The 134,046-nt window shown below is 52.5% G+C and overlaps 10 protein-coding genes across 30 annotated transcripts in view; 6 read left to right on the forward strand and 4 right to left on the reverse strand.

The window, feature by feature from the left end:
* Positions 1-306: 306 nt before the first annotated feature.
* Positions 307-4,263, reverse strand: RRAS (RAS related). The gene is made up of 6 exons (XM_033127369.1): positions 4,066-4,263; positions 1,978-2,065; positions 1,788-1,890; positions 1,599-1,707; positions 727-845; positions 307-653 (listed from the first exon to the last, which is right to left on the reverse strand). Exons 1-6 carry the CDS (start codon positions 4,216-4,218, stop codon positions 569-571), a joined length of 657 nt encoding a protein of 218 aa, XP_032983260.1. The 5' UTR covers positions 4,219-4,263; the 3' UTR covers positions 307-568.
* A 649-nt stretch (positions 4,264-4,912) lies between these two features.
* Positions 4,913-19,709, forward strand: SCAF1 (SR-related CTD associated factor 1). 7 transcript variants are annotated; one of them, XM_033127366.1, is made up of 13 exons: positions 5,929-6,358; positions 6,607-6,729; positions 7,294-7,472; positions 8,567-8,680; positions 8,928-8,985; positions 9,698-9,792; positions 10,068-10,168; positions 10,257-10,372; positions 13,000-15,819; positions 16,509-16,591; positions 16,806-17,024; positions 18,875-19,003; positions 19,279-19,709. In XM_033127366.1, exons 4-13 carry the CDS (start codon positions 8,573-8,575, stop codon positions 19,468-19,470), a joined length of 3,921 nt encoding a protein of 1,306 aa, XP_032983257.1. In that variant the 5' UTR covers positions 5,929-6,358; positions 6,607-6,729; positions 7,294-7,472; positions 8,567-8,572; the 3' UTR covers positions 19,471-19,709. The 7 variants fall into 7 exon arrangements, with proteins under 7 accessions (XP_032983259.1, XP_032983254.1, XP_032983257.1 ...); XM_033127364.1 differs by lacking the exon at positions 7,294-7,472; XM_033127368.1 differs by lacking the exons at positions 5,929-6,358; positions 6,607-6,729; positions 7,294-7,472 and adding an exon at positions 4,913-5,766.
* A 1,075-nt stretch (positions 19,710-20,784) lies between these two features.
* On the reverse strand, positions 20,785-30,068 carry IRF3 (interferon regulatory factor 3). Of its 3 annotated transcripts, none has more exons than XM_033128641.1 (9): positions 29,916-30,068; positions 25,670-25,810; positions 24,742-24,914; positions 23,900-24,071; positions 23,744-23,814; positions 22,908-23,100; positions 22,425-22,805; positions 21,531-21,646; positions 20,785-21,042 (listed from the first exon to the last, which is right to left on the reverse strand). In XM_033128641.1, exons 3-9 carry the CDS (start codon positions 24,904-24,906, stop codon positions 20,875-20,877), a joined length of 1,266 nt encoding a protein of 421 aa, XP_032984532.1. In that variant the 5' UTR covers positions 24,907-24,914; positions 25,670-25,810; positions 29,916-30,068; the 3' UTR covers positions 20,785-20,874. The 3 variants fall into 3 exon arrangements, with proteins under 3 accessions (XP_032984532.1, XP_032984533.1, XP_032984534.1); XM_033128642.1 differs by lacking the exon at positions 29,916-30,068 and adding an exon at positions 28,007-28,145; XM_033128643.1 differs by lacking the exons at positions 22,425-22,805; positions 29,916-30,068 and having other exon boundaries at positions 25,670-25,920.
* Positions 25,894-31,478, forward strand: BCL2L12 (BCL2 like 12). The gene is made up of 8 exons (XM_033129276.1): positions 25,894-26,006; positions 26,065-26,090; positions 26,818-26,932; positions 27,148-27,290; positions 28,085-28,171; positions 28,259-28,350; positions 29,156-29,443; positions 31,259-31,478. Exons 1-8 carry the CDS (start codon positions 25,894-25,896, stop codon positions 31,307-31,309), a joined length of 915 nt encoding a protein of 304 aa, XP_032985167.1. The 3' UTR covers positions 31,310-31,478.
* A 5,236-nt stretch (positions 31,479-36,714) lies between these two features.
* Positions 36,715-46,528, forward strand: PRMT1 (protein arginine methyltransferase 1). Of its 4 annotated transcripts, XM_033128148.1 has the most exons (11): positions 36,715-36,870; positions 39,051-39,104; positions 39,640-39,741; positions 40,551-40,706; positions 40,849-40,912; positions 42,018-42,160; positions 42,955-43,042; positions 43,132-43,247; positions 44,168-44,318; positions 44,633-44,754; positions 46,138-46,528. In XM_033128148.1, exons 1-11 carry the CDS (start codon positions 36,835-36,837, stop codon positions 46,219-46,221), a joined length of 1,116 nt encoding a protein of 371 aa, XP_032984039.1. In that variant the 5' UTR covers positions 36,715-36,834; the 3' UTR covers positions 46,222-46,528. The 4 variants fall into 4 exon arrangements, with proteins under 4 accessions (XP_032984039.1, XP_032984040.1, XP_032984041.1 ...); XM_033128149.1 differs by lacking the exon at positions 39,051-39,104; XM_033128150.1 differs by lacking the exons at positions 36,715-36,870; positions 39,051-39,104 and adding an exon at positions 39,309-39,424.
* A 142-nt stretch (positions 46,529-46,670) lies between these two features.
* On the forward strand, positions 46,671-66,796 carry CPT1C (carnitine palmitoyltransferase 1C). 3 transcript variants are annotated; one of them, XM_033128145.1, is made up of 20 exons: positions 46,671-49,206; positions 49,680-49,754; positions 49,873-50,027; positions 53,817-53,956; positions 55,172-55,343; positions 55,707-55,808; positions 55,898-56,035; positions 60,208-60,285; positions 60,502-60,609; positions 60,718-60,802; positions 61,110-61,305; positions 61,449-61,631; positions 62,333-62,438; positions 63,539-63,655; positions 64,007-64,171; positions 64,407-64,541; positions 65,144-65,296; positions 65,732-65,845; positions 65,984-66,076; positions 66,328-66,796. In XM_033128145.1, the coding sequence occupies exons 3-20, from the start codon at positions 49,887-49,889 to the stop codon at positions 66,508-66,510; spliced, it is 2,409 nt and encodes an 802-aa protein (XP_032984036.1). In that variant the 5' UTR covers positions 46,671-49,206; positions 49,680-49,754; positions 49,873-49,886; the 3' UTR covers positions 66,511-66,796. The 3 variants fall into 3 exon arrangements, with proteins under 3 accessions (XP_032984036.1, XP_032984037.1, XP_032984038.1); XM_033128146.1 differs by having other exon boundaries at positions 49,680-49,741; positions 66,328-66,510; XM_033128147.1 differs by lacking the exon at positions 49,680-49,754 and having other exon boundaries at positions 66,328-66,510.
* A 6,616-nt stretch (positions 66,797-73,412) lies between these two features.
* On the reverse strand, positions 73,413-86,430 carry TSKS (testis specific serine kinase substrate). Its single transcript, XM_033128153.1, has 11 exons — positions 86,261-86,430; positions 85,639-85,864; positions 78,749-78,844; positions 78,458-78,541; positions 78,040-78,123; positions 77,195-77,487; positions 76,517-76,711; positions 75,926-76,099; positions 74,951-75,086; positions 73,729-73,853; positions 73,413-73,588 (listed from the first exon to the last, which is right to left on the reverse strand). Exons 1-11 carry the CDS (start codon positions 86,428-86,430, stop codon positions 73,432-73,434), a joined length of 1,740 nt encoding a protein of 579 aa, XP_032984044.1. The 3' UTR covers positions 73,413-73,431.
* Positions 86,431-93,743: 7,313 nt separating this feature from the next.
* AP2A1 (adaptor related protein complex 2 subunit alpha 1) lies at positions 93,744-122,988 on the forward strand. 4 transcript variants are annotated; one of them, XM_033128154.1, is made up of 24 exons: positions 93,744-93,959; positions 104,611-104,679; positions 104,801-104,943; positions 105,125-105,318; positions 110,666-110,795; positions 111,420-111,521; positions 112,997-113,105; positions 115,726-115,876; positions 116,282-116,450; positions 116,608-116,745; positions 116,963-117,145; positions 117,605-117,702; positions 117,974-118,205; positions 118,309-118,476; positions 118,558-118,721; positions 119,029-119,094; positions 119,442-119,501; positions 119,608-119,690; positions 119,794-119,883; positions 121,355-121,478; positions 121,564-121,680; positions 121,781-121,850; positions 122,078-122,212; positions 122,552-122,988. In XM_033128154.1, the coding sequence occupies exons 1-24, from the start codon at positions 93,893-93,895 to the stop codon at positions 122,627-122,629; spliced, it is 2,940 nt and encodes a 979-aa protein (XP_032984045.1). In that variant the 5' UTR covers positions 93,744-93,892; the 3' UTR covers positions 122,630-122,988. The 4 variants fall into 4 exon arrangements, with proteins under 4 accessions (XP_032984045.1, XP_032984046.1, XP_032984047.1 ...); XM_033128155.1 differs by having other exon boundaries at positions 119,445-119,501; XM_033128156.1 differs by lacking the exon at positions 119,029-119,094 and having other exon boundaries at positions 93,745-93,959.
* On the reverse strand, positions 122,771-127,883 carry FUZ (fuzzy planar cell polarity protein). Of its 4 annotated transcripts, none has more exons than XM_033128158.1 (11): positions 127,394-127,682; positions 127,024-127,145; positions 126,670-126,754; positions 126,366-126,434; positions 126,077-126,181; positions 125,177-125,374; positions 124,930-125,025; positions 124,524-124,630; positions 124,384-124,448; positions 124,231-124,305; positions 122,771-123,250 (listed from the first exon to the last, which is right to left on the reverse strand). In XM_033128158.1, the coding sequence occupies exons 1-11, from the start codon at positions 127,502-127,504 to the stop codon at positions 123,024-123,026; spliced, it is 1,260 nt and encodes a 419-aa protein (XP_032984049.1). In that variant the 5' UTR covers positions 127,505-127,682; the 3' UTR covers positions 122,771-123,023. The 4 variants fall into 4 exon arrangements, with proteins under 4 accessions (XP_032984049.1, XP_032984052.1, XP_032984050.1 ...); XM_033128161.1 differs by lacking the exon at positions 127,394-127,682 and adding an exon at positions 127,741-127,883 and having other exon boundaries at positions 122,895-123,250; XM_033128159.1 differs by lacking the exon at positions 127,394-127,682 and adding an exon at positions 127,689-127,719 and having other exon boundaries at positions 122,895-123,250.
* Positions 127,884-131,530: 3,647 nt separating this feature from the next.
* The window catches only part of MED25 (mediator complex subunit 25), an 18,049-nt gene continuing 15,533 nt past the window's right edge, over positions 131,531-134,046 (forward strand). Inside the window, exons 1-3 of one of the 2 annotated variants that reach the window (XM_033128267.1) lie at positions 131,531-131,926; positions 132,022-132,067; positions 132,704-132,828. In XM_033128267.1, coding sequence (XP_032984158.1) covers positions 131,658-131,926; positions 132,022-132,067; positions 132,704-132,828 — 440 coding nt within the window. In that variant the 5' untranslated portion in view covers positions 131,531-131,657. The remainder of the gene's footprint in view (positions 131,927-132,021; positions 132,068-132,703; positions 132,829-134,046) is intronic. The other variant, XM_033128268.1, reaches the window with a different exon arrangement.

Here is a 134,046-nt window from a genome sequence, read left to right on the forward strand (position 1 = left end):
TATTTTACTTGGATAGTCACAGCTTCTGGCTACCATATTGAATGGTGCACAGAAAAAAAGAAACCAGATGTTAAACCTCATCCCAACAAGTGCCCACGGAGACAGAAAAGAGTGGAATCACCCAGTTGAAGGGGAAGTGGGGAGTCCAGTTGTCTGGCTCACCTTGTTTTCTATGGCCCCTGTCCCCCACCAAGCAAAGGGTTCTAGATTCCATGGTTCTAGGTGGGGCAGGGCTTTAGGGTGTGTGCCTTGAGTTTACCTACCTCCCACCAGCCTTCTTCCTTTTCAAAAAAAAGCACTTCATGATACTGGCAGTGACGTTTATTTCGGGGGGGGGGAGGTTATATACAGCAGTGACCCGGATGTCCGGGAGCCCCTCACCCCCACCCCAGGGGCTTGGGTGGGGAAAGGAGGCATTGGCAGAAGGCACACAGTGGTGGTGGCCTAGAGGAGGCCAGGAATTATGGGTGGGGGTGTAGTGTGTCCTGGGAGACCCAGAAGGGGAAACAGGCTCGGTGGGGGCAGCTGGTCCCTAGAGCTTGTGCTGGCTTTTCCTCTCATGCCTGGGCTACAGGAGGACGCAGGGGCAGCCCCCGTTCTTCTTCCTGGGGGCACTGGGCGGGCTGGGTGGGAGCTCTTGTTCCTGGTACTTCCTGTGGGAAGATGCTGGTGAGTTTGGGCCCCAGGGCTTGGGCACAAGGACAACAGGAAGGGGGTTCCACTCACCGGACAGCCCGCACCAGCTGTTCAAAGGCCTCGTCTACATTGAGCCGCAGTTTGGCGGAGGCCTCGAAGTAGGCCACGTGGTGGGAGGCACTGAAGGCGAAGGCTTCAGATCGGGAGACCTGTGGGGGGACGGGGGAGAGTCAGGTCTTTGCATTCAGAGGAGTCCCAGTGTGGGTGGGATGCAGAAAAACTGTGCTTGATCGGGAATTACATATTGTGGGGGCTCAAGTGGAGAGGGAATGTTCCAGGGAGATGGTGAGGGGGACACCGAGGGGGGTGGGCAGCATCTAAGAAAGGAGTAAGGGAAGGGTGCACAGAGGTTTGCCCTCCTGAGCATTAGATAACTGAGTTCATCAGGCAGAGAAGTCAGGCCATTCCTGGCCTCTGCCAGGAGCCGAGTTCCCAAAGGTTGGAAATCCCCAAAGGCTTAGTATGCGTTCTGTGTGGAAATCACATAGTCTCTATGTATAGGGAGGTGGTGAAAGCAGAGAAAGGAAGGGATGAGACCACGGTGGGCATCAAGCCCCCGGTGGAAGAGCTGAGGTTTTCTCCCAGCGGTGCTGGGGAGCCATAGAGGGCTGGGAGCAGAGGAAGGGGCCGGGGCAGCGGGTACCCAGTGGGAAACTGACTGGAAGGGAGAAACAGGCGGATGGCGCAAGGGTCCAGGTGGGAACAAGGGGCGGGGATGGGGCAGTCAGGGCCAATTGACCCAGAAGGTCTGACTTGGTGGCAACACATCTAGTGAGGTGTGTGACAATAAAGGGAGCAGGACTGCAAGAGCCAGAGGAGGATGCTGATATGAAGAGAGGCAGGCGGTGCACTGGAAGGAAGCAGCCTCCCAGGCTGAGATGGGGTCCCCGGCGGTCCCAGACCTGACGTTGTGTTTCGAGATCTGCCTTGTTCCCGACCAGCACGATGGGGAAGTCGTCGCGGTCCTTGACTCGGAGGATCTGCGTGAAGAGCTTGCTCACCTCATTGAAACTGCAGATGAAGCGAGAGGCGTGAGGTTCAGCAGCTCAGCCGCGGTCCCCACTGCTTTGCCACCTCCCGGCTCCTCTCACCTCTGCCGGTCGTTAATGGCAAACACTAGCAGGAAACCGTGCCCAGCGCGCATGTACTGCTCCCGCATGGCGCCGAACTCCTCCTGACCCGCAGTGTCCAGGACTGCAGAGGGGGGGAGAGGGCTGCTGTGGGGACCGAGATCTCCCTAGACACCCCCACCCTCCCCCACCCACTCCCTGCCACCCTCACTGTCCAGCCGGGCGGGGATGCCATCCACGGTGCAGATCTTTGTGTAGGAGTCTTCGATGGTGGGGTCGTAGTCAGACACGAAGTAGGACTGGTAGGGTGAGGAGAGGACACTTACTGTAGTGCCCCAGCAGAAATGGCATAGCCCTGCCCCTGGGGTCCACCTTTCTCTGCCCATCCTCTCTGAACCTGAATCTCTCTCTCTGGCTCTCTGTCCCGCCCCCTCCCCCCAGCCGCGTCCCTAAGGCTCTCCTGGTCCTCTCTGGTATAAAGTATATCTCCAGCAGAAATGGCATAGCCCTGCCCCTGGGGTCCACCTTTCTCTGCCCATCCTCTCTGAACCTGAATCTCTCTCTCTGGCTCTCTGTCCCGCCCCCTCCCCCCAGCCGCGTCCCTAAGGCTCTCCTGGTCCTCTCTGGTATAAAGTATATCTCCCAAATCGTTATTATGTCCTGGATGTGTGGCATTGAACAAATCGCTTCCCCTCTCTTGGACCTGTTTCCTCATTTGGAAAATGAGGGTAAATATAGCACTACACTTAATCCAGTGTTTGTGAGATTCAGGGAAAAATCCATTTGACATCTACGCATTTAACACATTCCCTGGACATAGTATTCGCTCAGTTACTGGGAACCAGACTATCTGCCTGTCTACTTCTCTCCCTCCCCCCTTTTCTCTTCCCTCTTTTTTCCCCCTCCTCCTTCCCCCCCCCCCTCCTTGGGCGGCTTTTAGTGTCTCCTCCCAGGGGAAGGTCCCAATTCCAATCCAACTGTGGAGAAACTGCCCCGCCCTAAGGCTGGGCCCCTCCCTTCCTGCGTCCCGCCCGCCTCCAGCCAGGCCTTTGGACAGCTTCAGGTCTGCCCCTAGGGACAGGGGCCTAGGGACGGGGGGCCTTTCTCTACACAGACAAGGGCTGCCATGCAGGCCTGGCTGGGGTCTCTTAATGGGTCTGGGACCCAAGGGCCTCTGCAGTAGCGTCTCAGGAGCAGACACCTTTCTAGGGTTTCTCTGAGGTGGGAGGGTGTTCCCCTTGGGAATGGGGTGGAGGTTTCCTGGGCAGGGGTGGATTTTAAGTGGAGAAGGGGAGATATGGTAGTTGGGGGTCTGAGGGCTGCATCCAGTCTTCTGGAGGTGTGCTTGTTGAGGCTTGTGCTGGAGGGAGGGTGTAGGGACCAGGCCCTGGGGGAATTAGGGGTGTGTATTCAGAGCACCTCAGGAGAAGGTCAGGTGTGTCTAGAGTCTTAGAGACCCTGACAGGCATTTATGGGGTCAGAGACACTCCCAAGGAGTGGATCTTTCTGGGGATATCAAGAATCTGGGGGCTTCTTCCATGGAGATTTGGGGGCTAACCAGAGTTTCTGAGAGGGGCTCAGAGAGTTGGAATGGAGGAGAACTCAAGATGGAGGAGTGGTTGGTTTTCCTTGGGGGAGGGTAGAGGTCTGGGTCTGGTAGGATGGGGGAGCCACAAGACTTGGGGGTCTTACAGTTCTCTGGAAGAGCCAACTGGCAGGATCTATTTGAACTCTCCTAGGGTCTGAGGGTGCCTCTTTTAGAGTGGTCCCAGATTGGCCTCAGGAACAGTCTGGGCATAATTTCTAGATTCAGGGAGGTCTCTGAAGGAGCTAAGCATCCAGACTGGAATCATCTCAAGGGCTTTGGGCACAGGCTTTCTCCTAAGTTAGGCTCTGGGTGGCTCAGAAGGGAAGCTGGAGCCTAGGATTTGGGGGAGATGGGACTCAGGGTGAGGGAAAGTGGCACCTACGGGCGGACACACGAGAGTGTTTAAGGTCAGAATGTGGTGACATGGATTTAGGATGCTCCCAGGAGGTGATCTGGGTCAGGTCAGCAGGGAAGGGGGGTTCTGGCAGGAGGGACGGTGGGTCTCAGGATGAGTATAGGAGGAAGGTCCCTCATGTAGGGGGTGGAGGTCCTGGGGCGCTCAGGGTCACGATCTGAGGGGAATTTTTAAGATTAGAGGGCCTCATAGGAGGGTCTCAGTGATGGATGGAGGGGGAAATCGGGGTCTCAGGGATCCCCCCCAAGGGCTACGTTCTGGGTCCCGGGGACACCCCCCGGGTGAGGGCCCACTACCTGGATGAACTGGATGGTCAGCGCACTCTTGCCCACGCCGCCGCCGCCCACGACCACCAGCTTGTGTGTCTCGCTGGGTGGGGGGTCCCCAGGTCCCGGCCCCCCGCCCCGGGGCCGCCCCCGCCCCGTCCCGGACGCCGCCCCGCTGCTCATGTCGCCACCGCTGCCGCCGCCGCCGCTACCGCCTGGGGGGAGCCGGGCGGGGCCTAGGGGCGGGCCACGCTAATAAGGCTACTGCATAATCATGAGCTCCGGCAAGAAGGGCACAAGTCTCGGAACACTTGAGGAGGTAAGGCCAGGGAAAAGGAGGAGCTATGCTAATAAAGGCAGGGGAACGACGTTCGCCACTAAGGGGAATTCCGAAAGGGGTGGGGATATGCTAATGAGAGAACTGTGCTTACCCAGAGCTGCTCCACGCGCTCTGGGCAGGCGGGCCGTTTGGGGGCGTGGCTATGCTAATAAGAGCTCATTCTTTCGGCAGACAGGTCGGGAAGATTATTCGGGGAGGGGATATGCAAATGAAGAATCCTGTGAAGCAGCTTCTCAGGGCACTTTCCCCAAGGCCTTGTTCTAGTAGGCGGGGCTCGCCGACTCGCGCGCGGCCGTATATAGGCGCGCTCCGAGGAAGTGAGCAGGTCCTGAGGGGAAGCTCCACCTCCGTCCTGGGATCTGAGCCAAACTGCCGACCCGGGCGTTTGGGCTGGATGTTGGAGTCTCCGCCCGCTAAGGGACCCAGGCTTCCGGTTGCCGCAGTCCCAGCCAAGCGGAAGACAGACTGGGAGGGGAGTTGGGGCCCTGGAGGGGGACAGCCGGGTAACGGGGCAGGGAGGGGCCGTGAGATCACTGCATTCCTAATCCATGAGCCAGCTCGCCCAAGCCGGGACGCCTGGGTCATGAAGGGCCTAGAGCCAGGATTTCTGGATCTTTGAAGAAGGAAACTCCGTAGGAGAGAACTGGTCTGGAGACCTGGAGTTCCGTATCCCGGAGGGGAGGAGATCTGGGGGTCCTTACTATTAGGACTACCCGTTTCGTAAAGGAGGGAGCTGGAAGTCCAGATTCTTGGGTCCCGGGGTTCGAGGCTCTGGGAACCCAGAATTCTGGATCTCGAGGGAATTGGTGTGGGGAACCCGAACACTTGTGTTCATGTAAAGTACGAGCTTAAGACCAGAAATGGTCTGAGGGAGGAAAAGCCTGAGGGCCCAACTCCTGGATATAAGGAAGGAGGAGGGAAATGGGAGTCTGGACTCCTCTGCCAAGTGAGAGGAATCGGAATTTGGACTTTTCGGACCTAAATGAAGGAGGCTGTGGGGCAGGGCTTCTTGGTTCTAAATTTAGAGGGGACTGGGGGGGATCGGGATTCTGGGATCCCCACAATGTGGGCGGGACAATTCCCAGGCAGGACAGCTTTTTTTTTCCACTACTTACTCCGCGGAACTACAATTCCCTTGCATCTGTCCGGCTGAGTGCTCTTTACGTCACGTCCTGTTCCGCAGCTCTTTCCGCGCGTACGCATGGAATTGTGGGGCCTCATCGCGGGCTACTGCAACCACGCCCACTTCACCTCTCACCTCCTTGCTGCGCCCGCGTGACGGAGGCGACGCGCGGACTACGCCTCCCGGCGCACCCCTGCCCGTGTGGCCCGTTGACTTCTGGGAAACTGAGTCCGGAGCCTTCCCACCAGCCTTCACGGCACCGTGCTCGGTACTTGAAGTCCCGGCAAGCTCGGCGGCGTTTTAGCTCCGCCCCTCTCCTCCCTCCGCTAGCGAACCCCCCGCCCCAGCCCGCCCCGCCCCGCGCCGGGGCCGGAGCCGCAGCCCGAGCGGCGGGGTAAGATGGCGGCGGTGGTCCGGACCGCGGGGCTCAGGCCTATTGGGGTGGGCGGGGCGGAGTCGGGTCGCTAGTAGTCCTGGGGTCCTCTCCAACACGCCACAGGGTCTGGAGGACTTAGCGGGGTGGCCTCTGGCCCGGCAGCGGCGGCGGAACCTGGCGCCGAACGGGGGGCCTTCTCAAGGCCCTGGGACGTGTCTCTGGGTGCCGGGGGCCACCTACGGAGCATCCCCGGGAGAACTGGGAACGTCCACAGGGTCTGGACCGAAGCTGGCGCCTGCCCTCCATCATATAGCCGGCTTGGGTCATCTCTGTAGGCACTGTTGATCGTCTTTATGGGTTGACCGGAGGCTAGGGTCTGTTCATAGGGTTCTGGGGCCAACCTGAGATCTTGAGATATATCCCAGGGGTGAAGGAGGTTTGCAAGAGCTGAGGAGTTTCTGCAGAGCCATCTATAGCGCCTGGGGTATGTTTGTTGGGGCTGGGAAGTGTCTACATGGGCTGACGTGAGGATGCCACTCAGCTACCTGGGTCCGGGGCCGTTTAGCGGGCCTGAAAGAACTTCCTGGGTTAGAAAGTCTTTTAGAGGTGGGATGTGCTCACCAAGGGAGGGAGGCAAATATTGAGATGTGCTGAGAGGTCTCCATCATCTGGGAGGTGTTTAATCTGGGTGACAGGGGGCTGGGGCAGTTAAAAGGACCTGAAATCATCTAGGTGGCTTTGAGTGTGCCTGCAGCAAATTCGAATGCCGTTTGGGGCCATATAATCAGATGGAGAATAAGACAAAGGAGAGTATTGGAAAATTTGCTGAGCTCAAGTGTATTTGCACTTTAGAAGGTAATTGAGATGAAAAATATTTTAAAATTTTGTGTTGCCCTGGTGTTATGGCAAGAGTTCGAATTAGCTTACATTAGTCTGGGAAAGTTTATAGAATCATCTAGTACAATGCTTTTTAAGCTCTTTTGACCTTGATCTATAGCAAGAAAATATACATTTTTCATTGAGGCCCAGTACCCACCGACATGTATTTAAGTTAATACCCATGTCCCATTAATTGATATTTCCACTTACTACTTGCGATGTATTATGAATAATTTTCAGCATCTGATTTACTTTTTATAACAAGCTATTTGTGAAGCAATATACTGCTGTCAGACTCTGTAGTTTGAGAATGACTGATCTAGAGAGATCTAGCAATGTCTGCAGGGCCTTCTCATATGGAAAAGACCCAAGGAGCCTTGGGTGTATCTGCAGAGCCTGGGGCATGTCTGCGTGGGCAAGGGAGCATCTTCATACCTGCTGAGGGTTTGGGATCTGTGTGTTTGTAGTCAGACCTTGGTTAAGCTTCTGTTATGTGACAGTCACTGTAATTTGCGCTTTCTACCCCCACCCTGCCCCCAGGTGCTGGTGAGCAGCTCCAGGGCTGGAACTGTCCTTAGGGCCTTATCAGGGTGGGTGTCAATGCGAGTTAGGGAAGGAACCTCAGGCTCTTAGAGAGCTGGGAGGCTGCATGGAGGAACTTTGGCAAAGCTTGAACATCTGGTCCAAGGGAGACCAGGACAGAGGACTTTTCTTTGCAGGTATACAGCTGGGGAAGTTGGGGAGACGGGGGGGGAAACCTGGGCCCTAAAGACTAATAACGATTATTATTATTACTCTGTATTGAGTACTGGGTTATGCTAACACTGTGGCAGAAGTGTCTCCTTTCAATTTCTCGCAGCCTTCCTCTGAGGTAGATACTCCAATTCTGCCACATACAGATAAGCACACTGAGTTGGGGGTTAGGGATTTGAAGCTTTCTAGAAACTTTGAGACTGGATATTGTTTCAGAGTAGCAGATTTGATGGTCGCTGGCAATCCCACAGCTGAAATATTCCTGTTGTTTGAAGCCCAATTAAGACAACCCCCAATCTGAAGGATGACCTTTCAACTTTAGTATAATCTATGAATTTTTGTGATATCGTAAAGGCTTTAGCCATGCTTCCACACAATGGGCAGACAGGACATAGGCAGATGTCCCCAGGGGTTCTGGTGAGCAGCACACCTTTCTGAAATTAGTGTTTTCATTTCAAAAGTGGCATGTTGGTTTTGTAAATCACGTTATCATGGGTCCACTTTCTATTGTATATATAAATAAATTGTTTCTCGTTCCTCACCATCGAGGAAGATTGATGCTTTAGGAAGTTGTGTCATATTTGAGATACACCCAGCACACTGGCGCATACCTCAGTTTGGGAAAGCTAGGTGTATGAGACTATGGAGCACACTATTTGAAATCACAACTCAACAGAAAAAAATCTTGGCATTGTGTTGGCTCCCATGAAAGTGGGCCAGTGAGGTCTTAAGTTTGGTTGTGGGGGAAACGGTGGGAACTGGGGGGTGGGGTGTTGAAATAGGCTGGGAGGGCCTCCCTTCCAACAGAGGAGGCAGCTGAAATCCAGACCAGGGGAGAGAATCGCTCTAGTCCCTCTGGTATCTGCATTGGACCCAGTACCCTCCCAAGGACCGGGATGAGTGGCGGAGAGGAGGGACACTGAAGAGGATGCTGATTGAGGCAATGGTGGAGGCCTTTGAGGTCTTTGTGTTCGTCCTCTGCTTCTGTCCCCTCCACACCCCACACCCCACCCCACAGCCCTGTTTGTCTGAACTCCAAACTCACCCCCTCAACTTCCAGGTGACCATGGAGGAAGAAGATGAGTCTCGAGGGAAAACAGAGGAGTCGGGTGAAGATCGGGGCGATGGTCCCCCGGACAGAGACCCTACGCTTTCTCCTACTGCCTTTATCCTGGTGAGGCTGCTAGACATCTGGGGCCAAGGGAGGAGGGGCTGGGAGTCTGGATTCCAGGGCCCGACTCCTGGGCCTTCGGGGGAGGCGGGGCTGGGAGCCTGCACTCTTGGCTCCTCTGAAGGGTTTGAGTTTGGCTGTAGGGTGTCTGGAATGCCTGTCTCCCAGGAGTAGAGCTTGTGACCATTTGCACGAGTCCCCTGACTGCCACCCTTTCTTTCCACCCCCTTCACCCCCATCTTTTCTCTAGCGGGCCATTCAGCAGGCTGTGGGAAGTTCCCTGCAGGGGGATCTGCCGAATGATAAAGGTATGATGGGTTCTGGTTCCTCTTAGCTCCCTGACCCATCTCTGCATTCTTTATCCCAATTTCATTCATATACATTTTTCTGAGGCCTCCTGGGTGCCACTCTTGTGCTGGCATGGGAGCCAAAAATGGGTCAAACCCCCCGTGGCTGCCTTGGAGGGGCTTACAGTCTGGTGGAGAGAGACACGATCACGGCACAGAGGTAGCCTGTGGTACCGTGAGACGGCAGGAGGCCCAGCTAGGTTAGTGGCCAGAATCCAGGAAGGCTTCCTAGAAGGGGCGACAGGTGAACTGCATCTCTTAAGGACGTGTTAGAGTTGTCTGGTAAAAAAGAAGGCCTGATAGGCAGAGACGAGCACAGGGGTGCACTACAGGACTGAACTGAGGTTCTTAGGGGCTGGCGGGCAGCAGGCGTGAGGGGACACAGGAGAGGTTTGTGGGGACCGGCTCACAGCCTGGCTCGAATGTCGAGCTGACTTGTCAGGACTTCATCCTGAGGGCAGCTAGGAGGACAGAGGGGTGAGGGAGCTGGAGCCTCAGAAGGGCATCGAGGAAGTCCGTCTGGGACCCGACTTAGGAGTGGATGGAGGCTGGCAGAGCAGGCAGGAGCGTGGTTCCCTCATCAAGAGCTAGGGCAGGCTCCTTTTTTCTCTGCCCCACAGGGTTTCTCCACCTAGGTCCCTGTCCTCAGTCCCCCATGCAAATCTCTCTCTAGATGGCTCTCGGTGTCATGGCCTTCGATGGAGGCGCTGCCAGAGCCCACGGTCAGAGTCCCGTTCCCAGGAATCAGGAGGAACTGACACAGCTACTGTGAGTAAGGAGGGAGCCAGGGGAGGAAGGGCATTGAGGCGTGGATCCCGGAGATGGGGAAATGGGGCTGGGCACTCATAGACGCCTGAGTCTGGGGTGCTGATCAGGAGCAGTGTTGGAGGGCTTGGGGGCCGGGCTCTGGGTCCTGGAGGCAGTCAGGCCGAGGGAATTGGTTGGATCCCTGCATTTTCTTAGGAGGTTAGGGGTTGGGGAAATGGGATTTGTGGGTCCTCACATGATGAGGGACAGGGTGGAGCTCCTCCTCCCTATTCCAGGTGCTGGACATGGCTGCGGACAGCTTCCTGGCAGGGTTGGTGAGCGTCCTGGATCCTCCAGACACCTGGGTTCCCAGCCACCTGGACCTGCGGCCTGGCGAGTGAGTTGCTGGGTAGCTGGACTGGGAGAGCCCCTGGTTTGGGAGCTGGGAGCACCCCTGAGGCTCACTCACCCCTTCTGTCTTGCAGAAGCGAGGACATGCTGGAGCTGGTGGCTGAGGTCCGAATCGGGGACAGGGATCCGATCCCTCTGCCGGTGCCCAGCCTGCTGCCCCGTCTCAGGGCCTGGAGGACGGGCAAAACAGGTATGTGGGACGAGGGCAGAGCTGGGCAGGCGGCGGCCTTGGCTTTGTGTGCGAGACAGCTGTCATTAGATGTAATAGTGATAATCGTGCCATTTAGACAAACTCTTTTTATTTTTGTGTTTTTTTCCCTATTTACACTGCAGTAAAGGCCACACATACATATATATTACGAAAAGTAAAAACGTGTGATGGCTACCATGTGGGAGCAGTTAGCAAACAGGAGGGACTTGGTGGCCAGGGCTCTACCTATCAGTGTCGCTGCATGGGGACTTGTGTCTCCAGGCGGGAGCACTTAGCATCTTCGTCTTCCAGAGGAGAAAACCCTGAGGAGGGAAATGGCTTGCTTGAGGTGACACAGCCGGTTGCTTAGTGGTGGTCCTGAGCCCTGAGCGCCAAGCTGGGTGCTTCTGAGAGTAAAGCCAGAGTTGTTCACTTCTATGATGTGCAGCTGCCCAAGCGAAAGTTTGGCCCCCAACCCCTCACAGTGGTGAGCCCATGTGCAGAGCAGAGCTTCTCAAACTTAAGCGGGCACCAGAAGCAGCAGGAGGACCTTTTAATACACAGGTTTCCAGGCCCACCCTCAGGGTTTCGGATTCAGCAGGTCTGGGGTGGGGCCTGGGAATTTGCATTTCTAACCAGTTCCTTGGTGATGCTGCTTCTGCTGGTCCCCGGGACCTCAATGAGAACCCTGGGTTCAAACTTCCCTTTTGCGTGTACATACGTGTTTGGGGAGGGGTGGCGAGCAGAGGAAGGTGCAGGTCTAGCAGAAGGTCCGCTACGAGCCACTGCCCCATGCAGACCATGGCTGGCACACTCTGAGCCAGTTCATGTTTTCCTCATCCTTTGTTTATAGTTACAGGTTGACTCGTCCATTAGGCTCAGGGGACATGGTGCCTAGGGCCCATAAAAGTATTTTCATTTCTAGTAAAATCAGGAGCCATAGAGGCTAAGGAAACAAATGGGCAGGACAGCATTCCAAGAAAACTTTATTCAGAAAAGCAGATGGTGAGCCGGACTTGGGTCTTGGGCCTTAAGTGACATAGGTGTATCTAGAACATAATGGTTGTCTTCAGGGGTTATGTTTTCTGTCCTTATTCCAAGTCTTTTATCGATCTTCATACGGAAAATGTGAATAACTTAGAGAAAAGAAAAGAAAATTCACTCATAATCCTCCCCCATATGAAAATTATATAAAGAAGCGGGTGGCTTGCCTTTCCAGACTTCTCTAGTCCGTAGACTGTTTCAGGTGGTGGTGATAACGTCCAGGGTTGCAGGCGCTCACACTCACCAAGTTCTCGCGGTGCCAGGTGCAGTCTGGTTCTTCCTGTGCAGCCGCTCATCTGGTCCTCTGATCCCTGTGTGGTCTGAATGCTCCCATCATCATCATCCCCTGCTTTATTTTCCTCCAGAGCCCTCAGCAGCTGGCGGACGCTACGCTTGGCACGTTGATATTTCTCTCCCCACTCGAATGTGAGCTCCTTGAAGGCAGGGATTTTTGTCTGTTTTGCTCATTCTATTCCTAGTACCCCAAACAGCACCTGGCACAGATAGATGATTGATAAAAATGTGTTGAATGAATGCACGAACCCCATTTTATAGGTGAGGAAACTGAGGCAGATAGAGATTGAGTGACTTGCCCACAGTTGGGTCACGAGGGAGGGTTGGAAGCTGGGATCCAAATTGGGAAGTGGGTTCAGAGCTGGCACTATCCGTATGACCATGCTGGCGTCCTTGCCTTGGCAGGTCCTTGCAGTTATGTGTGGTTGACAGAGGGGCCTCTGGACTCCATCATGTGTGTCTGAGTCCTAGCCTGGCCACCCCCCAGAGGTTCAGCCTCTTGTGGGACTTGGTGGCACTGAGTACTTAGAAAGCAGGGTCTCAGGAGTGCGGGTGAGGTGACCTAGGAAAATACGATGCCTGGCCCATAGAAGGAATGAGCACGGGTCATCCCTGTCACTAGTCAGTGTTGTCTCCGGGACCTGAGCAGATGTAGTCCTGTGGGTGGGGCTCGTTGCACAGGAAAGAGTGGGGGATGGGGACTCGGGCTGTCAGTGCGCCCATTCCTGGCTCTGGAGAGGGAACTTCACCTTCTCAGCTTCCCGTTATTCTCGCTATAAAATGAGATCAATTCCCGCAAGAGGCAGTGGGTGCAGCAGGTGCGAGCTTGGCTATACAGGTGGTCAGAGGTGTGAACCCTGGCTCTCCTGCCCTGGCCTGCACCCTCCGTGGTAACATTCCTGCCGTTGGCAGTCAGGGCGGTCGTGGGCTGCGGGGCAGTATCTGTCTCAGGATATGGGAGTGCAGGCTCATGGGCCACACTGACCGAGTTTGCTCCCCAACTCCTCCCTGCTGTCTGTGTGCCCTTGGGGAAGATACCACAGCTCTCTGTGCCTCAGTTTCCTCCTGGGACCCCCGGGTCACAGAACGTATGGTGTGGAGTTGTTCCGAACATCCTACGAGTTGACACATGTAAAGCACTGGGGGCAGTGCCTGCTGGTACAGCGAGTGCTGAGTGGGGTGCGGGGGCGTGGATGGGTGCTGGTCTGCCTGCGGCCCCCTCTGCTGGGGCACAGGGAGGAGGGATGTGCACCTGACCACGGCTCTCTGTCTCTCCTGTTCCTTTGCAGTTTGTCCCCAGTCTCACTCTTCTCGACCCTCCTGTGCTCGCCACCTCCTAACCTTGGGCACTGGAGACGGGGGCCCCGCCCCACCTCCTGCCCCCTCTTCTGCCTCCTCTTCGCCTTCCCCTTCCCCCTCATCATCCTCCCCTTCCCCTCCGCCCCCACCACCACCCCCTGCCCCCCCAGCCCCACCTGCCCCCCGGTTCGACATCTATGACCCCTTCCACCCCACCGACGAGGCCTATTCCCCACCACCCGCTCCGGAGCAGAAATACGACCCCTTTGAGCCCACTGGCTCCAACCCCAGCTCATCTGCGGGGACCCCCTCACCAGAGGCGGAAGAGGAGGAGGAAGAAGAGGAAGAAGAGGAGGAGGAAGAGGAGGAAGAGGAGGAGGAAGGCCTGTCCCAGAGCATCAACCGCATCTCTGAGACCCTGGCAGGCATCTACGATGACAACAGCCTGAGTCAGGACTTCCCAGGTGACGAGAGTCCCCGCCCGGACCCCCAGCCCCCACAGTCAAGTGCAGCCCCTGGAACACCACCGCAGGCAGACTCTACGAGGGCCGACGGAGCCACTCGCAGGCGTGTCTTTGTGGTGGGGACGGAGGCGGAGGCCTGTCGGGAAGGCAAGGTCTCTGTGGAGGTGGTGACAGCCAGTGGAGCTGCCCTTCCGCCTCCCCTGCTTCCACCTGGGGACTCGGAGATTGAGGAGGGTGAGATCGTCCAGCCGGAGGAGGAGCCCAGGATGGCACTCTCACTCTTCCGGGCCAGCAGCCGTGCTGCCCGCCCTCCTCCTGCAGCCCCAGCCACCCCTGTGGCCCAGCCCCCGCCCCCACCGCCAGCTCCCCGGGCCCCTGAGGGGGACGACTTCTTGTCTCTGCACGCTGAGTCTGATGGCGAGGGCGCCCTGCAGGTGGACCTGGGGGAGCCAGCCCCTGTGCCCCCTACCACGGACGCACGCTGGGGCGGCCTGGACCTCCGCCGCAAGATCCTGACCCAGCGACGAGAGCGCTACCGCCAGCGCTCACCCTCCCCCGCTGCCGCCGCCCCCACTGGCCCTCCCACCCGCAAGAAGTCACGGCGGGAGCGCAAGCGCAGCGGCGGAGAGGCCAAGGAGGCCGCCTCATCCTCGGCCGGTGTGCCCCCTGCCCCGCTGACTCCGGCCTCTCCCTGGGACTCCAAGAAGCACCGCTCCCGGGACCACAAGCCCGGCTCCCATGCCTCGTCGTCCGCCCGCCGTCGCTCGAGATCTCGCTCTGCCCGCCGCCGCTCTCGCAGCCCTGACCGCCGCCGTGGGGGCAGCCGCAGATCACGGTCCAGGGAGAAGCGGAGGCGGCGGCGGCGGCGCTCAGCCTCCCCGCCCCCAGCCACCTCCTCGTCGTCGTCTTCAAGGCGTGAGCGGCACCGTGGCAAGCACCGGGAAGGTGGCAGCAGCAAGAAGAAGAAGAAGCGCTCCCGGTCCAGGGGTGAGAAGCGGTCAGGGGACAGTGACAAGGCCCTGGCTCCAGCTCAGCCACCCACTGGCTCGACTTCATTGGGCGGGGAGCGTGACAGCCGCCGCCGGGGGGCCGTGCCACCCTCCATCCAGGACCTCACGGACCACGATCTCTTTGCCATCAAGCGGACCATCACTGTGGGCCGGCCAGACAAAACCGACCCCAGAGGCCCTTCACCGGCCCCGGCCTCCTCGCCCAAGCGCGAGGTCCTGTATGACTCAGAGGGACTGAGCACCGAGGAGCGAGGTGGCAAGAGCAGTGAGAAGGACCGGCACCGGGCTGGGGCTGCCTCCTCCTCCTCTTCCAGGGAGAAGGGATCCCGTCGGAAGGCGCTGGATGTGGGGGACCGGGACAGGGACAGAGATAGGGACAGGGACAGGTCATCCAAGAAGGCCCGGCCCCCCAAGGAGTCAGCACCGTCCTCAGGGCCCCCGCCCAAGCCCCCAGTCAGCAGCGGCTCAGGCTCCTCATCCTCATCTTCGTCCTCTTCCTCCCGGAAAGTGAAGCTGCAGTCCAAGGTGGCGGTGCTGATCCGGGAGGGCGTAAGCAGCACCACTCCGGCCAAGGAAGCGGCGTCGGCCGGCCTGGGCTCAATTGGAGTCAAGTTCAGCCGTGACCGTGAGAGCCGCTCCCCTTTCCTCAAGCCTGACGAGCGGGCCCCTGCTGAGGTGGCCAAAGCAGCTCCGGGCAGCACCAAGCCTAAAAAGACCAAGGTTAAGGCCAAGGCTGGGGCCAAGAAAGCCAAGGGGACCAAGGGAAAGACCAAGCCATCCAAGACCAGGAAAAAAATCCGCAGTGGGGGCAGCAGCGGTGGCACTGGTGGCCCTGTGACACTGAAGAAGTCCAAGGCCGACAGCTGCAGCCAGGCGGCAGGAGCCAAGGGGGCTGAGGAGACATCCTGGTCTGGGGAGGAGCGGGCAGCCAAGGCCCCCAGCACCCCACCCCCCAAGGCAGCCCCTCCGCCCCCTGCGCTCACACCGGACTCGCAGACTGTGGATAGCAGCTGTAAGACACCTGAGGTCTCCTTTCTGCCCGAAGAGGCCACCGAGGAGACTGGGGTCCGAGGTGGGGCAGAGGAGGAGGAGGAAGAGGAAGAGGAGGAGGAGGAGGAGGAGGAGGAGGAGGAGGAACAGCAGCCTGCTACCACCACAGCCACAAGCACGGCCGCAGCCGCCCCAAGCACTGCCCCTAGCGCAGGGTCCACAGCCGGTGACTCGGGGGCGGAGGACGGGCCAGCTCCCCGTGTCTCCCAGCTGCCCACACTGCCCCCACCCATGCCCTGGAACCTGCCTGCTGGTGTGGACTGCACCACCAGTGGTGTCCTGGCCTGTAAGTGTCCCTGGGGGTGCCGGGCAGGCCGGGATGGACAGGATCAGGGACGATGAGGTCATAGGGAGACAGACTTGGAGACCTTGGGGATGCCTTGGAAAGGGTGGGTACGTAGTGACCCAGACCGGGCAGGCCACAGGTTGGTGAGGGCCGGTCGGGGTCTGCACAGGAGGCCTGTAGGTCTCAGGATGCGATGGCAGAGCCCAGGGCAGACAGGAGCAGGGGCGGCGGCCAGCTCAGCATAGGCTGCAGGAATGGGATGTGTCCTGGGGATCCTCCCAGGCGTGAACTGGGATAGACTTGCTGGAGGGACCAGAAAGAGTGGGGGAAGCAGGGAGCAGTGTCCCTGGGGGGAATGGCAGGAATCTCTGCCAGACCACGGAGAGGAGAGAGCCTAGGACTGGCTACAAGGGGCTCAGGAGACAGAATCTCACTTCTGCCACACCTTGTCACTGAGTGACTCTGGCCACGTCCCTCCCCTGACACGCATACACCTTGAGTCCCAAGAACATGCGGTGTGGGGTGGGTCTTCCAGTGGCCGAGGCCCCCTTTTCTTAGTTCTGAGCCTTAGGCCTTAAGGCTTGTTCAGAGCCCAGGGTGGGAGATGGCGGCAGGTGGCGAGGTAAGGTTCACCATCTCCTCTCATGTCAACCCCTATCTCCCTGTCATCAACTCTCTGCCTCCTGTAGTGACTGCACTTCTCTTCAAGATGGAAGAAGCCAACCTGGCGAGCCGAGCAAAGGCCCAGGAGCTGATACAGGCCACCAACCAGGTGGGGTCCCCTGGGGAAGAGTCCCTGCAGCCCCTTCTCTTGTCTCCCGCCTCGGGTAGGAGGAACTACAACTCCCAGCAGGCCTTGGGGCAAGGTATTGGCCAGAAGAGGAGCTTGTTGCCCCTAGGACTATTGGGAAGTCAGGGCGGGACTAATAGGGGTACATGTTCCCTCTTCCCCTCCACCTCTGTTCATTCTCCAACCTCTTCCACAGATCCTCAGCCACAGAAAGCCACCCTCCAGTCTAGGGGTGACACCAGCTCCTGTGCCCACCTCTCTGGGTCTGCCCCCTGGCCCCTCCAGCTACCTGCTCCCTGGCAGCCTTCCCCTGGGCGGCTGCGGCTCTACCCCTCCCACCCCCACTGGGCTGGCTGCAGCCTCTGACAAGAGAGAGGGCAGCAGCAGCTCTGAGGGACGTGGGGACACAGACAAGGTGAGCTGGGCTTGGGAGGGGTGGTTGATGGTCAGTTTTGCAGAGAACAGGATGCAGGGGCCCAAAGAGAATGGCAGAGACTGATGCCAGCAGACGGGGTCTTAAGATTTTTTTTAAAAAACTGAAGTTGTTAAATTGTAAGGAACTAGTGGATGAACAGGAAATGGGTGCTGGGCAGACTTTTTAAAAATTAGACGTGTATATACATATATACATAGGGAGTTACAGATAAAGGTAGAAAATGACCACATCACACGTCCACTACAGTCTATCCTTGGTTACCCATCTTCCTCCCTCCCTCCCTTCCTCCCTCTGTTTTTGGGTGGCTTACAAACAAACATCAAGCATTTCCTAGAAGGAGGGACAAAGAATGAGTGCTGGGCAAATACAAACAGGTTTTTATTCCATTACATCTGGCTGCTCTTGGGCTGTTTTCCTTTTGGTCAGGTCCAGACGCTTTTTGTTATGGTCCAACATCCCATCGCCATCTGATGGCGTTGCCCACCCCTTGCACACTGTACGGTACCAGAAAGAACGCAGAATAAACCTCATAGAAAGCCCCTTACGAGAAATGGTGACAGAGGCACAGCTTGGATGGTCAGTGGTTCATGGCACGTGCTGTGGGCTGTAGGACAAGGACAGTACAGACCACGTGAGCAGCAGCGGGTGCTTCCTCAGCCAGTGAGGCTGCCCTGGTCCCTTCTCTGTTTTCCTCCCTTGCTGTATCTGAGATGGCTGTAGGGGACATCCACTTCCTGAGGGAGGCCTGAGGACTCCAGGGTGGCCGGTGGCTGTCCTAGCAGTGGCGCTGCCCCAGCAGCCCAGAGCTCAGCTGACAGTTCACATTCTCGTCATCTCATCAGTGTCTGGAGTGTCCGGCCCTTGTCAGGCCTCAGGTCACTGTTCCCATGTTCCCTTGGCCCTCGGGAGGGTAACCTCCCCAGGGTTGGTTCTTAGGGTGACTGTCCCTTGTGCTTGGGGTCGGGACATGACAGAGGGCCTGGCTCTGGTCTGAATGTGCCCTCCGGCTAGATGTCTGCCCATCAGCTTTTGCACTTCACTTGAGGTTGAAGCAGGTGCAGCTCTTCCAGCCCAGTGGGCTTGGGGATCTCTCAGCTGCTCCCTGTCCTGTCCCGATGGCCATCACTTTTTGAATAACCGCTGTTCCCCTCGATTGGCTCTTTGCTACGGCCTCCATGTTTGTTGCCTCAGTCCTCCCCACCAGTACTGTCCTCATTTTACAAGTGAGTCACAAAGGGGTTTGGTCCCTCGTCCAGGCTGCAGAGAGGTAGAACCAGGCAGGATTCCAGCACAAACGAGCCAGCTCCGCAACCTGAACTCTGAATCGCCAGCCGCCCCAGGACTCACCTCCTGCCCCCTCCACTGTGCTCCTAACCAGTCCCGGCTCCAGTTCCCCTCAACCCCTCTGTCCACTCAGGAGCCAGGACAGTGTTGTAAATCCCCCTCTGAAAAGCCTTGCCATATGTTCTGCTGTAATCAGAATAAGCCCTGGAGAATCTGATTAAAACAGTCCTGTTTGGCTAATGTCTCGCCCCACCAGATTGAACTTTGTAAGGGCAGGGGACACGTGTCATGGTCATGGCCACCTGGGATGGCCAGAGTCCAGCCTGGAGGACATGCTCGGTGACATTCCGAGGCCCCGGCCTGGCCTGTGGTCTGGAGTGACCTCAGCAAGAGGAGCACGGGGCAGACCCTAAGCCCGACTTGCACCTCCAGGAGTAACTGGGTGGTCAAGGAGGCTGAGCCCGCCGGCAGGCAGGTGACTGGAGGCGGGGGATTCTGTAGGAACTCATCTGGCCTTTGTTGTCCCTTTGTCCCACCCCCGCCAGTATCTGAAGAAGCTGCACACGCAGGAAAGGGCGGTGGAGGAGGTGAAGCTGGCCATCAAGCCGTACTATCAGAAAAAGGACATCACCAAGGAAGAGTACAAGGACATCCTGAGGAAGGCTGTCCACAAGGTGGGCCCAGACGGGGACAGACAGGTGGGCGGAAGAGGTAAGGGCGGCGGGTGTGTGCAGACATGTGGACACAGGTGGGGAGGGTCAGTCTGGAAGGTGAGTGTGATGATTTCCTCAGGCCCACACTGGGGCCTGTTTGGTGGAATTGGGATAATAGGGGTGTTGGCCCGGACACTGGGGGAGCGACTCCCACCCCAGTCCCAAGCTGTGCTCAGCAGTCTAGGGGGATGTGTCCTGGGGGGCAGGCAGTGAACGCAGCTGCCCCCGTTCCCCAGATCTGCCACAGCAAAAGTGGGGAGATCAACCCGGTGAAGGTGAGCAACCTGGTGCGCGCCTACGTCCAACGCTACCGCTACTTCCGCAAGCACGGCCGCAAGCCAGGAGACCCCCCAGGGCCTCCACGGCCTCCCAAGGAGCCAGGACCCCCGGATAAGGGCGGTCCAGGATTGCCCCTGCCCCCTCTCTGAGACCCCCAGCCCCCCTTCCCTCCTCTGCCTCTTTGAAATTCTGGACGTATTTATGGCTCCGCCTCCCCACTTCCCTCCCCTGTCAGTGGGATGATTGGGGGAGGGTTGCTGTGGGGAAGAGGAGAGCCCCCTGCCCATTCCTGTGCCCATTCCCCATGTCCACAAGCCTTTCCCCGTCACCCCCCCCACCCCCCGTTCATACCCTTCCCCCAGTTTCATTAAAGATTTCATGAAATGTTCCTCCCTAAGCCCCATGATTTTAGCCCTCTTTTTCAGAGACCAATTTGGGAAAGTGTGGGCGTGGGACACATAGGAGGCTTAGCCCAAGTCTGAGGGTGGTTGGCTAGGAGACCAGACTGTATAGCTTGGGGCAGTTGCATTCGCCTCTCTGGGCCTCAGTTTCCTTATCTATAAAGTGGGTGTCATGAGGATTAAGTAAGACCCAGGCAGATAAAGCACTTAGAACTCTATCTGGTATATAGTAAGCTGTTGCTGTTGACAGAAAAGTGGTGGTGATGGGATGTGGGGGTCCCAGGCCCACCTGGTCAATTTCTTCCAAGCCCAGGGCACCTGGGTGCTACTTGTCTGCCTTAGAGGTGCCCCAGAAACAGGATCTTTGTTCCCCATTGAGTTAGATTGTGTTTTTACTGGTCCTATGAGGCTGGGATGACCGAATCTGTTCTCCTGAGATGGAAAGGGAAACGGAGACACAGTGAGGACCAAATGGTGAGTCGGGGCGGTACTGGCCTCGGTCCATCCCATTACCCAGGCCTGGTAGTGCCAGGTTGTTGGGGCGTGCAGGCTCCAGTGGTGGGGCATGGAGCTCCTTGACAACTGCCCGTCCCAGCCCCATGTAGTGGGGGGCCCGCAGCCTGGAAAGGACTTGGCTGAAGTCACTCAGCAAGAATTGGGAGGGGACCCAAGGCCTCCAACAGACAGGACAGTCCAGGCAAGGAGCTCTCTGCTTCCTGGACCTTGGCCATAGGCAAGACGGGGATTCTCAGAGACCAGCAGCTCTGAAATCACCTGGATTCTACCCAGCTTGTGTTTCCTACTTTGTGACTTTTGCTCCTCTCCAAGCCTCAGTGTCTTCGTCTGTAAAATGGAGGTGACTGTCACCTCCTCTCCAGGTCCCTGGGAAGAGGTAAGGAGGTAATGAATGTCAGCTGCCCCGTACACAGTGCCTGGCCCTTATACAATCAGCACCTGGGTTGTGGGTGGCTTACACAGGTGGGTAAACTGAGGCCTGAAGAAAGAATAATGCCCAGTTTGGGTCAGGGCTGGCCTGGGAACACCAAACACCAGACATATAAGTGGTGACTATGGCAAGAACTAGTTTATTGGTTGAGGTGAGGAGGGGTAAGGAGCCTGTACCCGAGTGAGGGCTCAGGCCTGCCCAGTGATCTAGAAATCCATGTCCTCAACCAGGTCCTGGAGGTAGGCCTTGTACTGGTCCGAAGTGAGAGTGAGTGGTTGGCTATTGGAAATGTGCAGGTCCACAGTGTTCCCCAGTGAGGAGGCACCCCCTGAACGCGCCATTTCTAGCAGGGCTCTGAGACACGTGGGAATAACCTGCAGGAGGTAGGAGAGAAACACAGTCAGGTGAAGAAAGCCCCCAACACTGTTCCGTGTAGGGGGTGGGGTTGAGCAGACTATAGCTCTCAGCAGCCCCCACTACAATCCAGAGTGAACTGTTAGGCCCAGGCCTGCTGGGACTTGTAGTTTTCCCATATTTACGACTGTGGGAGGTCAGGAGGTTCTACTTGGGGCAGAGGCTGCTGGAGAGGTTCCAAGAACCTAGAACTGAGCAGCTTATGGTCCTCAGAGGATGCTAGGACTTGTAGTCCACCAACTCCCACATGGTTTCAAGAGCTCAAAACAGGCTGGAGGGCAGGGGTGAGGCCATGGGAAGGACACCCAGTAGCTCCTGGGGATGGTGGTTTCAGAGACTCTTAGAAGTTTTAGTTTCTCAGCGGGGCTTCTGGGACTTGTTCTTGGGAGCAACCTATTCCCTCTGGAAGATCCACCCCTCAGCTCCAGGAGCCCAGGGCTGCAGGCACCTTGACCATTACGAGCTTCTTGGTCCACGGCTGGTCCTGGGGCCATGACTCCCCCATGCAGAACCAAAGGGTATAGCGTGGTGAGCGTCCGCTTCCTTCGATGAAGGCGATCATATCTGGGGGCCCAAGAGCCTAGTCAGGGATGGGAAAAAGACCTCTGCCCGCCCTTCCCCCAAAAACCTGAGTAATATCCTACTTTCTCCCCTGACGTAAAGCCTGACATCTCTGCCATCACGAACAGAGCTGCTGATTTGGGGGAAGTCCCCCCAATGGCACAAACAATTCTTCTTCCCTCTCAGCAGGGTAGGGTTGGAAAGACCTGCCTCAGCCTCCCCCATTCAGGATGCGGAAACAGGCCTGGGAAGGGAGTCCGTGCCCCCAAGGATACACAGTGATTCTGAAGGTGGCTGACAGTCACTGCTTTTTAACCCCCTAAGGCCACACTGTCTGATATGTAGTCCTTAGCCACCATGACTATTTAAATTGCAACTAATTAAAACGCAGTAATTTAAAACTCACTTCCTCAGCTGCACTCACTGTGGTCTACTCAATAGCAACATATGGCTAGTGGATACCATACTGGACAGTGCAAAGAAAGTTCTGCTGGGTAGCCAAGCCCTAAGGGACTCTTCCTGCGGCGTCTACCTCCGTTGGTAATAATGCTGATGACCCTGAGCACCTTCTGTACAGTGGGTCCTGGGCCTCCTACCAGCTCCAGGCCAGTAGGAGGGGAGACGAGTCAGTCCTCAGACCTGACAGGCTCAGAGCAGTCCAGTCCTTTGCCCCAGGTTAAACGGCAGGTAGAGCAGCAGGATCCCAAGGGCCTGACCCCAGAATTTTTAACCACCAGGACCCGCTCTTTCTACAGCAGAGCTAAGGCCCTGCCCCACTCACCTGTCACAAAGGGCCTCAGGTCAAACACGCTTCCTTCCTTGTCCTTGGGGACCTCACCATCATGTCGGTGACCACTGTCAGGGAGGAGCTCCTCGCCCATGGCCCAGTAAGTATGGCAGTGCCCCAGTCTCTGGGCCCAGAGCCACTGTCCTGCCCTCCACAGAGCGAGCCCCCCGCCCAGGCTGCTCAGCACACGCCTCACGTAGCCCACCACGCCCCCGTCGGTCAGGAACACCCCGGGGTCTGGCAGCGGTATTGGCTGCCCAGGCAGCGTCCTATCCCCTGCTTCCGACCCCACCAACCGCAGGCCCTTCGGGCAGAAGACAGTCTGCTGGAAGACTTGGCGGCCCCGGTAGAAGGCGGTCACCTCAAATTCCCACTCTGAGCAACGACAGCAGTGATATGAAGGGGGAGAGTGATTAAGAGAGTATAAGGGGGCCAGTCACCCAAGCCCCAGCCCGTCACCCCACAGCTGGCACTCACCTTCCTTGGGCACCAACAGCTGCTTGAGTGGGTTTTCAGGGGGTTCCGAGTTTGGGTAGGGAGCAGGGATGTCTAAGTTGGGGCTCAGCGAGAGTTGAGGGAGGTGTTCAGGGGTCCCAGCCAGGCTCAAGCACCCCTCACGTGGGGTTGGGACCAAGGCCATGTCATTCAGTAACTCCTCCAGAATATCTTCCTGGAAAGAAAAAAAAAAGGACCCGAGAATTTCCACAGCATTTTCTGGAGAATTCCCATGGACCAGGCCTTGTGCTCAGCAATGTGGGCACCCAGAGAAGAGACAGTCCTGAGCTTTGCTCTCAAGGGGCTTCCAGCCCAGGAGAGAGCCATGGGCACAGACTGCAAAATATATACTTGGATATATGCTGGGTACTACGATGGCCGGAGGGAAGCAGCTAATTCCAGCCCAACGATCTGGCTCCATACAAGCAAGACCTGGGCAGAGAAGACTGGGCAGAATTTCAGAGAGGACGTTCCTGGGCACAGGCATCAGCAAGGTCAAGGGTAGGGAGTTTCTCAGTTCCCAAGAGGCTGCAAAGCACGGTAAGCAATGTGTTACCGTGCTTCACACACCGGAAGGTGTGTGAAGGCCTTAAATGACTGGTGAAAATGGATTTTTCTGAGGGTGCTAGGAAGCCATGGGAGGGCTGTGAGCAGGGAATGGATAGCATCAGCTCTGGGTCAGGTGGGGGAGGGAAGGGAGGCCGGGGAGGAGGCTTGAACAATGGTCCATGAGTAGAAACTGAGGCCTGAACAGTTCCGTGAGGATGCAGAAAGGGGATGGGGCACAGACAGGGCAAAAGGGTTGAGCACATTCTTACCTGGGGGTCAGAGATACTGCATCTGCCATCGGTGTCTGGAGAGGTGTCCGGCTCAGGAAAGTCCTCAACTCCTGTCAAGAAAAGTGTGAGTAGAGATGGGGTTCTGGGGACGCTTGAAATCCCATCCCTCCATGAGAAGCCCCACTTCCAGCACACCTGAGGTTACAAACTCATAGATCTTGTGTGGGTCGTGAGGGTCCTTGCTCCGGTCCTCAGCTAAACGCAACACTTCCTTCCGGTTCAGGGCAGATCTGAAATTCCTCTTCCAGGTGGGCAGGTCAGGCTTATCCTTCCCTGGAGTGTAGGCACCACTGGCCTCGGCCCAGGCCTGGGGGACCAGTGATACCAGGATAGTGGGGAGGAGGACTTGGATCATGCCCCAAGAGTCCTAACCCTGCCTCCTCTTGTCCTAACATGGACCTCTCCCCTGGCACATTCTAACTTGGCAAGGTTCCATCCCTCTGTGCCCCAAGTGCCCTCTGCTTCCACCTTTCAAAACGAGTAGCTTTCCAGGTGCTAATGCTACTCGGTGTCTAACTCTGCTACCACCTGCCCCAGAGCACCCTCTGTAATAATAACCCCGCCCCCACGAACTCTAATTCGGTTTAGCACCACGGGTGTATCCTAATTTGGTGGTGAATAACCTCGGCTTCCGGCCCAGTCTGGCCTCTACCGTTCCAAGACCCGCTTCCAGAATTCTACATCCAAGAGACCCGCCGCCATCAAGCCCTGAACCCCTAGGATGCATTTCCTTCACATTCTAACTCCGCTTTCCCGGTTCTATTCCCGGAACGAGGCCCCTCCAACCCTGCCAGCTATCCAATACTAGTCCGCCTTCCTACTAACCCGGCCCCCTTCCATTCTAATTCGCTCACCTCCACCTGGCAGCATAAGCGCGGGCCCGCCCCACACACGCTAACACGGCCTTCTCGACCCTCCCCCAACGGAGTCCACCCCGCCCTGTGGTAGCTTCAAGTTTCCGGTGTCTTGGTTCCCACCTGGAAGATGCCGAAGTCCTCTTGTTGGGCGTCCTGCCGCAAGCCGTGCTTCCAGGGGATGCGGAAGCGCTTGCGGCTCTGGTCCAGCCAGGCCACGCCCTCCAGCTGTCCCCCGTCGAGCTGCGATACCAGCCAGGGCAGGATCCGCGGCTTTTGGGTTCCCATGGTCTGGCCTACGCGCAGGGGACAATTCCTGGGCGCGGGCAAGCTCCTAGGCCCACCACCCGGCCCGAGGGCTCCATTCCCAGACCGCCCTTTTACGGGGTCACGACGCAGATCCCTCCCCTATGTTTTCTTGGAGTAAAACAGGCCTCCTCCCATCCTCCAGAGAGGCTCCTCAATTCAGCGAGGACTCCCTCCCAAATCCATTTTAGATCCCCTTCGTTTCCCCAGCTTCTGTGCAGACCCTCTACCCCAACCCCCAATTCCGCCAGCGTAGACCCTTACCTCTTCCACTGTAAACCCCTCCCTCTCCATCACTCAATGCAATACCCCCACTTCCACGCTGGAACCTTCCAGCAGACGCCACTCACGTATAGACCTCCACTTTACGCACTTACCCCAGTGTAGACCCCCATCCACAGTCCCCCCTTCACCCATAAGATCCCTTCACCCATTTCCACCGTAGACCACCCCCCGATCCACAATTCCCCCAGACAGCCTCCCTCCTCCAGAGCATGGCCCCATTTTCTAAAGTGGATTGCCTACCATTTGCAGATCTCTCCCCTAGATCTACCAGTGTAGACGCCTCCTCTTCCCACTTCCCCCTTACTTTTTCTAAGTTTTTTACGCCGAACATTGCTTCACTTTTTTCTCTTGCTTCAGTTTCTCCAGAGTACACAGAACCCCTCTCCATTATCATGGCAGACCCATCTTTTCTCCTGACTCCCGCACGCCTTCAACTGGCCAGCTCTTCCGTGTTACCCACCTAGAGAGACCCGGCGCGCAGGGTGCTGGGGCCCGGGGCCCACCTGTCTTTGGGGTCCAGGAGCTCTCGAACTCGCAGCTATACACCCTCCTTCCCGTCAGCTGAGCTTTTGAGCAATGGAGTTTTCTTTTCTATCGATTTCTTGGAATAAAAACCAGTTCATCGTCATTTACGTAGCAAACTCCAAACAGGCAACACCCACAGCCCTGACGTCCCTCCTCCCCATGCGCTTTTTAGGCTTTCTGGGCACGGGCATGCTGGGAACGTCCCATGCAAATCAGATGCGCACCCAGTGCACCGCCCCTTCTACGTTTGGGCCGTCACCAACCCGGCCCCAGTGCGCAGGCGCGGGAAAGTTGAACTAATCAAGAAAAATTTACAGAACTTTAGTAAAGGAGGCAAGGGCGGAGCCCGGGATCAGGTGAGCGGAACAGCAGTGAGGGTTGGGGTGAGGAGGGACGAGTTGGGGGCCGGGATCCAGGAACAAGAGGAACCTCAGTCCCTCTTCTCTGATAGCCAAGCGTCCAGGATCCCCAAGATTTCATACTCAGATAGTGGAACTACACCTTCCAGCAGGCTGCGCGGTGAACAAGTACGGACCGAATGGAATGTTTGCCATGAAGCCTGCTGGGATTGGTAGTTCCCATCCTCTAACGGCTTTAGTTCGGAGAATCTTTTTCTTTTTCTTTTTTTCTTTAAGGAGGGCACAGCGCACAGTGGCCCATGTGGGGATCGAACCGGCAATCTTGGTGCTACCAGCACCAAGCTCTAACCAACTGAGCTAACCGGCCACCCCTAACTCAGAATCTAAAAATCGAAGATTCAAGCCCTTTTCTCCCTCCGAGACTCAGAGGTCTGAGGCAGAATCCCCTTCTCTCTCAGGCTCAAGAGTTCAGACCCTTAGCACCCTCTTCCCTTAGACCCAAGAATCCGGGTCCCCATCCTGCTCTGCTAGGATCAATGAGTCTTTATTCTCATCCCTCTTCTCTCTGGGGACTCAAGAGTCTGGACCCCCAGACCTCAATTCCCCTAAAGGACCTAGGAGTCCAGACCCTCAGCCCCCTTCTCATTCACGGATGAGGAATTTGGACCCCAAGCCTTCACTTCCCGCTGAACCCTGCAGTCCACCCTCACCCCCTCTCTCACAGGTGCCCCTATGGCAGGCTCAGAAGAGCTTGGGCTCCGGGAAGACACGCTGAGGGTCCTAGCTGCCTTTCTTAGGCGGGGTGAGGCTGCTGGATCCCCCGGTCCAACCCCACCCAGGTAAGAGAAGTTGCCCTCTTCCTTCAGGGGCCTGCATTTGGGGTGAGCCCTTCCTAACTCTTGCTCCTGGTCTCAGTCTGATTCCTTTCCTCTCTCTCTTTATATCTGGCTCTATTCCTTGTCCCTGGGGTTGCAGGGAGAGGCCCTCAGTGAGAGAAAAAAGGGGCTACTTGCAAGAGGCTGCTGGGGTCACTCTCTGAGGTCCCCTTCCCCAGGAGCCCCGCCCAGGAGGAGCCAACAGACTTCCTGAGCCGCCTTCGAAGATGTCTTCCCTGTTCCTTGGGGCGAGGAGCGAATCCCCCTGAATCTTCTCGGCCTTGCTCCCTGCCCCTCCGTCCCTGCTATGGTTCAGAGGCTGGTAAGATTTCCCTAGATCACCCATGAATTGGCAGGGCTAGGAACTTTGGTTCTTAACGTATAAACAGGACAAGGAACTAATTCAAGATCACTCAGCCAAGGGGGTAGGTAGCTGTGTGGTGTCTCCGGTACCGACCCTCACCATTCTGTGCACCTCGCCCAATCCAGTTAGATTTCTGTATATCAATTCTGTGAGCTGGCTTCAGGAGGGCTTTTGGTACCTTTCTATTTGTTAGCTCTCTCCTTCCCACCTGCCTTAGGACTTTTGTAACCACCAGTACCCCCAATAGGGAAGCAGGAGACCTGGTTTTCAATCACAACTCCCTGGCTATTTAGTTACATGACTAGGAAACTCCTTTTCTTCTGTACTCCTGTTTCTCCAACAGCAAAATAGGAATGGGGGGTGTGTGTCATTAGACTTGATTGAGAGTGACCAACAGCTTTCCTCTCATATGCAAGCCCTGGAGTGCTAGCTTGCAAGGATTTCCCAGCTGGAGAGAAGAGTTCTGTGATCAATTGATGATGCCTGAAATGGGCAAGATAGAGTGGTAATAGCTGCAGTGTCATGAGTTTGCCTTCCTTGGATGGGATAATCTTCAAGGTCCAGTTCAGCTTTAATATTCTAAATCCAGTTTGAGGGACACGATAAAGGATCTTTTGCCAAGTTTGCTCACTGGGCCTCACTTTATCCCATTATGAAATGGAAATCATTGCTACCTGGGAAAGTGGCTGGGAGGAGAGAATCCATTACTTCTTAATGTCCTGGAGACCTATTGTTGGCTCTTTTCACCCCAGGCCCAGCTACTCCAGACTTCTATGCCCTGGTGGCCGAGCGGTTGGAACAGCTGGTCCAAGAGCAACTGAGATCCCCACCTAGCCCAGGTGAGGTGCAGAGGGGCCCTGGAGGAGGATGAGAGTAGAAGGGTTGCCAAGGTTCTGCCCCCAGCCGAATTCCCTTCTGCTCCCCAGAGTTACAGGGTCCCCCACCCACAGAGAAGGAAGCCCTGCTGCGGAGGTTGGTGGCTTTGCTGGAGGAAGAAGCAGAAGACATCAACCAGAAGGTGATGGTCGGTCTGTTCCATCCCTTAGCTAGGATAGGAATTGCTGGATGGTTGGGCACTGGGATCAGAAGCTGGATCTGCATTCTCATTTGATGGTCAGGTGGGGAGAGGATAGGACAAGGCTTAATGAAGGGTTGAATAGTATGGCCAGAGGCTTTCATTGCTCCTTAGAGGGGCCTGGCCTAAAGGCAGGGGGTGTAGCCATCAGAAACATGATCTAGGAAAGAAACTGGGACCAGTTGAGGAGGTAAGGGGATGTATAGTGGTGGGAGTGGTGGTTTGGAGAAGGCTGTCTAAAATCTGAAGCCCTGATTGACTATATAGGGGCATGGTTTAGAATGTGGGGGAAATGGATTGCCAGAGGTGTGGTTTGTGACTCTGTCCTGGAATACGATTGGCTGGGGAGCTTGGGCAAAGGGTATGGTCCTGTAATATTAATTGTATGGTAGAAGGCAAGGTTGTTGAAGACACTGGCCTGGTCTCCAGGGCTGTCAGGAAACCCCACTGGGGGTGTGGCTAGAAGATTCACATTCTAGAAGTCGGCTAAAGTAGGGCTTGGCCCTCATTGACTGTCGAGGCCTCAGCAGGGGCATGGCTTATCTTCTTGGGTTCTAGGCTACTTTCCTGGGAATAGTTTGGCACAGACCAATGTGATTATGATTGCCTGATGTGATAGATAGGGGCATGGCTTACAGCGTTCCTAGAACTCCCTTGAACCAGAAAGCCACGCCTCCCATCCTCCTATTGGCTGGCCACGAGGGCGTGACAGAGGTGGACCCCGCCTCTTCCCCTTCCCACTCCGCAGCTGGCTTCGGACCCTGCCCTGCGCTGCAAGCTGTCCCGACTCTCTGCAGGCTCCTTCGCCCGCCTAGCGGAGTTGTTCTCAAGCCGGGAAGGCAGCCTTCACTCCAGCTGCGCACGCCCCTCGTTGCCGTGCCCCGGGCCCCCGCCGCCTTCTCCGGAGCCCCTGGCCCGCCTGGCCCTGGCCATGGAGCTGAGCCGGCGCGTGGCCCGGCTGGGAGGAACCCTAGCCGGACTCAGCGTAGAGCACGTGCACAGCTTCACACCCTGGATACAAGCCCAGGGGGGCTGGGTGAGCCTCCAAAGCCTCTCTGTGCCTCCATTTACCTAACTGTAATTGTGTGTGTTGGGGGGGGAGGGCTTCTTAGGAGGTGTTCTTTCAGACATCACAGGTGTTCTCCCATTCATTCACCTGTTCGGTGTTTATTGAGCACCTACTGTACACCAGGCATCGTGGTGATCAGTGGCTTATTGTGAGGATTAAATGAGATCATCCTTGTAAGTACTTGGCACTCCCAGGGCATTTGTTTATGTGGTGCCTGGGCATTGCTGCCTGAAGGAGTGCCCTTGCCCGGGTATCTCCCTGCCTCACTTTTTCTGCTCCTCTGCTCTGCTCAGGTATTACCCCCAGGGAGGCCTTCCCTGGTCCCCATTTAAAACCTTAGCTACCTCTCACCCATGCCCCTTCCGTTTTCACTGCTTTACTTCCTTCCATAGCACTCTGTACCTGCTAACAGGTGGTAGAAATGACTAGTTTTACTTACTTCTCTTTGTCGTCTGACACATCATGACAGACACATCAGCTTCAGAAGAGCAGGGAATCTAACCTTGCTTGTTCACTGCATTCAGTGCCAGGTTCAGAGCTGGACTGAGCTGCAGTGTACTGGCTGTGTGGCCTTGGCAACTGCCCCCACCTCCCTGAGCACCTGTCTGCCCCTGCCCAATGGGCGCGTACCTGCCTCGTTGCTGTGACGATGCAGTCAGAGAAAGATGCATGCCAGGCTCTCAGGATGTAACTGGTGCTTCACAGACGCGGCAGGAGTAGGCCAGGTGTGTTTGAGGAGCAGGGAGGAGGGTCCTTTAGGGCTGTAGGGGAGTGAACGAACGGGAGAGGGCAGAAGTTGAGAGCAGGAGGGGCAGCCAGGTCGTGCAGGGCCTTTGGTCACGGTGAGAATTTGGACTTTGACTCTGAATGAGCCCAGAATCCCTGAAGGGCTCAGAACAGGGACAGCAGGGGACTTAGGTGTTAAAAGGTGCCCGCTGGTGGTGGTGTGGGGAACACCGTAAGGGGGAGCACATAAGTAGGGAGCTTGGAGGGGCTACTGCTCTGGTCCAGGGAGGAGATGAGTGTGGATCAGACCAGGGTGGGGGGAGTGGAGGATTCTGGATTTAATTTGGAGGTAAAGCTGACAGCTTTTGCTAATGGAATGGATGTGGGCACTGAGTGGAAGACAGGAGTCAAGGATGCTGGCGTGGGCAACTGCAGGGCTCCCTTTGATGTTCCCTGAGATGGGGAAGAGTTGGGAGGAGAGCGAGGAGGAAGCAGGTTTTGGGAAGAGTCAGAGATGAGGTGATCCATTTAAGCAAGATACGCCCTTCAGATCTCAAAGCAAAATGATGAGGGCACAATGGATATAAGTGTTTGGCACTCAGCCCAGAAGCTTGTTGGGTTGTAAAATTATTTTATTTTTTTAAGGAATGATCACAGGTAAGCTTGGCCAGGTACTCGCCAAGGACTTCAGAGGAATGATCCCATTTAAGCCCCACAACAACCCTCTGAGATTTGGTTACTGTCCCTGTGTTACGGAGGCTGAGGGGGAGAGTTCCTCATGTGGGGGATTCGACCAGCACCTTGACAGAAAACCAGGGCTCTCAGTCATTCAAACCCTAGCACTGTATCTTCCTCTCTTTAGGATTCTGTCCCTGCCCACTCTAGCGTCTCTGATCCTTGCTCTGGGTCTCTGTCTCCTCATCTCTGGTCTCTGTCCCCTCCTCTTTGTGTTGTGGTTCCTTGCCTCCCCTGTCTCTGCTCTTACTAGGCCGGTGTGGGTGCTGCTGTGATCTGAGGACGCCTCTGCTCATGAGGCATTGCCACTTTTTCTTCCAGGAGGGCATCCTGGCTGTTTCACCCGTGGACTTGAACTTACCCCTGGACTGAGATCTTCTTCAGAAGCTGCTACAAGATTGGACCTCAGGTCCCTGTGCTCTTTGTGTTTTTCCCAAGCCTTCCTGTTCCACTCAGGGCTGTGGGGGGGGTGGTTGCCCTCCCTGGTTTTGCCAAAAATAACAAAATTTTAATTTTTTCATATTAAAAACATTTTCAAGTATTTAATTGTCCTTTCACTCGAGAACTGTTCCAAGTAGGGGACGTTTGGTTCAGAGATCTCTCTGGCTTGTAAATTGAGGAACCAGCCAATTCATTCATTCTAGAAATGTTTATTTGGAGCACTTACGAGTGCTTGTCACCTGAACATACAGCATATTTGAGGATATCTGTAAATTTAGTGTCCGGCTAATTACATTTTTTCCCCGATTGCGTGATTTATTTATTCCAGCTAACTCTGTGTTGATGTTCATGGAGTCTTTTCAGCTAGTTCCAGAAGAAAGCTATGATCTTTCTTCATGAGCATCCAGAACACCACCCTCTTCTCATTTTTTTCCAATCATTGCACCTTCTGAAACTTTTTTGCTGGTTCTTCCTCGTCTATCTGTAGACTCGGGGTTTGTCATCTTTTTAGGGCGACAGCCCCTTTCACAGATTTATGTCTGTAAAAGCATACAGTGAAATGTACAGGGTTACAAAGGAACTCAATTATAGTCAGTCTTCGTTATACACAGGTTTTGTATTTGTGAATTCGCCTATGCCCTAAAATTTATGTGTAATTCCCAAATTAATACTCACAGAACTTCCGTGGTCATTGTGGGCATGCGTATAAGGCAAAAGATTTGACTCACCTGATGTACACCTTAGCTAAGGTCAAACAAGGCAACACCCTGCCTTCTTGTTTCAGCTCTTATACTGTAAACCCGTGTCCTGTCCGCACTCTATTTAGTGCCCCATTTTTCTACCTTCTGTACTTTTTGTGGTGATTTTGCTATTGAAAGGGTCCCAAGCATAGCACTGAATTGCTGTCTAGTGTTTTAAGTGCAAGAGGCTGTTGTGTGCCTTGGTTAGATAAGCTTCGTTCAAACATGAGTTATTGTGCTCTAGGCTGTGACTTCAATGTGAGTGAATCAACAATATCTATTAAATAAGGTGTCTTGAAACAGAAGCACACATACAGTCAAGTGATTTATTGAAGGGTTGACAAAAGTGTTGTGACAAGAGGCTCACAGGAACCTGACCCTGTATTTCCCTGCGAACAGTGGCTCAGTACTTGCGAAGTCAGTGAGGGCAGCGACTTTATAGAATACAACTATCACAATAAGAATCGACTGTATAGTGAAATAAGGTTCTCAATGGTAATATAAAAATTAGTGGTGTAATCACTGGCATGCCTCTTCATTAACATATTAATTAGGATTAGAAGTGTCTAATAACCATATTTCTTTTTTCATTTTATTTTTTTATTACTTATTTTTTTAAATTAGTGTCAGGTGTACAAAACAACATAATGATTAGACATTTACACCCCACACAAAGTGATAACCCCACCAAGTCTACTGACACCGTACATAGCTAGTCCCATACCATTGACTATATTCCCTATGCTGTATTTTACATTCCGTGTAAAAATATATATATTTTTTTATTACAGTTAACATTCAATATTATTTTATGTTAATTTCAGGTGGACAGTGCAGTGGTTAGGCACTCATATAACATACGAAGTGATTAAGAACCATATTTCTAAATAGAGCAGGAATGACATCTTCAGATGTATTATTGTTATTGCTGTGTAACAAATCACACAAATGTAGAACTTACAGTTTGTGTAGTGGCTTAATACACATTTACTAATCACAGTTTCTGTGGGTCAGGGATGTGGGTGCAGCTTAGCTGGGTGCACTGTTCAGGGTGCCGTCAGGGTCTCAGCTTCCACCTCATCGGAGTCTCAGGGTCCTCTTTCCAGCGCCCATGGCTGTTGGTAGAATTCATGTTCTTGTACCTGTAGGACTCGTGATGATAGACCAGCAGGAGAATCAGTGACCTTAGAGAATGCCTCAGCCCCCTTTAAAGGGCTTCCATCTGATTAAGTCAGGCCTACCCAGGAAAATCTCCCTTTTGATTTATTTAAAGTTCACTTGTTTGAGGCCTTAACAGCATCTGCAAAATCAGTTCACCCTTGCCATACACAGTAACCTAATCAAGGGAGTGACATTCATTTCCTTTGTCATATAATCCAACCTACTCCTTGGTGTGTAACACTAGGGGACAGAGGTCACAGGGGCCACCTTAGAATTCTGCCCACCATATGCCTATCTATCAAAAACTGTCATGTGACATGCAAGCATCTGTGATTTATGCTGGGGACCAGGTCACAGAAGGTAATCCTAGGATCTTTGATAAGTTGACCAAATTTATAATTGAAGGAAGTACCAAGTTCCGGTTTAGTGAGAGATTAAGTTTCTATCATCCCAGCTCATAAACAACTGAATTTTCAATTTGACCCAAGTCAAGAATACCTGCTAGATGTCTGTGTGCTTCTAACCACACATCTAATCACACCAACTCCCCAGTGATCTGGTCCGTTTCGTGGACTGTGACCTCGTGTGGCACTGGCCAACAGAAATATAACATGAGCTCATATAGTATGTTATTTAGAATGCACTAGTGGCCACATTAAACAAAGTAAAAAGAAACAGGTCAATTAATTTTTCCCCCTTCCTCCACCTGAGCCCCCAACTCCAGTTCAAGCCATTGTTTCTCAGTCTAGTTGTGTAGGACACAGCTCCCTGGCCCATGCTGGTGTTATGAGCCTTGCGCTCCGCCCCCCGCCCCAGGCAGTCAGTTGCCAGAGGTCGGTCGCTCACAATGGCTGCTGGCCACTTACGCTGGCCACCGGCCGCTCCTGGCAGCACATGGTAGGCCATGGCAGCACACAGCAACCCACAGCAGCCCACGGGCAGCTCATGCCTACCTCTGGCTGCTCTGGCAGCCCAGCTTCAGGGAGAGCTGTTGTTCACAATCTTAGCTGTAGAGGGTGCAGCTCACTGGCCCATGTGGGAATCGAACCTGTGAACTCGGCGTTAGGAGCACAGTGCTTCCATCACCTGAGCCACCAGGTCAGCCCCAAGTCAATTAATTTTAACAATAATTTTTATTAATCCCGTTTATCCAAAATAGAATCATTTCAACATGTAATCAACATAAAAATATTAATAAGCTATTACGGATTTACAGATTCTTTTTCATATGAAGTCTCCAGAATCCAGTGTATGTTTTACATTCCCAGCACATCTCAGTTCAGACTTGCCATACTACATTAACCAATTGCCCTATGTGGCAAGTATCTGCCATCTTGAAAAATGCAAACTTTGACGGGGACAACTTCCCCATTTCTGACTCCAGCTCAGACTTCTCCCCTGAGCTGTATACCTGTGTGTCCTCCTGTCCAGTGCCATCTCCTTTTCAATGATCTTAGGTTACTCCCTAGCGTTGTAGAAATAGTTTGTTAAAATTTTTTGTTCTTAGTAGCTGTACGGAGCAAAAGTAATTTATTAGGTCAGATATACACTACTTGGAAATTAGGGGACAAAAAGGTGAAAAACCAAAAAACAACAACAAAAATAACCTTGCTGAAACATTTGGGAAAATAGCAAAAACGAACAAAAAAACTGCTTTAGGACCCATACAGCATACAGGAAAAGGGTCAAGATGTGGGATCTGATATTTGATTAATTGGAATTCCTCAAAATTTAAAATGTCTGCTCTTCTAAAGACAACATTAAGAAAACGAAAAGACAGGTCACAGATTGGGATAAAATATTCAAAGTAGCTATACCTGATAGAGACCTGCATCCAGAATCCATAAAGAACATTTACAGTTCGTAAATAAAGAAACAACACCCTTTGTAAAAATAGGCAAAAGACTTAAACAGACACTTGATAAAAGAAGATACACAAATGGCCACTAAGCGCAGGAAAAGAGGTTGAACGTGAGTGGCCAGAGCAATGCAAATGACAACCACAATGAGATGTCTTCATCCCACCGAACTGGTGAAAATGAAAGCCTGATCAAGTGCTGGCCAGGATGTGGAGCTATGGAACTGTTCGTGCATCGCTGATGGGAATGCAAAATGGTAGAATACACAAGAAAACATTTTGGCAGTTTCTTATAATATGAAACATACCCAGCATACAATGCAGCAATCTGCTGCTAAATTTAACAAGAGAAATGAGTGTCCACAGAAAAACTTGTACATGAACGTTCATAGTCACTTTGTTCATAATAGCCCCAATCTGGAAACTACTCAGATGTCCATTAACAGGAAAATGGATAAACAAACTGATCCATCCATACAATGGAGTGCCCCTCAGCAATAAAAAGGATTGCACAACCGTTATATGCAACGACTTGGATGAATATCAAAAGCATTATGCTGAGTAAAAGAAGACAGACACAAGAGAGCACATACTGTATAATTCCATTCATTGGAAACTTTAGCTAAGTGAAAGCTAGACTGTAGCGACAGAAAACAGTGATCGCTTCAGGGGCTGGGTGGGGGAGGTATTAACTGGAAAGGGTCATGAAGGAACTTTCTGGGGAGATGGATATATTCTACAAATTGCATTCATTTTCATCCAACTATTAACTTTTTCTGCAGGTCGAGGAAAGACCCCCTGGAGGAGGTGGTGTCTAAGCTGTACCCTGACTGACGAACAGGAGGAGTTGGCAGACAAAGGGAGGTGGGTGTTTGTGGCAGGGAAGGGACTTAGCAAAGGCCAAATGGTTTGAGTGGGGTCGCTGGGTTTAAAAATCTGGGAATACTTAAGTAGAAGGCTTGAGTTTAAATGCCTTGACTTCTGTGTCCTATTGCTGACTTGCATCGGGACCCTGGACAAGCTCGCTCTCTCTCTCTTGGCCTCTCATTGCTTCAGTTTTTCCCTCAGGTAGACGAGCACAATCACCCTTGCTCCTCTTGGACTCCCCTCGGACTGGGAGAATCCACCAAACGGACGAGTGACAGTTAGTTTTTGCCAATCGCTGGAGTCTAAAGCCCTGCTTCCTCCCTCCTCGTAGGCCAATCGCCGTGTTCTTGAGACCAGCCGCTTGGAGAGGGCTTGCCAAAGGCTTCGTGACGTCACATTTTGGATAACTCAGTAGCGGCTGCTAAGAGGCGGGTCGTTTCAGTGATGGACAGATTTATTTCAAAATGTCCGCTAGCGCGTGGCCTGCCGGGAAGCTTTGAGGCGGTGCTGGGGGGAAGGGGCGGGAACTCCTGCTTGATTTTAGCCAATCATCAGTTACATTTCTTGCGATAGACGGGCAGTCTTTCCCACTCCTGTCGACTTGAGGGGGCGGGACTCTGCACGCCAGACTGGGAGGGCCCCTGAACTTTGATGAGCGTCTACTTGGCCCAATTGCTAAGCGGTATTCCCAGACGGGCCGCCTCCATTACCAATGAGATTTCTTGGCAGGGTCGCGGTGGGCGGGCCGCGGACCCTCCGGTATAAGGCGGTCCCGGGGGAGTGCGGAGAAGGGGGGGTCTTGGCGGCTGGAGGAGTAGGTGCGGGTGAAGATGGCGGCAGCCGAGGCCGCAAACTGCATCATGGAGGTGAGCATCTGGAACGCCGCCGGGGGCGGGCGACGGTTTGGGGGCTTGGTGTTTCACGGGTCCGTCGTGGGGAAGGGGCTCCGGGTTGGTGGATGGGAGCTAAAGGCGTCCAGCTATACGGAAGGGAGGCCCCATGCTCCGGATTCAGGAATACCGTTTGAAGTGCGGTTTCCATAGCTCTCGGGGGCTTGCGTTGTCCCGCCAAGCCGATGGTCTCGTGCCCCCTCTCAAGTGGAAGAGGGCTGGGGTGCTTCCGGCCTGGCCCCCTCGTGGCCGGGGCGCGGTGGGTGGGGAGGGGGTGTGCCTTGCCCGGTGGCCCAGCGGGCTCCACGTGCTGGACAAAGGCCCCGCCCCTGGCCGGGGGAGGGGCGCCCCGGGGGGGCGGGGAGGAGGCTCCGACCCTCCTTCGGAGGCCCCCAGCCTTCCTCCCGGGGGATCGCGACGTACCCCTCCGGATGGGATCTAGTTGGGGCCCTCCGCGAAGTAGAGTCTCTTGGGAGGGGCGGTGTATCTCGACACTCTACAACCCCCTTCCTTGGACAGGGGCATCTGCTTAGGCATCGGTCCAGGTTTTGTGCACTTTTGGGTTGGGATTAGAGGAAGACGAAGAATTGATTCCCTCCCGCCCCCCACCCTCCACTTCCTGTCCCTGGATTCTCCCCCGGCAGGGGCTTTGGGAACTGGGGGGGATGGGGCATGCCCCTGTGACCTCCGTCTGGGTGGTGGTGGGGCCTCAAGCTTGAAGGAGATCCTTCCAGATAAGGCGCGGGGCACCCCCTTGTGGCCATTTCTGGGTGTGTGGGTGGGACATCTTTTTCATGGGGCGTGTCTCATAGCCCACTGTCCCATCCCGTTGGAGGCCTCCCGGGCGAAGAGAGGGAGAATCCATCTCCTGGGAAGGGGATGTAATGGAAGCTGCGAGTTTTACCCCCTTTTCTCTCCCCTCGGCATTTGTGAAGGTGGGAGATGACCTCCCCTTTCCTGAAGCCCTGTTTTGAGGGTCCTTGGGCCTGGATCCCTGAAATGGTTTCCCAAGAGCTTGGTTCTTGTGCAGCCATGTGGGCTCCTGGCGCTGTTTCAAGCCCTTTGGGCCTTGTCTGGCGGTGGTATCAGTGGTATTGAGAAATGGGCCCCAGTGGGAAATCCCCTTACCAGCCGGCCTTTGTAGTCATCCTCACTGGCTTGGGAGAATGGGGGTGGGGCTTGGAGCCCCGTGGGTCATGCCAGTGACTTCACACTTAATGGAGTATGAAAGGTGGTCATATTTTGGAAGAGGTGTAATCTGATGAGGCGTCTGTACTCCCATCCCTTACCTTGTAGCATTCTCTGGAGTGGAGGTCAGCTCCCCAGGGTCACTCCAATGACTCCCATCCCCCTTGGCTGGTTCCTGGACCAGGGCCTGTATGGGTGGAGGAAATATCTTCTCCAGAGGTTGCCTCAGGACTTGGCCCCACAGCTGGGTGGATTCTGGGCATGGGATGGGTGTCTGAATGGGGGGAGATGGGCTCGAGGGTCCAGTCTGGCCTCTTCCCAGGGACTGTTCCTTCTGGGTAGAGGGTAATAAGCAAAGAGATTGCCTCCAACTGGTTTTATTTGGGGCTTCCAGAGCCCAAGGCAGGAGCATGGGGCCAGAGTGCCAGGTCTGGTGGGGGTGCCTGTGTGCCACACCTCCTTTCTGGAATCTCTCAGACAAGAGACTCGTTTGCTGAAGTGGCAGATGCCCAGTTGGGTACCTCCTGGCAGCCCCCTCCTCCAGCTAGCTACTCATGGCACTGCAGCCTGAGGGTATATGTCAGGAAGTGTCACCTAATCTGGGGGGATTAGATGATGAGGGGGAGCGACAGCTGGCAGTGCCTGTGTGCCCAGCGGATGCCAGTTCCTCTGGGCTAGATGGGGGAGGTGTGTATGGTCAGGTGCCTGGCCAGAGAGGGGTAATGTGGGCGTGGTCCGCCATCTCTCCAGCCACAGCTGAGACAGACCCCTCCCTTCTCCCCCCACTTGTCCCACCCCTTTTGGAAACAACCCTGCCTCATTACTTGCTCCCTCTGTCACCACTCCACCAAGGAAAAGGAAATCTGCAGGAAACACCTCCCCCGCCCCCAAGAGCCAGGGTCCCCTGGCCTGGCCTGCCCCTAGCCACTCCCAGTAGCTAATCCTTTCTCCCTGTTACTCTCTCCTAGAATTTTGTAGCCACCTTGGCTAATGGGATGAGCCTCCAGCCGCCTCTTGAAGAAGTAAATATCCTTTTGTGAGACCCTTCCCCACATTAAGATATCTTGCCACACAATAGGCCCTTTCTAGCAGTCTAACCTTGATCCCTCTTGCTTCAAACCAGTTTACCCCATACCCCCGAAACACTTAGTACAAACACCTCCAGGTTTGTGGCCCCCATCAGGCCTCCCCAAATACTGTGGCTGCTTCCTTAACTCCATTTCCAGCCCCCCTTTGCCCTTCCCTGTGTTTGCCCCAGTTCTGCCTTCCCCTCCCCTCCCCAGCTGTGGGCTGAGCTAGAGACGGGGGCAGAGAGACTGGAGAGATGGTAGGCGTGGCTGAGGTATTGGGGTACTCCCTGGATGGTGCTCTGGGGGGGGTCCTACAAGAGGAAAATGGGGTTTTAGGTTTTGGGGTTCTGGGGGAGGCAAGATGGCAGGAGGGTTGCCATGGTACGATTTTTGGGGGTTTACTCCAGGGAGAAGTAGGGACCTGGAGGCTTAAGAGGCTTTGGGGAGCCCTCAGGTTTGACTCATGCTCCCCTCCGCCCCCTCCCAGGTCTCCTGTGGCCAGGCAGAAAGCAGCGAGAAGCCCAACGCTGAGGACATGACGTCCAAAGATTACTACTTTGACTCCTACGCTCACTTTGGCATCCATGAGGTGAGTGTGGACAGCTCCTAAGGCTGCCGAATTTTGAGGGGTTAGTTTATATTTGGGAAGGCTGCTACTTAATTTCCGACGCGTGCGCACTGCCTTCCCTGGCAGCAGGCCAGCCCCCCTGCGCATGCCAGGCACTCACCCCGGGTCTCCTCTCCCAGCCGTTGCCTTGGAGACCGAGGTTAGCCTGGCACTCTTCAGGACCGCTCTTGGGAAGCAAGGGTGGGAGTGCGCATGTGTGGCTGAGACTGCAGCTGGAGGTCAGGGCCTGCCGGTCTCTGCCGCCCTCTAGTGACCGGCGGTGGGATTGTCTCCCATCTGCTCATGCCTGGTGTGCAGACAGCTTTCCTCCTCTTAACACAGTGGGGGCTGAAGTCCCAGAAAGCAGCTGGGAAGGGGGTCTGAGGATTTTTTTCTTCTTTTGTTTTTCTGCTGAGGCCTCTTTTTATTTTTAATTGTGGTAAAGTATACATAACAAAGTTTACGATTTTATAAGTGTACAAGTTAGGGGCGTTAGGTTACTGAGGACTTTTTAAAGCCAAGGATACCTGAGGTTTAGGATACAGTGGTGGAATCTAGCGAAGATTCCTTCAGTCCTTAATGGCAGTTTAGTCCATCCAGGCTGATTGTACAAATAGGGAAACTGAGGCACATGGAGGAGAAATAATTTATTCCAAGGGGATTAAGCAAGTGGGGAGGTTGAGCTCTAGCTCTCCAAACTGTCAGCGTGTCGGAGGCCAGTGCACCCCATTTTCCAGCTGGGAATGCAGGCCCCCATCATGGTATCTTTGTACCCTTCCCCCCACCCACAGGAGATGCTGAAAGACGAGGTGCGCACCCTCACATACCGCAACTCCATGTTCCACAACCGGCACCTCTTCAAGGACAAGGTGGTGCTGGATGTGGGCTCAGGCACAGGGATCCTCTGCATGTTCGCGGCCAAGGCTGGGGCCCGAAAGGTCATCGGGGTGAGTGTCCTGGGCAGCTGCGCGGGTCTGGGCCCTGGGACCGAGAGGGGACCCCTGGGGGGGCTCAGGGATTGGATGGGGGGAGTGGGGGCTTAGGGTGGGACTGGGGGGGTCTCACCCTCCCTTCTTCCTGGGCCCCCAGATCGAGTGTTCCAGTATCTCTGATTATGCGGTGAAGATCGTCAAAGCCAACAAGTTAGACCATGGTGAGCCCAGGAAGAGAATGGGTTTGTGGGAATGGAGCGGGTGAGCCCAGCTTCCCCTGGGGCCCTCCGCAAGGGGTGGGGGCCACTAAACACAATTCACCCATCCCTCCCCTGTGGGCTCCGGGCTGCCAAGAGCCAGAGACTCCGACCTCCTCAGAGCCCAGGACCTGATGGACGTGTTCTACCATCTTAGAATTTGAGTGTTGGAGTCGCAAGCTTAGTGCCTCAGTCTTAAAACGTTAGGGCAAGAAGCAGTCTTGAGATTTTTCCATGAGTAATGGAGTCGTGGTGGACACCTGAGGGCCCCTAGTGAGAGGTCTACACCTACAAGCACATACATGTAAATGTTTTTATATTCATGTGCATCATGTTTACGCAAATAGCACTTCATACAAGTCTTTTCCCTTTGCTTTTTTCATCTGCTCGTTGTGTAGTTTAACATGTTGCAGGATGTTGAGATGGTCTTGTTCTTTTTGATGAGCCTGTGTTACACATAGACCCCAGCTCGTTAACCGGCCTCCTGGTGATGCGCATTTAGCTGCTTCTGAGATTTTCATCCCCCCACACATGATGTCATTTCACGTACGAACTAGTATATCTGTGAGATCAATTTATAAAAGTAGGACTGTCAAAAATGTAAGTTGAGTAGCTGTTGAGTTCCCACTTGCATGGTGTGAGCAGCAGAGAACATGGGAAGGCAGTGGGTTTTCTGGATGTGAGTACCCATCAGTCAGCTTTAAATATGTCCAGTGAAACCAAATTCCAGCTGTTCTACCATTTCCCCTGTAAATGCCACAGGAAAAAGTGTGTGTTTCTACTAGATAAGGACGTCTGTAAGACATGACCATCCAGTTAGTGGCAAAACCGTAACGTCACCTAATACCTAATCCATGTAAAATTGCTGCTGCTGCGTCAAAAACACCTAGAGTGCTGAGTGAATTTTAAAACTGAGAGAACAAGGTTTGCCTTCAGCTCACAGAGTTCTTTGAAGATGTCCAAACGTAGACCCCGGCCCTGTGGGGTCCCAAGGCCCTGGACCTCCGGGGGAGGCGAGCGGACGGGTCTCCTCAGGGCTGGTGGCATGTCCCCCTGTCTGCCCCCACAGTGGTGACCATCATCAAGGGGAAGGTGGAGGAGGTGGAGCTTCCGGTGGAGAAGGTTGACATCATCATCAGCGAGTGGATGGGCTACTGTCTCTTCTACGAGTCGATGCTCAACACCGTGCTCTATGCCCGAGACAAGTGGCTGGTGAGGCCCCAGTGGGGTGGGAGCTGCTAACCCAGGCTGGGGTCCTTCAGCCATTTGTTGAGCACTTACCAGTCAGGGTCCAGGTAGAAAACAAAAGGCCATGCGAGATATTTCCCACACAGAGGACTTAATGCAGGGGATTGACTACGCAGGTGTTGGAAGGCCCGCCACCAAAACAAGGTGTAATAGGCTTTGGAAGCTAGACAGTGCCAAGATGGTACAGAGTCAGGAGGGAGACACTGGGAGCCGTGGTCCTAGGTTCTCAGATCAGAGCAGGCCTCCCAGGGGAGGTGACTGTGGTCTGAACAAAGGATGGGAAGTAGCTGCATAGGATCTGAGGGAAGAGCATGTTGGGAAGAGGATTTGGGGCAGTGCAGAGTTCCTAGGGCAGGAGTGTGCTTGCTGTGTGTTGAATGGCAGGAAAGCTGGAGCGGAATGAGGGTCTAGAAGAGCAGTAGGAGGTAAAGTTGGAGGTGAGGGGTGGAGGGGCCTGTGCAGGTCTTGTGGGAACTTTAGACCCTCCTGAGACTTCGTTACCTCTCAGAGGATCCCTCAGAACCTCTGAAGGACAGGTCTGACTTAGATGCTCCTGGGTGCCACCTGGCAGCCATGTGGAGAAGAGACTTGAGGATGAGGACGGAGCCCAGGGAACTGTTGAGGCCACTTGCAGGAGCCCAGGTGGGAAATGTCGGTAGCTCAGACCCAGGTGGGCACAGGGGGGTAGATAAAGAGACAAAAACGGTGAGGTTTGCCTTGGCCCCCACCCTTCGTGTCCTCATCCTAACCTTTCACAGGCACCCGATGGCCTCATTTTCCCAGACCGAGCCACACTGTACGTGACGGCTATCGAGGACCGGCAGTACAAAGACTACAAGATCCACTGTGAGCTCACGCCCTGAGGAGCTCGTGGGGTGGGGCGGGCTGGGCCTTGGCGCCCCGGTGTGCTCACCCCTTCTCTGCCTGCTCTCCAGGGTGGGAGAACGTGTATGGCTTTGACATGTCTTGCATCAAAGATGTGGCCATAAAGGAGCCACTTGTGGACGTGGTGGACCCCAAGCAGCTGGTCACCAACGCCTGCCTCATAAAGGTGAGGAGTTGGGTGTGGCCAGGCATCCCCCAGGATTGGAACCAAAGTACGGCCAGCACCTGGCCCTGTGCAAGACATCAGGGCCCAGAATGCTGGCCTGCGGTCTTGGGAGTGTGACCTACTGGCCAGAGGGGATGCGAGAGGCCCAGAGAAGCCATTTCGTCTGTTAAAAAGCTTTGTGAGCCAGGCAGGGCCCATGGGTTCCCAGACAAACTCACTGAGATGAGCTTGGCCCTGCCCCAGGGGCACTCGTTCCAGAGGTCACACGCGAAACAGGCAGCTGAGACCTCCAGGCGGGCTCACCGCCCTGGGCACACCAAATGCGAGAAGCCAGGAGTGAGCTTATCACTGGCAGTGCCGTGACTGCAGTCATTTGTTGAGCGTCTTCCCCCCGCCCATGCACACCACGCCCCACACATCGCATCTTGCTAGGATGTTTGAGGCGTCTTCTGGGATGTGTGAGGCGGGAAAACCAGGTGAAGGACGAAGACTGTGGAGGGGGGAGGAGAGGCGCCCTGACCAGACCAACCTCCACAGCCCGCATCAGAACCCTGGTTTTGTTCCGAGTGCATTGGCGAGCTGTCCGAGTGTTTTCAGCAGGGGGTTGACGTAATCTGATGGACGATGTCTTAGAATTGTCACTCTGGCTGACAGGTCAAATAAGGGATGTGGAGGGGAGGTGGGGAGCACAGAGCCTTGTTAGGCTGCTGCGGTGGGAGGTAATAGTGGCCGGGGGCAGGCTGTAGACCATGGAGGGGGACACGGCGTTCCTCCGAGTAGTTCTCTAGGCAGTAAGCTGTTGGCTTTGAGGTTTGGATGGAGGAGAGAAGAGAGTATGCAGCGTGCCTCCCACCTTGGGTTTCATGGTTGAACACTGAGCTGGGTATTGCCAAGTGGGACTCACGGGGCCTGTCCCGCAGGAAGTGGACATCTACACGGTGAAGGTGGAAGACCTGACCTTCACCTCTCCCTTCTGCCTGCAAGTGAAGCGGAATGACTACGTGCATGCCCTGGTGGCCTACTTCAACATTGAGTTCACACGCTGCCACAAGAGGACTGGGTTTTCCACCAGTGAGTGGGGGTGGGGGCTGTGGGGCGTGTGACGGGAGCAGCCAGAGGAGCCAAGGGGCCAGTGAGAACCCGTGTTCCCATGCTGGCTCTGCCAGCTAACCTGACCGTGCTGTGCCTTAGTTTCCCCTCCCACGAAACCTAGACAGGTCCCTCTCTAAGGCTGGAGGAGGGTGAATGGATTCACAGACAGGTCGACCAGTCAGTGCTCAGTAACTGGCCACTGGGGTGTGTGCCCGGCAAAGGGAAGGGCAAGGCCAAGGTGGGGGTTTAGGGTGGGGCAGGAGGCCAGTGGGCTGAACCGACCCTGCCCGCAGGCCCTGAGTCCCCGTACACGCACTGGAAGCAGACCGTGTTCTATATGGAGGATTACCTGACGGTGAAGACGGGCGAGGAGATCTTCGGCACCATCGGCATGCGGCCCAATGCCAAGAATAATGTGAGGCTCGCGGGGGTCGGGGGAGTGGATGGGGGGGGGCGCCTTTGCCTGTCTGGGGCTCGTGGTCTGTCCGTGGAACACGGTTTTATTGAGCACCGACCGGAAGTGGGACCCTGGGGACCCAGCTGTGATCAGGCCAAGCCCCTGCCCTCCTGACGCTCCTGTTATCCACACAGGACACCCTCACGTGGTAAACACCAGCTGGAGAGGACTTGGGGGCGGGGGGTGCGTTGGAGCAGGTGAGAAAGAGCCAGAGAGAGAGCGACAGGATTTCCTGGCCCTGGCAGTTTTGGGGGGGAGTGAGAGAGGGAAGGAAAGGAAGGCTGTTTGTCCCTCCTTAGCACCCGGCAGCACTAAGCTGCCATCAGCTGAGGCACGTGGGGAAGCAGGTCTGGGGCAGTCAGGAGCTCCAGTACAACCAGTGTGGGTGGGTGGGAAAAGGTCCGGAGTCCTGAGTGGAGGGGAGTGGTCTGTGCCGGAAATAGCAGGCCAGTGCTCATGCGGCTGGGTGATGCTCAGCCTGCATGGACGGCAGTGGCCCAAGATTGTACCTGGGTTCTATGTCAAGGAGATCAGAGCCTGTTAAAGCAGTCACTCACCTGTCACTCAACGGTTTTGCTGTCCCCCAGAGGACATTTGTCACTGGAGACATGTTGGGTTAACAACTGGAGAAGGGGTGGTACTGGTACCTCGGAGGTAGAGGCTGGGGTGTGCACAGGACAACAAAAAATGGCCCCATAATGAAGAGTGGTGGCACCCCAAATGTCAGTAGTGTGGAGGCTGGGAAACCCCAAACTATAGAGACAGAGACAGCTGCGAGGCAGGAGGGGCCCCAGAGCCCTTGATGAATGGAGGTCACTGGTGACTGCCCCAGCCCTTCCTAGGGGTGAGGAACTGGGAAGATTGGCCTCTAGGAAGCTTGGGTAGAGAGGAAGTGGGGACAAGGAGTGGGACCACCGAGTTTTGCTGTCAGGGTTTTTGGGAGGAGGAAGTGTGCTTTAGAGAGCGGTTAGCTCCTTATAAAAGAAGGAAGAAAACTTGCTGATGGAAATGGTCCTGGTGGGGAAAATGTAATGAATGAGGCAGGGCAGCTGAGCTCTGCCCCCGAGGGACCTGGCTTTGAGGATGTCACATGAGCTGTTACTGGGAGTTAGGGTTCAGGGCAGATGCTGGGGGTAGGACCAGCAATGTGGGGTCTCCAGCCTGGATGTGAGCTAAAAGCAGGACCCCGCTAGGTCTTGGGAGGGTGTGTAGACAGCTGAGGTGGGGACATGTCTCAGGTGTGCTGGGCCTGCGCCTTCTCTGCTTCCTTTTGACTCAGATAGTTCTGGGTCTCTGCCTGCCCTGTCACCAGCCCCCCTCACATCTGCCCTCTCCCCACAGCGTGACCTGGACTTCACCATTGACCTGGACTTCAAGGGCCAGCTGTGTGAGCTGTCCTGCTCCACCGACTACCGGATGCGCTGAGACAGCGCCTGCGTCCTCCCACCCAGCCGGGCCGGCCCTACGTGGGCCCAGGGGCTGTGGCATTCTTAGGCGGTTTTGGGGCTCCCCCTTCCTCTCCCTCCCTCAGAAGGGGATTTTAGGGGCCTGGGTCAGGGTGGGGGGGTGGGAAGGGGAGGGCACATTGTGACTGTGTTTTTCATAACTTATGTTTTTATATGGTTGCATTTACGCCAATAAATCCTCAGCTGGGACACCTCAGCTTCCTGTGGGCAAAGTGGTGTTGGGGTTCTGCCCACGGGTGCTGAGGTGCCAGCCTGAGCAGCCCAGACTACCAGGACAAGGCCTGTCGAGGGCTGTAGGCCTCTCATTTCCTTTTCTGGCCTCTTGGGATCTCTCCTCAGTCTTCTCAGTGTCTTACCCCACTCTCCCTTTAGCTCTCTCCCAGGACCCTTAACCTCACTCCACCCCACCTCCACAGCCTTCTCTTAGGGGTCAGCTGTTCCCCTATTCCCCTCTCTTGCCCCCTGAGGCTCCATTATATGGTTCTGTTACCAGCAGCCCTGCCAGGCTGGGGTAGGGTAGAGGTTTCTAGCACAGCTGGGCGCTGAAGTTTCCCAGAAAACTTTCCCCGCCTCCCCTGATACATTGTTCTCTCATTTTTTGCTGTCCAGGACCCTCCAAGGTCAGGCCAAGGCTAACCGGCAGTGACTTTCTGCAGCTGGGGAAACTGAGTCATGGCGGGGTTGCCTTGGGGAATAGAATTCCTTGTGGGGGGTTGTGTCCGCTTCCTCCCCCAGCCTGACTTGGAGCTTGGGGATGGGAATCAGTGTTTGTGTGGGGGGTCCCATCTCAGCAACAGAGATGGACGAGGCCTCAGTAACCTTCCAGGGGCTGTCCGTCCAGCTTCTGCTGCAGGCGTGGCATCTTCACCCATCTGCCCTTTCCCATGGCCTTGTCCACAGAGCCCTTGGTCCACCAACCAGGACACTGTCCACACAACCTGGATCACTCAACACATCGTGTTTTCCCACAGCCCTTGCTACACCTGCTTCAGTGCAGCTGGAGCCCAGACTCCCTTTGTCCCCATCCCCAGGTGGCCTTGTCTGCATGTGCCCCTCATTGCCCAGCCCCCTCTGAAAGTTGCCTGGCTGTGCTGGTGTTTGATAGGTGAGATGGCAACTACAGGAGAGCACAGAGCTTCCCCTCTCCCACTCCTTTCTTGGAAGCCCTCTGAGTCACCACTAGCAGGTGTCAGCTGCCCCACCCCTTATCTCTCTACCTTAAAAGGGTGGTACCTCCTTGGGGGTATGGGGGGAGGGTGCAGCGGTGCAGTTTGACCCTTACACCTGTGAGGGATCCCTAAGTGCAGTGCAGGATATGGGGATCTGAGTTCTAATCCTGCCCTGGGTGGTGTGGTAGACTCTGGCCTATTTTCCCCCACTTGGGAGGTGGGGACTAGCCCTGATTCTTTGAGCTAAAGCGGGCTCTGGGAGAGCTTTATCTAGCCCCTGGAAGGGGCTGGGGCCACACCCCAAAGGCTGCTTGCCCACCGGTTTTCCACCCTGCAGTGACTGCCTACACCCTCCTGCTGTTGCTCCTGTCTGTTCTGGGGTAACCCGAATTTCTGGGGTCAGGTGAGGCTGGTGGCAGACAGGGACGTGGTGAGGCGGAGAATGCACTTGGGGTGCGCTCTCTGGGCCAGGGTTTTCCGCTGAGGGAATGGGAAGGCCATCTAAGCGCGCGCACCCGTCTTGGTTCTTGGAATTCTAGGTTCCCCTACCCCACCGAGCCCCGTTTCATGAGTAGCTTCTGTTTGATCTCGGGCGCCAGGTTATTACAGCACTGCGGGCAATTCTGTTCCCTGGGCACATACCAGACACCACCTGCCAGAGACCATACTGGCTCCACTCAGCCTCCACCAAGGAGCTCTCAGGGAAGGTTGGCAGCGAGCCCCAGGACCCCCCACAGTTATGGACGCCACCACGGCGAGAGGTCCCAGCGCTGTTGCGTTGCCTCCAGTACCCGACCTGTAGCAAGAAGGCCAGCGCAGTGATCAGCTTGCTGGGTGACATCTGGAACGTCTCTGCTGCCCCTGGCCTCAGTTTACCCATCTGTATATTGGGGTCACGACCGCGTTTCTTTTTCCCTAACTTCTCCCGTTCCCCTCCGCGTGACTGAGCTGAACCTAGGGGCACACCTGAGCCACCACGGACATTAACGTCCAGAGCCGAATGAAATTGTTCGGTGTTTCAGTCTCATTCCGGCCTCCCGATCTGAGCCCGGTCACTATTGTATTCTTCCCTTTTATCCATGCACATTTTCCCTCACGGAAGTCCCTCTGACTGTCTAGCTTGAATCCAATCTGCTGTAGCTCCTTCACGCCAACTCAATCCATGCAGCTGCACGTTCTGTGGGTGGTTTTGGTACACCAACCCGACCCCAAAACAGCCCTTCTCCCTCCCCTTGGTGGTGGTAGGGCTGAGATTCGCTCCGGCTCAATATTCCACGTGCGTCACTTTACGTGTACCCAGAGGTAGGCTGTGAGTTTCAAGCTGAGCTTCGTTCCTTGCAGATAAAGGAGCGAGCTCTTTGAGAAACAGAGGAATTGGGAGCCCAAGAATGTAGGATTCGAAGGGGGAGATTTCTGTGTAGAACGCGGGAGGCCAAATGGAGAATCAAGCGGGGTAGAGAAACAAGGATAGGGATTGGACGCTGGGATTCGAAGGGGGCGGGGATTTGAAGGAGGCGGGGATTCGCAGGGAGCAGAAATAAAACCAGGGACTTGAATACCCCGCGAGGCACACGCAAGACAGGAATCCAGGTTCCTGGATGTTGGATAATCCGGGGTGGCCAGGAGTTACGAAGGCCCGTGGATCGAGTCGTGGACTCGTCGCTCTGGGATTGGTCGTATGCAAGTGGGAGACGGGCTGGCGCTCTAAATCGGGGTTTGGGAAGGTGTACTCAGGCTTGGTCCCCAGGATCTGATCGGCACACCCCCGATTCAGCGTAAGTACCGGCCCGGAGGGGTCCCAACTGCTGCGGGGGCTGGAGGCCTGTGTCTTGGGTTGGGCATGCGAGCCTCTCCATCACTTGTCCTGGACGCATGTTGGGCTCACAGCCTCAGCATCCCTGGCTGCGAGACATGCGCAGTAGGATGTTCCGTCTCCCATCGTCTCTAGCCCCAGGGGCGGGGGGAGGGGACGCTGGGCCACCCCACAGAGGATGAATGTATAGACAGTCCCCACCCCACCCCCGCCTAGGAATGGGAAGCGGAAATCGGGTGGACGTCCGGCAGGTGTTCGTTTCAAATAGGTCTAGGACTAATATTTTTTTATCGAGACCCCTCAACTCACCCTGGACGTTTCCTTCCTCCACCCCTGAATCTTAAAAGTCCTATATTGTGAGCACTGCTCTGGCACCACGTCATCGGCAGAGCCGCCAAAGGGGGAGATATGCTTCCCGCCTCTCTGTTTTCACAGAGATCCCCAATTGACGTCTCCCCAACAACGGAGTCTCAGCTGGGACCCTCAAGATCCCCCAGGTGCTTAGGAAGGGTGACCTGGCATCCTGTATTCTTGGGTCAGCGGGAGGAGAGGCTGAGGACCTGGACTCCTGGGTCTGAGGGAACTGGGGGCTGGGGACCCGGAGAGTGACCCTCTGTTCTGCTCCCAGGGGTCTGACGCGACATGGCTGAAGCACACCAGGCTGTAGGCTTCCTACCCTCACTGACCTCCGACCGGGCGGAAGTGGAGTTCAGTGCCCCGGTGTTGCAGGAGATCTACCTGTCCGGACTGCGCTCTTGGAAAAGGCATCTCTCGCGTTTCTGGGTGAGGAGGGGTGCAGCTTGGTTTCCTTCTAGGAATCCAATTACCTGCTTCCGGGATGCCTGAGGCCCACTTCCAGCATCCTCGTGGTCCCACTTCTGGGACCATATCACCCCTGTCTGGGATTTCTGATGTCCACTAATAAGACCCCTAAAGCTATTTCCTGGTTTGTAGCTGACTTCTGGGATCCTCAACCTCACCTACTAGGAACCCCTATTTACCTCTTGTACCCATTTCCTGGACCCCCACCTTCCCCACATCCCCAAACACAACTTTCACCCCAATTTTTAGAACTCAGTCCCCTTCCCGTGATGCACATCTCATCTTTCCCTTTCATCTCCAGGCTCTAAACTAGGTGCTCCTCTATCGCTTCTCGGCCTTTTGGCTAAGATCAAGTGTCAACTAGGTGCTCCCCTTTCTAGAACCCCAAGACCTGATCAAGATATTGGGTAGCCCAATCCACAATCCTGAAAGCCCCTCAGTTCCGAGTTGTGAACCTCTAATATCTGTAACCTGCACTTCTCAATCCCCATAAACCCTGCTGCCCCAGCTCTGGAAAAGCCCAACTTCTCCTTGCCCTGGCTCTAAAATACCCATGCCCTCCATATAACCAGAACCCGTGTCTGCCCCACAGTCCCTGGTTCTAGAACTCTGGCACCATCTACTTACAGAGTCTCCCTGCTGGTCACATCCTCTGTCTGTCAACACAGGTCTTAAACACCTGTGGGGTCAGCCAGGACTGAGTTTGAATCCTGGCTCTGCCACTACTAATTGTGTGGCCTTGGGCAAGTGCTCCTTAGTTTCCCCACGTGTTAAACAGGGATAATGCTGGCCCCTTCCTCACAGGACAGTCACAAGGATTAAATGAATTCTTACATGAAAACACTGAGCGAAATGCCTGACCCATGGCAAATGCTGAGTAAGTGTTAGCTTTTGATAATATTGTTTTTCATTCATTCAGCAATTGTCTGTGGAGCATTTGTTCAGGGTCTAGCACTGTTTGGGGCATTAAGGACACGGCAGGGAGCAAGACAGAAGGAATCCTGCCCTCATGGAGCTCTCCATTTAGTTGGAGTGGAAGACAATAGAGAAGAAAAATAAGCATATATGTATGCATACATACATGTTTAAACTAAGAGAAAATTACATATAGAAAAATGTACAGTTTTTTTAAGTAAATTGAATTTTCACAATACCTATATAACCAACTCCCCATCAAGACAGCATTGCCACCATTCTAGAATGTTCCTTCGAGCCCCTTTCCAGTCAACATCCCCCACCTCACCCTCACTGTAAGGCAATCATTGTTCTGATTTCTATGCTTATAGATGGATTTTTACTGGAATTGCATTGTTGAATATTTTGACAGTCACCCCTGCATAAGAGTCAAGACCTCAAGCCCTTTCCAGAGTCAGATGTCCCCTATGGCAATGGCCCTCACCAGATGCTCACATTAGTATTAAATGATAATTGTAATGATGGACACTCTTCCCTTTCTAGCACACAGCCACTTCTCTCCCTGAAGGTCACTTGGAGCTCTCATGTCTTTCCTCTTTTACCTTGGGACCCCATGAGCCACCCTGAAGCCATAGCTGCTGGAACTTGGTACCAGGGTGAGGGCTGTGCTCTCCCCATCACCAGAGCTGCGATTCCATAGACCAATTGCCAAGCCTCAGTGTCTTCATTTATAAAATGGAAACCTTGAAAGTCCCTGCCTCAAGGGATTGTTGGAAGTATTAGTTGTCTTAGCAGAAGGCCTGGCTCATAGGAGTGATGACTCTAGCATTGCCATTCTTATTTTATGTGCCACGTAGGTGCTGTGTGACCTACAGCATGTTAGTAGCTTCTCTGGGCTTCTGCTTCCTCATTTCTAAAATCACATTGGGTAGTAGTCTGTCCAGGACTATACACTAACCAATCCCTTTAAATCTATTGCTCTTGAGGGCCTTCTAAGGCAGACCTGTTGTTAGCTCCATTTTACAGATAAAGAAACAGCAGCCCAAAGAGGTGCTTTCACTTTTTCCCAAGGTCTCACGGCTGTTAAGATGTAGAACTCGAGGCAGAGCTAGAATTAGGAGTCTGGTTCTGATCCCATGCAGATGCCCACTATCTGGGAGCTATACTGGGCTGCTTTTCTAGAATGTGGTCCCAGAACCTATGCCATAGGGCTGTTGTGAATGATGTTTAATGGGTGGGTCACTTGGGCCAAGCATGTGGCATGATATCCATCGCTCAGTGGGACGTTCATCAGCAGGAAGTCAGAGTGTCCCCTGAAATGGTTTCCAAATGAATATGAAATTTGGAGACACAGCAGACCCCAGAAGATAGTACTTTGTAGGACATCCTGTTGCATTAGGGTCCCAAGGCATCTGGATGGTGTGAGTGGTTGCTAGTGGACCCTGGAGCCAGGGGACCTGGGTTCAAATCCTAGCTCCACCACTTGCTGGCTGTGTGGTCTTAGATGAGTTCAAAGTGCCATGAAGATATTCCCTGCTATTATGAAGCCTCTGTTCTATTGCAGTCCAGAGTGCCAGATAGAACTGACAAGTTCTTTTTAAAAAGAAAAATGAAACAAAAAAATAACCACATTCTCCTATAACCTTTTCCTGCCAAGCCAAAGGAAGATTGTCAAGTAAAATCCCCAAGGAAAAGTAGAGTAGCAATAGAAAGGATCACTGTAATAACGGTTACTGAGCACCTACTGTGTGGCTGGTTCTGAGCTATGTAATCCAGCCGCTTCTCCAGGCCTCTTCTAGGCTTTGTTTTTCTCCATAGCACCTAGCTCCATCTGATACGCTACACTAAATCCTTGACTTATACAGGTGTTGTTTCCGTTCCCCAGAAGAGCAGTAATCTAGCTGTCCTGTCACTGCTATAGGATTGCAATAAGCATTTGTGGAATGACGTTTTCTCATACAGCTCTTGTGATAGACAGCCCTTTGAGCCAAGTTCTACAGATGAGGACACAGAGAGGTGGAGTCACATGCTTGTGGTCACTCAGCTAGTCAGTGACAGAGATTTGAGCCCAGGTTCTAAACCCTGATCTCTGAGGCCTTCTTGTTCCTTAAATGTGGGAAGAAGAGACAAAGTGGTTTCTTGAGCCTGGTTAGTGCTGCCCCACCAACTGTAGCTCTTATCCTGTCTTAGCAATGCTCTCTGTGTGACCTTGAAGCTGAGGATTTTCATTTGTATTAGGCTGGTGCAAAAGTAGTTGCTGTTTAAAAGGTTAAAAACAATTGCAAAAACCGCAATTACTTTTGCACCAACCTAATAAAATGCGATCATCTTACTATCTACTTCACAGGGTTGTGGCGTGGATTTAAAGAGTTAAGCCTTGTAAATGCCTGGTGTATAGTCAGTGCTCATTAAGTGTTAGTTATCTAGATCACCCTTTCCTAGGAATCTGGTTAGTAACTCAGCACTTTCATTCACCCCTCACTCATTACATGGCCAGGTAGTTCTAGAAGGCCTACTGAGCTCCAGACCCTACTGTACCTGGGGGCTCATTTTGCCTTAAGGTGCTGCCTGAGAGTAACCTCCTCCAGGAAGTCTTCCCTGACTCCCTTGGGCTGAGCAACCTGCCACCACAGGGCTCCTGTGCTTATCCTACTGCCATTATCATTCATTCCAGACTGACCGCCCTGAGGGCAGAACCTAAATCAGTCTGTTCCCCACTGGGTCTTGAGCACCCAGCTCAGGGCCCAGCACACACTGGATGCTCAATCAATATCTAAGAGTGGTGCTTAGAGGACAGGATAACTGATTGGATGGATGCGCTTTTTTTGCCTACAGAACGACTTTCTCACTGGTATGTTCCCCGCCAGCCCCCTCAGCTGGCTCTTCCTCTTCAGTGCAATCCAGCTCGCCTGGTTCCTCCAGCTGGACCCTTCCCTAGGACTGATGGAGAAAATCAAAGAGTTGCTGCCAGACTGGTGAGCTCCCCACTTTAGCCAAGTAACCTCGCTAATCCCTTTTCCTGCACCCAGTAAGCTTCTGTATCAGTGTGGTGTGCCTGCTAAAGAAAAACTCTGAGACTTACCTTGGGACAGATTAATAAAGGTGCAGTGTCAATAAAAAGGAGGTGATTTCCTCTCTTCTCTCTGCACATTTTCCATCCTGGCTGCTTCTTGCTAAGAAAGAAACTAGAAAATGTCCAGGTATAGTTGTCTATACTAATGAAAGTATGAACTCTGTTAGTCCCCAGATGTGTACTCTTAGGTGAGAGATCACCATTCTTGGTGTCAGGGTCTTCATCTGTAAAATGGGGATAATGCTTCTTAGAATAGTTGGAAGAATTAAACAAAATCATGCATGTGGAATATTCACTACAATGCCAGGAAGTTATTAAATAAAAACTTGTAATGTTATAGTTGTTGCAGTCATTTTGGGGAAAGGTTTGGCAACCAGATGCCGGTGAAGTGGCAGGTTCTGTTAGTCCCCCTGGGGAAGAAGGCAGATTTTGTGCAGACAGCCCCAAAGGGCAGATCTCAGATCAGAGGTAGAAACTTCCAGGAAGACTAGATTTACCCAGTCCATAGAAAGGAAGTGACTCACCCCAAGACCTCCAGGTGGGATTTGCTCCCATGTCTATTCCAACTTTGCAAACATGTTGATTTACTGTAACTTTAGACCAGTTTCCTAAACTTTAGTTTGTATTTGAACCACCTGGCAGACTTGTTAATACACCAATTGCTGGGCCCCACCCCAAGAGATTCTGTTCTAGTAGTAGGTCTGGGTGGGGCCTAGGAATTTGCATTTCCAGCAAGCTCCCGGTGGTGCTGATGTTGCTGGTCCAGGGGCTAATCTTTGAGAACCACTCCCTTAAAGCATAATTCGATATCTGGGAGGGAAAAGTGTCCCTTCAGTAGAAATACCACCTGTTAAGCACCTACCAATTTCCATGGGAAATGATTCTAAAAGATTGGTGTCCCCACAATCTTGGGCGGAGTAGGTGCCAAGAGAAGATCACACCTACTTTACAAATTAGGAAACTGGACTTCTCTGACTCTGATTCTACAAGATAAACCTCCAACAGCCAAAACACCAGAGTCAGAGAATATCAGGGAGGGCAGGGGCTGGATGGGGCTGGAAGACGGCGATTCTGAAGCTAGGAGACCCAGGCCCATCCTCTCTTTCTCTCCCCTCAGGGGAGGACAGCACCACAGGCTTCGGGGGGTCCTGGCTGCTGCGCTGTTTGCTTCGTGTCTATGGGGAGCCCTGATCTTCACACTTCACGTGGCTCTGAGGCTGCTTCTGTCCTACCATGGCTGGCTCCTGGAACCCCACGGAGCCATGTCCTCACTCACCAAGACGTGGCTGGTATGTGAGGGGCAGAGCCCTGCTCCGGCCTCCAGGAGCCCACTTCTCTGTCCCCTTCTCTCTGGGTCTCTGTCCCATTCTCTCTGGATCTCTGTCCCCTCTATTTTTAGGTCTCTGCCCCCCTTCTGTGCGTCTCCATTCCCCAAACCCGGGTATCTGTTCTACTCTCTATAGGTCTCTGTCTCCCTCTCTCTGGGCCTTTTTCCCCCTCTATCTTTAGGTTCTGGCCCCCCCTCTCTGGATGTCTGTCCCCCTTTCTTTGGGTTTCTCTCCCATTCTCTCTGTGGGTTGTCACATACACCCCACCCCATCCCTGGCCCCGCTGAAAGGTTTAATGACCCACTAATTTTCGCTTCTCTCCAGGCCCTGGTCCGCATCTTCTCCGGCCGCCACCCAATGCTCTTCAGTTACCAGCGCTCCCTGCCGCGCCAGCCCGTGCCCTCTGTGCAGGACACCGTGCGCAAGGTGGGCCTTGTACCGGGGGATGGGGAGGAGAAGCAGGCGGGGGTGGGCGGGGGACGTGACCTACCCTCTTTTCCGCCTTGTCCCCTCAGTACCTGGAGTCTGTCCGTCCTGTCCTCTCGGACGAGGACTTCGACTATACCGCTATCCTAGCGCAGGAATTCCTGAGGCTGCAGGCGTCACTACTGCAGTGGTACCTGTGGCTCAAATCCTGGTGGGCGTCCAATTACGTGAGTCCCCCATCGCAAGGCAAAGGTTCTGAGCCCACCCTCCTAACCCTGCGTTATACGCCCCGCTCCACGCCCCGCCCACAACCCCTAGACCCTGCGGCGATTGGAGGTCCGAGACACTCAATCTCAACCCTGCCCCCACGCTTCAATAATTTAAACCCAGCCCCAGATGCTCTGATATTTCGAGCTCCTCTCTACTTTCCAATATTCTGAACCCCGTCTATCGTGTGCCAACACTTTGAGCCCCGCCCTCCATGCTCCAACGTTCTGAAACTGGCTCTCCAACCTAAGCTCCGCCTCCAGGACCCGCCCACATCTGGAGCTCCGCCAGTATTTGAACCAGAATTCCAGGACCCTATCCAACATGTAGCCCCTATCCTGGCAACACTCTAAGCCCCGCCCCCAAAGTAGTTCTTTCCCTCCACCCTCTGCTCAAGGACACACCTTCCCTAAATGGGCTTCTATTCTTCGTTCAGGAGAGCTCCTTGGGAAACTGAGGCATGGAGCGAGTCAGCGATTCCCCCAAATCAGGGCTTATCGGGCTCCCATCCTATAGGAAGCCGTATTAGCCTCAGGTAGCTTGTGAAGGTGGAGGTAGCAATGAAGAGACAGATGGGATGATGTAAGTATCTGGGTGGGCGGGGGAGTCAGAGGAGGCCACAGCTGGATGAGAGGATCACGGTTCCAGGAGGAGAAGGTGTTAGGTCTGAGTCTTGAGGTTTGGAGAGAATTTGAACCTGTCAGGTTGATAGGAAGGAACAGCTGAGCAAAGGTGAGGAAGTAGGAAAGTTGTAGGGCGTGGGCTGGGGGCAAGGAGACTTTACTCTGGTTACAACGAGGAAACTCAAAGGTGGTGGTCATGAGAGGTGATGGCGGAGTGGTGGGGAGAGGCCGGGACTCCGGCTGAGGACCCTGGACTTTGTCTTGGCCGTGCTCAGGAGCCAGGGGGAGATTCTCAGCAGGGGAGAGGGGAAAGTCTGGAAGGGAGAGGAGACGCTGGAGGCTGGGAGGCTGGGGTGAGGGTTTAGAGGGAGAGGACAAGGCCTGAGAGGCGACTGTGCCACAGAGGGGACAGGCAGAGAGCCCCCGGGGTCAGGAGGGTGGGGCTGGGAACTGCCGTGCTGTCAAAAGGAGAGGAGGAAGAGGAGGAAGATGGCAAAGAGGGCACCCATGGTCTCACCTGGCGATGGGTGGGGGGAGCTGTGTGGCTCTCCCTTACATGAGAAGAAGGGGAACAGCTTTGGTGTCAGGACACTGAGCTCTGTGGAGGCAGTCTCCGTGGAGACTGACCTGGAGGGTCCAGGGGAGACACCCCAGAGACCAGGTGAGAGGGCTCAAGAAAGAGGCCGGGTTGTGACTGCAAACTGGGACCCTCAGCTTTAGAAGAAAATTGAAACATTAGACTTGGATGAGATATCGGAAGCAAGAATACAGAGTGAAAAGGGAAGAGGGTCTGGACAGACCCCCAAGGGGTAGCAGCATGGAAGTCAGACAAGCATGATGGAGGGCACTAAGTTGTGTCTGGAGAGGTAGAATGGAAGCCAGGCCTTAGTTTTTACGTTTTTTTTCCTTCATGCTCTTCAATCAGATTCTGCTCTAAAAATTAAATAAAAACACACACACACACACACACACACACACACACACACACACACACCATGGATGTATTTCACCGTACCTCTAATTACAACATACACCATCATCTAATGTACAATGCAGCTCTCACACTGTAAACACATGTCCTTTTTGTGATCTATGTAGTTTCACGTTGTTTGCATTTTTATGTGTTTTGTTGGTGGTTTCGCTGTTGATAATGGACCTCAAGTGTCGTGCTGAAGTGCTGGCTAGCATTCCTAAGCATTCCTAAGCATCAGAAGGCTGCAATGTGCTTTGTGGAGAAAATACACGTTAGATGAACTTCCTTCAGGCATGAGTTGTTGGCCATGACTTCAGTATGAATGAATCAACAATATATATTAAATAAGGTATCTTTAAGCAGAAATGCACACGAAGCTAGTTTATGTATTGATTGATTGGAGAAAATGTGGGGACCAGAGGTTTGCAGGAATCTGATCATGTATTTCCCCAGGAGCAGTGGTTCAGTCTTCACTAATTCAGTGTTCACAGCGACTTTGTAGAACAGAACTACTGTAAAGAGAATCAACTGTATATGAAAAGAGCTCATCTAGACTTATTTAGACATAGATTTGTATCAAAGACCACTCCTGAGCAAACTTTTAAATGGAAGCTGTCAATATAATAAATTGGCCAAGGCACCCCCTAAGACTTTCACATTTAGAATCCCAATTTGTCTCACTTGCCTCTTGATTCAGATTTGTCCATATTGTCCCAGTTTCCCCACAGCTTTATTCTCTGTGTTGTCAAGAACCTTGAGATGTAGCGCTTCGTGAAAGATCCTATAATATAACTAAAGCCATGCATCACAGTGCGCTATCATGGCTTTTAGTAAAACCAGCCTAATTTGATTTTGCTTTGGATATCACCAGGTCTGATTCATTCCTCCCCTCAACCACCCCCATATGGTTTCTGATGGTTAAAATCTTGCTCGGTTATCTCCAGGATTTTCTTCTGAGCCATAGACATCCTTTAGCAAACTTTAATGCTTTCTTTTAAAAAAAAAGTTGTAGGTTGTTGTACATATAGTGTTACAATGTTACACATATGGTAAAATGCACAAATCTTAAGTGTACAGCTTGGTGAAATTTTATGTATGCGTATGACCATATAATTGCAGCCTATATCAAGGTATAGAACTTTTCTAGCATTTGCTGGAAACTTCCGGATTTTTCCAGAAGATGTTTCACATTCCCAGAGAAGGACAACTACATCCTGCCTAAGTATAAGGAAGTGTAAGATGCCATTGACTTCAAGATCAAGCAAACATGTATGTCTTCATAGATTCTATGACCAAAGAAAGGAAAACATCTAGAAAATATTCAAGTTCCCTCTGACCACCTCCCGGTAATTCTTGTCCATTGCCTGTGAAAAACACTTTGGTCAGGGTCTTTTCTGAGTGTATATATACATATATTTCTAATGGGGGATATAGCTATAAAATAAATTTTATTTATATACAATACATATAATTTTAATATAAAATAGTCATATATTATATAATATAGAAAACATGTGTGATATGTAAAATATACATAAGTATAATTTTTATTGTGATAAAATATACATAATATAAAATTTACCTTTTAAAAAAAATTTATTGGGGAATATTGGGAGGCAGTGTGTTTCTCCAGGGCCCCTCATCAACTTCAAGTTGTTGTCCTTTAATCTAGTTGTGGAGGGCGCAGCTCAGCTCCAGGTCCAGTTGCCGTTTTCAATCTTTAGTTGCTGGGGGTGCAGCCCACCATCCCATGCAGGAATTGAACCGGCAACCTTGCTGTTGAGAGCTCGCGCTCTTACCAACTGAGCCATCGGGCCGCCCCAAAATTTAACTTTTTAAATGTACAATTTGGTGGTATTAAGTATATTGACAATGTTGTGTAATCATGACCACTATTTCCAGAACTTTTCCATCATCCCAAACAGAAACTCCGTACCCTTTAGGCAAAATATCTCCATTCTGTATCTATGAATTTGCCTGTTTCAGATTTTTCATGTAAGTGGAATCACACACTATTTGTCCTTTCGTGTCTGACTCATTTCCCTTTGCATAATGTTTTCAGGGCTCATTCATGTTGTAGCCCATACCAGAACCTCATTCCTTTTTACGGTAACATTCCACTGTATGGATAGGCCACAGATTGTCTATTTATCTGTTGATGGACACTTGGATCTTGGTAGTGTTTTTTTAAAACTCAGGTGGGATCGATAGACATATCTTGTTGTGCACCCAGCCTTTCACTTGGCAGTATATCTTGGTGCTCACTCTGGTAGTAATATATTATGGATGTACCTTGTTGTTTTTGACAGCTGTGTAGTATTCCATAGCATGAGTGGAGCATGGTTTAGCTAAGTGATCCCCCACTGATGGATTTCTAGGTTATTGGTGGTTACTGATCATGATGACCTCCTTCACTGAGCTCCACCCTCCCTGTTGGACATAGCAAAGTCTTGAAGGGCTCGAACTTCCCACTTTCCCCCACCCCCCCACCTTGGCCTCAGCGCCCCAGCTGTGTGTCTTTCTGCTGTACTCCCAGGTCAGTGACTGGTGGGAAGAATTTGTGTACCTGCGCTCCCGGAACTCTCTGATGGTGAATAGCAACTATTATATGATGGTGAGAAGGGGAGAAGAGGGTTAGGAGCTGGAACGGGGTGGGGTTTATAATTCCTTGGTCTAAGATTGGGGTGTCTGGGAAGAATGTGGGTGACCCAAATCACAGTCTGGAATTCACCATCCCTCTTTTGGGGTTGGTACCAGTGTTTGGTGTCAGTGCCCACACAGGGGCAAACCTGACCCCAGGCGTTTTGCTGTGCCCTCTGCTGGCCCCCAGGACTTCCTGTACGTCACGCCCACGCCGGTGCAGGCCGCTCGTGCGGGAAACGCCGTCCACGCCCTCCTCCTCTACCGTCTCCGCTTGAACCGCCAGGAGATCCTGCCGGTGAGAGGGCTACCCCTGGGGGCTGGGGGCTGGGGACAGAGGCTGTGGTCCTGTGGCCGGGTACCCGGGGTAGGGGAGGCCAGTTCACGAGCCCATGATCTCCTGCAGACTTTGCTGATGGGAATGCGGCCCTTATGCTCTGCGCAGTATGAGAAGATATTCAACACCACGCGCATTCCTGGGGTCCCGAAAGGTGAGACCCCTCTCCCTTCCTCGCTGACAGAGGAGGAACGGTGTAGGGGCTAAGAGCATGTTCTCTGGAGCCAGCCTATCCCAGCTCCATCGCTCCCTAGGTGTGTGACCTTGAGCAAATTATTACCCTCTCTGAGCCCGTTTCCCCATCTCTAAAATGGGATAATAAGGGTACATAGGGTGGTGAGGATTAAATGAGTGCTTAGAACAGTGTAAGCCACGTAGGAAGTGCCTAATAAGTGGTCGCTATTCTTCTTATAATGTTTCTGACCTTCCTGTCCTCCACGTTTCTGCCCACGCCACCCTAGACCACATTCGCCACCTCCGTGACAGCCGACACGTGGCCGTCTTCCACCGGGGCCGATTTTTCCGCGTAGGGACCCACTCGCAAAGTGGCCTGCTTTCCCCACGCGCCCTGGAGCAGCAGTTCCAGCGAATCCTAGACGACCCCTCACCTGCCTGCCCCCACGAGGAGCATCTGGCGGCACTGACCGCCGCTCCCAGGTAAGGGTGGGAGGTCGGGGTGTTCAGAGGCCCAGCCCACGTCCAGAAGTTGCAGAAGGGCAGAGTTGGGGGCCTCGTGGAGGCTGGGCAGGGTGGAGGGCCATCCTAGGCAGGATGGAAGGCTCAGGCATGTCCCCCAACAGGGACATGTGGGCCCAAGTGCGGAGGTCCCTGAAGACCCAGGCGGAGGATGCCTTGGAGGCAGTGGAAGGGGCTGCTTTCTTTGTATCACTGGACTCTGAGCCCAAGGGGCTCACCAGGGAGGACCCCACAGCTTCCTTGGATGCCTACGCCCATGCTCTGCTGGCCGGCAGGGGCCATGACCGGTGAGTCAGCCTGGGGACTTGGACTCCACCCCAACCTGCGACCAGAACCCAGTATCCAGAGGTAAGACTCTGGGCACTAGAGAGGCAGACCCTGGACCCCAGACCCGGGTGTCTCCAGATCCAGGGGCCCCCTTGATCTGAGGACCCCAGACCCAATGCCTCGAGACCTGGGGACCTCTAATCCAGAGAACCCCTAGGCCCAGGACCGCAGACCCTGGGACCCCAAATCTCAGACGAGGACCCTTAGATCCAGGGACTCCCAGATCCAGAACCCCAAGTGTGGGGGGACCTCACGCAGAACTGTAGAATCCTCAGACTTAATGGCAGCACCCTAAATCCAGGACCCCAGTCCTGGGACCCCTAGACCTAGAGATCCTCAGACAACTTCCTAGATGCCCACCAGGCAGTACGCTGATTTCTGAGCCCCCTGGGACAGTCCCTCTAACCTCCCAGCACCTGGTAAGCCTTGAACCTTTCTCGGCATGTTCTTTCAATACCCTCAGCTCTCCAAAGCTTAGATGCGTCTCAGAGGCCGTCCAGAACCACCTGCTAGAGACCCCACCCTCTTAGAGATCCCCATACCAGCCCTAATTCCCAGAAAAATCTCCCCACCCTGAAACCCCCGTAAGTCCTACAGAGAACACCCCAACTTTCCCTTGGCCCCCGCTCTATGGTGACCACTCTGAACTCTCCCCCTACAGCTGGTTTGACAAATCCTTCACCCTCATCGTCTTCTCCAATGGGAAGCTGGGCCTCAGCGTGGAGCATTCATGGGCCGACTGCCCCATCTCAGGACATATGTGGGAGGTAGGGCAGCCAGCCCACCCCCTGCCTTGGGGACTGCCACCCCCATTTCCAAAGACCTTCCTTTTCGGGGCCTTGGGATCAGAGGAAAAACGGAGGCTCAGAGACAGTCAGAGACCAGAGTAGGGCCACCCAGCAAAGAAGGGAGTCTGGGGTTATGACTTTCCTTTGATGAATGAGCAATTGGGGCTCAGAGAAGGGAGGTGATTTGCCCAGTGTCACAGAGCCAGGAGTTGCGGAGGAAAAAGATGAATTGCGAATGCTCTGAGACCAGAATGTGAAGCCTTTCAATCATGTCACACTGAATTGGAACCATCTTCTAGCTCTGGCTGGCTGTGGGACCTTGGGCAAGTTACTCCCCTCCTCTGAGCCTCAGTTTCCCCCTTCATCAGGGGAAAGGTTGGAGAACCTTCGCATCTCTATTTTACTTAGTCCCTAAATCATAGGGGGTGGTGTCTGCATCCCATCCCATTGGGTTCCCAGTGTTTGGATGGGGCCCAGCGTGGGGATCCAGCATGTGTGAGGGGAAGGGAGGCCCCTTCCAGACCTCAAGGACAGCCCCGGTCAGCATTGTCTCTTCTGTGCCTGTTTCTTGTTTGTAAAATGGGAATTTTTTCCCCTTTGATTATATCGGTAAACGAAGCTCTCAATTCAATTCAACCTCAGATCCTTCAGACGCCTCATGTCAACATATCTCTTCATATCAACTTAGAATGAAGAGATGTCACGTAGAGTGAGATAAAGAGAAATGCAAGGCGAGAGGGTAGTTGGTACTCAATCAGGGCTGGTTGAAATATTTAGCAATATTTAAAATATTTAAGAATAATAACAAAGCAGGGTGTGGGCCCATTCGATCAGTCTGAATGCTGCTGGCTCTTTATCTACCTGTCGGCAGTACAGGGTCAGGAAGCACCAGTTGAGTATCAATATCAGTCCTGCTCTGGATGAACTTGAACCTGAGAACCCACCTGTGAACATCAGGGGTTTCTGCTTCTCAGGGACTTCCCTCCACCCCGAGAAGGGACTGATAAAAGAGGTCCCTGCTTAGATGGCCCTTGGACCACAGGGAAGAAGGGACTCTGACAGCCTCCATTTGTACACAGTTCACTCTGGCCACAGAATGCTTTCAGCTGGGCTACTCAGCAGATGGCCACTGCAAGGGCCGTCCTGACCCCTCACTGCCCCAGCCCCAGCGGCTGCACTGGGACCTTCCAGACAAGGTGAGGCTGGGTTTCTGGGCCTCTCCTCCAAGTCCCCAAATTCCTGGCTTTGACTCTAAACTTATCGCCGCCGCCAGTCGCCCCATTCCCAGTCCCTCCTCTAACCCTAAGCCCATCACCAGTGCCTTGCTCATCTCCAACCTCAGTGCAGTTCTACCCCAGCTCAAACCGCGGCTCCGTCTCCACCCAAAACTCGTCTCTATCCCAGCACCATCACCAGACCCTAATTCCGTCCCGTCTCCAACACCAAACCTATCTGAAACCCCAACCCGAACTCCACCCCCATCTCCACCTCCCGTCCCATTCCCAGCTCTAACCCCAGCTACTCCTTCCTCCCTTCTTCTCTGGCAGATGCATCTATTAATCTCTCTGGCCCTGAGGGGAGCCAAGACCTTATCTGGAGACATCGACTGCCACGTCTTCCCCTTCTCCCACTTTGGCAAGAGCTTCATCAAACGCTGCCACCTCTCTTCAGACAGCTTCATCCAGATGGCCTTGCAACTGGCCCACTTCCGGGTCAGTTGGGTTCCGCGACCCCAGCCCCTCTCAGGACCTCGGTTCCCTGGCCCCCCAAGACCTGCCGCATCAGCCCCGTTCATAACTCTTCTTGGCCACTGTAGGTCTCCCACCTTTATTTCTCTCTCCCAGCCACATATTCCTGAGGGGGAGAAAGCTGAGGGTCCAGAGGTGGGTCAAGTCTGTGAAGACTTCTGAGCCCAGCTGACAGGCTCCTCTTCTCTTTGTCCCCCAGGACAGGGGTCAATTCTGCCTGACTTATGAGTCAACTATGACCCGCTTGTTCTTGGAAGGCCGGACGGAGACGGTGCGGTCTTGCACGAGGGAGGCCTGCAACTTTGTGAGAGCCATGGATGACAAGGAGAAGACAGTGGGTGTGGGCCTCACTGAGGCTTCTGTCATTTCCACGCCCTCACTGATACGTTTGCAGACATTTATGGGGCGCCTTCTGAGGGCCAGACCCATGATGGGCACTAGGAACAGGCAGGAACCAGGTCTCTGACCTCGAGGAGCTCAGTGATGCGGGGAGACAGATAGTTCAGCATAGTATGATAATGGGGCTCACACAGGGCACTGGGGGAGCACACAAGAGGGAGCCCTGGCTGCACAATGTAGCTCTCTTTGATTACTGAGCCTCTATGTCATTCCTCATGTTCCCTCTATAACCTCTCTGCTCAGAATCCCCCGGGCACCTCTGTTCTCTCTCCCCTCTACCTGTGTGGTTCCATGGAAGGAGTTTCAGCAGAGTCAGACAGACCTGGAAACCCATCTGATTCTGGTCTGCCTTGCTATGTGCCCCTGGGCAAGTGACTTCCCCTCTCTGAGCCTGTTTCTCCTCTGTAAAACAGAGTTGCTACCTCTGCCTTGCAGGGATGTTGCAGGTTGGGTTGAGGCCAGGGGTGTGCCAGGCCCCAGCAGTAAGCCCACTTCCTGTTTTTCCATGACCTGTGTGACCTTCCCCGGGGACTCCAGGACCCACAGTGCCTCACCCTGTTCCGCTTGGCGGTGGATAAGCACCAGGCTCTTCTGAAGGCAGCGATGAGTGGACAGGGGGTCGACCGCCACCTCTTTGCACTCTACATCATGTCGCAATTCCTCCACCTGCAGTCTCCCTTCTTGGACCAGGTTGGGGTGCAGGGAAAGGGTTAGAAAGGGAAGTAGGGAGCCATGGGGGATGGTAGGCACTTGAGGGCAAGGAGGATGATGTTGGAAAAAGGAGGTGTCAGCAGAGGAGAGAGTTAGGGATTGGGGGGGCAAGAGAGAAAAGAAGAGGGCAGAGAGAAGGGAAGAGGGGTGTCGTGGAAAGAAATGGGAGGGGCTAATCAGAGAGAAGGGTGGGGTCATGAGAGGTGGGGGGCGTGGTCAAGTGGAGCAGAGCCAAGTGTGGTCAGGGAGGGGAAGGGCAGAACTGCCGACTAGGGCAGATTTAGGGGAAATGGGCAGCCAGGGGAGGAGGTCAGAAAGGACCAGGGCTGTGTGGAGTGGAGTGGAGCCAAGGGGGCGCGGACCTGCGGGTCTGTCTTTATTGCACACGTGACCTGACCATCTCCTGTCCCTTAGGTTCACTCGGAACAGTGGCAGCTGGCCACCAGCCAGATCCCTGTTCAACAGGTCCACCTGTTTGACGTTCACAATCACCCCGACTACGTTTCCTCTGGTGGTGGATTCGGGCCTGTGAGTGGGACTGGGCCAGAACCCAGCTTTCTGGACTCTGGGCCCTGAGAGAGGAGGGGGCTGAGGTCTACATGCCTGTGCAGTGGGGGAGGAGGGGACCTGGTACTCTTTTGTTCCCCTCACTCTGTCCCTTTCCAGGTCAGTGACCATGGTTATGGTGTTTCCTACATCTTCATGGGGAATGACACAATCACCTTCCACATTTCCAACAAAAAATCAAGCACAAAAACGGTGAGATACACCCCCGCCCCCTCCTTCGTCATGACCCAAGAGTCTGGACTCCTAGCTCCTTTCTGGCTCCCTCCTCTCCTACAACCTAAGAGTCCAGACCCAGCCCCCTCCTGCCCCACAGCCCCCGAGTCCAGCTCCCCAGCGCCCTCCTCCCTCAGACCCAGGAGTCAGGGACGCCAGCACTCTTGTTTCTCAGCCCGCAGGAGCCCCTCTCCCAGCATCCCCTGGATGTGAGCCATTTCTCCTTCCAGGACTCCCACCGACTGGGGCAGCACATTGAGGCAGCACTGTTGGACGTGGCCTCCCTGTTCCAGGAGGGGCAGCATCTTAAGCGAGGGTGCAGAGAGCTAGGGGAGGACTCCGGGCACAGGGTTAACTCTCTCCCTTGCCACACTGGGGGCTCCAGGACGTCCACGACACCCACCAACTTTTGACCCCTTCCATTGGGGAGCTGGTCTCCCCAGGAACTAGTGAGAGGGTCTCTAAGGCTGGGCTGGTACAGAGGCAGCCTGTTTGGGTTTGGAAATCCCACATCTGGTCCAATAAAGATGTGTGAACTGAGTATGTGGTATTGCTGTGCTCCTGGGCTGGGCAGGGGTGGGGAAGGAGAGAAGGTCCTATCCATCCCCAAGCCCAACCAGAAATTCCCAGTTACCTCCAGTGCGCTTGGCACTTCTTGTTCATCTAGTCTGATTAAAGTGGTACTGTTGATAGAGTGAACTAATGTGGTGTTTCACCCACATAATGGGAGAAAATATTTGCAAATCATTTATGTAAATAAGGAGTTAATATTCAGAACTCCTGCAACTCAACAACAAAAACAAACTCCAAACAATCCCATTCAAAAATGGGCCAAGGACTTCAATAGACATTTCTCCAGAGAAGATATACAAATGGCCAATAAGCACATGAAAAGATGTTCCTGATGGTTGCTAGGAGCTGGGTGGAGGGAAGAATAGGGAATGAGGAGGTTTTGTTTAATGCGTATAGAGCTTCAGTTTTGGGATGATCAAAAGTTCTGGAAATAGATAGTGATGGTTATACAACATTGCAAATGTAATTAATGCCACTGAATTGTACACTTTCAATCCCCAACATAATGTTTAGAATAATTTTACTATTAGTTGCTTTATGATGACATATGAATTCTGACAATTAAGGTCACGAACTCATCATAGAACAAGTACTACATACCTCATTGCTGAATATCACTATGGTCACCTTCAAAGTACTCCCTTTGGGAAGCTATGCACTGATGCCAGCACCTAGTCCATCCTTCAAAGCAATTTTGGAACTTTTACTGGAATGGCCATCAGAGAGCTGTGGTCATATTACCGTTGATGTCCTGAATGTCATCGAAATGTCTTCCTTTCAATATTTCCTTTATCTTTGGGTAAAGAAAGAAGTCATTGGTGGCCAGATCAGGTGAGTAGGGAGGGTGTTCCAGTACAGTTATTTGTTTACTGGCTAAAAACTCCCTCACAGACCGTGCCATGTGAGCTGGTGCATTGTCATGATGCAAGAGCCATGAATTGTTGGCGAAAAGTTCAGGTCATCTAACTTTTTCACGCAGCCTTTTCAGAACTTCCAAATAGTAAACTTGGTTAACCGTTTGTCCAGTTGGTACAAATTCATATCCAATAATCCCTCAGATATCAAAAAAGGTTAACAACATTGTTGCAACAAGTTCACAAACTTACTTGTCAGAACTGTAGTTGTCAAATATTATTATATACGAAGTTTTAATGTTTGTAATTTTTAAAATCTTCTTTCAAGACCATACTGATTAGTGTTACCTTAAATTTTAATCTATTGGTTTTAGACCCATCTTATTTTCTATAGGAAAAGAAATCTTTCCTTCTCTCATCTATGTATTTCTTCAGAAGACTTTTAGAATAATTGGATTAAATCCTTTAAAAAATACTCTCATTGGGATTTTGATGAAGTTTGCATTAAAACCACGATGTAATTTGGATAGACTTAACAGCAGCACAGAATTCAGACTATCCAGGAAAATAATCTTTCGTGTATTCAAGTAGTCTTTTAAAAATATACTTGGGCCTTATGGGTACAGAATTGGATTACTCATTGTCGCTGGTCCTTGGCACGCTTGGTACTGTTAAGTGTGCCAATTATTAAGCTATTATCGCTTGGTTTCAAATCCACTCTCCTATACTGGGCTTTGTGAATCTGAGATTGGGACTCTGAAAACCACATTTCTGCTTTGCCCACCGGCTGTGCTAGACACTGCCAGTAGGGGGCACCAAAGGGACTGCAGACAACTGGAGAACGCGAAAGGGACTCACTCCTTTCTGTTTGCTTACTTCCTGTCAGTTTCTTGTTTTCATCAGTATCACCCAGCGCTCCTTCACGCCGGCAGAGGCAGGTACTTCTTGTAGTAGCTGGCAAGTCTAGTTTGCAGTTTTTCCAAGTCTTGCACACCCTTAGAGATGTCAGCACCACTTCACCAGCACCCTTCCTGAGAAGGTTCCAGTGCCTGGTGGTCCTTTGAGTTCAGACACACCTGGGCCACCGGAGCAATGCCCCCTCGTCATTGGGTTTCATCTCCAGTGGGCCCCTCATCCAAGCATGTAGTTTCAATGATTCTACACTTCATCTTTTGTTTTTCCTGCCCGGGGTGGCAGCTGCTTCCTGTCGTGATTTCCACCGTGATACCATAGTTGCCTAGTAAGCCCACACTTATCCGCAGGGGAGAAGTTCCAAGACACCCAATGGATGCCTGAAATCCCAGATAGTACCGAACCCTATATATATTATATTTTTTCCTATACATACATACCTATGATAAAGTTTAATTAATAAATGAGCAACAGTAAGATACTAACAATAATAACTAATAGTAAAATAGAACAAATAGGGCAATATACCATAATAAAAGTAATGTGAATGGCTTTGAGCCATTAAGTAAAATAAGGGTTCCTTGCACACCAGCACTGTGATACCGCCACAGTCGCGATCTGATAACGGAGACAGTTACTAAGTGACTAATGGATGGGGCATGTATATAGTGTGGAAACGCTGGACAAAGGGATGAGTCATGGCCCAGTCGGGACTGAGCTGGGCTGCAGGAGGTTTCATTCACGGATAGTTGGAATGGTGCCCAATTTAAAACAAGATGGTTTATTTCTGGAATTTTCCATTTAGTATTTTCGGACTATGGTTGACTGCTGGTAACTGAAACTGGAAAATGAAACTGGATAAGGGGGCGGGAACGACTAACATTTCTTTGTATGAAATCATCTCTGTTAAAAGAACTGGTGTGATTTTTGTCTCCTCAGCTTGACTGATTTGTAGCTTGACTGACACCAATTATTTGCAATCTGAAGCAGATTCTCAAAGACGGGGTTTGGGGAATGGTTTAGTTGGTTTTCAGGGATCAGACACAGTGATGAGCTCCTTGACATCGTGAAATGGGATGCTAGTAATCCACAGTATGCAGTGACATCATGGTTAATCATATATCATCATTGATGTTGACTGATGAGGGCCCATCTGAAGTGAGTGACTTGGGGGATCAGGCGCCTGCTGCAATTGACCATTATGGTCGTCACAAGGGCAGTGGCATTCAGAGGCTTCTTCTGAGGCATGGGCAGGAGACGGAATGACATGGTGAGGGAGATGACAGGGTCTCTTCCACTCTCTCTCTTCTGCTTCAGGGTGCTTCTCTGGAAGTGGCCACAGCTCTTACTAGATAAGACTTGCTGTGGTTTCTACTTCCATCAGGTGGCCTCAGCCCCTGCTATTACAAAATATTATAGAGCAGGCCACTTAAACAACAGACATTTATTTCTCACTGTTCTGGAGGCTGGGAAGTCCAAGATCAAAGTGCTGGCAGATTTGGTGTCTGCTTCCTGCTTGCAGATGGTTGCTTTCTTGCTGTATCCTCACCTGGTGGGGGAGAGAGAGAGATTGTGTCTCTTATTATGAGGGCACTAATCCCATGTTGGAGCCCCATTCTCGTGACCTAAACCTCATTACCTCCCAATAGCCCCATTTCCAATTACCATCACCCTGGGGATTAGGGTTTCAACACATGAATTTAGGGCGGACACAAACATATGGTCCATAGCGCTCTATAAAATGAGAATAATGTTTCATTCCCTCAGGGGTTTTAAGATCCCCCCCACCCCAGTCCTCATCACCTTGAGCATACAAATAAAGCCACATTAATAAATCTCAAATCTGTGAGTTTTTTAAAAATAAATTTTATTGGGGAATATTGGGGGACATTGTGTTTCTCCAGGGCCCATCGGCTCAAAGTCGTTGTCTTTCAATCTAGTTGTGGAGGACGCAGCTCAGCTCCAAGTCCAGTCATCATTTTCAGTCTTTAGTTGCAGGGGGTGCAGCCCACCATCCCATGAGAGAAATGAACCGGCAACCTTGTTGAGACCTTGTGCTCTAACCGAGCCATCCGGCTGCCCCTCCGGCAGCTCGTTGTCTTCAATCTAGTTGTGGAGGGCTCAGCCCTCTGGCCCATGTGGAAATCAAACTGGCAACCCTGTTCAGAGCTCGGGCTCTAACCAACTGAGACATCTGGCCACCTGTCGTGCAGGGGATCATGCCCGCTGCGCCATTTGTCGTGCAGGAGATCCTGCCGACTTCGCCATGTGTCGTGCGGGGTGTCCGGCGGGTCCTCTGGTCCCGCTCCCCACATAAGAACGCAGGGCATGGCTAGGCCAAAAAGGAACACCCACGGAACCATAGGTAGGGGAGTCACACCACTATACTCTCACTGGTGGCTGGGTTGGAGACACAGGAACCAGGAGCAACACAATTCTCAACCCTCACTGTGCCGCTTGCAGGCTCAGCCACCATCTTCTTGCTAGCTCCCCCTTTTTCCTGCTAGCGTAGCCACAGCAGTTATATTAGTGGCCAATGGCTCACTGGTTACAGCTGACGGCCAACTAGCCACAGCTGATGGCCATTTGATCACAGTCGATGGCCATTTACTACTTGAGCCAGCACCTTTCTATGTGAGGCCGAGAGCCTGGAAACTGCTTTTTGGGGCTCTGTCCGCACACCACCCCTCAAATCTGCGAGTTTGGAATCTATAAATCAATTGGGGAGAAGTAACATCTTTATAATATCTTATAAACCATGTATATGGTATAACCCTCCCATTTATTAAGGTCTTTAACTTCTCTCAATAATGGTTTTAAGTTTTCTGTGGAGGGAATGGCATATCTTCACTAGATTCCTGGAATTTTTTTAGTCTTACGCTACTTAGAAATAGTACCTTCCCCCCACCCCACCATTTTCTTTTTATCACTGGCATACAGATATAAAAGTATATTTTGATGTTCACTTTTTATTCAGTTTCCTTGCAAACTCACTGATTTTTAAATAATTTATAGGTTCTATTGGGTTCTTTATGATTCTCCATATGCATAATTATGCCACTCCAGAATAATGATACTTTTCTTTGTTCCCTGTCCTTATATTCATTTCCCCCCCTTTGTTACAATGGTGTTAGAATGGGAGTTACCTTTGGGCTAGAAGGAAAGGGTAGTGATTGGGAGGGGACATCAGAGATTTGGGGGTTCTGCTAAGGTGAAGTATCTAAATCTTGGTGGTTACATGAACAGGTCCACTTCATAATAATTCATGGAGCTTTTAATTTGTGAGCTTTTCTGGTTATATTATACTTTGATTAAAAGCTTAAAAATAGCATGACTGCGGTGGTTTAAAATATGTCCACAACTTGACATTCTTTTCACAATATGTCTGCAACTTCTTTGACGCACTCCTTGAGTAAGATCTGGACTTCGTGAGTCAGTTCTAAGAAATATAAAAAGGGGAAACGATAATATACAACTTGAGAGACTTGGTCATCCAAGGCAGTGTTCTCTCTCAGGCTGCTTGCTGTGCAGGAAATTAACTTCCATGAGAAGCCGAGACCTCCAGCCAAGAGACAGCAAGCAACTGAGGCCTTCAACTAAGAGCCCTGTGAGTGTACTATCTTAGAAGTGCAACCTTCAGCCCCAGTCAAGCCTTCAGATGAGTGCAGCCCCAGTTGACATTTTGCCCACAAACTCATGAGAACCCTGAGCCAGAACCATCTAGCTAAGCTATGCCCAGATTCCTGACCTTCAGAAATTGTGAGATAATATGTTTATTGTTTTTTTTTAAATGAAGTCATTTTTTTTTTTTTAAGATTGTATTGGGGAAGGGGAATAGGACTTTATTGGGGAACAGTGTGTACTTCCAGGCCTTTTTTCCAAGTCAAGTTGTTGTCCTTTCAGTCTTAGTTGTGGAGGGTGCAGCTCAGCTCCAGGTCCAGTTGCCGTTGCTAGTTGCAGGGGGCACAGCCCACCATCCCTTGCCGGAGTCGAACTGGCAACCCTGTGGTTGAGAGGACGCGCTCCAACCAACCGAGCCATCCGCGAGCTCAGCGGCAGCTCAGCTCAAGGTGCCATGTTCAATCTTTAGTTGGAGGGGGTGCAGCCCACCATCCTTTGCGGGACTTGAGGACTTGAACCGGCAGCCTTGTGGTTGAGAGCCCACTGGCCCATGTGGGAATCGAACCGGCAGCCTTCGGAGTTAGGAGCACGAAGCTCCAATCGCCTGAGCCACCGGGCCGGCCCATGAAATCATTTTTTTTTTTAAAGATTTTATTGGGGAAGGGAAACAGGACTTTATTGGGGAACAGTGTGTACTTCCAGGGCTTTTTTCCAAGTCAAGTTGTCCTTTCAATCTTAGTTGTGGAGGGTGCAGCTCAGCCCCAGGTCCAGTTGCCGTTGCTAGTTGCAGGGGGCGGCAGCCCACCATCCCTTGCAGGAGTCTAACCAGCAACCTTGTTGTTGAGAGGATGCTCTCCAACCAACTGAGCCATCCAGGAGGCAGCTCAGCTCAAGATGCTGTGTTCAATCTTAGTTGCAGGGGGTGCTGCCCACCATCCCTTGCGGGATTCGAGGAGTTGAACTGGCAACCTTGTGGTTGAGAGCCCACAGGCCCACGTGGGAATCGAACCGGCAGCCCTCGGAGTTAGGAACACGGAGGAGCTCCAACCACCTGAGCCACCGGGCCAGCCCTGTTTATTGTTTTAAGCGATTGAGTTTGGGGATAATTTTTTACACAGCATAGACAATATATTTATCTAGTAAAAAATCATCCTAAAAAAAATGTTGGTTGACCAGCCCAAACTGCACCACAGAACCTTATTTCTAACCCCTATTTCATTTTCAAAGAACTGGACCATTAGCAGCAACTCTCAAAACAGAACAGCCTGTCGACTGAGTCACGGCACAGAGGCTGGTGCGTGGTGTGCATCCAATGTACTAGCCATCTTTTGGTGTCAACAAGGAGACAGAATTCATGCCAGCATGAGGGGCCTTTTATTGCTCAGGGGTTGGGCCCCCACGTTTTGGGGGAGTTCCCCCACTGCTTCCTCCCCCCATTGTCCCTGTGGACCCCTCAAGTGGCAGGCTGCTGAGCTGATCGTGGAGGGAGCACATCTTCAAGTGTAGATAGTCCACAGCGGCCACCTTCTCCCTGTAATGACAGACCGGGGGGGGGGGGGAGTTGGTGCTGGTGGGGCCAGATGCCACAGGGCAGGAGTGGAAGGAGGGGATGACTTAGGCCCAGTTCTGAAGACCTCACCCTCCTCCCATGCCCTCAGCCTCCTTCCTCACTCCGGCTTCATCTTTTCCGTCACCAGCAGGTTCTTGGCCCGCAAGGCTTTGTCTTGGGCCAGCCGAAGGGTGGAGCTCAGGGCCTCTGCCCTGACGTGTTTGGCCAAGGACTGGCGCTCCAGCTCCTGGGGAGAGGAGTGTAGGCGCGGCTGGGCTTGCCTGACCGGGCTAGGGGTGGAGGGGGAGCTGGATCGCAGAGGGCAAGGGGCAGGGTCCCATCAGCCCGAGTTCCTCACCCAGGGTATTCCCATCATGCCTCCAACCTGAGACTGACCCCAGCATCCCATAGTACACTGGTCTTCCAAATTCCAATTGTGTGCTAAACCTTTGTCTGGCGCACTGTCTGTCCCCTAATGCACTGGCCTTCTATGCCCCAGCAAGCACTAAATCAGCATCTATCATATTGTCCCCAAATGCCTGTGAACCATCATGCACTGGATATATGTCTGGGCCCAGTATTTCATTACATGGTGACCTCCTACATCCCCTAATTCACAAGCCCTCACATCTCCTTATCTGTAGAGCAGCATCTCTGTTATAATAGTAGTCCTTAGAGCTCTGGTTCCCTATATCCCAGAATGTACCAGGCCCCATGTCCTATCATGTCTTACTCCCATAGCTCTACCACATTAATGTCCCATACTGCCTCACCCACTGTAACTTATATCCCATCATACATTAGGCCAATAGCCCATAATACATTAGATCTCTATGTTTCAGAATGTACATGGTCCTCAAGTTCCATCAGCTATTGGGCTTGAGTCTGTGGGGCAATGCCCCATGATGACCTGTGGTTCCATTTCCCATAATGCACTAACTTACTGTGACCTATGTTCGCTGGGTCCCATCTTACCTCAATGATTCTATATAATGTGTGGCCTCTTTTAAGGTCTACAGAAAATCAGGCTTATATTCCATGAAGCTCTAGACTGGTATCTGTCTCCTGTGTCCCACAATGCACCAGATCCAGTGTCTCCATCATGCTTTGGGCCCAAAGTCCATCACCCAAAGCTCCATAATGAATGACCTATGAGTCACCAACCACCAAACTGCTTATACATCCCCCACCTAAATGCATTAGAGACCAGTGTTCCCCCAACACCTACTGCCCACAGCTCAGCTCTTCCCATCCTGCCACATACTAGCAGTACATTGTGCCCGGGCCTCCCCTCCCCCTGCCCTGACAGAAAAGTGGGGCATGGTGGCCCACGGTCCCTGGTACCAGAATCTTCTTGTGTAGCCTCTGGCAGCTGGGGCAGGCGGGAGCCAGGCCCCTCTGCTTCACCTCGTCCACTAGCGGGGTCAGCGCTCGTTCCAGCAGCTGCTGCAGGGACTCCGTGGACAACTGCTGTTCCTGGCTGGGCGAGGGGTAGTTACCAGGTGAAAGAGGCCTACTACTACATTCCCAGGATACCCCATGCCTACCTGCTTAGCCTCCACCTAGTTCTTGTTTCCACTGTGCACCCATACAACATTCCCACCATGCTCTAGGGCCAACGTACAGTGCATCAGATATCTGTTGGTTTCCACAACATGGGAATTCCCACAGTGCTTGGGGATTCCCACTCCCAAAGGGCACCAGATAGCCCTCAGTTCATCAAAAACTCACATTTCCTACACTGCACTAGTTAAACCTGATCCCACGTTGTATTGGTAGTCCTCTTCCTAATGTGGACCAAGCATGCAATGTATTCCTTGGCTCTCCAATATACCAAGATCTCACCTTACCCACAACGCACTGAGAAACCCAGTGTTCCACCAAGTACTACATCCCAACCTTCTTCCCACAATGCACTAGAAATCCAGGATGTCCGATCAAATATATGGTGATGGAAGGAGAACCGACTCTGGGTGGTGAACACACAATGTGACATATAGATGATGTATCACAGAATTGTCCACCTGAAACCTATTAACTTTACTAACAATTGTCACCCCAATAAACTTTAATTAAAAAAAAAAAATCCAGGCTGCTTGAAATGTATCAAGTCTCTTTCATTCCACAAGACACTGACTCCACCTTTTAGGGAGGGAAGAAATGTGGCTCCCATAATGCACCAGGACTGGCCCATCCTACACTGCATGCATGGGGATGCCCTGTCTCCCAAAATGCACCCCCTTCCCTTTGTGCCAGTGCCCCATCTCCTTCAATGCTTTGACCCAGAATGCACCTGGAGGCCAGGTCTGGACCCCTTACCTGGCACAGCGGGCACAGGCACCTTGGGGGACCCGATCCAAGTTCATGGAGAGGTCAGACCCTCTTCTAGAGCTTTGAAATTGCTTCCCCAGCTCCTCCAGAATCGGTTTCACTGGGCCCAGCCCCTCCAGTTCATTCCTCAGTGAAGCCACAGACGCCACTGACCGCTCCACCCTGAGGCATGAGAGTAACCAATGCTGCAAGGTCGCCTCTCCTAAAGAGTCCTAGCAAGGTAGTGCCCCAGATTAGAACTTCTGTCTCCAGCTAGTCTGTGATACTCCGCCATGTCCTGCCCCTCTCTGCTCTGATTGGCCCCTCTTGTGCTTTAAGGTCTGGAATGCCCCTCCTTGTTCTCTATTGGTTTTCCCTAATCCTATTTGGCTCCTCCCTTTGCCCTTTTAAGGTATGGAACAGCTATTCTCTAATTGTCCCCGCCCCTCAATCCTAATTAGGTATGGCATGCTCCTCCCTATGCTCTAATCGGAGCTTTCTCCTGTCCGTATATGAGCGCGACCTCTGAGTCCCAGCTGATTGGTTGGTCCACACGTAGGCCCCACCCCCTGCAGCCCTACCCTGTGCCTCGGCGCTTACATGGTGCACAGCTCATCTGCTCGGCTCCGCAGCTCCTGCAGTCCCCGCGCGGTCTGCGCCTGCTCGCGCTGCGCTCGCTCCCACTGGCCCAGGAAGCCATCGAGCCTGCCGCCCAGGCCCCCGAGCAGCCGCAGGGCCTCCTGCACGGCCCCCTCCTGCTGATGCCACCGGGCAGTCAGCGAGGACACCTCTCTCCTGGAGGAGCCGAGGTAAGGAATCGGTCAGGGCTAGGTTTGGACTCACCTCCATCAGGCCCTTCCCCACCAAGACCTCGTCCAAGGCTCCGGACCCACCCAGTCCCCAAATTCGAGAGTCCTGTCCATTTCTTGGAATCCTCCCATGTCCCCTAGAACCCCACCTCTATTCCCTTACCTGGCCCTTCCCCTTATCCTGCCCTCCACCCCCACATCAGTTCTTCCAGACTCTGCCTCCTCAAGACACTGCTCACACCAACCCTGCCCCCTTTATTTGGAGTCTCCAAGGACCTGTTCCCCCAACCCCCAAAAAAGCCCGCCCACCTCAACAGACCTCCCTCCCACCACTCTTGTACTCAAACATAGTTCCTCAAAGTCCTGTCCTTCCAGGTCACCTCCCGCCGAATACTCCCTCCCAGGTTCTTCGAGGCTCCACCCCCTGTCCTCGAAGATCTTCCAGGCTCCACCCCCAGGTCGCACTCACTTCAGCTCCTCAAGGCCGGTAGAGACCTTCTGCAATTCCTGCTCATTCAGGATGGGGCCTTCCCCTGCCCGGGCCCCTATTCCCCGGCAGCCTATGGCCAGGCCGCGTGATTGTGGGGGTTCACTGGGGCTTCCTGGTGGGTCAGAGCAGCCCGGGGGCTGGGTGGCGGGGCCTGGACCAGGACCCTGCCTGGAGAGACCCGCCTCCAGCTTCTGCTCCAGCAAGTGCAGCTCGGCCTCCTGCCTCCGCGGTGTCTCATCCTGAAGCTGCTGCTGGAGATAGCGCAGCTTCTCCTGGGCAGGGAAAGGGGGCAAGGTTATTGTGTCCAGCCCCTTGCCTCCCACAATCACCTCCACCCCCACCCCAAATCCGCCCAATGAATCCCGGAGATTGGAAAGTAAATGGATGTGGGAGATAGGATATTGGAAAGTCTGCCTTGGAGTCTAAGTGCACTTGCTGTTACAGCAGATGTTTGTCCCATTTGAAGCCTAGGTGGAGTCCAACTCACTTTAACATTCTAATGCCTGCCTCCCTGTCTCCATCCTGCCCTTCACCCCACCTCTAGTCCTCCAAGGTGTCAAATTTCAGTCCCTTCTATTTAGGAAGCTTTTCCAACATTTTCTTGGGAAATGAGGGGGCATGTGGGCAGGATGGGCATTCCCACTCAAAGTCCAACACAAGTCCCCTCCCTCTGGGACCTGAATGTGACTGTGCACAGATAAGTATGACCATGAACGTGAAGGGGCAGTGTGGTGGTGGTGATAGGGAGGGAAGTTCCCCTGAAGTCTACCTCAAATACCTCATGCATCTGATCCTCTTACCAAACCCTGGGACCACCCCCTTACCTCCAACAGGGCAGAGTTCTGCTTCAGGACGTTGGTTTTTATTTCAGCATCTTCCACTGACCGGGTCACCATCCGGCAGTTCTCCTGGGTTAGAACACCAGGGCGGGGGCCCTGCCTTCCCACTCCAGTTCTGGGTCCCAACCCTCGGCTCTCTATTTCTATGCAGGCTCCATCCAACCCCAAATATAAGACACATCCACTTCTCCATGTTTGCCCTCTGCTTTTCGGTCTGCCCCTTAGGAGCCTGGTTCCCTTGGTTGAAGGGATGGCTTTCTCCTTGGACCTCTCCCATGCTACTTTTCCACTTCCTCCCACCTCTCTTATGTTCACCCACACCATTTCTCCCCACTTTCCCTCCCACCATCTTCCTACATTCACTCCCTTCTCCCCAGCCCACTCCTACACCCCAGTGGCTCACTTTGAGTTGACTACAGTACCCTTCCAGTTCTTCTGCCTCTTGTCGCCTTCTCTCCAGATTCTCACTCAGTACAGAACACTCACTCTGGAACATGGAAGGGAGGAGGGGCTAGCCAGGGCTGCAAGGGGACACCCCGTGGGGAGGAGAGGCTGGGCCTAGGAATGTCACTTTTCCTTTTGAGCCTGTACCTCCCCAACTGGGTTATGGGTGCATTGAGCTGGAGGAGGGCTGTAAGTGGGCAACGTGACCCAGGAAGAAGAGAAAGTATTGGGGCAGGAGGGATCCTCACACCTGCAGTGTCTGCACGTGCTGATTAACCCGGGTGGTCTTTTCCTTCAAGCTGGTGATGGAGTCTTTGGCACGGATCAATCCACTGTTGACTCCACTCTGGGAAGAATGGGAGACAGGAGTGTCATGGATGTGTGGGCACAAACCCCAACACAAAGAAAAACTCTAGAACTGGGAGGAGGCCCTGTTTTACACCTTGATTCTGCCCTGGAGTGGCTGTGTGACTTTGAGCCAGGGCTGCACCCCTCTGATTCTTGATATTCCGGCTCTGTAAAACCTGGGGTGGACTTGTTTTCTGCTTGATGGATGGGAAGAAAAATAAGTAGGACCAGGAGGGAGTTGGGGGTGGGGTGGGGTGGAGAGAACGCTTAGACATATGGGGGAAGAAAGATGGTCTCAACCAACCACTGAGATAAATGTCCTTGGGGTCCACAGACATAAAGAAGATAAACTGTTAAAACACATGCTCTTTTTTTCTCTCCAGGCTCTTTCTTTAGACTTGGAGAAGTCTAAACACATCCTGCTTTCTAGACACAAGCACTCACTATGCACCAGGCCAACCACTTACACACATTTTCTCTTTATTCCTCACAGACACACCTCTTGAGATTATTCTGCAAGTGAGGCAAATGAGGCTCAGAGAGAGGATGCCCCTTGTACTTGCCAGTGCACAACACATGAGGTGACCTTGATAGACTTTAAACCCAGAGCCTTTGTTTTAAACCCTAGCACCATATGGCCTCTCATCCTCACTACATTTTATCATCATAAAATGCTTTGTGATTTCTACCAAACTGGCTTAGGAGAGATGCATGTGGCAGGATCCACTCTCATCTCTTCCACATTTACAGAAGAGTTAGCCTAGCACATGACTCCCTAGCCAAAGACCACATTTCCCAGGCTTCCTTGCAGCCAAGTATGTCCATGTGACTAAGTTATGACCAATGGAATGTGAGTGGGAATAATGTAGACAATTTCCAAGTCATGCCTATAATAAAGGAAAGGAGGGAGAATGTCCCTGTTTTTTTCTCCCTACTGGCTGAAATGCAAAATTGATGGCTAAAGGCAGAGTGGCCCTCCTGGACCATGAGATGGAGGACACAACAAGATAGAAGAAGCTTGAAATCCGACACTGTGGAGCCGCCATACCTGATTCCAACCATTTATGAAGACTTTTACACACACGAGATAGCATTTTCCATCTTGTTTAAGCTATGATATTTTGTGTCTTTTGTTACAACAGTTAAACTTATGACTTAATAGTTGAGCCACCAGAACATGGGAGCCTGCTGCATTTGAAGAGCAGAACTGCTATAATTGTTGAGGCTTTTATGTGAGAAATAAACTATCCTGCTCAAACCTGTTACTTTGGTTTCTTTCACAGCTGCTGAACTAATACAAAGAGAAAGAGAGAACAAGTTTCCTCCATTTTAATAAGGAGACAACAACACATTGCTTACATGATTGGTCTGGAAAATAAATGTGATAAGAAATATTGTATTAAGGTGACCTCAGCAAAATGGTGGAGTCAGGAACCCCAAAATTCCACCCTTCTATAAGAGCAATGAAAAAACTGGCAAGAAACAGTTAAGAGTCAAGTCATTGAGAAGATACAACAATTATAAATATGTACGCATCTAACAGAACTTCAAAACACATGAAGCAAAAACTGACAGAATTGAAGGGAGAAATTGACAATTCAACAGTAATTTTTTGAGACTTCAATACCTCACTTTCAATGATGGATAGAACAACTAGAGATAAAATCAGCAAGGAGACAGAAAACTTGAACGGCACTATAACTGAACGAGACCTAACACATCTATAGAACATTCCACATAACAACGACAGAATACACATTCTTCTCAGATGCACACGAAATGTTCTCAAAACAAGTCTCAATAAATTTAAAAGGATTGAGATGCTACAAAGTATGTTTTCTGACCTTGATGACTTCAGTAGAATGAACTTAGAAATAAATGGCAGAAGGAAATTTGGGAAACTCACAAAAATATGGAAATTAAACAACACACTCATAAACCATAAACCAATGGGTAGAAGAAGGAATCACAAGAGAAATTATATTTTGGGGTGCAGGAAAATGAAAACACAACATTCCAAGACTTATGGGATGCAGGGAAAGCAATACTTTGAGGGAAATGTGACCATAAATACCCACATCACAAAAGAAAGAACTCAAAATTACTAACCTAAACTTCTACCTTAAGAAACCAGAAAAAAAAAAAAAAAAGCATACTAAACCCAGAGCTAGCAGAAGGAAGGAAATAGTAAAGATTAGAGTGGTAAAAAAATGAAACAGAGAATAGAAAAGCAGTAGATAAAATCAACAAAATGAGAAGTTTGTTTTTTAAAAAGATCAATAAAATTGAGAAATCTTTAGACTGACTACAAAAATGAGAGAGAAGACTCAAATTACCGATATCAGGATATTACTACCAGTCTTACAGAAAGAAAGGATTATAAGGGAGTACTATGAATAATTGTATGCCATCAAATTTGATAACCTAGAGGAAATGGAAACATTCTTAGGAAAACTCAAACTACAAAAACTGACTCAAAAGGAACTTGGAAGAACTTCAGATGTCAAGAAGGACATCTGAATAGATCCATAACAAGTAAAGAGAACTGAGTTAGTAATCAAAACACTTCCAACAAAGAAAACCCCAAAAAACCCAAATCAAATACCAAAATACCAAAAAGCCCAAATCTTCACTGGTTTATTATACTAATCATTTAAAAAAGAATTGCTACCAATCCATCTCAATCTCTTCCCAAAAAATAGAAGCAGAGGGAACAGTTCCTAACTCATTCCATGAGGCCAGTATTACCCTGATACAAAAACCAAAGACATCACACAGAAAATAAGACTACAGACCAGTCTCTCTTTTGAACACAGTCACAAAATCTTCAACAAAATTCTAACAAAACAAAAACAGCAGCATATAAAAAGGATTATATACCATGACCAAGCAGGATTTATCCCAGGAATGCGAGGTTGGTGCAACATAAAGAAATTAGTCAATGTAATATATCATTAACAGAATAAAAGGAAAAAATATGATTGTGTTGATCCAGAAGAAACATTTGACAAAATCCAACACCCTTTCATGATAAAAACACTCTCAACAATATAGAAATAAAAGGGAACTTCTTCATCCTGATGAAGGGTATCTACCAAACCCCCCACAAAACTATGGTGGTTTAAAATATGTCCATACATCCCTTGATGCTCCTTTAAAATGTGAACCTTATTCCCCTCATTTGAATGTGGGCTGGACTTAGTGATGCATGCTTAGTAAATAGAATAAGGCAGCAGTGATGGTATGTGACTTAAGAGACTAGTTCATAAAAGGCACTGTGGCTTCCTGCTTTCTCTCTAACTCTGGGGAATGAAAGCCGTCATGTCTTAAGCAGCCACTTATGGAGACGCCCATGTTGCCAGGAACCAAGATCTGTGTGAGTGCGCCATCTTGGACGCATGACCTCCAGCCCCTGTCAAGCCTTCAGATGACTGTAGCCCCTGCAGAAATCTTGACTGCAACCTCACGAGAGACCCTGATCAGAACCAGCCAACTAGGCCACTCCAGGTTTGTTGTTATAAGTTTGGGGATAATTTGTTTCACTGCAATAGCTAACCAGTACACAAAGTGATCTTTTAAACTGAAGACCCTGAAGGTCTTGGGTTTCCCATGCGTAGCTGTTGTGGGAAACTAGGAAAGCAAGTCCTGGGGTCAACTCAGTTCTCCCACTTACTAGCTGTAGGACCTCAGGGAGGGGACTTCACCTCTCTGTCTCTATTTCCCTACCTGTAAAATGGAGATGGGACTACTAGCTATCTTCACAGGGCTGCTGTTGGGAAGAACAGAAGCTGGACCAGAAAGGCCCTGGGTCAATATTTCTTTGAAAAAGGGTAGCTGGATTCCCTGCAGGTGAGTTTTAGCTTCACTGAGCACAGATGAGTGGAGCGGTGAAGGCAAAGCTTGTCACCCTTGGCTGAGAAATGAATAGCATGACGGGGAGCCAGAGACCTGGGGACAAAGCCCTCCTTGGCCACCCACTTGGCAATCCATATCCCCACTCCAAGCTTGCCTCAGTTTCCTTTTTCATAAAATGGGAATGATGATACCGTGCTCAGATGGCAGTGCAGAGAGTCAACAGATGTGATCAGGAATCCAAGCACAGTGATTAGTGTGAGCATTGTTATTGATAAAAACAAGGACAACAGGATGGGATCTACCAGGAAGGGGCTTAGAACCAAAGGCTCTTAGCAGCCTCAGGAGTCTGCAGACAGCAGGACAAGTCCCAAGCAGGGGTCAAACAGCCTGTCCAAGCCATCTTTGCCTTGATTCACCGACCTGCCCAAAGAGCAATACTACTTTTTCAGTTGCATCCTTTGTCCTCATAAAGATGTCCTAGCTTAAAACAGAAGCGAAAGCTGTCTGCTTCACCATTCTCCTGCTGACTGTCCAATCTAGGACTTGTTACTCTCTCCACCGGGGTCTCCATGGCCCCTGGTTCTCCAATCTCTCTCTAGTTGTCTACCCTACCTCTCTCTCTGGTGTCTGCCCCTTGCTTCTCTGGATCTCTTTCCCCCTCTCTGGGTCCCTGTCCCCCTGTCTGCGTCTCTGTGCCCCTCTCCCTGGATCTCTGTCTTCCTCTCTCTCTGGGTTTCTGCCCCCTCCTCTCTGCCTGTTCCAGCTTTCTCTCCTGGTGTAGCTCAGGTGCTGAGTGCCTGTATGTTCTTACTGTCCACTTTCTCACTGCTCCTGCACATACCTTGAGGTGTTGGCCATCATTATTTCTTTCACAGAGAAGGAACCTGAAGCCCCATAGAGATTGATACTCCCCTGCAGCCCCACAGTGAGCTGGTGGTGGCATCAGGCCTTGATCCCAGCTACCCAGGGCTCTTTCTCAGACGTCACAATCCACGGGGGGGGTGTGGGGGGGGATGTGACTCAGAAATAGCTCATGGGAGGCAGACCTCTGCAAGTGCGGCGTGAGTGATGGTCTCAAACAGCGAGGAAACTGCTCTGGCTGGGGGAGGGGATGTCTCCTGGGCCATCCATCCTGCCAACTCTCTCTGCCCTGTTCCCTTCTCTCCATCTGGACCCTTGCCCAGCCTTCTCTTAGGCCTCCCTGCCTCTCTCTGCTCTTCACACGTCTCCCACCCAGCCCCAGAGGAGTCTTCCTGGGAAGGAAAGGGCTTTTTCTTTAGTGTCAATCCCACCAGTCCTGGCCCTGCTTCTTACAAGCTCTCTGAACTTGCAGATGTCACTCCACCTCTCTAGACCTCAATTATTTTTGTTTTCATCTTTAAACTGGTAATGACACCACTTCCCTTACAGAACTTCTAAGAGAGGAAAATGTTAGATCCCCACTATAGTGACATGGCACAGTGCCTGGCACATACTAGGTGCTCAGTAAATGGGAAGGGGGTCAATACCCCAAGTCACTCCTCTCTCTCCCCTGTCCATGGACCCTCCATGGCTCCACATTGCCCTCAGAAGAACACGACGTTTCTCAGCCTGTGTGGCCTGTACCCTGCCCCTCTCCAGCCTCTTCTCTCTTACACGCCACACTCCAGCCACAGGGACAAACTTGCACTTAGCCCCCTTACACGGGTTCTTTTCAACCCCTAGCTGGAACACCCTTCACTGTCTTCTGCCTGGGGAATACCTTTCTTATCTTTGGGATCCAGTCTGTGTGTTGCCTTTTCTGGAAAGTCTTCCTTGACCCTGGCCGGCTGGGCCAAGGCCTCCATTTCCAGGGCTTCCACAAGTGACCTCACTGTCCCCATCAATGAAGGGTGCCCCCACCCCCTACCCCTGATTCCTAAGCTTGGCTCCACTACATACAAGCTTTATGACTTTGGGTATGCTCTTTAACCTTTTGGGGCCTCGATATCTTCATCTGTGAAATGGAGGGCAAATAATGATAAGAACCACCAACATTTATTCTGTGCTTACAGCTGGCTACTGTGCTAAACATTTTACATGAATGAACTGCACTTCATTGTCATGACAACCGCATGAAGTGGGTACGGTTATATCCAGAACTCTGTCTTGTGTGCTGCTATTTTTCTGCTCCTAGACCAGTGCCCGGCACCTCATAGGCGTTTTAGAAACACATTCATTTCCATTTTACAGATGAAGAAACCGAGGCTCCCAGAACATAGAAAGTGCTCAGTAAATGCTAGTGAATCTTATTAGCATCATTATGACCATGGTTATTGGTAGTGTAATTCTTAGTGTCCATGTCAAGCCCAGTTCAGGGTCTGTCTGGCCCAGGAGAAGCCTGGGAGGGGGTCAGGTTGATGGGGGAGTTAAAGGACCAAGCTATGGTACAGTGCCCCAGTCAGAAATTCTATAAATTCCCTTAGATCTTGTTCACCTCCCAGTTTTGCCCCAGATTCTTAGCTGAGCCCCTTAGAGAACTCCTACTCATCCATCAAAGCCCAGTTCCAACACTGCCTCCTCCAGGAAGCCTTCCTTGATACCCACAGTCTACTTTGAGGGGTCCTTTTCTGGGATCCCCAGTGTTACCTCCATTGTGGAGTTTATTACCTCTGTCTGTGCCTGTTGCCCCCACTAGACGGAGCTTCTCCCGGGCAGGGACCTAGCATGACTCCTACGTATGACCCCAGCCTCACCCCAGACATTGGGAAGTGACTGGGTGAACTAAAGACCAACTCCCCGGCAGCAGGCATCATTTACCAAGGATGGAACAGATTCATGGCTGGCTGTTAGGGGAGAAGGAGGCAGTTCCTCTGGGCTTTAAAGAGTGACCAGAACCAACATGACCACGTCCCCCAACTCCTCAGTATTTGCCTACCACCAGGGTGAGGACCGTCCCCCCAGCCAAGTGCCCCTCACCAGTATTTCTGTGATGTCTGGGTCATCTGGAGCCCAGGGTGAGGTGGGTGAGGCAGGTGGCACAGGCAGTGCCAGCAGGCCGCTGTCGTCTGTGGTAGAGTCTGTCCCCGAGGAGTCAGTGGGCTCCATGGTGGCCAGGTTGAGCAGGGACACATTGGTACAGGCCGAGGACCGTTTGAGGTTCAGGCACCAGTGCATTGGCTCATGGGACATCCGAGGTTCCACCCTAGGGAGGAGAGACAGGCAGGAGGGTCAGGATGTAGCCTCAGTGGGGTACGGTGCCTCCTGCCTCCCTGTCTCCAACTCCCTACTCTGATTCCAACCTTACCACCTCCTTTCTTCCTTCTCCATCCCCGCTGCCTACTTTCTTCTTTTAATGTCCCCCCTTCTGATTTTTTCCTTCCCCACTTTTACCTCCCTGCCATCGTCCCTGCTCCCTTCTACCTCGATACCTCCCCCTCTCTTTATTTCTCCTCCCCCACTGCCCTCTTGCTTGCCCCTTCCCTGTCCCCTCCTTTTCTCCCCCTCCCCTCCTCCAGCACCCACGGTGGGACTCCTGCTCTGTTGGAGGCACTGCTGGGCATTAATTAGGGCCGTCCCTGACAGGGTGCGACAAACCCACCCGTGGAATGACACAGCCTTCTTTTTCTTCGCATTCCCCTTGGCTGGGCTGGTCACCCCCCCAGGAGCCTCAGGGACCAGCTGGGAGTGGCTGTCGACCCCCGCAGGGGGGTCCCCAGCCTCATGGATCTCTTTGGACTGCCAGATTGTCTTCACCACCACGCTAGCCATGGCGTGTGGGGGCCCTGCTCCCAGGGGCTCCTTCCTCTGAGACGCTCCACCTACTCTGGCCACTGACCCTCAAAGTTCCTGTCCCCACAAGCCTGCCTCACAAAGGACCCAACCACTGAGCCTCATTAAGTGGGGGGTGGGTACAGAGGGTGGGGGAGGTGCTGCTGGCTCAGCACATGGAGGGGTCAGGGGGGTGGTCTCAGTGAACCCTTCTCCTCCAGGATTCTGTTTCTTCCCCGATGTGTCCCTCAGCTTCAGAACCTCATGGAGTTATTCATTCTAGTTTAGAACTTACAAAGGATGGGACCACTGGTTCTTGGGAGGGGTCCAACTTCCTTCTCCCTGAGGCTAACTGTGGGGTCACCCATCCCCCCATATTCATACTTGATTCTTCATGCAATCCCCTGGACTTGGCACTTTCCCAGCATCTGGAAGATGGTGGTGAATGAGGGTGGAGCCCCAGCCCTGGAGGTTCTAACATTCTATGGGGGTTGGGGGAGCTGGGATAGGGCCGGCAGGCAATAGACAGAAACACACAAAAATACCAGATGTTGGCAGGTAATATAAAGAGAATAAAAACTGGGTGATGGTCATGTGGGCATTGTCGAAGCTCATTGATTTGTGCACTGGGGATTTAAGCCTTATATTTTTTTATTTTTTAGATTTTTTTTATTGGGGAAGGGGAGCAGGACTTTATTGGGGAACAGTGTGTACCCCAGGACTTTTTTTTTTCCCCAAGTCAAGTTGTTGTCCTTTCAATCTTAGTTGTGGAGGGTGCCATTCAGCTTCAAGTTGTTGTCCTTTCAGTCTTAGTTGTGGAGGGCGCAGCCCAGCTCCAGGTCCAGTTGCCGTTGCCAGTTGCAGGGGGCGCAGCCCACCATCCCCTGCGGGAGTCGAACTGGCAGCACCCTTGTGGTTGAGAGGACGCGCTCCAACCAACTGAGCCATCTGGGAGCTCAGCGGCAGCTCAGCTCAAGGTGCCGTGTTCAAACTTAGTTGCAGGGGGCAGAGCCCACCATCCCCTGTGGGACTCGAGGAATTGAACTGGCAACCCCGTGGCCGAGAGCCCACTGGCCCATGTGGGAATCAAACCGGCAGCCTTCGGAGTTAGGAGCATGGAGCTCTAACCGCCTGAGCCACCGGGCTGGCCCTAAGCCTTTTATTGTATGTGAATTTTGCCTATTAAAAAAAGAATCTATCAAATATATGGTGATGGAAGGAGAACTGACTTCAGGTGGTGAACACACAATGGAATTTCTAGATGATGTAATGAAGAATTGTACACCTGAAATCTATGTAATTTTACTAACAATTGTCACCCCAAAAAAATAAAAAAAAAAAAAAGAATCTAGGGGTGGCCGGCTAGCTCAGTTGGTTAAAGCATGGTGCTCTTAACAACAAGGTTGCCGGTTCGATCCCCACATGGGCCACTATGAGCTGCGCCCTCCACAAGTAGATTGAAACAGCTACTTGACTTGGAGCTGATGGGTCCTGGAAAAACACACATAAAAAATAAATAAAAGTTAAAAACAACAACACACAAACAGAATCTAAACAAACATGGAACTCTAGTTAATGGTAGGCATTGAAGAATTTGGGTTTGTACCAGTCTGCTGGGGCTGCTGTAAAAAAGAACCGCAGACTGAGGGGGTGGAGGCTTCAATCACAGAAGTGCATTGTCTCTCAAGTCTGGAGGCCAGAAGTCCAAGATGGAAGTGCTAGCGGGCTGGTTCCTCCTGAGGCTGAGAAGGAGAATCCAGTGGCAGGCCTCCCTCGCCTTGCTTCAGGTAGCCTCAGGCATTCCTTGGCTTACAGATGGCCATCTTCTCCCGATGTCTTCATATTTGTCCTCTGTCTGTCCCTGTCTATACCTGTTTCCAAGTTTCCTCCTTTTTAAGGACACAGCCACATTGACTCGGGGCCCTCCCAGACGACCTCTCTTAACCTGATCTTCTGCAAAGACCCTATTTCCAAACAATGCACATTCACAGGTCCTGGGGGGCACAATTCAACCTACCATAGGAGGAAGTGCACTGATGTCTGCAGCGTACTGTGAATGAATCAAAAACACAGAATGAGTTGATGGAGGGAGGGAAGGCCAGATGGACAAACGTGCAAAAGAGTGAAATGTTAATGGCATGATTGAGGCGGGGGGTATGTGGGTGTTCACTGTGCGGTTGTTTTTACTTTCTGAATACTGAGACATTTTCCTAATAAAATGCCGGGGAAGAAACAGGGTGATGCGGATGACATGGTATGATGAGCGGGGCTTGCGTTTAAAACAATGCCGTGGGTGTGGGGAAGTGACATGGAGGGGGTTATAGGATCAAACAATAAAGGTCTATCTTAACCATGGTGGGAGCTGGGTATATGGGGGTGCATTATACCCTCTGCTTTGGGGCATATTTGAAAATTTCTATAACAAAATTTAAAACATTTTATTTGCATTTATTTTTTTCTTTTATTAAATGTATTGGCGTAACAATCGTTAATAACAACATATAACATTCAGGTGTACCAACATTATAATTTGACGTCTGTGTATTGTGAGCCCAAAAGTCTAGTCTCCTTCCCTTATCATATATTCCCTTATCATATATCACCACCCAAAGTCTAGTTTCCTTCCCTTATCATATATTACAATTAAAAAAAAACACTGATAATGTGCTTGAGAATGAACACATTAGGGAGATCAGGGAGGGCTTACTTTATTTTGTCTGTTTGTTAATTTCTTTTGTTCTTTAGATTCCACATATAAGTGAGAACATATGGTCTAGGGAGAGCTTACTTTAAATCCCTAAGTCTAGAAGTTCTCTCCTTAGCAGGGCCATTGAATTGAGACCTGAAGGATAAGGGGCAGCTATGGGGAAAGCTGCAGGAGGGGTGTAGAGATGTGTCTGGAGGGTCAGAATGGCCAAGAGGGAGGACAGTGTGGCTTGAGTGTTTAAGCTGGGGAAGGACACCACTGACTGATGTTATAAAGAGCAGCTGGGAGAGTGTGGAGAATGGACCGTGGGTAGCCAAGATGGGAGCAGGGAGAGCAGCAAGGGACGTCACTGCAAAGTTTCAGGTAGGGTTTCCAGGCGGGAATTCCCGCCTGTTTTCAGGAATTTTTTTTGCTTTCCCGTTCCCGAATACTGATATATAAACTGTTTTCTGTTCTCCACGATGAATCGTTTCCACAAAGTGACGGCCAATAATACTACCAACCACCTGGGTTCAAGGAGCCGATTTTCCCGATTTCCCGACCAAATTTTCTCGAGATTCAAGAACGGAAAAAGCGAAAAAATTCCAGAGAACGGGCAGGAATTCCCGCCTGGAAACCCTAGCGATAAATAGGAAACATGTCTAAGAGATACATTGTGAGTAGTATGTTTATTTCCCATTGTGGGTATTACTGGCTTCAAGGAGCCGATTTTCCTGATTTCCTGACCAACTTTTCTCAGGATTCGGGAACGGGAAAGCGAAAAAAATTTCCTGAGAATAGATGGGAATTCTTGCCTGGAAACCCTAGTTCCAGGCAAGAGATGATGGTGATGGTGGCCTACACGGGGCGGGGCAGTAGTGATGTAAGGAGGTGGCTGGCTCTGGGATATGTTGTGCCCTTGGTTTGAGGTGACAGACAGGAGGGATTCTAGCGAGAGTGCCTGGGTGATTGATGGAGGGCCCATTTGTCAAAATGGGAAGACTGGGGGTGAATACAGTTTTTCTGGAGAAAGTTGAGAGTTGATTTGCTCAGGTCAAAGTCTTAGAAGCTCTTGATGGTTCAATCCATGAGCTCCTTTAAGACAGAGCTGCTGTGTCTTAAAACCAAAATGGACTTTCCCAAACCTCATCTAGACCACCAAACGTGGATTTGTTTGTGGCCTGGTCTTAAAACTTAGCAGTGGGTCAACCCCTGAGCTCCAAAATGTTCTTTCTCAAATCTGGTCCTATAATTCTATGCCATCCAATATCAATGCCACTATGAATGGCCTGTGTCTACTGAGGGCTTGCAATGTGGCCAGTCTCAACTGAGATGTACTATAAGTAAAAAACCCTGGATTTCAAAGACTTAGAAAAATAAGCATGCCAAATATGTTGAAATGTAATATTTGGGTATATTGGATCAGATACAATATATTATTAAAATTAATTTCACCTTTTCTTTTTACTTTTTTTTTAATATGCCTGGAATAAATAGAAATTTATACCTGTGGCTCCCACTGTATACCTACCGGGGGTGCCACAAAAACGTATACACATGACTGGTATTCATCTTTTGTTATCGGTATATATTGAGTATTACAATTTTAATACAGTTCCCCCCCCTTTCTTCCGCCTCTCCCACCCCCTACTCCCGTTGTTTCTCAGTCTAGTTGTGTAGGACACAGCTCCCTGGCCCATGCTGGTATTATGAGCCTTGTGCTCCCCTCTGGTGAGGCAGTCAGTTGCCAGTCCTTGGTCGGCTGCTCACAGCAGCTCATAGCAGCTCTCACCAGCTGCCAGCCGCTCATGCTGGCCACCGGCTGCTCATGGTGGCACACAGTAGACGGTGGCAGCTCACGCCAACCTCTGGCTGCACACTGCAGCCCAGCTCCAGGGAGAGCCGTTGTTCACAATCTTAGCTGTAGAGGGCGCAGCTCACTGGCCCATATGGGAATGGAACCTGCGACCTTGGTGTTAGGAGCACGGCGCTCCAACCACCTGAGCCACCGGGCCGGCCCTAATATGGTTTTATCCTTTCTTAAAATATATATACATTTTTTTTTGGCACCCTCTGTATATCGGTAAGCCCTGCTCTAATTCAACAGGGGTCAAGTCCACAAGCTCCTAAGGGGGCACCATGTCCACCCCACATGCAGGTTTCCCCAAAGTCTCCTTTGCCATTCTGACTCTTTAGACCTCAGACTGCCTTTGCTTTAGACCCTGTCTTAAAAGTTTTTGGCTCCTTCAGCTGCGGCAGCCATTGAGGAGCACCAGCCATGGTCCTGCACTACCCCATGGCCATGAGCCTCAGCCAGGGCCACAAGTGACCAAGAAAGTGAGCAAGTGGAGGCACAACTGACTCCGCTGCTGGCGCCTCACCCGAGTTCTGTGGGACATGATCTGAGAGGTGTGCGGCTTTGCCCTCTATGAGTGGCGCCATGGAGCTGCTTAAGGTCTCTTAGGACAAGTGAGCCCTGAAGTTCATCAAGAAAAGGGTGAGGACACATTTCTGTGTCAAGAGAAGAGAGGAGCTGAGCAGTTCTTACAGTCATGAGGAAGGCAGCTGCCAAGAAGGACTGACTGAGCCCCATCCCCCTCTGTGTAATAAAACCTTTTCAGAAAAAAAAAAAGTTTTTGTTAATTCATGGGCTCTGGAGGTGGTTGGGAGAGGACTGAGTTTTCCTGTATATCCACACTGAGAACTCAGAATTAACTCCATCTTACTCCAGGTGGGTGAAAGGTGAAGGGTTGGAGGTGGTGGGTGAGAGGAAGGTGGAGAGCTGAGGTGGGTAAGAAAGTGGCTTTCCCCCTTACTTAGAGAAGGACTTTACCTGTTCTTGGGACTCTGGCTGTCTCTCTTCACATTCCTCAAAAAGCGGAGTAGTTAGAACCTCCACTGTGTGTGTGTGTGTGTGTGTGTGTGTGTGTGTGTGTGTGTGATATCTATATCTATCTATCTATCTATCTATCTATCTATCTATCTATCTATCTATCTATATAGATAAATTTTTTTAATGGCATTATCTTCTGGGAGAAAGTGCCTCCTCCTATGTGACGAATGGACCCCTCCAGTCCTTGGATGCTTAACATACCTTCCTTAAAAAGGACTGTTTTCAACTCCTGGTCCTAAGAATTTTTTATTTTTAATGGGCTTGTTCTATGTTCTTTAGGGGCAGACAGCACCCCCAACTGTTATTAGGAATGGACTCCCTTGGTCACTAAAACAGCTGAGTGATGTCTGTCCAGAATACACTTTCCCAAGCCCCATTCCTGGAAACCCAAATGGACAGATCCATTGAACCCGGAAGGTGGGCTCTTCTCACCCTAATCTCCATCCCCCCAGGACTCAGCCTGAACGTTCCCGCCAACCAGGACACTCCACCAAGGCTCATTCCAAGAATACTAGGTTTCAGAGATCTGAAAAGGGTAATGGGTGGGGTTTAGTTCCTCCGTGACAGAAATGGACTCTTCCAGTTCCCTTTGCCCCAAATTGCTCAATAGCCTGGGGCGTTGGAGTTCCGGAGGCTTTGACTTCCCAAAACCCAGTCAACCAGAGCGGGTCTCTGGGGCACTGAAGGGTGGTGGTTGGGCCAACCACAGCAGATCTACCTATTCCTTCCTTTTAAACAGCGTTCTTCAGTACTGGGTCCCATTCTTGCTCAGGAGCTGCAAGTCTGGTGGAGAGATTCACAATTTTGACTTGATATCTGTATAATGGCGTTATGATTGCGACAAAAAGGCATTGCCTATTAAAAAGTCGTTAAAAGCCAAAATATAATTTAAATTCCGATTCTGACACTTCCTAGCTGTGTGACCTTGGGCAAGTCATTCAACCTCTCTGAACCTCAGTTTTGACCTCTGCTTAATGGGACGAGACTTGAATTACTGTGTCCTCTGCCTTGGGATTCTCGGTCTCCCGACAAGTTAGGTCTCAACTTCTTGGCCGCTAAATAAGGGAGGAGGAGGTGGTGGTGGGGAAATCTTAGAAGATTTAAGGAGAGTAGGTGGAGGAAAGTAGGGAGAAAGGGGAACAGACACACGCTTGCGCAGTAAACACCTCACGCTTTCTTGCCCCTCCCATCCCCTTCTCTGCAGCAGGGAATTGCAGACGACGCTCCACCTATCCCAGACCAGCTGAGCGACACCTTCCCTTCTCCTTCCTTTTCCACCTTTCATCACCCTGCTCCAGCCCACATTACCGCCCAATGGTGGGCGGGAGCAGGACGGCCCGGCGAATCTGCGAGGTCTGCGGGGGCGATCTATTCGCCCATTGGCCCGAGTCAAAGCAAGTTCCGCCTCCTCAAGCCCGCTCCCCCGCCTTCCTTCACGCCAATCCCTCCCTTGTAGAGAGCGTTCGAATCCAATCAATATCCCAAGTATCCGCGCGTAGGGGGCGGTCCCACAGTACGTAACCGGACTCCGCCCGCCTCTCGGCAACGCCTCCTCCCCCGAACGGAAATAGCGGGGAGCTGGACCAATCGTAGCGGCGTGCCTTTGCCCTGCGGCCAATGAGAGAGGGAGTGAGGGAGATCCTGTGTCTGAGCAGCAGTGACCTGAGCCAATGGGCGGCTGTGAGCTCAGACGGCGGAGGGGAGGGAGGGGCCGGGGGCGGAGCTGCGGCCTGCCAGCCCGCCTGCCTGTCCGCCCGCCCTCCCCCCCTGGCCGGCTCGGCTCCTTGGCGTTGCCTGGGGTCCTTTCCTCCCGATCCCTGTCTGCCAGCCCCCGCTGCGCTGTGCCCTGCCCGGCCAGGCCTGGAGCCGACACCACCGCCATCATGCCGGCCGTGTCCAAGGGCGATGGGATGCGGGGGCTCGCGGTGTTCATCTCCGACATCCGGAACTGTGAGAGCTCGGCGGGGGGACACTGGAGACGGGGAGCGTGGAATTGAGGGGTTCGAGGGTTACAGAGAGGCCCGGGGGATAGAAAACCATTGGGGTCGTAGAGGGAAAAGATAGAGAGGACCCGGGGGGAACTTTAGGGTGGGGGGAATGGAGGGGCTTAGGGTGTCATAGAGTGCCTCTTGAGGTGACGACACGGAGTGGCTAGAGGCGTCTGGGAGGGTCTTAAAGGAGAGGAGGCTAGTAAGGTTCCAAGGATGGGGGCATAGAGGTGTCCCTGTGGATGATAGCCGGATGGGTCGTATTAGCGATGGGGTTAGAGGAATCCCTGATGTAGATACAAAGGGAAGGTGGTGGATGGGTTGCGGGGGGGCGGGGGGGGTATTCTGTGGAGTGATAGAGTGGGAGGAGGCTAGAGGGGCCTGGGAGGACGTGAAACGCTGGGAGCCTAATGGGGCCGCGCTTGAGGGCCTGGTTGAGAGGTTGTCATAGAGGGAAGAAGCTAGATAGGTCATTGAGGCCCTTGGCTAGTACATAGAGAGGGCCTGGGGATGATAGAAAGTCCCAGGGGTTGGGAAAGAGAGGTGGGAAGGTGGGGGCCTATAGCGGGACCCTGGTGAGGGACAGAGGGGCTCCAGGATGGAGGATTGCTTAGGAGATATTGAGGGCAGTGCAGAGGCTTGAGGGGTTACGGAGGGGAAAAGAGGGACTCACGGAGTGTAGAGGAGAGACACTGCAGGTGAGGGTCTTGGAAGAACCTGAGACAGAAAGCTGGGGCCTGAAAAGGGGAGGATATTATAAAGTAGGGGCTTGGGGGATGTTCCAGAAAGGGAAGAGCCCAGAGCTCAAAGAAGGGGCCAGGGAGCCTTAGGAATTTGTGAGGAAGAGATCTGAAAAGCTGGGGAGTAGAGGAAGCCTGGTCTCAGAGAGGGGTCAGGGAGCATGACAGTTCTGAATCTATAGCCCTGTCCCTTCTGACCATCTCAATATGGGACAGTGAGCACCACCAGGAAGGATTGTCATGGCAATGGGAGGCCTGGCATCCAGTCAGTCCCAACTCCTGGGATCTGGTGTTGGTATTTGGAGCTGCCAAGAGCTTCAGAGGCTGTTCCACATGGGATTTGGGGGCAGCTAGACCTGGGTTTGAGTTTAAATGCTGTCACTCCCCAGTGGTGTGTTAATGTGTGTGAATGAGGCCTTTTGCACATTCCAGGCACCGGGAGGATCTTGGCTATTGTTCTTGTTATTTTGCTGGATCTGAGGAGTGGCCAAGGATCTAGCACATAGTAGATGTTCAATGAACAGGAAGGGTGGAAACTGTTGGTATCAGGTGGTTGTCATGAAAAGGGGTGGAGCTAGGAGGGGTTGTGGACTAGGAGGGGTTGCCGGCTGGTAGAAGCAGGTGTGCATCGCCTCTGATACCTACCAGACATGAGACCCTTGGCATATCACTTTAACCTCTCTGAGGCTCAGTTTGATTGTCTGCAAACCTCAGTGAGAATAGCATCTTGCCTCTGAAGGTTCATTCATTCATCTGACAAGTACTTTTGAATCAGTAAAGTGTGCCAGACACTGTTCTGGGGACTGAGGCTACAAAAGTGAACAAAAATTCCTGCCCTTGGGAGTACCATGTCATGAGGGAGAAAATAAACACAGAGAACCTGCAATACATGATACAATGTCAGACTATGCTGTGAAGAAAAATAAAGAAGGGGAGGCAGGCAGAGGGCCCCGGACTGAGAGGGTGCTCAGTGAAGGCCTCCCCGAAGAGCTGACATGTGAGGGGAGACTTGAGTGAATGGCGGGAGTAAGCCCTGTGGATCCAGGCAGGGGAACAGTGCATTCAAAGGTCCTGAGGTCGCGGCACACTTGGTGTGTGTTCCCATATGAGTGAGGGGGCCGATGTAGCTGGAGCCAAAAGAGGGAGAGAGGATGGGAGCTGACGTGTAGGGCTTTGTGGGTCACAGTGAGCCCTTTGGCCTTTCCCTGAGTGAAATGAGAGAGGCAGCAAGGTTTTAAGCGCAGGAGGGACACGAGCTGATTGATGTTTTAAAATAATTTTTCTGGCCGCTATGAAGAGCACAGACTGGAGGCAAGAGCAGAAGCAGGGAAAGAATTAGATGCCTATCCAGGTGCGAGATGGTGTTGGCTCACCTGGGGTGAGAAGGGAGTGGGGAGAAGTGGTTGGATTTGGGATAAATTCTGTAGGATTTGCAAAGGGATTGGATGATGGGGTTAGGGAAGGAAAGAGAAAACAGGTTGGTGTCACTGCAGGACCCCAGCGGGAAGCCAGAGGACAGAGAGGAGACTCCAACTTGGGGACAGTGGAGGTAATTTTGCCAAATGTATTGGGGCTGGACAATCAGGGCTTCCCCTTGTCTTTTTCTCATCAGGTATATGTTGAGTGCCTGGTATGTTTCTCGCCTTATTATAGGCGCTGGGGATATAACGGTGAATAGGACAGACTTGTCAGTGTCCCTGTGGAGCTCCTAGCCCCGTGAGGGAGACCTGTACTGCATAAAAAATGCAGCTGTCCTTGTTACAAACAGTTGTATACAGATGTTGATAGCAGCATTATTCATGATAGCCAAAAAGTGGAAACAACCCAAATATTCATCGATAGATGAATGGATAAACAGATGTTTTCCACCCACACAATGGAATATTATTCAGCCATTAAAAAGAATGCAGTACTGATAACCTAGATGCTACAACACGGATGAACCTTGAAAACATCATTCTAAATGAAAGAAGCCAGACACACAAAAATGTATGATTCCATTTATCTGAAACGTCTGGAATAGGCAAATCCATAGAAACAGAAAGTAGATTAGTGGTTGCCTAGGGCGAGGGGTTGGTGGAATGTGGAGTGACTGCTAAGGAGTGCAGGGTTTCTTTTTGGGGTGATGAAAACGTTCTGGAATTAGTGGTGATGGTTGCACAACATTGTGGACATACTAAAGACCACTTGATGCTTTCAAATGGTGAACTTTATGGTATATGAATTATATCTCAATATTGTTAGGACAATTTTTTTTTTTTAAAGATTTTATTGGGGAAGGGGAACAGGACTTTATTGGGGAACAGTGTGTACTTCCAGGACTTTTTTCAAGTCAAGTTGTTGTCCTTTAAATCTTAGTTGTGGGGGGCGCAGCTCAGCTCCAGGTCCAGTTGCAGGGGGCACAGCCCACCATCCCTTGTGGGAGTCGAACTGGCAACCTTGTGGTTGAGAGGACGCGCTCCAACCAACTGAGCCATTTGGGAGCTCAGTGGCAGCTCAGCTCAAGGTGCCATGTTCAATCTTTAGTTGCAGGGGGCGCTGCCCACCATCCCTTGTGGAACTCGAGGAATTGAACTGACAACCTTATGGTTGAGAGCCCACTGGCCCATGTGGGAATCGAACCGGCAGCCTTCGGAGTTAGGAGCATGGAGCTCCAACCGCCTGAGCCACCGGGCCGACACTATATCTCAGTTTTTTTAAGTGGAAAAAAGTTGTATCTGTCGTAGGTCCAGTGAGGGAGAGGGCCTCAGTGTTGAGAGAATGGGGGCTCTGTCTGCGTAGTTCAGACAACGTGGAGCAGTTAGCCAGGCCAACGGAACTGTGGCAGAGGGACAGCAAGTGCAAAGGTCCTGAGGCGCAGTCGAGACTCTGAGCTAAGGCCTGGGACCTGACTTCGGGGAGATAGGCAGAGTGTTTGTCCTAAGAGTACTGGAGGGTTTCAAGCAGGAGTGAGAGAAAAGAAGGGATGAGGGACGTGCTCAGAGATGAGCAGGGGGAGGAGCTGCAGCCATCCTGCTGCAGAATCCGAAGGGCATGGTGGAATTCAGAGAGAAAAATCTAGAAGTAGATAAAAGGCAGGCTCTGAGAAGTAGGGCCAGGAAGGGCAAATTCTGCAGATAAGAAGGGGAGAGGTTGAGGCTGGGTGCAGCCTGAGGGTGTGGTCCTGTCCTGTCTGAGCGGATTCAGCTTCCCAGTCATTTATCTCTGAGAGCTCCCTGGGGCAGCACTGGGGCTGCCTCCTCTCCAGGGACTCTGCTCCCCTCTGGCCTAAGGAGAGTTTACCAGGGAGTAAACGGGAAGAGGGACACTGCGCTGCCAAAGAGCCTTGAGCTCCTCCATTAGGACACATCCCCCTCCAAGTTGCCACCCATTCTGTCTGTGACACCTACCCCAGCCCCTAGAGCACAGGCCCCGCTCTGATCCTCCCTGGGTCCCCATTTCTGCCCATGTAAGGTCCTGGCACAATGGAGTCCTCAGGAGATGTTTGCCGATTGAATGAATGAATGAATGAATGAACAAATGAATCGAACTTTACTGAGTGCAGACTAAGTACCAGACACTGTTCTAGATGATGGGCCTAGAGCAGTGAATGAAAGTCTGCTCTAGTTGGTGTTCATGCTCTACAGGGGAGATGGACCAATACACAAGTATAATATTCAGGCAGGTATTCAGGTATTCAGCCAGGTGGCAGTGACTGTTGGGAGGAAATAAATCAGGGAAGGGGGTATGTGGGGACAAGGTTAGGGATGGTGCTCTCCTACAGGCTGGTCAGAGAGTCTCTCGCTGAATAGGTGACATTGGAGCAAAGAATTGAATTTAGTGGGTGAATAGGGCCTGCATAAATCTGGAGGAGGACATTCTTGGCAGAGGAAACCACCTGTGCAAAGGCCCTGAGGCAGGACTGAGCTTGAAGTGTAGAAGGAACACGAGGCAGAGAAGCAGGAGTTGGTGGGGGTTGCAGTCAGAGAGGGAACTAGGACATGCAGGGCCTGGAGGGCCTCAGTGAGGACTTTGCTTTTACTCTGAGTACAATGGCAGCCATGGAGAGATTGGAAGCAGAGAAGGGACAGGATTTGACTCAGGTTTTTACAGGTTCCCTATGGCCGCTGTGCAGAGAACAGAAAGAGTGAGTCCCACTTTGCTGGTTCTCCAACATCAGTGTGCCACTGGTGACCCGTCACCCCATAATTGCATTCAACGCCTGCCCTGTGCCAGGATTACTCTGTACCCTGCAAATGCCATCAGGAATGGAGCAGCCACACCTCCCTGCCCTTGGGGACCTGGCATTGTAATCTGCCCAGGGTTTACAGATCAACATGTGCCCCCTTAACACGTTAGGTGGCCGCTCAGGGAGGGTCTCAGCTGCATTCCAGCTGGGGAATGACAGTGACTCGGCTGCCCAAGGAGATTTTTCTCTCCTAGGGGTGGTAACACCAGCACAGTCCAACCCAGCTCTAAAAACTGAAAACAGACCAGTGAAATTCATTTTAATATGTTTTTATTTACCCCAATATGTGCAAAATATTATTTAAATGCATAATCAATAGTTTTAATTTTTATTAATTTTTATTTTTTTAAATTTTTATTGGGGAACAGTGTGTTTTTCCAGGACCCATCAGTTATTGTCCTTCAATCCAGCTGCGGAGGACACAGCTCAGCTCCAAGTCCAGTGCCGTCCTCAATCTTAGTTGCAGCGGGGAGAGCCCACCATCCCAATGCGGGAATTGAACTGGGAACCTTATTGAGAGCTCGCGCTCTAACCAACCGAGCCATCCGGCCTCCCCTCCGGAAGCTCAGCGGCAGCTCGTTGCCTTCAATCTAGTTGTGGAGGCCGCAGCTCACCGGCCCATGTGGGAATCGAAATGGCAACTCTGTTAAGAACTCGTGCTCCAACCAACTGAGCCATCCGGCCGCCCCTAATCAATAGTTTTTAAATGATTAATGAGACAGTTTACGATTCTTTTTCAATTAGGAGGCTATATTTGCACAGGAAATAGTTGCTCTGTATTAAGAGTTCGTAAAACTTACGATTGAAAAAGTAGATTAATGAAGTACTCAAGTTGCTCCGAATATACTTTTGCAGTAACTGAATCAAGGATCTGTTTTTCAATTTCGATTTATTAAAATTAAATAAAATTAGGAATTTAATTCCTCAGTTGCACTGGCCATGTTTCAAGTAGCCCGACGCAACATTTGGCCAGTGGCTCTCATATTAGCACAGGGCCAGCATGTTCTGAGGTGGATCGTGGTCCACAGTCAACAGGCATCTCCCAGAATCCTCCCTGAGGACCTGGGCCTGCTGGGACTTGTGTGGGAGACACATCATGGCAGGATGTATAGATAGGAAATTTTCTTTGCTTGGATTGTAAACAGTAGTTGTCCAGAAGGCTATGGGGGTTCTTGAGTACCAAACAATGCCTGCATTATCTCCCTAAAGCCACATTGGTCCATCCAGGGTAGAGTTGGGTTTGTTAGGATGCCTGTGGTGGCAGTGACAGACCCACCCCTGTGCCCCTGCGGCGTAAACCCTTAGGGAAGGCTTTATCTCTCCTAACCAGAAGCCCCAAGGTAGGGCAGATCCTCCGTGCAGTCAGCAGTTAGTTCCCTACTCTGGCCTGTAGCAAGGGGGTGGCCTCTATTCCACCCACCGACAGCTAGAGGCAAAAGAGGGACCACTGCCTTCCCATGGTTCCCCAGTACCTTCAGAAAACCCAAGAGAGGCTGTGTGGTGTGGCCTCCCTGCTGTGCTAGCTTGCAGACCTTTGCACAGACTGGTCCTCCTGCTCAGAGCACGCTTCCCCTTATTTCTGCTTGGTCCATTTCAGCCTCATCTTTTGATCCTCAAATCCCAGGAGCTGTGGAGCCCCTGGGTGCCTTCCTCCCCCAGTCTGATTCCAGTTTCCCAGGCCGCATTGTTTGCCTCTGTCAAAACACTCACTGTAGTCCCTGTCGGCCTCCCCTCCAGTCCAGGAGTCCCCAAGAGCAAGGCCGGTGGGACCCATCCCTGAGCCTTGCCCAGGGAATGTTTGAGGTTAAGGGAATCTCTTTAAAATGTCCCGACATGCTTGCATACCTCCTGTGACAGTGAGCTCATCCTCCTGTCGCTGGCTGGCCCTGAGTGTTAGAAAGTCATCTCCATTTATAACCCTTTCTCCCATGGGTTACCAGCACCCATGTGCTTTCTCTGGGCACCCGGGCTGTTACTTGCCTCTGGATCATTGTAGAAGCTGTGCCCTCAGCCAGGATGCCCTCCCTCCAGGGCCGCAGCCCCTTCTCTTTTGAAGACCCGATGCTTTGTTATCGCTGTGAATTCTTTTTTATAGTAAAGTATATCAGTTATGCAGAAGACAATATCAAGTAGATGTGGACAATTTAAAGACTGTTTAATGAAAAACTACACACACCCACATATATTCTTTAAATCGTCTGTATCTGTATGATACTATTTTCTGTGTAATTGATTACTTCCCTATAAAATATTTTGATATATAATTTTACATATAAATAGTATATATACATATATAGAAATGGCATATCTATTAAGAAAGCCGACAGATCGTGGTGCCCAGTTTGTTGAATTTTCCCTGGTTGAACACCAGGAGCAGGATTGAGCATCCCTGGCTCTACACACTGCTTCAGTGCTCCCCACCCACCTTCCCAGTCCCCACCCCTCCCCAGGGTTAACCCCTTCTGGGTCATTCAACAGCATAGGTTAGTTTCACCTGCTTCTCAAAGCTTCATTTGATTTTATTTTTTTAACTTTTTTTAAATTTTAAGTGTGTTTTTCCAGGACCCCTCAGCTTCAAGTCAAGTTGTTGTTTCAATCTAGTTGTGGAGGGCGCAGCTCACAGTGGCCCCTGTGGGGATCAAACCAGCAATCTTGTTGTTAAGAGCACCTCGCTCTAACTAACTAAGTGAACTGGCCCCCGCTTCTCAAAGCTTTTTAATAGAGGTGTAAACGAAGGCAAAGAGGGTGCTAGCCTCGGAAATTTAACTGCCATTCAAATATCAGTCTATCTGTGATAAAGTTTAGGCAGCTACTTTGTGATATGTGATGCGTTTATAAAAGCTCTTTGGGTTTTTTTCTGGTCCCTACGGAATAGTTTTAATGTAAGCAGTTGGAGCAATTGTGTGGTCATCCTCAGGTTAGGAATAGAACAGAGCATGCACACTCGTCCAGAGCGGCCACCATGTACCCTCGCTGGTCACTGCCCTGCCCTGCCCCCAGAGGGAGGTGCTGTCCTAAGCCCTGGGCTACTGTCAGGCGGGCACTCTTCGGCGTGTTTTCGTTCTGGCTGCCCTTACTGTGAACTGCGCCTGAACCCTCCTCATCTTTCACGGCCCTCCTCAAATGTCCTCACCTCCCGCAGCCTCCACCAAGGCTCCAGGCGGTGCCCAGGCCACCTCCATCCTTGCACATCTCACTCAGTTGTGAGGACGGGACCCCCTACCTCCGCCCCACCAGGCCAGGAGTCCCTGGGAGCAAATCAGAAGTGTTGGGTCTGCCTGGGGCCTCCGCGTCCAGCGTGGCCCCCCTCAGGCCTGGTCTCCAGGGCCTCAGGAAACGTAATTAATAAATGAAGGATCAGATGGCCTCTGGGGCCACACAGGCCAATTCAGACTCATCACTGAAGTGCTAGCCCTTCATTACCTGGGTCCCAGAGAGCTCCCACCCTGGTCCTCGGGCCCTCCACCTCTTCCTGAGGATGGAGAGTGGGTCACTCCTGACTTCTCAGGGCTCTTATTCCCGTCTTCATGCCTTTGCTGTGCTTGGACACTCGGTAAACCCTTGGAACATGGAGTTACTACCCAGAAAAGTGGCAGATGCTATCCTGGTTCTCAAGTGGCAGACCTAGACACCCCCAACTTGTGCTCTAAGGGAGGTGACCCAGGCAGTGTGGGAGCCCAGAGGAGTCCCACCAACGGTGCTGTCGGTGGACTTACAATGTAAGCCACACACATTGTTTTAACTTCTCCAGTGACCACAGTTATTTTTTTAAAGTAGAAAGAAATGGGCAAAATTAGTTTTCGTATGAGTTATTTTACATTTTCTTTCCACACTCAGTTTTCTAAGTCCTGTGTGGCTTTGCCACTTACAGCCCATCTCAGTTTGGAACAGGCATGTTTCAGGTGCTCAGGAGCCACCTGGCTGATGGCTGCTGTATTAGACAGTGCAGTTTGAGGGTCTGCTTGGCACTGATGAGGAGGTGCTAATCAGAGGGGGCTTCCCGGAGGAGGTGATAGCTGAAATAAAGCTTGTGGGAGCTTCCCTGGAAGGTCGGCATAGGAGGTGAGGCCAGATTTCTAAAAAGAAGGAGAGCACATATTCTTGCTTGTTTATTCAATTATTCACTCATTCATTCAGTGCACAGTCGAGCCTCCCAGGTGCTTGGCCACATGCTGAGGGATGCAGATGACACAGCCATGGGTCAAATGTCAGATAACCAGACATTTACTAGAAGCTCCCTCGTAATGCTCATAATCTGAAGTGAGAGCTGAGGTTAGACAGTAAAAATAAATAAAATAGTTACATGGTGTGAAATGTGGATTTTTTTTTTTTAAATGATGGAAAAAGAAGAAGCCATTGCCTTTAAAGAACTGGTCAGGAAAGACCACTTGGAGGAGGTGACAAGAGCTGAGACCCAAATGACGGGAAGATAGAGAGATGGGCACAGGCAGTGAGTACAGCACGTGCAAAGGCCCCTGAAGTAGGAAGGAATATACAATGTCCATGGAACGGGCGGAGGCAAGGTGGTGAGGGGTGACATTGGCGGGGTGGCCAGGGCAGGCCCAGAGGGCTTTGTAGCCATGGGGTAGAGTCCCCTCGGCTGGAGGCAGGGAGGCCAGCAAGGAGGCTGCTGCAATGATTCGAGTGAGCGAACATGGGATTTGGACAAGGTGATCGTCCAAGGTGGAGGTGGCTGGAGACATGTTCTGAAGATTGAGCCGAGAGGCTGTGGCGACGGCTTGAATAAGCCGATAAGGATGCCCAGAGTTCTGTTTGGAGATGCCGAGTGAATGATGGAGCCTGTCACGAGTGAGATGGGGAAGGCCGGCTTGAGTGGAACTGGGGGATGTGAGGAGGACAGTGCTTGGCTCTGAGGGAGGGGCCTGGGCTTCAAGGAGGAAGCAGGGGCCCTGCCTGTACGGTCGGGGGAGGCCCTCTAGAGTGGGTCTTGTCAAAAGTGTAGGCATGGCGCAGACACAAGTGTAGACTGGGGAGACAGAGGAAGTGGGTCTGTGGACCAGGTGGGAAGGGACAGGCCAAGGCTGTGGGAATGGAGAGGACAGGTTGTGGGGAGGGACAGGAAGAGAGCGGGGAGCTCAGCACCCAAGCGTCTGGCCTGGGGACTGGGTGGTAATGGGACCTTTATTGAATTGGGAACTGAGGGGGAAGAGCAAGTTTTCAGGAGACGCTGAGCTCAGTGGGGATGTGGTAGGAATCCGGGTCCTGTGACACAGCTAGAAGGCAGCTGAGCTCTTCGTTCGTTTGTCCATTCATTTCATTCGTCACATATTTCTTGCCAAGACAGAGCTGGGGTCCAGTGCAGGGGTAACCAGAGCTGTGGGTAGGGCCAGAAACTTCAAGGAAGAGTATAGTTCAGGGGTCACAGTGGGAAGAGGAAGTCAGGGATCTCCCCAGAGTGTGTGCCAGGCTTTTCCTCTGGGTTATAGAGACCAACGAGCCTCAGTCATCACCTCCCTGAAGCTCCCAGCTAGAGATGGGGCCCACGCCTGGCCTCAGCCCTAGGGCCCAGGGCCCCAGAGTGGAGAGAGTTTGCCCTTCCAGCTGAGAGGGACCTTGCCAAGAAATGTGAGGGCAGGTGGCTCAACTCTCCCGGACCCTCATCACTCGCCCTGCCTTCTCCCCAGGTAAGAGCAAGGAGGCAGAGATTAAGAGAATCAACAAGGAACTGGCCAATATCCGCTCCAAGTTCAAAGGTAGCTGGGGCCCTGGACTCCTGGGTCTGAGGGAGGAGGGGGCTGGGGGCCGGAAACCTGGGACTTGCAGGTGTGATTCTGCCTCATTTTGCCTCCCATTTCCTCCTTCCTCTGGCTCCAGGGGACAAAGCCTTGGATGGCTACAGTAAGAAAAAATATGTGTGTAAACTGCTCTTCATCTTCCTGCTTGGCCATGACATTGACTTTGGGCATATGGAGGCGGTGAATCTGCTCAGCTCTAACAAGTACACAGAGAAGCAGATAGTGAGTCTGGGGAGAAAGGGCTGGGAGCCAGGACTCTGGGGTCTGAGGGAGGAGGGCGCTGGGGGCCTCCAGGGTGTGAGGGCAGAAGGGCTGAAAGTACAGGCTCCAGGGTGTGAGAGTTGGGGCTTGGGTCAATCAGCCACAAAGCTCTTGACCGTCATCTCCCTCCCCACCCCTCCAGGGTTACCTGTTCATCTCGGTGCTGGTGAACTCGAACTCCGAGCTGATCCGGCTCATCAACAACGCCATCAAGAACGACCTGGCCAGCCGCAACCCCACGTTCATGTGTCTGGCCCTGCACTGCATCGCCAATGTGGGCAGCCGGGAGATGGGCGAGGCCTTTGCTGCCGACATCCCTCGCATCCTGGTGGCTGGGTGAGGCACTGGGGACCTGTGGTGGAGGGAGGAGGAGGAGACAAGGCCCAGACATGTCTGAGGTTACAAGAGGCACCTGCCTATGTCACCTGCCCCAGGTCTTCCATCCAGGATGTGGGGCTCACATTGTACTTGGAATCCTAGTGTTTCTCGTGGCAGCCGCATGGTTGTATCTTCTCATCTCATCAAGTCAACCATGTGAGGCAACCTCCCAACAAAGCCAGTAGGGAGTCTGTCTGACTAACTGACCTTGACCTTTAACATCTAGTATAGAAGAGGTGTTAACCTTCAGTTACGTTGGTGACAGCCCTCCAGAACTTCTGCATCTTCTCCATTCATTCATTTAACAAACATCTATTGAGCATCTACTATGGATGAGGCACTGTGCCAATTGCTAGGGATATAGTCATGACCGGAAATGGACATGGTCATTGTGCTCCCAGCATTCATGGTCCAGAGTGGGAGATAAACGTTTGAATAATTGCAGGATGAAACATATAATTCTTCTCAGAACCATGCTGTGGAGCACAGGAGCCCCTAAGGGCATTTACTATGGGTGCCTGACCCAGCCTGAGGGATCAGGGAGGGCTTCCCAGAGGAAGTGGCATCAGGCTGAGACCTAAGTGAGGAGGAGTCGTTGGCCATGGAAAGAGGAAAGACATAAGATGCAGTGGGGTCAGACTGTGCGATCATTCTGAGGCAGGAGGTTATTCAGCAAGTATTTCTGGAGCGTCTACAATGTGCCAGACACTGTGGGGAGGCAGGAGTGAGCAGCTGGGACTGTTGTGGCCACTCTTGGGGAGCTTACATGTAGTGGGGGACCGAAAAACGAACACATAACAAAGAAGTAAGATGAGTACAGACAGTGACAAATGCTCTGATAAAAACAAAATAGGGTAGTGGGGCGCAATAGGTGGTGAGGGAGACTCCTGAAATTAGACTTGTCAGGGAAGGTTTCTCCAAGGAAATGATGTGTAAATTGAGACTAGAATAATGAGGATATAGTTATTCAAAAATGTTGGAGAAAGAGTATCCCAAGCAAAAGGAGCAGCAAGTGCAAAGGCCCTGAGGTAGGCATGACTTTTCTACATGCACAGAACCAAGAAATAGTGTCTATGCCTGGAGTGAAGTGAACAGAAGAGAGAGTGAGTAAGGGGAGTTTGGATTTTATTGTAATTGATGTGGGAGGCAATTGTGTTTCAAGAAGGTGGATGATGTCAGTGGCTTTGTAGTTTTAAAAGATCGCTGGGCCTGGTGTGGGAAAATGTAGGACTTGTATTTCTGGCAACTGTGGACTAGATTCCTGACTGGGACTGTCACTGGAACCCAGCTATCAATGTTGGGGAGGAAAGGAAATATTCTTTAATGAGTTCATGAGCTAGCAAGAAAGTAAGGACAGACCATGAGCTAAGAGGAGCCTGGCATCTGGGGAGAAGAGCAGAATCCCAAAGTCAGCTTTTGCTTAGAGGGCCTTTGCTAAACTGGGTGTACCTAATATTGGTTTGGGGCCCTGTAGCCTCTGGGAACAGAAAACAAAGCTTGTCCAAGGACAGCCTCCAGAGGCCACACTTCAAAGTGAGGGTGACCTAGAAATAAACCCCCTTAGGGCCTATAAGCAAAATTACCTGTTTTGAATCTTGGCACAGAGCAGCCCACACTCTGGTTTTCAGCCCAATTTCCCCCTACCTGGCTCATCCACAAATCCTTAAGCCAAGCTTTAATTTAAAGCGATGCAAACTGGTAGTAGCCCAGTGCCTGACAGAAACAAACGAGCTTTTTTTGAGAAACCCACCTTCACGTGTAGCCTCAAAGATTTCCACAGAAGCTCCAAGTTACATGAGTAGCTCACAGTCAAAAATCACTAAACGCAGGACACAAGACACCATGAGGGAGAACCAGCAGAAAGAACACATCAAAGAACAGTTGAATTGGAATTTTCATACAGAATATAAAATAAGTATGTTTAATATGTTCCTAATATGTTTCTTATTCATAAAATAAGAAATATGAAAATGATTTAAACATAAGAGAAAAGTGTGAGCTATTTTTTAAAATGGAAAATATCACTGAACTTTAAAAAAAATTAAGTGGTTTTGTTTAGCAGCAGAATAGACATAGTCAAAACAGAATTAAACAGGCAGTAGAGCTGGAGAAATTAATAAGAATGCTGCCCAGAGAAACAAAGAGATGGAAAACGTAAGAGAGGTTCAGAGTCATGGAAGATAGAGAAAGTCTGACATAACGCTATTTAGAGTTCTAGAAAGAAAGAAGAGAATGTGACAGGCACTGTTTGAACAGATAACGACTGAGAACATTCCAGCACCAACGAAAGTGGCTGACCCTCAGATTCAAGTAGACCAACAAATCATAAGCAGAAATAGAGACTGCAGTGGGACGAGCTTGTCTGTGGGAAACCACTGAGAGTGTCTGTTGCCATCCAGGTCAGAGCTGACGGTGGCCGGGACCTGGGTTGTAGCAGTGAAGGCAGTTAATAGAGGGCTCTGTTTTGAAAGGAAAGCCAACAGAATGGGTTACATGCGGCGTGAACGAAAGAGGCGTGAAGTTGAACACGTGGGTGAGTGATGACAACTGGGGAGGACCAGTAAGCGAGAGCAGGATGCAGAGTTGGGTTTGGCCGTGTTGAATTTGAGATGCTTATTTAGTTATTAGGTAGAGCCGGCCAGTAGGCAGTTGGATGATAGGGAGTCAGGGCCAGAGAGAGACCTGAGAGAGGTCTCACTGTGCACAGAATACGATGCAGACTACATACGAGTATGTGCTTTTCACTTTTCTAGTTGCCATATTAGATGAAGTAAAAACAAACAGTTGAAACTAATTTTAATATTTTAGTTGAACCCACTCTCACCAGAATCTTTTCATTTTGACATTGCATCAACATCAGAATTATCACGAGCTATCTTACAATATTTTTTTTTGCTAAAATATTGTAATATCTTACAATATTTTGCTAAATCTTTTAAACTTAATGTGTAAGGTCCACACACATCACATCTGAGTTGGGACTCGCCATAGCTCCTGTGCCCAGTAGCCCCGTGTGGCGGGGGGGGCCACTGTATTGGACAGTGCAGGATGGATGGTGACTAAAGCCCCTGCCTTATAAAGTCCCCCAGAGAGGACCTGAGCAGGGAAGAGAAGCGACCGGAGGCTGAACCCTGGGGTGGCCCAGCGTGTCGACATCTGGCTGGCCTGAGAGATGGGTGGAAAATGCAGTATGGGCCATGGATTGGAATTTGGAGAAGAAACTTTCACAGAGGAGGGAGTGGGCAGTTGTGGCAAGTGCTACTAACAGTTTTGGTGTTGTTGTTTTTTTAAATTTTTATTGGGGAATATTGGGGAACAATGTGTTTTTCCAGGACCCATCAGCTGCATGTCAAGTCATTTTCAATCTAGTTGTGGGGGGTGCAGCTCACTGGCCCATGTGGGAATCAAACCGGCGACCTTGGTGTTATGAGCACTGCGCTCTAACCACTGAGCGAACTGGCCATCCTATTGACAGGTTCTTTAAGACAGGGACGGGCAGTGGCCATTGGCTTGGGTAAGACAGGTCGCTGGCCACCCTTAGCTAGAGAACTTGGTGCCTACTGTGAGCTGAGAAGGAGGTCAGCGTGACAAATGCATATTAACATAAGTAATGTTCCCATTTCACACGAAGGGGGTAAAATCAGTGTAGGGGTTCAGGCTGGGGTTCTCTTAGTGTAGGCTGGGCTTTCCACACTGCAAACTTGGCTTTGAGAGTGACTGGGGCACTGGGGAACTTCTTTTTTTAGGTAGATTTTTTAAAAAATTGAAATCAAATACACGTAAGATAAAATCCACCGTTTTAACTATTTTAAAGGATATAATTTTGTGGTCTTTCCTATATTCAGTGTTGTGTAACCACCACCACTATGGAATTTCAGAAAATTTTCATCACCCCAAAAAGAAGCCCCTATACCTATTAGCGGTCACTCCGTATTTCCTCTCTCCCAGCCCCTGGCAATTACTAATCTGCTTTCTGTCTCTTTGGATTTGCCTGTTCTGGATGTTTCAGATAAATGGAGTCACACAGTATGTAGCCCTTTGTGTTTGGTTCTTAGTCTTGGTTTGTTTTCAAGGTTCATCCAGGTTGTAGCGTGTGTCCGGGCTTCATTCCTTTTTTATGGCTGAGTAATAATATTCTATTGTATGGATGGAGCACATTTATCCATTCATCAAAAAGGTTCTACCTTTTGGCTGTTACGCATAATGTACACATTTGCGTGAACTTTTTCAGTTCTCTTGCGTGATGCCCAGGCCTGGAATTGCCGGGTCACGTGGTACCACGCCTTTTTTAAAAAGAAGCAACATTTGCAGTTCAGTTCCCCCTTCATGTCCTTACACCATCTCTACATCGTCCCCTCCTCCCTTCCTGGTCCTCTGAATTCGGTGGTTATTATCCCTGGGCACGCCCCAAATTATGTAGTGTTAAACGTGACCTAAATAGCACATCTCTGTTTAGCTTACCCGAGTGGATAAATAGCTCTGACACCTTCGTTTGGTATTTGACTGGATATTCCCTGCCTGTAACTGGAGATGATAATAGAACTCACCTCCTTAGAGGGCTGTGGTGAGGATTCAACAGGTGGATACGTAGAAGCACTTAGAACAGAGCTTGACCCAGAGTAAGGGCTTGTGAGATGTGAGCTCTGATGGGGAGGGTGAAAAGACCACCATTAATCCAGCATTGTCTAGTGGAGAGACCTTCCGCTCTTTTCCTGATGAGTCAGGCAGTGAGTGTTCTCGGGCTGTCACCTTGCACACCCCAGGGTGGGACATTCCGTGCAGAGATTTTGTCTTTTCTCATTAAGTTACTCAGTTTTCTGCTCACCTGGCACCTTAGCAGAGAGGCCTTCCTCCAAAAAGCGTCCCCAGCATGCCGTGCTCATACCTGCCCTAGTCAGCACCACAGCACTGAACCCCAGCGGCATCTGGTGTGTGTGCTTGGATTCAGATGGCTCCGGCTAGAATGTAAGCTCTGTGAGGACAGACGTTCGGAGCAATTTGTTCAGCACTCTATCCATAGCGCTATAGCTGTGCTGGTGAATCGGACTAGCTCAATTCGTGCTGAGTGAACGAGTGAAGGTGCTGAGCCAGGCTTGACATCGGGCTCTGCCAGTGACCCCTGGAGGCTAGAGATACAACTCATTTTGCAGTTGAAGCTAAGGCCAGGGCAGCACCTGATTGGATCCTGGGTCTGCCTGGCTCTCTCCACCTCTCTGGCCACCCTTCCTGGGAGGAGCAAGAGAGGAGGGGAGGTGTGCAGGGCCGGGGTCACACTGACCTCCGCGCACCCCACGTGTGTCCTCAGGGACAGCATGGACAGCGTGAAGCAGAGTGCGGCCCTGTGCCTGCTGCGGCTCTACAAGGCCTCCCCTGACCTGGTGCCCATGGGCGAGTGGACGGCCCGTGTGGTGCACCTGCTCAACGACCAGCACATGGTGAGGCCCCCGTGCCCGGCACCCAGAGGCCCTGGGCCGCTGCCCCCAAGTCCCACCCCTGCCCTGACTCCACCTGCAATCCCGGGGGCCCCCACATCTGTCCCCGCCTTCACCCAGGTTCCTAGAGACCTTGGGCCGGTCTCCCCAGTCCTCATCACCCACCCAAGTGTCCAGAAGGGCCCCCCTCTGTCCCTGCCACCCACCTGGCTATGCAGAGGTCCTGTCCAGTCTCCCTAACACCTAGTACTGACGCAGCCCCTCAGAAAATGCAGCCTCTGTTCCTGACACCCCCAGCGCGCGTCACCTGCCCAGCCAGCACAGAGATTCTGAGCTCTGTCACCACCCCCTATACTCCCAGTCCTTCTGTGGTCCCCACCCACCCTCTGTTCCGCACCCAGAATCCTGGGCCCTCCCAGGGATACTCCAGGCACCCAAGTCGGTGCTGGCCATGGTCCCCGAGTCCCAGGACACCCACTGTGACACCTGTCCTTACCCAAGCACCCCCCTCCCACACCCCAATCCTTCGTGTTCCTGAGTCTCTGCTCTCAGATCCACAGCCTGCACTCTTGTCCCCAGTCTGACCCTCCCCCAGGGCCCTGACCTGCCACTCATCTGCCCCTGCAGGGCGTGGTCACAGCCGCTGTCAGCCTCATCACCTGTCTCTGCAAGAAGAACCCAGACGACTTTAAGACGTGCATCTCCCTGGCTGTGTCTCGCTTGAGCCGGGTGAGTGTGGTCTCAGCGCTAGCTTCAGGAAGTGGCCCTGGCGTCCCTGTCCCCTGGGGCACCTCTCTGGTTCCCCTCACCCTCCCTGAGAGGGAGCCCAGCCTGGTGATTATGAACTCAGGCTCTGAGCTGGGTTTAGCCCAGCCTATCCACTTCCTGGTTCTGTGGCCCTAGACAAGTGGCTTCACCTCTTTGGGCCTCAGTGGGTCCTCTCTGTTCAATGGGGATGATACCAGTATGCGCCTCACAGCACAGCTGCTGTACATTAATCTGTATAAAGTGTTTGAACAGGGCCTGGTGCTTGGTGAGCACCATGGAAGTGAGAGCTACCATCCTGGTTTCCTTCCTCTTGCCCCCTCTGCTTCTTTCTTCCTTGTCCTGCTTTCTCTGCTTTTCTTCCCGTTCCTCTTTTTCCCATGCATCTCCCTTTCACTCCTTCCTTCTGCTCCTCTACTCACCCATGCCCCTGTCCTGGGAACATGCCCTGAGGCATTCTGTGTGCCCAGCTCTGTGTGGGCTGACACGGGGGACACGGATGAGTCAGACCCCAGCTCTCTAGGATCCCCTTGTCCTGTTGGGGGAAGGAGTGTGTGGCAGGGCAGGTTGACTCAATCACCGATTATCATAAAAGGGATGGTTTGTGCTGTTGTAGAGGTAGCACAGGGCTTTGTACCCCAAAGGAAGCACTTAACCCAGTTTGGGAATCCAGGAAGACTTCCTGGGAGAAGTGTCTCCTGAGTTGAGACTGGGAGTAAATATAAACATATTCTGGGCAGATAAGAAGTGGCCTGAATTCTCAAGAAAGAGAAAAACATACCAGCTCATTCATGCAATCATTTTTTCATTTATTTTTTCATTTATTTACCACCCATCTGAGGACTCCCGTCCTCCAGGCTGATAGGGGAAGACACAGACAGGGACAGTGGGGGCAGGGCCCACACTTTCATGGAGGTGGCATAGAGCATGCTTCCTAGAGAAGGGGTTTTCAAGGTTGAGTAGGAGTTTGCTGTGAGGAAACAAAATCACATGCCCTTTCACTCATTGTCTACCTGGTCACTGAGCCTTTCTCATATCTGACCCGGTATTAGGCTTGGGGACCAAATTCTTGCCCCTGAGTAGCTTCTAGTCTTGGGGAGAACTGCAAGGCAGCCGTCTCTGGGGCGACGTATGTGATGTGTGCTCTGATGGACGTAGCCCGGGGCATTGGGAAGCGCAGAGTTAGAGTCAGGAGCTCACAGAAGGGAATCACAATGGCAGGGACTTCCTGCCCTCCGGGACCTGCCCCCCAATACCAGCTTTACTTAGAAAACTCCAGAGCTGCAGTGGCCCTGGCTTAGCCCCAGATCCACCTGGTCACTCAGTGTGTGCCCGAGGACTCCTCACTCCCCTCCCGAAGTCTCAGGTCCTGCCATCCCCATGGAAAGGCAGCATTTGCTGTGTCCCCTTCCATGCCTCACCCTCCTTTGCGCCCCCAGATCGTCTCCTCGGCCTCTACCGACCTCCAGGACTACACCTACTACTTCGTCCCAGCACCCTGGCTCTCGGTGAAGCTGCTGCGGCTGCTGCAGTGCTACCCACCACCAGGTACAGCCGAGTCCACCAGGCTGGGCTCTGGAGCCTCCAACCCTCTCCTGGGGCAGGTGGGTGGGTGCTGGGGGTCCGTGTCAGGATTTTGCTGAAGAAGCCAGTGCCATTAGGGTGCTGAGCACCTGCCGTGGGCCAGGGACCTATGTGCAGCCCTGAATCTTCACAGCCAGCTGTGTGGGAGCGTGTGTGAATATGTGTGTGTGTGTGTGTGTGTGTGTGTGTAGCTATGTGTGTCTGTGCGCATGCCTGTCTCTGCATACATGTCATTGTGCGTGCGTGCATCTGTGTGTGTGCGTGCATACATTGTAATTGAGTATATGATGCCGGCGATGACAAAGCCCACCCCCAACCCCCACCCCCAGCCTGTGAAAGCCAGTGATGAATTCTGTTGTGTGGCCCTGGGAAAGACTCTTGCCCTCTCTGGGCCTCTTTCTCATGCTGCAAGGAAGAGTTTGGGCAGAAACTAAGCCCACCTTCGTCTCACAAGCCCCACCTCATAATTTTGGGGTGTGCCCAAGGCAGGCACCTCACCTACTCCGACGCTCTGCACTAAGCAGATGGTGTTGGGCAGGGAGGGGTATCTCCAGTTTATTTCCAAGTAATTTGATAAAGTTTCCAACATACAAACAAATAGAGAATACTCATCACCTAGACTTCACATCGTTCTTGTATGCATGGTCTTCTTTTGTTACGTATTTCTGAAATATTTAAGTTAATTACAGACATCATGATGTTTTTACCTTTAAGTATTTTGTTATGCGTTTCTCAGAACTGGTGATTTTCATTCACAACAGCAATTCTATGCTCCCACTTCAAACTAACAACAATTCCCTGATGTTCTCTGATCCCCACTGCAGTTTTTCCTAATTTCCCCCAAATGTCTTCCACAGTCAGGTTAAACTAGAATCTAATCAAGATATAAGTATCGAATTTGATTATTATTTCTCATAAATCTCTCTTAATCTGGAAGATTTACCTCCTTTATTCCAAGACATTGGTTTTCACTCAGCTGTTTATTATGAAACATTTCAAGTATGAAGGTAACTTGCGAGCACAGTGTATAACGCACAGTGTGTAATGCCCACATGCCCTCTTCCGAGGCCCCATGGAGCTTGGGGCCCATGTTAGCACTTGGCTGTATTTGGGCCCTTGCTTGCTCTCTCTCAGACATAACAGTTGCTGAATTACTTGAAAATACATTGTAGACATCATAACATTCCCCTCCCCCAAAATATGTCCGCACACGTTTCCTAGGACCAAGAACACCATTTAAAATCACAGTGCCCTTATCACACCCCAGAAGATTCAAAATAACCTGTCTCATTTGCTATCTAGGCACAAACTGCCCCAATTGTCCCTAGCATTTTTTTTTTTTTTAAGATTTTTTATTGGGGAAGGGGAACAGGACTTTATTGGGGAACAGTGTGTACTTCCAGGACTTTATTTTATTTTTTTTTCTCAAGTCAAGTTGTTGTCCTTTCAATCTTAGTTGTGGAGGGTGCTGTTCAGCTTCAAGTTGTTGTCCTTTTAGTCTTAGTTGTGGAGGGCGCAGCTCAGCTCCAGGTCCAGTTGCCCCGTTGCTAGTTGCAGGGGGCGCAGCTCACCATCCCTTGCGGGAGTCGAACCAGCAACCTTGTGGTTGAGATTCCGCACTCCAACCAACTGAGCCATCTGGGAGGCAACTCAGCTTAAGGTGCCGTGTTCAATCTTAGTTGCAGGGGGTACAGCCCACCATCCCTTGCGGGATTCGAGGAGTTGAACCGGCAACCTTGTGGTTGAGAGCCCACAGGCCCACATGGGACTCGAACCGGCAGCCTTTGGAATTAGGAGCATGGAGCTCCAACCGCCTGAGCCACCGGGCCGGCCCCAATAGCATTATTTTTATAGCTTAAAATATATAGTACATTCTAGGACTACAAATGAAATCTGTTTATGTCTTTGTCATTTTTTTAAGCCTGGAATAGTCCCTCCATCTCCCCACCCCCTACTACCTGCTTTTGAAGAAACCAGGAGAATTTCTGCATTGCAAAATTGTAGATTTGGCTGAATGCTTCCTGTGTCCTTTAGTTTGTTCCTCTGTGCCGTGAATTACCTGATAGATTTGGGGGCAACGTCTTTGCCAGAACACTTGACAGCTGCTCTGGCCACATGGTGTTTCCTCACATCCCAGGGGATGCCTATTATCAGGTTTATGTGAGCTTCCGCTCGGTGTCTGTCTGTCTTAGGCACCCAGGCCGTTCCTTGGGAAGGCCCGGGTTGCAGGGTGTCTCTGGGGAAGGTTCCTGGAGGTTTCTTTGCCTGTGAGAAACCTAGACCATTGGTGCTGCAGAAGGGGAAACTGAGGCTCACAGTGGTGGAGCCTTTTGCCCAGCAGGGTCAGAGTGGAGCAGTATGACAGCCCACGTCTGGAGTCGGGTCCTCTGTCTGTTTTGTCCCAACTCCTTTGGTCACTGGGGTCTGTGGGAAGTGCTGAAGGGAGTAGAGACCCTGGCCCACAGCTGTGGGTCCCCCCCCGCACCCTTCCTGCAAGGTGGGAGCTGTGGCATGGCCCCTACCCCTGGCAGATAAGCTGGGCTGACAGAGAGCTCAGCCTGGATCATGCCCTCCATTTCCCCAGAGGACGCTGCTGTGAAGGGGCGGCTGGTGGAGTGTCTGGAGACCGTGCTCAACAAGGCTCAAGAGCCTCCTAAGTCCAAGAAGGTCCAGCACTCCAATGCCAAGAACGCCATCCTCTTCGAGACCATCAGCCTCATCATCCACTATGACAGGTGCCTGCCTGGGGGCCAGGGGGCTGGGCCAGGAAAAGGGGGCCTGGACTTGTGGGTCTGAGGGAGGAGGGGCCGGGGGCCTGGACTCGTGGGTCTGAGGGAGGAGGGGTTGGGGGCCTGCACTCCTGGGTCCCAGGAGAGTGGGTCTGGGAGTTATGACTTCTAGGTAGGAAGAAGATGAAGGTGTGAAATGTTACCCTGCCAGGTTGGTGCTGGCCCCCTCTTGGGAGGCAGAATTCCTGGCTATCTTTATTTGGGCTCAACAGCCCAGATGTCTGGGTCATTAGAAGTGGTCATGACTGGGCCAGAGGGCAGGAGTTAAGACCTGGGTCCTGAGGATGATGCGGGATGGACCAGCCGACCCGAGTCCTGCACCTCCTTACGTCCTCTCTTTCTCGCTGGCAGTGAGCCCAACCTCCTGGTGCGGGCCTGTAACCAGCTGGGCCAGTTCCTGCAGCACAGGGAGACCAACCTGCGCTACCTGGCCCTGGAGAGCATGTGCACACTGGCCAGCTCTGAGTTCTCCCACGAGGCAGTCAAGACCCACATCGACACCGTCATCAATGCCCTCAAGGTGCGACCTCGGAGCCTGCTCTGGGCCAGGCTCTCCGCACCCACTCAGCCTGTGTCTTCTCCACCCCCTCAGGAAGGCCCGGGACTCAGAGGCCCTGGATGGCCAGCTTTGTGCCACACGGAGCCTAGAACACACCCCTTGTGCTCTTTTCCCTCAGACTGAGCGGGACGTCAGCGTGCGACAGCGGGCGGCTGACCTCCTCTACGCCATGTGCGACAGGAGCAACGCCAAGCAGATTGTGTCGGAGATGCTGCGGTACCTGGAGACGGCCGACTACGCCATCCGAGAAGAGATCGTGAGTCCTGGGAGGGCCGGGGGCCTGGAAAGGGGTCTGAGGGAGGAGGGGCTGGGGGCCTGGACTCCCGGGTCTGAGGGAGGAGGGGCTGGGCCTTGACTCCTGGGTCTCTAGATGGGGACATTGGTGAGCCCAGAATTTGCGAGTCCACACCTGACTCCCCCATGCGCACACGCTCATGCACACATGCACACCCATCTTCCCTCCCGACTGGCAGGTCCTGAAGGTGGCCATCCTGGCCGAGAAGTATGCAGTGGACTACAGCTGGTACGTGGACACCATCCTCAACCTCATCCGCATCGCGGGCGACTACGTGAGTGAAGAGGTGTGGTACCGCGTGCTCCAGATCGTCACCAACCGCGATGATGTCCAGGGCTATGCTGCCAAGACGGTTTTTGAGGTCAGCACCCCCACCTCAATCCCATCGAGGGGCGTCAAGGCAGAACGAGGACAGCTGGGGCTGTTTTTCTAGCCAGCCCGGGCCACCATCCTGCTTCTACCTCCTCACAGTGGTCCCTGGGCCTCCCAGGGGACATGGGGACCGGGCCTTCATGGGCCAGTGAGGGTCAGCAAGGCACTTAGTGTGCAGTCATTGATCCCCAGGTCCCAGCAGTTTCTCACCCTGCCTTAGAAAAGGGGTCCCATTCCATCCTGTTTTACTGCCTGTGTGAGCTTGCTCCAGTCACCTACCCACTCAGTGTCTCATTTCCCCATCTATACTCCCACACACATCAGAGCCCCGAGGGTTCCACACTTAACAGGAGTCAAGGGCTTAGCCCTGTGCCTGGCACACCTGCGTGCTCCTGAGCCAGGGCACCCCTACTCTGGTTGTCTGGACCTCCCTGTCCCTTCCTCCCAGGCGCTCCAGGCCCCAGCCTGTCACGAGAACATGGTGAAAGTCGGCGGCTACATTCTTGGGGAGTTTGGGAACCTGATTGCTGGGGACCCCCGCTCCAGGTGAGGGGGTAAACACATGCATTTCTGAAGGGTCCAGGGTGTGGGGACTCCCAGGAATCTTCTCGGCCCCTCACCTAGCACCGGGTGGAGTAAGGTAGAACCGAGCTCTCAGGAGCCTTTGGGACAGAGTGTTGCCATGGCCACTGCCCCAGAGCCAGCCTGGGGTCTGGGGAAGGGTCCCTCCAAAGGAGGTAGCACCTCGCCGCAGGGGTTTCTGGGAGAGGTGGGTGGAGCTGGGGCCTGCTGACCCCACCCACCCCTTCCTGCACAGCCCCCCGGTGCAGTTCTCCCTGCTGCACTCCAAGTTCCACCTGTGCAGCGTGGCAACGAGGGCTCTGCTGCTGTCCACCTACATCAAGTTCATCAACCTCTTCCCGGAAACCAAGGCCACCATCCAGGGCGTGCTGCGGGCCGGCTCCCAGTTGCGCAACGCCGACGTGGAGCTGCAGCAGCGTGCTGTCGAGTACCTTACCCTCAGCTCAGTGGCCAGCACGGATGTCCTGGTCAGAGCCCCCGTCCCCACACGCCCCCTCTTCTGCCCTCTGCGCCTTTCCTTCCCTCTCCTTGTGACTGGAGCTGACACCTGTCCCTGATCTGTGCCCGCAGGCCACGGTGCTGGAGGAGATGCCGCCTTTCCCCGAGCGCGAGTCGTCCATCCTGGCTAAGCTGAAACGCAAGAAGGGGCCAGGGGCCGGCAGTGCCCTGGATGATGGCCGGAGGGACCCCAGCAGTAACGATATCAATGGGGGTGTGGAGCCCACCCCCAGCACTGTGGTGAGTCCCTTGGGACTGGGCTACCGGGCAGGGTCCAGCAAAGGAGGTACTTCTTCTCACCTTCACCTGTATTTTCTACAGTCGACTCCCTCGCCCTCCGCCGACCTCCTGGGGCTGCGGGCAGCCCCTCCTCCAGCGGCTCCTGCGGCTCCCTCAGGTGCCGGCAACCTCCTGGTGGATGTCTTCTCTGATGGCCCAGCCCCCCAGCCCAGCCTGGGGCCCACCCCAGAGGAGGCCTTCCTCAGGTACCATCTGCCTTGGGCCCTGGTCTATCCCTTTTCCTTTGTCCCTCCCAACTTGCTCTTCCCTGTCCCTGTGCCTCTGTTCACCCCGGCTGCCACCGCTCCCGACCTCCTCCATCCCTCTGGCCACTCTGGACTGTCAACTGCCCCGGCCACCCTTTGTTGTCCTCTCCCATCATCGTGTCTCAGCTTGCTTTTCCTTCTCTCCTCTACTCCCTCTTTCTCTCTCTTCGGCCCTCTTGCTGCCTGTCTGGGATTGGCTGCCTGCCACGCCTGTCTTCTCTGTCTGCTCTGGGATTGGATGGCCCAGCGAGCTGGAGCCGCCTGCCCCTGAGAGCCCCATGGCTTTGCTGGCTGACCCAGCTCCAGTTGCTGAGTAAGGGTGGCCTCAGGGGGTTGGGGGGCCACCTCTTGTGTCCTAGGGAGGGTTAGGGGACTGGGAACGTTCATCAAGGGGTTTCTGATGAGCCTCAGAGGCAAGGACTTGGAAGGGAGTGAAAGTTGGGGTCCTCTTATGCAGGGGGCAGGGGTGGCAGCACATGCCAGGGTCCTGTTCCCATTAGAGGCAATCGCCAGACTGATTCTGGAGTTCTTTGAGGTTCATTAGGGAATCTGGGTATGCAGATTCTGGGGTTCTGTCCTTTCAGGGCTTGCTGTCTGCCTCTATTAGCTCTTGGACTTTACCTCTGGTCCCCCCTCTCATCTCAGTCCTTTCCCCACCAGCAGCCCAGGTCCTGAGGATGTCGGCCCGCCTATCCCAGAAGCTGATGAGCTGTTGAATAAGTGAGTCTGGGAAAGATTGGGGACAGGCATCGGGACAGGTGGGGAGCACAAAGCAGGGCCCACACAGGCACCCCTCTCATCCTGAGCTCCCCACGCCCCCACCTAGGTTCGTGTGCAAGAACAACGGGGTCCTGTTTGAGAACCAACTACTGCAGATTGGAGTCAAATCGGAGTTCCGGCAGAACTTGGGTGTGTCCGGGGGGACTGTGGGGTTGGGGTTACGGCTTGGGTGGCAAGTAGGGAGGGGGTCATAGGAATTCTGATGGAGCCCTGCCTGTCCCCATCGCCACAGGCCGCATGTATCTCTTCTACGGCAACAAGACCTCGGTCCAGTTTCAGAACTTCTTGCCCACTGTCGTCCATCCCGGAGACCTCCAGACTCATATCCTCTAAGCCTGGCCCAGCCCCTGGCTCCACACCCACCCCTCTGGGTCTGCCTTCACCCACCCCTCTGGGTCTGCCTTCCTGGCCACTGGGAAGATGGACCCAGGTCCTGACCCATTTGGCCCTCTTACTTGACAGCCTGAGCACGTTACTTCTCTTGAGATTTAGGGTCATCTGTAAGACTTGGGTGGCCCTCTTTCCCCTACGACAGGAAATGACAGTAAGTGTTGTGATAGGTGTGTAGGAGACGTTACTTCCAGAACCTCTGCTGCTCTGGGCCCGTTTGTCCCCAACAGGCTCCACACCCGCCAGTGCCTCCTGCACTTGAGAGCCAGGCCTGGCGGTCTTGGTGCTGAGCGGTCTTGGTGCTGAGCAGGGCCCTTTCCTTTGTGACCTGGGCCAATGGCTTTGCCTCACTGTGCCTTCCTATCCCCACTGTGAGGTGTAGACCCTCTTCTCCCTTCTCATAGGGTTTTTTTGTTTTTTTTTTTAAGATTTTATTGGGGAAGGGGAACAGGATTTTATTGGGGAACAGTATGTACTTCCAGGCCTTTTTTCCAAGTCAAGTTGTTGTCCTTTCAGTCCTAGTTGTGGAGGGCGCAGCTCAGCTCCAGGTCCAGTTGCCGTTTCTAGTTGCAGGGGGCACAGCCCACCATCCCTTGCGGGAGTCGAACCGGCAACCTTGTGGTTGAGAGCCCACTGGCCCATGTGGGAGTAGAACCGGCAGCCTTCGGAGTTAGAAGCATGGAGCTCTAACCGCCTGAGCCACCGGGCCGGCCCCTTCTCATAGGGTTTTGAAGATCAGTGTCTTTGGAAAACCCTGGAAGGATGGCTGGCATAAAGGAGGTGCTTGAGCAGTGTCAGTCCCCTCTTCTCTGTCTCTGGGCCTCCATTTTCACTCCTGTGAAATTACAGGGGTCAGACCCCAAAACTTTGAGAACTCTTTCAGTTCTTTGCTTCATTCATCAACATTTCCAGACTCAGCTCTGTGCTGGGCATGGGAGGGGCAGGGGTGAGAGATGCCTAAGACCAGCCATCACCCCCGGGTTGCTGACATACAAATGGTGATAATGACATCAATCGCCACCATTCTTGTGCACTTACCCTGTGACAAGTACTGGTAGTGGATTATTTCAACTGCCTGCTGAGGACATGATGCCCATTTTGCACACGAGGCTAAAGGAGGTTAACTTGCCTACAGCCTCTGAGGTGGTTAAGAGCTGGGATTCAATCCCCGAGTGGCTCTTGCCTCTACCATGTGACAAGCTGTAATGGAGGTCACTGAGTTCTTGTGGAAGGCCAGAGGCGGCACCTTGGGGGTGGGTCAGAGGTTTAGCATAGGAAGGACTTTGGAGCTGGGCCTTGTAGGATGAATCCCGGATGGTAGGACCGGGCGTCTCGGAGGTTCACGGCCAAAGCCCTGCAGGGCCACCTCCTGTTTCTGGCTTCCTTGACAATGGGGCGGGCACAGCTGGCAGTGCAGACCAAGCGTGTGGCCGCACAGGTGGACGGTGGGGCGCAGGTGCAGCAGGTGCTCAACATCGAGTGTCTGCGGGACTTCCTGACGCCACCGCTCCTATCAGTGCGCTTCCGGTGAGTCAGTGGGCTTGCTACTGGATGGGCGGGGCTGCCGGGTGAGGGGCGTGGTCTGACTGAGCACTCCTCCCTCCCCTGCCAGGTATGGAGGTGCCCCCCAGTCCCTCACCCTGAAGCTCCCAGTGACCATCAACAAGTTTTTCCAGCCGACAGAGATGGCGGCCCAGGACTTCTTCCAGCGTTGGAAGCAGCTGAGCCTGTGAGCAGCCTGGGGGGATGGAGCTATAGCCACTGCCATACTTCAGGGTGGGTGGGGCCTGGGCTGCCAGGTGCCTGACTCAAACCTTTCCTGCCCACAGCCCTCAACAGGAGGCGCAGAAAATCTTCAAAGCCAACCACCCCATGGACGCTGAAGTCACTAAGGCCAAGGTGAGAGAAGGGGTGAGACAGGAGAGGTGACCCTGGTCTGACATCCCCACCCTGCCTCTTCCTGACTGGGATTTGGGAAGCACTGGCCACTCAACTTCTCTGAGCTTCTGTTTCCCATCTGTAAAATGGGGCCAATTCCCACTCCCAGGGGTTTTGGGAACTGGTATGCCACTGTGTGGGAGCTAACTAATCTGGCACCTCCGATGGCTATCCCACTTCCTCCTCAGCTCCTGGGGTTTGGCTCTGCTCTCCTGGACAATGTGGACCCCAACCCTGAAAACTTCGTGGGGGCTGGAATCATCCAGACTAAAGCCCTACAGGTGGGCTGTCTGCTCCGGCTGGAGCCCAATGCCCAGGCTCAGGTGAGTCGGGGTCTGGAAGGCCCACCTGAGAGAGATGCATCACCCCCTACCTCTTGTGCATTATCTGCCCCCCCCTCTGGTTTTCCTCTCCCCTCCTACCCTGATTTTTGTCTCTCTGTATCCTTTCCACCCACTTGGCCTTTTTTATCTTTCATCCTTTCCCTCTGTCGCTTTTATTCCCACCTCCTGCTCTTCTATCACCTTGCTGGTCCCTTTCTCCTTTTTCTCTCATCTTGGCTCCCTGGTGTCCCCCTTGTGAATTCATCCTCTCTCACCCTGGCCTGCCCCGTCCATCTGCCTCCTCCCTGAGTCCCCACACCCATTGTGTGTTCCCTCCAGATGTACCGGCTGACCCTGCGCACCAGCAAGGAGCCTGTCTCCCGTCACCTGTGTGAGCTGCTGGCCCAGCAGTTCTGAGCCCTGGACTGTGCCCCTGGGGATGTGGCCGGTGCCAGGCAGCCCCGAGGACTGAGGGAGCTTTGGTGGATGTGGCAGTGAGGGGACCTCTGCTGGTGACAGGGAAGACCCCAGGGTAGGGGGATGCCTAGGACCTTCCTCCGGCCTTTTGTATTTTTATTTTTGTTCATCTGCTGCTGTTTACATTCTGGGGGTTAAGGGGAGCCCCCTTCCCCTGTCCCCCCCAAGCACAGAGGGGAGAGGGGCCAGGGAAGTGGGTGCCTCCTCCCCTCCCACCCTACCCTGTCGTGGCCCCTCCGCCCCCTCCCCGTCCAGGGGCTGTGTATTATTGTGAGCGAATAAACAGAGAGACGCTAACAGCCCCAGGTCCCTGTCTGTTGCTCACGGCTAGCGGTCAGAGGAGTGGGGTGAGAGCATGCAGAGTGTGCGAGGCCAGGCCCCGCAGCCCGTGGATGGGACTCTGAGCGGACAGCAGCAGCAGCAGACGCCGTGGCCCCAACTGCAGGGCCACCAGCCGCCATCCTGTGCCCGGCTCCTCAGTCCCTGACACCAGGTAGCAAGCTCTCGGCACCTGAGCCTGGTGGGTCGCATCCTCCGCCTTCTCTTCCTGCTGGCCTGGCTCTGGAGGAAGGACAGGAAGGGCTGAAGTGACCAGTGGGGTCTGAACCACTAGGATGCCGACCTGCTGGAACCAGATCCCATCCTGGGCCTGAGTCTGACTAACAGGCGAGGGCCTCCCGGCTCCATCAGGCTGTCAGTGACCTAAAGGCCACAGACTTTCTGGCTCAGATGCGCCTTTTCCCACCCAGCTCAGTCCCCTTTCCTGGGGACACTGTGTGCAGCCCTCAGCAATCTGCTTAGTCATATAAATCGTAAACACACAGGTGCTCACCAGGTGCCAGGCACTGGGCTCTAGGTTGGGGGACCCGCGAGGACCCTGCCCCACTTTACATGTGGGAAGCAGGTGAGGAGGAGTAGAGTCAACAGCTAGGAGGGAACATTTGTCTGCCCCTCCCGGAGGGAGCTCTTTACCCTTTTGCCACATTCATCAGGGTTGTATCGTCACCCTAGGTCCCCTTGCCTCTCTGTGGCCTCTCGGGTTCTAGGACAACTTTTCCTTCTTAACCTGTGCTCTGGGGAACCTCCCCACCCACCCACCTCCAGACTATTGGTAAAGCCTAGACTTTAAGCAGTAGAGCGGAGGAGGAGGATGTAGGAGCCAGGTTGCCTGTGTGTGACTGGTGTCTCTGCCACTTATTAGCTGAGCTTCAGTTTCCTCATCTGTAATTTGGGAATGATGCTGCAACAGGAGAACCCTCCCCTGTGAGGATCAAGTGATTCATCACATATAAAGCACTTGGTAGGAGACGAGGTCTCAGTGTTAACTATTGGGATTACCCAGGAGATTCTGTAACCTCTGGGCTGGCACCTCCCTGCCCCGCCCTTCCCATCAGTGTGGAGGCCCCGGCCTCAAGGAGAGCCATGCCCAGTGCATGCTGGGTCCTACCAGTTTCTCCAGCCCCACCTCTTACTCCCCACTTTGTGTGACCTGGGACTCATGTCCCAGCCTGTGCAAAGGGGGACTCGTGCCCACTGCTAACCTGGTGGGAAATGCATGGCAGTGACCAGAGTGTAGAAGGAGCGGAGGAGGCGCCGACGCTGCTCAGGGGAAGGCTCTGGAGGGAAAAGAGAGGGTGACAGAGAGCCCCTTTGGGGCCCAGGACCCTCCTGGCCCCGCCCTCCTCCTCAGTTACCTTTAGCTCCTGAGGGCTCCACGGTGAAGAGGCAACGCTTCAGTTCCAGGTGGAGAAGCAGCAGCCTGTGGGAAAGAAGGGTGTCATGGCCAGGGAAGAGGGGATGAGAACCCAAACCCACTCCCCCATCTGAGCCTTACCCAAGGATGTCCGTGTGCAGGGGGAATCCAGCAGGCAGCGCTCGGGGTCCCAGCGGCAGGCAGGCCCGCAGTGGGTCCAGCAGGGGCTGCCACCAGCGCTCCAGAAGCTGCGGGGGGCGTGGTCAGTGAGAGGCGGGGCCCGGGGTGAGGTACGGGAAAGAGCCGTGGCCAGGGAGGAGGGGGGTCCCACGAGGGCAGAGGGAACGGGATCGTGGATGGGACGGGACCTGGAAGGATGGATAAGAGCCAAAGAGGGGCCAAACTGGGGTGAAGGTGATTGGAGCGCAGTCCAAGAGGGGTGGGTCCACAGTAGAGGGAACACCCCCAGGGCAGGGTGGTGAGAGAAGGGCCGGGGCTCGCACGTAGAGGGTGTGATGGGGTAAAGCAGGACACGGCCCTAACTCACCTGTGGATTCAGCTGGCTGAGGGGAGGGCGGGGCCCGCAAAGCAAACACAGCTCCAAGCCCGGCAGCAGCGTCAGGGTCAGAAGCCGGTGAGGGACCTGAATAAAGCGGGGCGCAGGGTGGGAGGGACGGAGCTCCGCCCCTTCCATCGCAAGACCCGCCTCCTCGCAGCTTGGCTTCTAGGTCTCACCCCTTCGTGCACACGTGTCCCAGGCCTACACCTTCCCCCTGCCGGCCCCACCCACTCACCGTGGGACTCCCGTGCGGCAGGTACACCGGGTAGTCGCGAGCGGCCTGCGGCGGCAGGGACCCCACTAGCCAGGGAAGCAGCACGGCCTCCGGGGTCCCCAGCCGCCACCAGCTCTCTGTTGCTGCCACCACACGGCCAGACACAACCAGGCTGACGAAGGCCGTGCCCACAGCCTCGGCGAACCCAGACAGGGCTTCCTGGGTAAGGGAGGCAGGCCGATGACAGCGAATGAGGAGACAGTAGCAAGGGCGGCAATGACTTCCCAGGTGGGTGAGGAGTGGGAACAGACCAGCATACAATTCAGATCTTGCGTGGTGGCCATACTCATACGTTTCACCCTCCCAGGGCCTGGGTTCCTTCACCTTCTCATGCAGTTTCAATCCCCAAGTCACATCGTGAAGTTAGATTAAACAGGCAAGGTGCCTGCTACCCTACCTAACACATACCACTAAAGCTAATAATTACAACAGCAGCAACTATGGTTTACTGAGTCCTACTATGTGCCAAGTAGGTGCAATCAACCACCTACTGAAGCTCAGAGAGGGTGATCTGCTGAGAGTCACAACGCTGGTAAGCCGCCATGCCAGGTGAATCCACAAGAGTAGTATTCAATCGGCACAAAGAACAGCATGTGCCAAGGCAGGGAAGCTGGGAAGTTGTTTGGATTTGTGGGCCCCTGAGGGGCTGGGACCTTTTCCTGGGGGTGATGAAAGCCATGAAAGGTCTGTGACCAAAGGAGGGGCAGGGTCACCTCTGTGTGTATAAAGAACCTTCTGGGGCCCAGTGTGAAAGCTGAGAGGATGGGAAGAAGTGGAGGCAATGGTCCAAGGATAAGAGGATGAGGTCTGAGATAGGGCCATAAGGACAAGTTTAAAAGTTCCCCAGGACATTTCCAATACCTGCAGGAGGGAACCCTCTGGAGGAACCACGCAATCCACACACTGGGTCAGGTCCCCGATAAGCTCTGAATCCCTCAGGAAGCTGTCGATGAGGCGGTAACTGGTCTAGCAAAGGGAGAAGGGAGATGCCTAGGACCAAGTGGGCCCCAGATCTGCTGCCTCCCCCTGGGAAAACTGGCCCTGTTGGGTCTAGCTCCAGGGTCAGAAGACCAAGCTGCCCCAAGAACCCACAGGGTTAGGCTGCACTGGGGGCTGCTGGGAACTGTAGTTTCCAAATCAGTGGCCTCACCCTCAACTCCTTCTTCAGTCTTTCTACGTTGCGGATATTGGTCAGTTCTTCAAGTCCCACAAGAAGAACCTAGAAGAACCATATAAGAGAGTAGAGGCCCTGGACAACTGGTTCTAAGCTGGGAGGGGCTGGGGCTTAGACTGAACGAGGAGGGGGCTGGGAATCTGGACTCCTGAGTCTGAGGAAAGAGGGACTAACGGCAGGATTCCTGGGTTTTGGAGGAGGAGAGTGTTGGGGGTCGGAGGGAGAAGAATGCTGAGAGCTCAGATTCCTGGGTTTGGGAAAAAATGATGGAGAATCTCACCATAGCCCCAAACACCATCTGGAGTAGTCTGTCTAGTCTCAGCTCCAAGGTGTCCTCCTCAGATGACAGAACAATGAGGGTGATGCTGTGAAAAAGGTGAGAAGGAAGAATGAGTGTAGGCCAGGGAAACCGGGCAGTGAGGGTAGCAGAGCTTGCCCCTGATGCTGGATGCCAGCTACATCCTCCCCCAGCACTCATACAGAGAAACTCAGGGATCAGAGGAGATAACTGGCTTGTCAGAGATTCCACAGCCAAGTAAACAGCTGGCCTTGGAGAGCTGGAAGGTCTTGGGGTCATCTTCAACAAGGGCTATCACCAGACCCCTGTCCCTGCTCCAAACCACCACTTGGAGACCTGTCATGGAAGCTTTTCCACACCACAGTGGTGTCCTTGGTCCTCGCAGAGCTCAGCTGCACCTCGAGATTCTGCCCAAACATGTGGACTCCATTCAGGGAGCCGATGACAGAGAACGGGAGCTGGGGGAAGGTTGGGGACATTAGATAGGTGCCCCCAATCCCCTCCTCCTTGGGACTCAAGAGTCCAGGCTTCCAGCCCCCTCTACTTTCTAGATCCCTTGGGCTCCTCCTCTCTCCGGGGAACAAGGATTATTGGTCCATTACTCCCTCAGCCCTCTAAACTCAACTGAAACTTCCCCAGCCGCTACTTTCTTGGAGACCCAGAGCCCAAGCTCCTAAACCCCTAGATCCAGGCTCCAGGGCCCCACCTGCTGGCGGGCGGGGGTGCCGCCGCGGCTGCTTCTGCAGAACAGGGGGACTCCGCTGGAGGCCGCGAGACACAGCAGATGTACGGTGCCCTCCGTCCCCTCCTCCCCCATTTCGAACCCCCCCAGACCTCCTCGCAGGTTCGGTTAGTGCCAGCTTTGGAGCATGACCGTAGTCACACTACTAAGTAGGGTTGCCGTCCAAAGCCGCCAGAGGGGTGATGGGAAGTTCAATGGAAGAGGACTACATCCCCGCCTTCAACCAACTTAAACCCCCCCTCACTCCCTATTCCAGCACCTCCTCCAAACCCTGTTCAAGTCTCTTCCGCTCTAGCCGGAAGTTACAATACCTTTAACAAAGATGGCGGCTAATTGTACTGGCAAAGCTTCATAGTTTCTCCCTAAAGTGACTTCACTTCACTTATTTAAAGAAGAGAATAAAGAGCCCGGCTTGAAGGTGGTGACCGCCCCAGGGTTTGCCTAGCAACCATCACGTAGGGTAGGATGTTTTATGTTCTAAATCGATAAACAGCTGTGCCCCACTCAAAGATGGCGACGGTGCCATGGCGTTGCCTAGTAACTACATTCAGTCTCATTTCCATCCTAAAGCTGTAAACAGCTGTGCCCCGTTCAAAGATGGCCGCATGACAAACTCTGAGTACCCTTCCCTAGAGCAAAATGGAGGAGAATACCATCTCCCCCCCACCCTCGAGGATGGTTTGGTCCGACGAGCGTTGCCTAGTAACCACCAAATTAGATGGTGGTGGTTAACAGAAAAAGATGAAATTCTTCATTTTTCCAGAATCGTAGAAATATTATTTTTGTAATGAATTTATACATGATCGTGTATCATGCAGAATATGAAATACTCTTCCCCAAATCCTTTCCTCAAAAATAGAAAGTTGACAATTTAACACAGCATAGTCACACATTTTCACAAATATGGCCAATATTAATCTGAGATCTACAAGGAGGGTGTGCTTCTACTTCTACAGATTGCCAAAAGTACCAACCTGAGGCGAGCTCAGCTGCTCTGGAAGGCCCTTAGCTGCCTTCATGCTCTTGGTAACGCCAATGCAGCTCCTTCCCTGTACAGGCAGTTCTACTCCCTCTTTTTTGTGTTAATTTCTGGTTCTCTGTCTTTTTTTTTTGGACGGGGGTCGGGTGGGGAGGGGATACTTGAAGAGTACTCCTACCATAATGCCAGAAGCTGAAGTCCAGTTTAAAATATCTAATTGTTTATTTTACCATTTGTTGTACATTAATGGAGGTGGTTAGAAATCAGTTAATTCAATTAATCGTATATTCACTTTATCGAAAGAAAAGTTTCCTTATACTTAACGGCAGATTTTAATTTTAGGTACTTTTTTAATCTTACCTGTTGATCATTTTTCTTTTCTCAACTTTACTTTTATTTTCCTTGTAATTTTACTAAAAATTGAATTACACGCATAAAAAAGGAGGGAGCTACTTTAGATTAAAAGAAATTTGCGATATAATGTCTAAATATGTTTGGATCCTGATGCAAATAAAGCAATTGTAAAAAGACATTTTGGGAGAACTGGGGAAATTTGATTATAGATTTAGTGTTAGGTTATACTAAGAAATAATTTTGTTAGGACTGATAATGGCATAATGGTTATGTAAGAAAATATAACTTTTTAGAGATGGCACAGGTGTGGGGACAGAGCCCCAAAGAGCAGTTTCCAGGCTCTCAGCCTCACGTAGAAAGGTGCTGGCTCGGGTAGTAGATGGCCATCAGCTGTGGCTAGTTGGCCGTCAGCTGTAGCCCATTAGCCAATTGGCTACTGATATAACTGCCGTGGCTATGATAGAGAGTCGTCAGTCGGTTGGCAGAAAAGCGGACAGCAGGTCACACATCGTGTGAATCCAGCCTCCAGTGAGACTATAGTGGTATGACTCCCCTACCTATGGCTCCATGGGTGTTCCTTTTTGGCCTAGCCACATTCTGCGTTCTTATGATGTGGGGAACGGGAGCAGAGACCCCCACAGGCCGCCTCGCACGACATGAGCATACACATGGAAAAGGCTGGAAGTTCACAATATGATTTATACTGTTTTGTAATTTAATTTCTCTAAAGGTTTATTTTTATAGTATTCTGCAAAAGTATCAGTCCACTATGGATGGAGCTGGTGGCCTGGGAGAAACACTGGTCTTTTACCATAAAAAGCTATAGAAGCCATGCCTAGAACAGGGCACTTTTTTACCTTAATATCACCTGGGCTAGAGTGATATTAACTCTAGAGTGATAAACTCTTGCTGAGCACTCCGTGGGAGATGAGGGTGAGGTCAAGGTCGTCCCTCACCCCCAGGAAAGCCCTGGTGAATGACTATGGACTATGAGGAATTGCCTTCCATCCCTAATTTAATGGACCGCTTGATTGTTTGCTTGGGAACGTATCACCATGTAGTGGAACTGGCAGATGTTTGCTTTTGTGTCTCGATCAGCCGCCATGGAGAATATGTGAGAAAGACTGGCTGAGCCCAGAGAGAGTGGCAGTGCCCTGAGAGGCCCTGGCTGTGCCCGGGGAAACTGATGGTACCCTAAAAAGCCCAGGAAGTGTAGCTGTGCCCAGAAGGACTGGTGGTGCCCTGAGAAACCCTGGCTGTGCCCAGAGAGCCTGGCTGTGTCCACAATATTGCATTCACCTCGCACAGGGCCCCTTGCAGAAGACACTTGTCGCATAGATTGAGGTGAGACCCTGTAGGGGTGGAGTGTGGGGACAGAACCCCAGAGAGCAGTTTCCAGGCTCTCGGCCTCACGTGGAAAGGTGCTGGCTTGGGTAGTAGATGGCCTTCGGCTGTGGCTAGTTGGCTGTCAGCTGTAGCTGGTTAGCCAATTGGCCACTGATATCACTGCCGCGGCTATGATAGTCGTCGGTCGGTTGGCAGAAAAGCAGACAGCAGGTTGCATGTCGTGTGAATCCAGCCTCCAGTGAGACTATAGTGGTATGACTCCCGTACCTATGGCTCCGTGGGTGTTCCTTTTTGGCCTGGCCCTATTCTGTATTCTTGTTTAGGGAGGCGGGAGCTGAGACCCCCGCCAGACGCCCCTTGTGACAACAGGTAAAATGATACAATGATGAGGATTTGCTTTAAAACGCTTCAGCAAAGAAAATAAAAGCAAAAAGCAACAAAGAAAATAAAAGAAAAAAAGCAACGGTTAAAGTAAATGTTACCATCTGGGGACATGGCTTTTTGCAAAGGGAATGTATATACCCTTTTACCTTGAACTATATTGTCAAACTTCACGGGGGCAAGTTGTCCTGATTTCCACCCCCACTCGTCTACAACTGAGCCTCCCTCGTGAACATTCCTTTTTCCAATATTAACATGACAAAGGTAAAATGATATGTTATTGGACTTTCTGTTAGCACTTTGTAATTGAAGAGTTTTCCGAATATTTATTTGCCATCGTATGTGCGAAAAGCCTGCTTAGATTCCTTCCCATTAAAAAAATAAAAGATTTCTCCTTTCCTAAGTACGTACTTATTGATTAGTAACATGTATTTATGTAGCAAATTTCTGTCCACACATATGGTACAATGACTTTCCCAGTTGATCACATTTTTTTCAACTTGGTTTATGGAGTCTTTGGCAGACAAATTGATCAATACTTTACGTTTTCTGGCTTTGCTGTAATGGCAAGAAACTCTTTCCAGTCTTCAAGGTTATACAGCGTGTTTATTCCTTGAGATACTTTTACGGTTTCATTTGTTTAATTTACATCTTTAATCCACTTGGAATGTATTTCTGTTTTAGACCAGTTTCTGGCCCCTCGCACAAAACAACTATCAGGTGTTGCTTAGCAACCTCCACTAGGGTTAGCGTTTGGCTTCTTGGGGAGGGGGGGAGAACAGCTGCACTCCCTTCCAAGTTGACGGCAACCTTAAAGCGTTACCTAGTTACCCGTTTCGGACGTTATGATTGGACCGTTCACGCTCCCCATCCCCCCCTGAGCTAGAAAGAACTTAACTGGAAACCTCATCTTGTTAGAAAACAAGGGCAGCGTACGCGTTGCATAGCAACTAAATCTCCTGACCCTCCCATTGAGACCAGAGTCGAAACAGGTGCCCCGCTCAAAGATGACGGCTGCCGGTGCTGTTTCCAATGTATTTAGCTATGGACAGTTCTGCCAGTAATTCAGTTTTCCGCATCAGGCCCCGAAGTGGTTCGCTATGCCTAATCTGAGTCTTGTACGCGGTGGATGGGAACGAGGATGCAGCTAGAACGAACGCTCCTTGGATGCCCCGCATAAATATGGCCGCGGGTTCGTTAGCCGCACAGCGAAGCCGCCCGGCGCGGGGGCGCGTGCGGCGCAGGCGCACTTCCGCTCATCTCGCGGAGGTTGTGGCGGCCGTGGCGTCTACCTCGCGGGGCATGGTCCCCGGGTCCGAGGGCCCGGCCCGTGCCGGGGGCCTGGTGGCTGACGTCGTGTTTGTGATTGAGGGCACGGCCAACCTGGGGCCGTACTTCGAGGGGCTCCGCAAGCACTACCTGCTCCCGGCCATCGAGTGAGTGCCATTTCCGCGTCTCCAGCCCCGCCCTCCGGCTTCAGTTTTCCACAGCCTCTTGTCTGACCCCCACTTTTCACCTCCGACCCTCACAGGTATTTTAATGGTGGTCCTCCCGCCGAGACAGACTTCGGGGGAGACGTGAGTCTTGGAATTCTTGAGTCTGAGGGAGGAGGGGCCGGGGGTCTGGACTCCCGGGTCTGAGGGAGGAGGGGCCGGGGGCCTGGACCCCCGGGTCTGAGGGAGGAGGGGCCGGGGGCCTGGACCCCCGGGTCTGAGGGAGGAGGGGCCGGGGGCCTGGACCCCCGGGTCTGAGGGAGGAGGGGGTGGGGACCTGGACTCCCGGGTCTGAGGGAGGAGGGGCCGGGGGCCTGGACCCCCCGGGTCTGAGGGAGGAGGGGCCGGGGGGCAGGACCCTGGGTCTGAGGGAGGACGGGCCGGGGGTCTGGACTCCCGGGTCTGAGGGAGGAGGGGGTGGGGACCTGGACTCCCGGGTCTGAGGGAGGAGGGGCCGGGGGCCTGGACCCCCGGGTCTGAGGGAGGACGGGCCGGGGGTCTGGACTCCCGGGTCTGAGGGAGGAGGGGCCGGGGGCCTGGACCCCTGGGTCTGAGGGCCTGGACCCCGGGTCTGAGGGAGGAGGGGCTGGGGGCCTGGACCCCCGGGTCTGAGGGAGGAGGGGATGGGGTCCGGATTCCTGGCTCCCAGGGAGGAGGGGCTGGAAGCCCTGACTTCTCTGAGGTCCCAGGTGAAAAGTTCCTCTGCACTCCCCCCCCCAGTATGGGGGAACCCAGTACAGCCTCGTCGTGTTCAACACGGTGGACTGCGCTCCTGAGTCCTACGTACAGTGTCACGCTCCCACCAGCAGCGCTTATGAGTTTGTCACCTGGCTCGATGGCATTAAGTGAGCTTTTCCCCCGTGCTTGGGGTGGGTTGGGGGACCCTGTGAGGGACCGTGAATGGATGATGGCTGGGGTCATATTGAATGGCTGAAAGTATTGAGGGGGATTGTTTTTGTCCATATGTCACTTCTGTGATGGGTTTTGTGTGCTCAACGATTTTGCGATCAGGTTTGGTAGTAGAAAAAAACTTCTCCCAGTCAAAGAGGCCTTGGGCTCCAGCACCCACCTGGTACTCCATGTGTGATTCTCCCCTTTCTGTCTGTTGTTTCCCGTCTCTACCCCAGCCCTCCTTTTTCTGATTGGCACATTGAAGCCTGAGTGCAGGAGGGGTGGGGATAGGCCAGGAAAGATGCTCTGTGCTTTGCATCGAATTTTGTTAGTTTACGTTGTAGGCTTTTGCAGGTGCAGATAGATAGGGTCAGATCACTATAGAACTCCCAGACTCAGGAGTCCCTGCCACCTCTGTGCCCGATATAGCTTATCTCTAAAGACGGTGTGTTAATAGTACAGACTGTCCCTGACGTAAGATTTTTCGACTTTATGATGGTGCAAAAGCGATACGTGTTCAGTAGAAACCGGCTAGACAAAGCTGTAATGTTCAGTAGGTTAAATGCGTTTGTTACTTATTTGTTTCAACTTACAATGGGTTTCTTTGGACTTAAGTTGAGGAGCATCTTTACTTGTATTAGTTATTTATTGTATTACTCATCCACTGTTGCGTTAGATTACCCTGAAACATAGTGTCTTAAAACGACAAACGTGTGTTCGTTATAATCATGCAGTTTGTGTAAGTGAGGAATTCAGCAGTGGCTTAGCTGGGTGGTTCCGCCTCGGAGTTTCGTGAGGTTGCTGTAGGGATGAGCCAGGGCTGCAGGCATCCAGTGGTTTGATTGGGTCTTTGGAGGATCTGTTTCTAAGATGGCTCACCCTATGCCTATTGGCTGGAGGCCACAAGGGCTCCCTGTGGGGCTGCTTGAGTGTCCTCCCAACATGCACCTCCTCAGTTTCCTCAAACTGAGCAATCCAGAAGAAGCAGAGAGGAAGCCACAGGTTTTTTTATGATCAAGTCTTGGAAGTCACACACCATCATTTCTGCTACATTTTGTTTGGTACTCAAGTCAGTCCTGTTCAGGGTTTGAGGGGGTGTAAATACCAAGAGTGTGAATAGCAGGAGGCATGTATCACTGGGGGCCTGGTTATTGGGGTGTCATAGGGCTACT

Source organism: Rhinolophus ferrumequinum, chromosome 15, assembly GCF_004115265.2.
Source record: "Rhinolophus ferrumequinum isolate MPI-CBG mRhiFer1 chromosome 15, mRhiFer1_v1.p, whole genome shotgun sequence".
Taxonomy (NCBI): domain Eukaryota; kingdom Metazoa; phylum Chordata; class Mammalia; order Chiroptera; family Rhinolophidae; genus Rhinolophus; species Rhinolophus ferrumequinum.

Excerpts from the sequence above, each read along its gene's own strand:
- RRAS (XM_033127369.1), bottom strand. The coding sequence starts at position 4,218 with ATGAGCAGCGGGGCGGCGTCCGGGACGGGGCGGGGGCGGCCCCGGGGC. Across the intron at positions 846-1,598 it reads ATCTCGAAACACAACGTCAG|GTCTCCCGATCTGAAGCCTT; the intron begins GTCTGGGACCGC and ends GTCCCCCCACAG. Across the intron at positions 654-726 it reads CAGCTGGTGCGGGCTGTCCG|GAAGTACCAGGAACAAGAGC; the intron begins GTGAGTGGAACC and ends ATCTTCCCACAG.
- SCAF1 (XM_033127362.1), top strand. The coding sequence starts at position 8,435 with ATGCTGATTGAGGCAATGGTGGAGGCCTTTGAG. Across the intron at positions 10,169-10,256 it reads CTGGACCTGCGGCCTGGCGA|AAGCGAGGACATGCTGGAGC; the intron begins GTGAGTTGCTGG and ends TCTGTCTTGCAG. Across the intron at positions 19,004-19,278 it reads TGAGGAAGGCTGTCCACAAG|ATCTGCCACAGCAAAAGTGG; the intron begins GTGGGCCCAGAC and ends CCCGTTCCCCAG.
- IRF3 (XM_033128641.1), bottom strand. The coding sequence starts at position 24,906 with ATGGGAACCCAAAAGCCGCGGATCCTGCCCTGGCTGGTATCGCAGCTC. Across the intron at positions 23,815-23,899 it reads CTATGAGTTTGTAACCTCAG|GAGTTGAGGACTTTCCTGAG; the intron begins GTGTGCTGGAAG and ends TTTTCTTGACAG. Across the intron at positions 22,806-22,907 it reads GCTGTTGGTGCCCAAGGAAG|AGTGGGAATTTGAGGTGACC; the intron begins GTGAGTGCCAGC and ends GTCGTTGCTCAG.
- BCL2L12 (XM_033129276.1), top strand. The coding sequence starts at position 25,894 with ATGCGCTTTTTAGGCTTTCTGGGCACGGGCATGCTGGGAACGTCCCAT. Across the intron at positions 26,933-27,147 it reads CCCGGTCCAACCCCACCCAG|GAGCCCCGCCCAGGAGGAGC; the intron begins GTAAGAGAAGTT and ends CCCCTTCCCCAG. Across the intron at positions 27,291-28,084 it reads CTGCTATGGTTCAGAGGCTG|GCCCAGCTACTCCAGACTTC; the intron begins GTAAGATTTCCC and ends TTTTCACCCCAG.
- PRMT1 (XM_033128148.1), top strand. The coding sequence starts at position 36,835 with ATGGCGGCAGCCGAGGCCGCAAACTGCATCATGGAG. Across the intron at positions 40,913-42,017 it reads AGCCAACAAGTTAGACCATG|TGGTGACCATCATCAAGGGG; the intron begins GTGAGCCCAGGA and ends CTGCCCCCACAG. Across the intron at positions 44,755-46,137 it reads GGCCCAATGCCAAGAATAAT|CGTGACCTGGACTTCACCAT; the intron begins GTGAGGCTCGCG and ends CTCTCCCCACAG.
- CPT1C (XM_033128145.1), top strand. The coding sequence starts at position 49,887 with ATGGCTGAAGCACACCAGGCTGTAGGCTTCCTACCCTCACTGACCTCC. Across the intron at positions 60,803-61,109 it reads CATTCCTGGGGTCCCGAAAG|ACCACATTCGCCACCTCCGT; the intron begins GTGAGACCCCTC and ends ACGCCACCCTAG. Across the intron at positions 64,542-65,143 it reads TGGATGACAAGGAGAAGACA|GACCCACAGTGCCTCACCCT; the intron begins GTGGGTGTGGGC and ends CGGGGACTCCAG.
- TSKS (XM_033128153.1), bottom strand. The coding sequence starts at position 86,430 with ATGGCTAGCGTGGTGGTGAAGACAATCTGGCAGTCCAAAGAGATCCAT. Across the intron at positions 78,845-85,638 it reads CAGACATCACAGAAATACTG|AGTGGAGTCAACAGTGGATT; the intron begins GTGAGGGGCACT and ends CATTCTTCCCAG. Across the intron at positions 73,854-74,950 it reads GGCTACACAAGAAGATTCTG|GAGCTGGAGCGCCAGTCCTT; the intron begins GTACCAGGGACC and ends TCCTCTCCCCAG.
- AP2A1 (XM_033128154.1), top strand. The coding sequence starts at position 93,893 with ATGCCGGCCGTGTCCAAGGGCGATGGGATGCGGGGGCTCGCGGTGTTC. Across the intron at positions 93,960-104,610 it reads CATCTCCGACATCCGGAACT|GTAAGAGCAAGGAGGCAGAG; the intron begins GTGAGAGCTCGG and ends CCTTCTCCCCAG. Across the intron at positions 110,796-111,419 it reads TGCTCAACGACCAGCACATG|GGCGTGGTCACAGCCGCTGT; the intron begins GTGAGGCCCCCG and ends CTGCCCCTGCAG.
- FUZ (XM_033128158.1), bottom strand. The coding sequence starts at position 127,504 with ATGGGGGAGGAGGGGACGGAGGGCACCGTACATCTGCTGTGTCTCGCG. Across the intron at positions 126,182-126,365 it reads GACTGAAGAAGGAGTTGAGG|ACCAGTTACCGCCTCATCGA; the intron begins GTGAGGCCACTG and ends TCCCTTTGCTAG. Across the intron at positions 123,251-124,230 it reads TGCCATGCATTTCCCACCAG|AGCCAGGCCAGCAGGAAGAG; the intron begins GTTAGCAGTGGG and ends TCCTTCCTCCAG.